The sequence below is a fragment of the Echiichthys vipera genome (genome assembly GCF_963691815.1).
Source record: "Echiichthys vipera genome assembly, chromosome: 7".
Classification (NCBI taxonomy): Eukaryota; Metazoa; Chordata; class Actinopteri; order Perciformes; family Trachinidae; genus Echiichthys; species Echiichthys vipera.
In genome coordinates, this window is record NC_139832.1 from 11,863,105 (window position 1) to 12,007,283 (window position 144,179).

Consider the following 144,179-nt stretch of genomic DNA (forward strand, 5'->3'; position numbering starts at 1 on the left):
TTACGCTGGTCCGTCAACAAAACCCGTCCGGCTTTTTGGTCCGTTTTGCAAAACTGTCCGTGGTGAAACAAGTACGTTTGGCTAAATTGTCATGTATCAACCGACCCGGTAAAACTAGATTTGCGTGAACGTGGACGAAGTTTTAAAAAAAAAAATCAGACTACCTGCTTTGAGTTTTGTTCGGGAACGGTAGCTGAATCACCGTTAGTAAAGTTGTTTGACCTGACAACAAGTAACCGACATTCTGCCAACATATTATCGAGAATCTCCGGGTGTGTTTTTGACCCAGGGTACAACTCTACCACTGCAAACTAGAACACGCTGTTCTTGTTCGACATAAACATGGACGCGGTTGTCAAATTCACCAGCCAAAGTCAAGGAAGGGACCGAATATTCAGGTGAGTCGGCTGGAGAGGTTTGTGAACTGGTCGTAAACTGCCCACGTTGTATTTTGTTGATGGAAAAGAGACAAAAACAAAGCTTTTAACTGAACGCCAACTTCCAACTTTCTCTGCCTTCTTTCTTTCTTTCTTTCTTTCTTTCTTCCTTTCAGGGCAACCCAATATTCATGTGCATTGTCGATATATTTACTTCGAAACAACTCAGAAAGAAAGGACCTCGTGGCGAAACTTAAAAGTCTGGAAACCAACATGAGCGCTGGACGGAAACGTGAGTATACTGCCGTTGTAGGTGTGGGAGTGGTCCCCCATTGGCCGACGTTGCAGTAGCTTTAGGCCTCATATATATATATATATATATATAATTTTCTTAAAGTGTATTTAATAAGGTTAAGTCCCACTTTTCTTTCTAGGGAGCCCTGGCCAAGATAGGCAGGTGCAACAGTTGAAACTTCCAGTCATCACAGACAGAAATAATCAAATACATTACAGCAACCAAAACAAACGCAAACAAAATACACTGACCGGCCACTTTATTTAGGTGCACCTGGTGCTTAATAAAGTGTCAGTGTGGTCGCCTGCTGCTGTTACCCATCTACTAGAAAGTAGGTGGTGGTGTGTGTTCACAGATGCTCTCCTGCATTCCTCGGTTGTAACCAGTGGTTATTTGAGTTACTGTTGCTTTTCATTCAGCTCCAACCAGTCTGGCCATTCTCCTCTGGGCATCAACAAGGCATTTGCACCCACAGAACTGCCGCTCACTGGATATTTTCTCTTTTTTTGGACCATTCTCTGTAAACCCTAGAGGTGGTTGCGCGTAGAAATCCCAGTAGATCAGCAGTTTCTGAAATACTCAGACCAGCCCGTCAGGCACCAACAACCATGGCACGTTCAAAGTCACTTAAATCTTTTTTCTTCCCCAATCTGATGCTCGGTTTGAACTGCAGCAGATCGTCTTGACCATGTCTAGATGCCTAAATGTATGTGGTTGCTGCCATGTGGCTGATTGGAAATTTGCGTTAACGAGCAGTTGGACAGGTGCACCTGATAAAGTGGCCGGTGAGTGTTTATAGTCTGAATGAAGTCATAAATCAGATAATGACTCAGGGAAGTGAAGTTTAGTTATTGGTCTGCATATTCACCATCAATTTTATAGACTTGCGTGTGCAAGTGCAGACAAATAAGACATTTTTATCAATTATTCCCTTGATCCGTCAATGAACATCTATTAGCACTGTGGTCTGCTGCATAATTATCCCAAATCTAAAGTTCTTTTCACTTTATTTTCTCCCTTTTTCTTTGTCCTCAAAACACTTGTCTGATTTCCACTATAATGATATTTCAACAGCAAGGTGAGAATGAGCTGTTGGCTGCCCTCAAGACAGGAGCAGAGTCACAGAAAATAACAGCTGAAATTGTTTTCCTTTCTGCAGCTTCCGTCAAGCCCAGTCTCTTGTCAATAATTCAATAATCTAATCTGTATTACAAAAACCTTTGGAATCGCCACCTTTGTTCTATGAATATAAAATGGTAGAATTAAATAGAGCTTGTTCCAGACAGTTGTCCCCAAGTGCCATTGAACATTTAATAATTAAATACAGAAACCTTTTTCTGCTATTTAAAAAAAAAATGTATTTCAATCACACTGGGTTTCCCATGGTCATGGAAATGATGATGAATGATTGTGTGTCCAGGCAAATTTCTTTTGAAGATTGTATAATATCATAAGAAGTTAGCACATTAGGCACTTTCAAGTATTTATTTGGCAATTTTGCATTTTTCTTTACCTACTGTATATGCCCCGAGCCCACAGGCTTAGACCAGGCGAATAATGGTTTGTGGCTGTGTTGAAGTCTGTAGCATTTTCTCCCTGTGAGCCGAGTTAGACATTATGTGGGTGACTGCACTGAGTGCTGACACATGGTCCTGCACCATCCGTGGCTGTAACACTGATGACCTAGCCTTGACAGCTCATAGATAGCTTTACTTCACAACCCAGACTGAAACTTTCTGAACTTACCTGTGGAAGATATCTGTGGTTTAATTGGGATGCTTTTCATTTACAGAGGTTCTAGTCGTCTAGTCGAAAGACAACTTTTTCCATAAATCATATAGCTCTTCGACAATACGCTTTCGTTTTAAAAATAAATCAAAACCTTTTAGAGACTGACTTGATATGAGCGCCGCATGAAAATGAAGGATAGATAGGGCAATGCCTTAGAGCAGGGTCAGTAAAGAGCTTGCACCATCGCCTCTCAGGGCCAAAGAAAACCAGGCCAGTCTCTGTTAGTGCAACACTTCATTATCCCCTCTGTGCATCAGAGCTGCAGCCACAGGGCTCTCCTGCCTCTGCGCCTTGTCTGTCTGGATTCAGTGTGTGAAGGGGAAATGCAGGAGGTGTGATCATTTAATAACAAGAGTTTGTGATAGTGGCTTGTGATTGCTGCCAATCCCATGTTTTCTGAAGGGCTCAGAGCAAGAAATGCAAGAAAGAGCCTGAGCTACAATAGGTACCCACACATTTATCATCACAGCATTTAAATGTAGCTTAACTAAGCTCTTAATAGCGGATTGCTACTATGAAATGTTGACCTGACGTTTCATATGAAATTGCTTGCTGCTCTAATATCCTTTTTTTCCCTCTTCCTTTGTCAGTGTTCAGGCTGGGAAACACAATAAATTCCATTGAGGCTGCTAAGCGAACCATGCAACTTTCTGACCGAGTGCTGTGCCTGTGCCTTACTGCGGCCAACGTCAACCGCGCCCTCTACTTTATCTGTGACAATGTACTTTGGGCCAGAAGTGTCGGTCTTATCCGCAATATTGACAAGGAACGCTGGAGCCTAAATTCCTCTCGCTGCTACTTTCTTTCACTAGTTATGAGTCTGACCAGAGATGTTTATGTAGTCCTCCAGTTAATGTCACAGCGAGCCAGAGATAAACACTTTAGACAGAAAATGGAGCTGCATCTCAATGAGAGTCCTGAAGTAGCTGAAGCTGTCATTCCTCAGCTGGATGCATTTCTCTTTCTGCTTCTGGAGAGCCTAAAATCACATCCTGCCGTTGCCTTGGACATGCTGAAAAATGTATGTGATGTCTTCATTCCCTTAGACAGGTTGGGTATATACCAGTCAAATGCAGGAGTGGTGGGATTTTGTGGTTTGATCTCCTCTGTGATTGGGATTGTAACCCTTGTACAGCCCAAGTTAAAACTCAAACCATGAGGGTGGAGTTAACCCTTACTGACTAACTGCAGATAAAAGGGTTTATCATGGAAATGATTTAGTGTCATCTACCTGGAGTTGTAATAGTGAACCACGGTCAACCTGGTACGCAGTGAAATTGGGTAACAAGTCAAAGGCACATTTGGTAAGATTTACGTTAGAATAGTAGTTATGTTTTGCACCAAACTCAGGCCAGCAATAAGTGAAGGGATTAAAACTTAACTTAACTTTAACTTTAACTAATTTTTACTAATTTATTTGATAATTATTGAATTGATCTATTAGATCATATTTTTGAGACAGAAAATAAACAATTAACATTGAATGGGGACCAGTCAAATCTCAAAACCCTGACTTTAAAGAGAGAAAATCAAGTTTACATGGTAGCCTTGTTTATTTTTCATAATTTAAAAGCTAATCCTGTGTGCATTCCTGTCTTCTCCGACGCACATATAACACCAGCAGTTTTGTAACTACTATACCTAACAATAAGCGCTCTTTAATTGCATTTGCACAAGCTTTTGCACATATTTCTTTTAATCTGAGTGGTGTTGCCACTCTTAAGTTCACTGTCTTTCTCTGATCTCTGTTTTGGGATAAAATGCTGCTAAACACTTTACCTCTATGATTCAAGTGATGAATAAGCTGCTTCTCAGACACAAAAGTGCTGTCAGAGAGAAAAATAGCTGGCATTTTTCAGGGGATAGGCCCTCTCTTCTATTTAAGTGTCACAGTGAGTGTGACAGCGAGCCAGCATGCATGAGAACATAGTTAAATGGAATTCAGCCATCATTTATTTCATTATTTACAAATGTGCTTTTCCTAAATTGTTTGTTTATTTTTCAGTCTACCATTCAAGGCATGGCCAGGACATTGTCTCAGCAGATTATATTGTATGTGCATTTAAAGAAAGTGTTAAAAAAACAACAACTATGCATTTGGGGTCTCTATTTTAATGAGCAAACTTCGATACGGTTATAATAATTAAATTCTTAATATATTGTTTGGCAACTGTGTGCTTGTGTATGTATGTTTATTTGTGATCGACAAAACAAGTGTGCGAGGATCAATTAGAAATGTTGAACTTCTTTAAGATAATAAATGGTGTATGGGACATTTACTGTCATTTAGTTCACATGATTTAATGTGTTCACTGTCACAGTTGATTGAATTAGACACTATAAAATAAATAGAACACATGTTTCAAGTTGTGCTTTTTAAAAAAAATACATGTTCATAATCATTAACCTGGTGGTGGTCAATGGAAAACAGTTATGGTACAGTTTAGAAGTAGAGTAACACTGCCCTCTTGAGGAACGTTGGTGAATTCAAAAGAGCTTTATTTTTCATTTATACTGAGACAACAATACACTTTTTTTCTGAAAGCTTTTCTCAAGAGGATGACATGGTGATAAATCATCCACCATCAAAAAAATGCAAAAATATATTCCATTTCCCTTTCACCATACTTTGAGTTTTGCTGTGAAAAGAATGAACAAACTACGCAAAGATGAATTCCATGAAAGGACAGACAGACAAAGCAATAAATAAAGACATTTGTTCTCCTAGGTAGATCAATTGCAGTGATTCATAATAGGCAACCTGTTTAATTTCACATTTCCATTGACACATTGTTTTTCCAGGAACAACAAACCAATTAAACGCACCAGTATTACATTTGTGGAAATAGTTTGCTGGGCTAGAACAAGAAACAAAAAACTAAATCCAGGCCATTCTTTCAAATATATATGTTTGCAGATAGCTAACATTAGCTGCAGTTTAATTGGTGTCCTGGAAAACCTTTACAAGGCATCTGAGATCAACGTAATCTAAAAATGATGTACACAGCACTTTGTCAGTGGCAACAGTGTGAAACTACAGATGTGTAAAAACTGCTGGCCCAAGTTTTTTTTTTAATACCAATGATAGTTACATGCAGAGTGGCTCTGCTTTTTTAATGAAAAAGGCACCATCAGTAGTTAGCTCCTGCAACAGTTTAAAAAAAAAAACCCAACAGTTAGCACTTAAGAGGCCCCTTTCACCAAGGGTCTGGTTAACACAAATAGTACGGTTATTTTCTTCATACTGATTAGACCGATATTTTGCCCATGATGCAATTTGTTTGATGACATATGCATTGTACAATTCACCAGTACTACTTTAGTGGTAAATGGGAAGCCCTTAACTTGAATTACTCCTGTAAATTGTTATTGCTTTTAAGGTCTAATGATTTAAATGGGGTTATTTGGACGTTTTCATCCCGCCATCATTTAAACACTGTTTCAGTACCTTTTGGTTTTGAATGTGAAATTCTGTGAAACACAAATAAATTATTTTGTATATCTGAGCAGAAATTGCGCTCTTCTCTTTTAATACAATTGGACCATGCCCTATCGATTTCCAGATCCAGTACCAGAACAAAATACACAGATGTTTTCAGTCATTGTAACTGATCAGATATTTTCTCAAGTTGGCCAGAGCTTTGTGGCTCATCAAAATGCATATTGACAGCAGACTCAGAAAAGTGTCAGGTCTGGTCCTGAGAAGAGATCCAAACAGCCAGAATAAAGAAAACATTTCTGTAGGTGTACCAGAGCTTTAAGAATTAAAGCTTTTGTTTTTTTTAGCTTTGATGAAATAAATTGCTCAAAATCTGAGTTTACAATTCTCATTTTCCCAATAATCAGTGATCAGTAATAAATATTCCTTTATGTGCCAAGGCAGAGCAACTGTTGCTCATCTCAAATCCTTCAAACATACCTGAAATAAGCTACGAAATGTAAAAAAGAAAAAAGTCTGTGTAACTTACGCAAAAGAGCTGCTAAATATGTGACAATATGCCCACTGAGTATTTTCATCAAGGAATCAAGAGAAAATAAAGCACATTATTTTGTATAGATTTCTACAAAGATCTTTTTGATAGTGGTGCTTGATTGGATTGGACAGTGAGTTAAATTCCTTAATAGTTCATGATTATCTGACAGATTATGAGACAAAAATTTAAGCTAAAGCAGAAAATGATTAAGACATATATGAAAAAAAGAACAAGAACACAGGACAACAACTATCCAGTAACAACTAACCAGTAACTTAAGTTCCTTCAAACTGAAAGAAATGTACAGGAAGAAAAAGTAATGCTTTGAACTGTGCAGGTTAAACCCAGTACATTTCAGAACAGGGATGGTATAATCTTGGAAATGTCTGACATACATGTTAAGGCAAACATTAGTTTCATTCTCCCATTTTAAGCCATCATTAAGACAACTGTTGTGAATACAGCTACATTGATGCAAATGTCCAGAGAACGCTGATATCCGATTACTATTTCCTACTTCAGGCTATAGCTAATTATAAGGTGAAATAAAATTACAGTTTGTGGTTATTCAATGTACCTGCCTTGGGACCAATGATTCCAGAAAGTCTACAATAAATCTAAAAGTCCAGCTAGCAGCCTTCTAGAGGCCCGCATGCTCCTTAAACCCAACTGATTCAAAGTGGTATGAACTGAGTGACCGACCCTCAGGGTCATCCTTCACTCGTGGGAATAAAAATGACACGGTCCAATTTGTTAAAGGCATCTCTATCGCAATATCTATTTCAAGACTTCAACCAAAGCGAATCAATAGCAACTCAATAATGTGTGGCCAAGCTTGATCCCCAAGATAAAATACCCTGTAAGCTTTTACAACTGCATGTAGAGTGAACATTTATTTTATAGAGCTTATAGTCATCCATCCATCCATCCATCCCTCCCTCTATTATCTGAACAGGTCTGACAGACAACCACATAGCAACAGACAGCCCTTCACGCTCCCATTTACACCTACAGGCAATTTAGAGTAAACAATTAATAACCTGACACCTGCATGTCTTTGGAATGTGGGGGGAAGTTGGAGAACCTGGAGAAAACCCATACTAACATCTGGAGAACATGCAAACTCCAGAAGGGCCTAAGTTGGCCATTGGGTTCAACCTGGAACCCCCTTGCTGTGAGTTGACAGTGCCATAGTCGTTCATCTACAGCATAAATAAAGCATGATTACTGTGTGTACTGTAAACAAACCTGTAACCAAATGACTTGAAAGACTTGATGAAAAGGCAGATTGTGGAAGCCTACATGTGGATAAAGTTGACACCAAACTTGCACCAGCACTATCTTGAAACCAGCTTTCAGTTACTGGGTGGAGTGGTTTTATGGCATCACAACATTTCTTAGAAATGACAGGGGATGCTGGTGGTAAACTACATGGTACAATTCTTCAAAGCATTGCATATAATGCTTTAAAACTCCATTTTGTGATAAATGTTAGTGATACTTTGAGTTTCGCCTTTTGAAGGGTCCTAGCCCTGCAGAAATATAGGTCTTATAGATAAGTCGTATGGATGATAACTTCTTGTTTGCTTGTGTGGTCTGATGAGAGATACATTGTGAAATGAGTAACCTTATTATTTTCATTGTGATCTTAATACTTATGAATAACTGATGTGATTGAATGTGTGGACTTTCTATCAGCAAACCACACCAAAACAGATTCCTCTGTATGATAAATATAAAGACTTTAGTAATATGGTTTTCCCCTACGATTGATTGTACCATCAATTTAATACTTTCATTTTTATAAATCAACACTTTTTTTTTTTAGTTCTGACAAGAAAAAAGGATAGAATAAAAATGCTATAAAGCAGGACGGACCACATCTGCTTTGCATTTCCAGAATAATGGATTTGGCTTTCACTGCATCATTGGACCATTTTACAGCAGAACAGAATCCAGCTATTACAGCGATATTCATAGTTGAAAACCATAAGGTTAAAGGTAACATTTGATCACGAGTTGGTGGTCTCAGCCCACTTTTGAAAAAGGACCTTGCTTCCCGATTCCATTAACACTCGGGGGGGAGTAAAGTGAATAGTGTCTCAGTGACTCCAGGACCCAGCTGGGCAGTCTTTGGGTCTGTTAGGAGTCTTTTGGTCCAGTCATATCACACCCTGCAGAGGGTAGAAGCCGGTTACTAGGAGAGTCCCTGTGCTCGGTCATAATCTGTGATCAGGCCTTTGATATGCGACAGTTTTTGATGGAGATACTCGCATCGCTTCTTCTCTTCCCGATACCCAGGAAACTTCTGAAAAGAAAAAAGTGAGCCTTCAGTAATGCATATTAAACATGCAACATGATGGGTTTCATGCAAGAACATCTTTGGATTTTTATCATAAACCTCTCTAAGGAGATTTGAGGAGCTTGAGTGTTTGAATACTATAATTGAAGCCCCCACGTTGCTATATAAGGCACATTTCTGATTAATCTGTGAGCAGATTTTACTCACAAAAATGTGACAAAAACATAACAAATGTAGCTGTGTCAGTAAGCTAGTTGTTTAAGATTATACAATATTACTACGGCTTTAAAAGCCATTAAACACTGACTGAGGCAGAATTTTTCAAGTAACTGCTGAACTGTATAAATTGTTCTACAATACTCATGCCAGTAAAATATTAAAAAAAGGTTATCTAACTTCTATGTGAAGTGATAATCCATGATGCACATCACACTGAGGTGAACAGAATATTGATATGACATAACGTTTTTGTTTTTTTATTGGTATATGTGACAAATTCTCTTAAATGCCCCTTCAGAGTGAATGTGTTCATACATGTATGAGTGGTTCATGCATGAAGCCTAGTGTATAGTGCTGCAAGTGTCGCATAAAATTAAATCAAAATGTAAACGGTTCTTACTTTCTTATACTTTCGGTACTTTTGTAGTATTTGGTCCTCCATAAGCTGAAAAGATTTCCAAAGAAAAAAGGTGTTAGTGAGTCTTGGACCTGATTAGTTCTTTGTCTGGTGTCAGAGCAGTTAAAGTACCTTGTATTCTTGTGTTCCCGGGGAGAGAGTGTTGATCTTTGAGCCCAACTGAACAAACATCTCTGTAATAGCCCCAATCCGGTCATGAAGAGCTCTGTATTCATCATACTCGGCACAGAAGTCGTCCTTATACTCTTGGCGCTGCTCCAGTGCTGTTATGGTGCTGTATTTTCTGAAAATAATTAACATAAACAACATGTTACTTTTAAGCCGAAAAGATCTTTTAAAACCAAGTTGTTCCAATTCCTCTCAATAGATGGCACTGCAGAACAGTAGAGTGAGAGGCCTGACACGTCACTGACTTTACAGCATGATGCATTGACCAGATGTATAAATGTAAGACATAAGATCATGTGTTTTCTTCAGTGAAGCTTTGTGACAACTTGTTCAGACATGAGTTTCAATTCGCTCTATTTATGTGAATGCTTTCAAGCTAATCCTATCCCTTTAAGTTGTTTTCTAGATTCTCAACAATAACAGTGAGTGAGAGGCCTAAACCTCTCAGTGACAGATGATATCCATGACGAGGACCCATGGATGTTGAGACAATTATTTGGATTTTATTTTTAAATTATAAATCCATTCTGAATCTGGGTTTATAACATATAGCACAGCTGGGGGCAGAGAGTGTGTTTGTAGCTTACATTAAATAGTCAGGCAGTTCCTCTGCTGAGGTTCGATTGACAGCTGTTTTCTCTCCCTCGTGGTCTGTAGATAGGAAAAACACACACACACGTTGTAAAAAAGGTTAAAGCAATCTGCCAATGCAAATGTGATAATGTGCCCAACATATCAAGGCTGATGGAATAATTTATCATTCTCTCCGATAACAGATCTGATCCAAGGCAAGCAGTGACGTCTGCAGCTCCAGAGTAGGAGGCAATGCTGCCTGCTGACTCGCTCGACCGTAGGTCACCCAGCTGTTTCACAGTCAATCATCAACAGACTAAAACGGGGAGTGAGGACTGCAGGGCGGACAAAGTGCTAGAGTCCTTACACCACTCACTGCTCTTTCAAATGAAAATTTGTGAATTGCTCCTTGTGTGCCCCCCCCCCCTTTAGCTAAATAAAATAATAATGTCATGGACCAAACAAATAATATAAAACAGACAGTATAGGATGCATGAAGTGTGACAAAACCTGATGGACAAGACATTTTATGTATTTTTATGGCCATTTACCTTTGAGATTTTCTCGGTTCTGCTTCAGGTCGGGACTCGTCTCAATCCAGTCTGGTTTTAAGCGCTCTCGTTCTTTGTCTTTGTGCTTTTTGGACTTCTTCTTTTTATGTTGGCCACTGGTGAACGGTTGGTCAGTGCAAATGGATGTGTCAGTGTGTGGGGCCTTAGGGCTGGGTGCAGTAGGAGCTGGCGCTGTCCTCTCCAGTTTGGGAACAGTAGATGACCCGCTTAGTTTGTGTGGCGAGTACAGACCATTTGGACTCCCCTGGAGATGATTGTTGGTTTTGTCAAACTCCAGTTTGATCTGTACTCTAGAGTTCCCCTGATTAGAGGAGCTACGAGCACCATTGGTACCGTAGTCTCCATGAGATGGCGACTGCAGAGGCAAACACTGGTCTAATAGTCTTTGTTTTTTGGGGGTCTGACAGTTGGATGGATCCGATGGCAATGGGCGTTTCTAGAGGAGAAAAAAGAGATCATAATGACTGATTCACGTTAACTTTTGGATATTAGAGCAAAGATTCTCTATACTAAAGATTTCAAGTGTAATGGAAGCTGCGCCAATGGAATCAACTGATATACACTTTAGGTCTTCTAAGTGGGCACGGCCTTGTTTGAAAGTATAGTGAACATCATGTGAATGGATGAAAAGTTATGTGTATAGTGTATATACATTTTCATATGCTAACATCAAGTATTTACAAAGCTGACAGCCATATTTGAGGCGTTTGCAAATGTTGAAAGACCTCTCAAAAAAAAAAAAGATAAACTGTCTGTCTGAAAATGAATGTTCAGGAGATATTTGGCTTGTGAAAAATGAGTCCAATATTTACTTCAGTGACTATGGAGCAAAGGGATGGATCATTATCTGTCTTCACCTTAACTTCTCCCATTGGAATTAATACACTGAGCACTTGCCATTAGTCTCCTAAAGAGAAGGGCAGTGGCGTAACATGTGGCACAGAAATATTAAATTACTATGAGTTCCACTGTCTTGCTTCTAAAGCATCTATGATTAGAGTGAAAGTTACATGAGATGTGCCAAAAGTGCCTTGAGAAGATTGACACCACTCTCATATCTGAACGGTAAATATGAAACCACAGCTAACAGCTGGTTAGCTTATCTTGGCATAAAGACTGGAAACGGCTAGCCATGCTCTGTTCGGAAGTAACAACAGCTCAAATATTAACACGTTATATCTCATTTGTGTAATCCAAACAAAACAGAGGTGTAAAAACAACAACTAGCCGTTTTACAGGAGGACATTTGCAAGAAGATTTCTTGGTCAGGACCAGTAACTTATGGAGTCTCTGTTGGTTGTTGACAACTGATCCCTGCCGAGATATAGTGCAGCATGTTAAGCTAACTGGCTCCAGCTACCTATTTACTGCACAAGACATAAGAGTGGTATCGATCTTCTAATCTCGCTCTTGAAAAGAATGCAAGTATTCATACTATTCCTTTAGTTCTAGTTAGGGGTTTATTTAGCCTGAAGCTACTCAGTATCATAACATAAAGATATAGCAGTCTATCATACTGTATTCCCAATAATGTGTATCGGCAAGAGAGGAAATACCCTGTCTATTCTCAGTCTTATAAGAAGGAAGAAGTAGAAGGATATAATTCATTCAAGGTGAATAATTACCACAGAGAGATTCTTGGCAGGACTGAGGTGTAAAGGAGAGTCCCCGGGAGTTTTGTGGAATGAATGGTTGGACTGGGGACTCTTCAACTGGCTACTGTGGAGTGGCTGAAGTTTCCTGAAGAAAGATTAAGAACACAGCACCTTCAGTTGGACAGTAACAGTGCGGGGTAAATGGCCTGCAAAGCAAAACAGGATGGGGCAGTATGTAGGTCATAAAGCTCGCTTTGGCAGATTCATGAGCAAGTGAATGAACAATTATAATTTATTATGACAAGGCTTCCAGGCAGCGGTGACAGCTTTTCCACAGAAGGAATAATCATTGACATTACAAAATCAATCACTCAGTTCATCTTTTTAAATTTTATCAAAGGTTTTGGCAAGTTTATGTGGTGTATGTGTGTTTGTTTTGTGTCTCTGGTGATGCAGTCTACAGGAGGCAAAGACTAAACACAGTCCAGTGAGCAGAACAATAGCAGCAGATTTAACCTCAGTAGGACCAAACCCTCTTCTCTGTTAATCTGCTTCCTACAGCTCCTTCCTCAAACAGACGCTACAATAAGTCACACCCCCAAGTTGATTCCTGCAGCCTTTTGAATCATATGGTCCATGTGAGTGGATATAAGAACAATTAAACAGTATTGTCCATGAAATGACAGAGGTAAGAAAGCCTGGATAAGAAGAATCTACTCAAAGAAAAAGCAGAGCAATTGAATCTGGAGTTTACAGTATTCACAGGGTATCACAGTTTTATCACACTTGGCAAACAATTTGATGACTGCCATTGTGAGCCTGTTTCACTTAGCAGGGGTGGTGAACATAGGGGGTTGTGCAATCAGCCAACAGGACTTGAGCTTTTTCCAAAACGCTCATGAAGCACATGGCCTGCATGTTTACTGGCAGACAGAGGAAACGTATGAGGGGAGGAAGGCAGCTCTCCCTGAAAAGCTCAGCCTTGCTGCTCTGAACCTCCCATGCTAATGCCATTTGGCAACATGGTGCAGGGAATATTTTCCTCCACTTTGATGTGTCCATTAAGAGATTCATCAGTGCAGAAAAGTAGTCATTTAGAAGCTCCCCTTTCAGCATGATCACAGCAGACTTCTACATTAATTCAGTGGCCTTTTTGTATTAAAGCCAACACTGTCAAAGCGCATCCATCCCTTAGTCTTTTGCCCAAACTGGTCTCTAAAAGTCTTAAAGAACTTTATAGCAATAGTTTGACAATTTGGGAAATACACTAATTTGCTTTCTGGACGAGTTAGATGAAAAGGATCATGCCACTCTCACAGGTGTAGGGTAAATATAGAGCTACCGCCAGCAGGTAATAAGCTGCACGTAGCACAAAGACTGGAAACCGCCAGCCGGGCTCTGTCCAAAGGTAACACAATCTCTGGCCAGCACATCTAAAGGGTTAGTATGGGTTAAACAAATTAGATATGATGTGTTAATTCATTTTGTTACCTCATATACAGAGCCTGGCTAGCTGTTTCCCCCTGTTTCCAGTCTTTATGCTAAGCTAACTTGGTGCGGGTAGTAGCTTTATATTAAGCATGGACACGAACAATACTTTCATCCAACTGGAGCGTATTTCCCAAAATGCTGAACAATTGCTTTAAAAAAAAAAAGTAAACCGAACATCCTTTTTATACATTGTCAATTCTCTCAATGAAACGAAACCCAAAATATTTTTGTGTATTGTGGCTAACTCAGTCCCCACCTGATCAGGAGCCTATGGATAAGTTGCTTCTCCTCCTCTACATATCCTGGCCAGTCTTTCTGAATGTGTCTGTAGAGCTCATCCTTCAGAGAGTAGCTGTGGTCTTTAGGGTTCAGTTTACCAACCTGAAAAACAGACAGTTCCCAATTTAAATAAATCAACACAAAGAGGATGGAATACAACAGGAAAAAAAGGCCAGCTGAGGTCCAAACTATGTTAACCTGCTCAACCTTTTACTTAAATAAAATACCTGTTTGCGACTCAGTGGGTCTGTATTGTTTCTGCGGTAAACGGTTCAACCCTGATAAAAATCTAGACAAACCAACCACTTTCATTTCTGAAAGTAGTTAGATCCCAGCTGGAGACACCCCACCCCTCTCCTGTCAAAACACAATCTTCTCCTCCAAAGATAATTAAAGCACAGCCCTAATTACAGCTACCAGCGGCGGCACAGTCTCCACTTGATGATTGCAGTGGGACACTCAAACATTGGAAACACAGGAAATATGCCTGAAATAAACTTACTGCCATCACATTTTTTAAAGCTTTACAGAGGCAGTCTGTTCATTAGTATCATTAGCAAAATAGAAAGCTAGGGGCTATAAAAACACTTTGTTTCTTGTTGACCTGATATCAACTGAAGCTAAAAGCAGCTAAATTGGTATTTATCACACTCAACATCTTAGTATATTTAATCATCAGCTTTGTTACATAGCAGTGTGCCAGATGTCTCACCTCATCCAGTACTGAGGTCAGGTCAGCCTTGTCCTTTGGACTGGCCCGCTCCCTCTCTAACCACAGTAGCAGCTCAGGTTTCCTGTAAGGTTTTAAGGCCAGGAGATGAATGATGCGATCCCTCAAGGGCCGGTGTGCCACAGGGCTGGGAACCAAGCTCCTCTTGTTGCTGGGGGAGTGCCTGTTGCTGCTATCTGAGCCTGATACCAGACCCTGCTTCCTCTGAACCTTTACGTACTTACCTAAGATCAAAACAAAGGGACACAGCAGAGTTTCAACACACGATTTGTGAAAGATAGGGGGATGCTTTTGAATCATAAAGTTATCACTGCAGTAATCTAAAGCTGTTTTTTAAATAGCCGCACTGTTGCTACATTACACAAAACTAGACGTAACCAAAAAGATTGTAACTGATCAGATAACAGATTCACATAATTGACAGTATCATGTAGCACAGCCAACATATAATTCCAAATCCAGTCCTCAGGCCAGTTATACAAATCACACCCAGATTTTGAAAGAGCACAAGGCACATTTTATCTTTATTATATCTGTCTTTTGTCGTCTAACCTGCTCTATGCACACTCAACAAATATAGTATGTGCAGCACTTTTATCCCAATCTAAAAAAGCTATTTTCATACATAAATACCTTGAATGAGGTACTGTGCTCATGCATTTTTCTGTGTGGTGTAGTGTTGTTGCAAGTGGAAAACAGTGAAAGGGATTGACAGTAGGGTTAGCCTGCCGCTGAGTAAACAGAAGAGCAAGGAAACTACAGCACAGAGAGGCCCTTTCTTCCTGTTGCAGTACTAATTCAGTTGGAACCAGGCAGCCAGTGCTTATAGATATCTGCAGACCGTAATCTCATTACAACCATAAGCCAAATCTTGGAGGTTGCTATAGGTCGAAGACTTCAGCACTTTCACATGGACACCATGGTAGAAGTGTCTATGTATACAGGGAATTTTATAGTAGCCTACTGTAATACTGTTAAGAAATATACACTACTCCTTGTAAGACAGCCTCTTTAAATCTACTTTGCATTATACAACAGTTTTGTAGGAGCTTGTTTCAACATCTACCTTGAACCAGGGCATGTATATTTCAGGGAAATATCCTTCCTGCACTCAAACAACCTGTACTGCCACATTTCCAACAAGCAGCAACAAGAACCATTGTTTCACTGTGATAAATTAAAGCAGCTTGAGAAGATTTAAGACTCTCAAAGCAGCTTTTGTGAAATGATACTTCCCACGACAGCGATTTCTCACATATAACTTTAAAGAGTTGTTTGCTCATTTATGAGCAATGACCAAATTCTAAAAATAGCAACTATTCAATGCATATCAATAGTGTATCTGTATTATAAAGTTAAATTATTAAAAATGCTTGAGAAGAAAGAAGAAGACTTTGAAAACTATTTAATTTATTTTGAAACCTTTGTTTGACACCTGGTGTGCATATATTTTTGCTGCCTATTTGTCAGTGACCTCATTTCCCCTGAATGCAACCCAACTTTGAATCATACATTATTATCTAAATTTTGGACATTTTCTACTCTGCAACCTATAATTGGGAGTTGGTGGATGGACATTTCTTATGATGAGTATGGCATTACTGTACCATAAAAAGACAGTCAGTCACCACAAGAAATTGTGTGCTTATTGTGCTATATAACCCATATATCTCTCTCTCTGGTGTCTACGAGAAGGGAAGAACAGTTATACGCTTGGAAATACATGTTAAAGTAAAATGGGATATCTGTTACTGCATGTTTCTAACCAGGATCTCTCTTGTCTTTTCCAACAGTTATATGCGAGATTAAATGCATTTTGTAAAAGCCTCTGAGAGACTATTTCGGCAGCAAAGCATGGCATGTTATGTGTAGGAACCAGTTCCAACAGCTGGCTTCGACAGCAATTACCCTTAACATCATGTTGCAGCGCGGGTCTACACAGCATGTTTCCATTCATACAATACATGCTACAAAAGCATTAAAAATCACACGGGACCTCTAAATGTCCTGATGCCTCATGGCTAGATCATTTATAAAGTTTCAGCATGCTCAGTTTAATTGACAATGACTCTAAAACGACGACTCAGGCGAGGACAAGGCAGTGATAAAGAAAATTAATTGATTGTAGAAGATCCCGCATGTTAGACTTGCATGCAGGCTTGCATGCAGGCCTGGCATGCATGGTCTCTTCTATAGATGACATTTAGAGATTTCATCATATGAAAAAGCATTAAATTCCAGTCAGTGTAATTACATTTTAGGCAAAACTTCATCAGCATGAGACTTGTTAGTGCATACTTCTGGCAAACTCAATCACATTAATGGTGCTGGCAGGCAAGCTGGCACAGTGCCTGAGCAATCTGGTCAAAATGAAAGGAAAATTACAAGACAGAGAGGCATCCCTCTCGCATGAATAATTGCAATGCAGCACTTTGATCAATTATGTGATAACTTCCACACCATATGGCAATTATCAGCAGTATGAAATGGTGAGAAGCAATGGTTTAGAAGCTGTCTGTGAGCATGAAAACTCTCTTGTTATCTGTCCTTGATCTCTATTTGCTTGAAGGCTCCTACATAAAACCCAGCCAGGATGATACCACCAGAATATACAGTAGGTGTTTATTAAAATTCATTTAATTTTCAAAATGTAAAATCATTTATAAACGTAATTTTATTGTTTTGTCACTGTCTGTTCTCAAACTGACATCTGTTATATATATATATATATATATATATATATATATATATATATATATATATATATATATATATATATATATATATATTGTCTGTCTCTGTTCGCCTCTATGTGTCCTGTGATAGACTGGCGTCCTGTCCAGGATGTACCCCGCCTCACGCCCAATGTCAGCTGGGATTGGCTCCAGCCCCCCGCGACCCCGACAGGGACAAGCGGTTGAAGATGAATGAATATATATATATATATATATATAAATACTCAGTTTATCTATATATATAGAGATAAACTGAGTTATCAGCTTCTAAAGTACATACATTTTTGGGACACCCTGTATAGATACAACTATTAGGCAAAAGCTTACTTGGCCCTGGCTTGATCTCAATTGCTGAGCGGCTCCAGATGTCCTTCTCCACCTGAGACATGCGCTCCCGGGTCGTCTGGTAGGAGTCATCTGTGGCACAAACTGTGATCTTGTCCTGAATGCTGCCCTGGCCCTCCAGGTGATCCCTGCCCTCCCTGTGTGGAGGAGAGAAGAGGAGAGAGAAGACTTCAGAGAGATAATAAATTCTCTGGCTTGGCTCTATTAACTGGCTATTTATCAAACACAAGCATTAGAGATTCTTTCTGTCATACAATAATGTGCAACATACACACATAACTGGTTCTGTGACTTCTGCCTGCGTGCAAATTATAGGCCTGTGCTACAAATCAGTTATAATGGCAAAAAACCCTAAAATCAGCTGCACAGCCACAAACATGATTTATTACTGGTCACACCTTTGAGGTCAGTTGTAGCATGACAGGCCTTTGGGTGTTATTGTAGTTTTGTTTTTAATAAAGCCTGACATTGGTACTGAAGAGAGAAGCCACTGTTTGGTAAGGCCCTGTGGTCTCAGTCTAACACCAAATTTACTACAAATTCCATTTGTGGTCGACTGTGGAAAGAGTTAGGTGTGCTACTTACCCTGAGACATACTGGTGAATGCAGTCGAAGCTGGACTGAGGCTTGTCTTTGCTGTCACTGGAAAGGTAGAACGAGAAGACTCTGAATCCATCAGGAGATTCAGGGGTTGGTGCTGGGATCTTTACGTACTGTCGACATAAAAAACGTTTTTTTAAAAATTGAACTCAACAAACCGTATGAAATCAACAAACATTGATTGGAAGCGTAAATTGTCTTTATAATAAGTATAGAGCTAGTATTGCTCATTTGAGTGATGTGTTATGTAATAAGCATGTTTTATCGCTTCCAGGTGTAACTTGATTTAATTCAATATAATCTCAAAATGGAAAAACAAACAAAAGCACACGCACACAAAGTAAATCGACAAAGCAGCTTCTTTTATTGAAACTGATTAGAGCCATTTTGACTCGTTTTTTTTCATGCAATAAATATGACCTAAATAATTTCCAACTTGGGCCAATCACAGAGGCTGGTCAGGGATGATGACCTGTAGCCAGCCATGGGAGGAGCCTGTCTGAAAGGCAAACCATAACAATAGTGTAACAGACAGCTTTTTCACTTGGACGATAACCTCCTCTGTCAAAGACTGTCCACGGCTCCATAGCAACAAACAAGCCAGCAGGGTGAAGTTGATCTCTGTCAGAAACCTGTTACATAAAATGACCTAAAAACCTACTTTCACTAAAAGGACAGTTCAACATAGAAAGTCATTAACCAACAGGTAATATGTCCTTTAAAACACATTTGGCAGCGGCTCTCTTCTACACCGCCTGCAGCTGTTTTTCAGCCTGAAAATGGACAGTTTAGTACTTTTGTTGATAGAATGTCCTAGATGCAACAGAAGCCCGATGATTATAACCCATCCTTTAAAAGCATGAATACGTGCTTACTGATGAGTAGTGCTTTGAGATGACTGTAAGAGCTCCAGTTTCTCCTCTCTTTCACTTCTTTTTGTAGAGCTCATAATACAATCTCACACAGACGCTTTTTTAACTTCAGGTCTCAAGAAAAACAAATGTCAGTCAGATGGACTTGAAGCTGCCTCTTTAGTTATCAGTCAAAAGTGATTGATTATAAGCTGATTGGCTGAGTGCACAGTGTCCCTGGTTGATGTGGCAGGCAGAACTATGACTGTCACAAATGCCCAGTCATGCAGCAAAGCCATAAGCAGTTTTTTTTGCAGCACAGAGCCAATGAACAGCTCCTCTACTCGACACCCCTCCTCCTCTTCTGAAACCCAACGCATGCCATTCACCCCACCCCCATCAGCCTCCAGCTTTCCTTCATGTGCAAAGGCCCACCCATGTCAACACAAAAAGCAATGCAGCCCACAAGGCCATGAACACTTGAGACACACAGCTGACCATTAATTCTGACCTATTTATGTCCGACCGTTCACATGAAGTGGTAAAGCGGAGTCCTGCATATGTCGGCTTTGGGTTTTACGCTAATTAAGGACGATCAACCAAAAAAACATCAAAGTAAGCAGGGACAAGAGGCAGGCCATGTCCTCAGAATCTATTACTTTAAGAGAGTAAAGTAGTAGGAGCCTTGACCAAAATTAGAAGCAACAAGTCACTAAGATAGGGTTATTGACGTAGAGAAAGGCACGCAGAAGAACTGCATTTGAATTTGTTTTAAAATAAGAGTGCTGCTAAACAAAAGCTAGCTTGTGATGACATGAGAGCATGCATTTACACATTTAGCATTGCAATAGTGCCACCACGTCCCCTCTTTCAATCCATGGAAGCAGTATGAGCCCCCTCCAGCCATGCATTAGATTTGCCTGTCAACTCCGTCCATGCCACCGTGCACACTTCACATTCTAATTCTAATCAATGTCACTCAGGTCAGACTGTTCAGAGGTCGCCCCCCGTTTTATTCACAGTTTCCTTCTCAAGCTACACAACCATATGTCATTTAACCCATTAGCTCTGCGTTTCTGACTCCTAAAGGAGTGCACGTCTCTCCAATATCAGGTTCACATATTTGTAGCAAAAAACCACAAGAACAACTCAACATCAGCCATAAAAACACTGACACTGGGTCAGTAATGTCAGTTACATAGCAATATCTACCTAAAGTTTGCTAGCATGAGCTAACAGTAGCCACAAGAGCTAAACCAATATATTTGCCAATGTAAACTAATTCCAGATATTTTGGTTTGGGTGTATATGTTGGCCAATAACAAAGAAGACATGTCAACTGAAGCACCAAAAAGCATATCCATATTGGCAACAAAAATCCATTACCAGTCAAGCTATTGTAGGCTCCCTACTTCTACTTGTCATACCAGATCAAGTAAGACTGTGGCTGCAAACCCCAGGTGTATTGCATTGAGCAACAGTCAGTGCGTTTACATGCCGTTTAAAAACCTGATTATAATCGGGTTAAGGGCATACTCCGGTTTCTTAAACACCATACCCCGGGTAAAATTAGAGTTCTCATACCCCAGTTAACATACCTAGATAACCCCTTATGTAAACGGAGTTCTCTCGCATGTAAACGCTTTACCCGGATTATTATCGGGTTTCTCGTCTGCGCGTGTGACAGGGTTAGAACTGCCCCCTCCCCACTCCGTGGCAATGGCTTTTATAGAATAAACCAGGAAGCAACGGGGCTGAAAACAATGTGAAAATAACCCCTGTCCAAAAGTTGGTCGCTTGTAATTTTGACAAAGGTAAACCAGAAAATAAAGCCATATTCCGACCAGCTGTATGTTGGCAAAGCACCACCTACTGTACCAGATTGAGTTACTCCCGTCATTTTCCCATTCAACCCCCTCTCATGTATACGTGGGGAACTTCAATAATCCAACTATCCCCTTAACCAGGGTGAGGCCATTTTCGGGTAAACGCACAAGTGTGTTTTATTGTTCAAGTTCTCGTTTGTTAGAGTGATAATATATTATTTCTTCTTTCAGTTTGCTTAAACTTCTTAACTCTTAAACTTAAAATTAAAATCCATAATGTTATTTGAATTAATATTTCATTATTATGCTGTCTCCATCTATATAGTGGTGGTGAAATACAAAAAATGGTGTTTATCATGGATAGAAAGGCTTTCCTTACTCTACTGTTGAGTCTGCTGTTGATCACCTTTATCACTTCAGGAAATAACATATTCAACATCATGTTATCTGGTCATTCGCTGACATTTTCCCTGCATGCCAACACCAAGAGGAACCAACTCAACAACTTTACTGTAGTCTGGACAACAAGAGGTTTACAGATAACAGCTTTAAACATTGGCTGCAGAATACAGTAAACATCACAACCAATTCATGCAAAGTGGCCAATGTTTTCATCATACCAACCAGCCTGATGAAATCAACTCTGACTTGGCATGTGTTTAGTCAGTGACACCACTTGTGCCGTCAAGTTTGTGATCCTGAAGCTGATGTCAGTCAAGTCGTGGGTGTAGATTTACATAGTGACGCTGAGTCATAGGCATCTCCATATGGAGCTTCGGTCTGATCCCTGGAGGCTTTGTGAGTATTTTCTGTTTTTAGGCTGAGGACGTCTTACACTCCCACAGGGCACATGCAGGAAGTGAGGTCAACAATCTAGCTGATGGTTTAGGGTCCATGTCAACAGAGAGACTCATCAGTCGAACTTTGAGGAATCACCATGTACACTCATCAGTGAACAAACAAAACAATTACAATTCATATGTGGGTAAAATGGCAAATATGTACACACACGAGGGATTTTATAAGGCTAATAACAACGCACAGAAAAATACTGTTCCGGTACTCTCAGGACACGGACTGGTGAGTCATGTACTCTATACACATCCATGTAACAGACACATGACTCACACTGCATTTCCATAAGCATTGTGACAGAGAATTGGATCCACTGTAGATGCTTGCATTCAATATTATTTACATCCACATCAATACTATAACAATAATACCATAAAATTTGCTTGTATGGCACCATGCTGTAGATGGGGATACTGTTCTAGTGAACCAGTTTTACTCAAGTTCTTTTCATTTTGAAATATAATGTGCAAAATATCGTAATGATTTAACATGCACTCTTAAAATGTTTAATTTTTCAGTTATAATAAGATCTTCTCTGATGTATGATTGAAATCTGCTATTCCTGCAGTAAGAGTTCTTGATATTATGGAAATAACTATTAAATCAGCATTATTTGCCCAGATCGATACCAGGAGAGAATTCATTAAATGGTTTATGTTAAGTCAGATTAAAGGGCTTATTGGGGTATTATTATCATCAGAGTGAACTATTAAATGTGTCAGTTAAATAAAATTAGCCAGCATCATAAAGGAAACAGAGCAGTGATAGCTGTGTGCAGAAACGCCGCCCAGTAAAGTTTAGCCGTTGGTCAGTTACAGTCAGAGCAACCAAATGGCATCAGAACGACAATCCTTAACACCTTGTCAGTGCAGCCCCCCGTGGAGTGTACGGGCTGATACAATAACTGCCTCTGTGGCCTCAGCCCAGCCACATCTGCTACTCCAGGGCCTGTGTGTTTGGAGATGTCAAATACTTTCAAGCTGTTGTAAGGTGTGAACTGGACTGGAACAGAAAATCTTGGCAGGGGGCTCAGCAGTTGAACAAGGACAAAGGACACTGCTGGTGATGTCCTTGTAAAACTTCATCTTTAACTCCCCGAGCATGTATAAACTGTGCATCTTTGATGAGGTTAAACAGAGTTCTTAACCCTGCTATTTGGCGAGAAAGAAAAAAATAGCTTCACTAAAGAGATTCGCCCCAGTCCTGTGCTTTTGTAAGCCAAACATCTGCAGGGGAAGATGAGAGGATAGTTTCTCTCTCTGTCTGTCCTTGCTTTGCTCGGAAGACGAAAGCGAGAAGGCATGGTTCCCAGCTCTGGTATTTGGCATGGCAACATTGAGATGGGAGCAGGCGCTTGGATATGTGATTTACTCTGAAGTCTTTGCCTCCTGCCCCTGTCTGTACTGACACTAGTTACCATTGTCTTCTCATCTGAGCCTACTCAGCCATAGCTGCTCTGTGAGCTGCCCGTCTTTTGTTCTAGCTTCTTCCCCCACAAAGCTGAGTGCAATGGCCTGTCGGCCCGCCTGGATTATTCATGAACAGCGGGGACGTGTGGCTGTGTGTTGCACGAGGGTAAAGGGAGGGATTGGGGGTTTGGGTGTGTATGGAGGTAAGGGAGGGGAGGAGGTGATGGGTGATGGTGGCTCCCAGTAGAGGATGTGCAGGAGGGATGGCCCTAAATTGTCTTCCTTTAGGAATGTGACGAGTAACTCGACAGAGAAGAGGGGGATGGATCCTGTCTGGAGCAAGTGTATTTGTTTCTCTTTATTTAGGTGTATATGTTGCAAAATTAAGATTATACATCATATAATGGACAAAACGGACTCAACTGTCAGCCGTGTTTAAGTGTCACATGCAGATAAGCATGTGCAGCGTGAAAAAACACAGGGGTCACATTAATTATTTTTATTAACTGTCTCCAGTGCGATCAACAATTCTACCATGACTCCTTTGTTAAAAACAAAAGGTGTGACACTCAACTCTTACTGTCTAAATCATGCTTTCAGTAAGCCTGGATGGATGTGGTGGTTCCTGTGCTCGAGGATCTATTCATCGAGGGGGGTTGGTAGAGAGAGGAAGGCAAAAGAAGGGGGGTGGGGACTGATGGGAGTTAGTGTGGGGATATGGGGATGAGCAACTGTCGAGCATCCCCCAAGGTACTGCCTGTTATGCCAAGCAGAATCAGTCTTTTTCCAAGAGGCTGGGGCTAATCTGTCAACCTCAACAAACACTCTCCATCTCCCCTCCCCCGATACCCCACCCCTCCTTACTGTAGGTGCCTTCCCTTTTTATACACAGAGAAAAGGAGGTTTTCAAAGCCTATGCTAAGTGTTGGGCCACTGTTTCCTCCATTTGTAATATGTAAAAAAAAAACAACTACGTAGATTTAAAGAGATCTCGCAGACTGTGTTTTTCTGTTAAAGGATTCCCAATCTAAACCATGCCTAATTTGCAATAGATGGTGCCAGTGTTAGAAATTAAGAAATTCCCTTTACACGCTGGTTTTTGTACCACAGATGCACTCACTACATCCCATTTCACTGGCGCAATCCTACAAACCACTTGGGGCGTTGCACTTTACTCCCATTACTGGACTTTTCTCTCCACGCAAGCAGTCTCTAATCCTTTAACAATTCACAGATTGTGCGTTGGAAAGTTTCTCCAAACCTGATTAACATGCAGGGAAACTTGGAGGAAGAGGGGGAAATTCAAAACATGCACCGAGATGTGTAAAAATCAGATTGTATGGATTGAAGAGGTGAGCCAAATAATTCACTCGAAGGGCTGGTGTACAGGTGTAACAGGTGTAAGAGAAGACAGGGACTTTTTCATGTGTCAGGCGATTAGCTTTGTGAGTTTAATAGTTTAATAGTGTATATATATATATAATAAGTAGAACAAATTAGCAAACTTTCCATGATGGTATACAGACACAGTTGCTATGCTTTATGTAGTGGACTTGGGAACTATAACTCTTGAGAGCACAATAAGACAGTCCTTTTTATGCAGCGTGTATCTTTCAAAACAAAACTTATGAGGATTATATGAACCTGTTAAAACTCCCTGTCTTTAGGTTCAACAATAGCTCTCTGGTTTCAGGCTCTTGTGGTTAAGCTTCCTCACTACTGTACACAAAAACACTGCCTGCGCGTACTTGCAATGTTAGTGTTGCTCATATCCTGTTGTGCTGCATTTTTAAATCCAAGAAAAAAATGTTTGTGATAAGACTCCTCAGAAGCCTGTCCCAACACAGTACGATGTATGTCCTTGTTGTCAACTTTGTTTTCTTTTTACAATACTAAATGACCTATTGGAGGGTTAACAATTGACAGATTTTCAAGGTCATATCGTAACATTCATCTGAAGTCATTTAAATTGTACCTTCCTTACAGTCATCTAAATATTTAATGATTCCTGGTTTGAGGCTTAGTTAACTTAAAGGATGTTTAAGCTTCTGCTGAAATTAATTGAGTTTTTTGATAAAAAAAAAAACTACATTTGGGGAAAACCACACCACCATCAGTTATACACGACATAATTAGCATTATAATTAGTCAGACTTTTCCATTTTAATTTTTGTGATTCTGATGCCAATACCCAAATAGCCTGTGGGGTAAACGAGCACACAGAAGCTCCACTGCACATACATTTATCATCGGCCTAAAACATCACATAGTTTGTTGCATTTCATGAAACAGCATTTCCTTTTCCCATTCATTGCGTTTCATGTCAATGCTAATATTTTTCTGGTTGTCTAAATAGAATCTTTCAAGGCTTTGCTTGCTAAGTGTTTGGATATTGAGCCTTTAACTTAACCAAACAAACATTCTGCTCTTTAAATTAGCATATTCCCTCAGTCACGTTTTTGAAAGCAGCCTGTGTTGGTATTGTGAGTCCTCTGCACTGCCAGTTCCAGTTTCCGAGGATGACGGTTACATCTTTGATCCTAATGATTCCAGATTAGCTTGGAATGTAAACAAACAACAAAAAGCCACAACAAGAACACACAACTGTGTGTGTGTGTGTGTGTGTGTGTGTGTGTGTGTGTGTGTGTGTGTGTGTGTGTGTGTGTGTGTGTGTGTGTGTGTGTGTGTTACTGTTTCTAATTTTGGCAAATGCAAGTTTTACTTACATAATACCACCTTTAGTCACACTGCCTGCCCAGTTTGTGTCATTGATTTCAGATCTTTTACAGCACTTTTGTAACAACACTGCCACAGTCACCATGGCATCCTTTGAAATACTTGTTTGAAGCAAAATAACATAATAATGACAGAGGAGCTAAGTAAAGAAAAGTCCTCTTTAACTGCAGGATCTCATGAGGCTTGTTCCTAAAATATACTGTATGATCCAAAGATCCTCAGGCCAACTAGCTCTGCATAAACACAGTGGGCCTCAGACGAGCGGAGAACACAGAGACTTTTGCCTCGCTTAACACATCTGGATGAATAGAGCGGCGTGTGCCCTTTCAGGAACACGTGGGACAACTCTCCCTCTCACTGCTATGCCACTGGGAGAGGACTGCTCTCAAACCACATTCCTTTTATTGTTATTCTAATTAGCTTCCAGAAAAAAAAAAGTGTGCATGCACACATACACACTTGCACACTGCAAAAGCTTATTTGCAGTGCGAGGGGGAAGCGAAGCAAAGCGGCACGATGGCGGGGGGTAGAATCAGAGCAGCCGTGTGTGAGATAGAGGCCCTGATGTCTCCCAAGGACTCAGCCGTGGCATGGGGTGAAATGGCAAAATAATCAAGAGGGCCAGCGGGAGTGAGCACTGGGGAAACTCAGCCTTCACACACAGTCGTCATGAGAATATCTTTAAAAGCACCTCTACATTCCCCTCATCCCAACACCACTGCCTTTATGTGACAGCTGTGCACATAGAGACGTGGCCATAAACAAAAAGCATTTACTGAGGATGATATGAAACTGATGTCACACCTGACAGGGCATAACATAGAGTATTTGAATATAATGTTCATGTTTACTACGGCAATATTACACTTTTAAAAATACAATCAGTGGTACAAAATAGGACTGAACGACTCAACGGTATGCAACAACTTTGCAATGTAGTAGATGAGATACAGTACTTACTAATCCACACAGGTGTGAGTGGAAAGAAGTATGTGAAGTATGGGCTTTTAAATAACAAGCACTGTAGCAACGGTTTAAACACATTTCCTAATCAATATGTACCCTGTAGGCTGGATGAACTAACACAAGCTTCATTTCTGGGTAAAGATCCTGCCAACAAGCAGGAGGCGTCTCCAGCCCTAAAGGAACATGAGCACCAGGATGTGAAATTCCTGGCCATGGGAACTCAGACCAGCTCTGCATATATTCCTTAATCCCTGGTGATTATTTCAAAGTAATCCACAAATTTCTTTTCAACTTTCATCTCTGCTCTCTACTTCTTTTATTCCTTTATAGTTGCATCACAGTCTCCACTTTTAATTTAATTTCACTGGTCCAGACGCCAGTTATTGATCAAACCCATTCAATTCACTTTCCTCCAATCTGATCTAGTTTGAAGTCTGTTTATACGTAATTTCAGTGAGTAAAAATAGCAGATTTTTTTTTTTATTGTAATTTGTCAGTTTCACAGTTGCCTTGAACACTATAGTTTCAGAGGCATCTGAGAGTCTGTGTCTTTCATCCATGATTATAAGCTTGGCAGACAATTTACAATAGTAGGGCTAAATGCCGCAGGGTCAGGGAAAAAGGCAGCTGAAAAACCGCAGCATGCTATTTCCCGATAGGAGCCTTGGCCCCTGATGCCGCTGAGCCCTGGAGTGACGCCAGGACAGTGATTTTAAGAATTCCTATGGTTTTTGTGGCCCTGGAAGTGCCCCTTTTACAGAAAATGTGACATGAGACAGTGAGGACAAAGATCAGAGAGAAGCATTTGTGGCTTCTGTTATTGAGCTCTACAGCTGGCAACTGTCAACTGTCAGTGGACACAAACCTCCTTGCTCGCTACACATGACCCTTTGAAGCTCATGCTGCTTTTGGAAGGGATGACTTCCAGCCATCACTTATCCAGTAAATAAAAAAGTAGCCACATCTGTGATGCGGTAAACCTCCAACCTGGAGTCACAGATACTGGTTGTCCTCTCGGTCTGTTGTATGCCAGACTGCCATGTTCACCAACATCCTCCCCCCACTAACGGCTTAATCTGGCCTCCCCCACCACCAATGGTTGCAACTACCTCATTAATGCCCAATCGTCCAGCTCTGGGACTGTTGTCAGAGGGGGAGGGAGCCCATGCTTGAATTCCGCGAAGCAATTTGAATATGTAATGTGCCAACCGAGATATAATCACCAAATCCTTTTCAGTGATTAAAGAACACTTACGTTGCTCTCACTTAACATTTCTTCACAGAGAGACTCTCATAACCAGGTTAATCTGCTGCTCGTTTTACAGATGTGCCATCACATGTTTACATATATTATTTTGGACCTATTTTGTTTGCTGCTTAGATAAAAATTCCACCGCTCATGTATCATTCCCGTATTTCAAATCTTTCATGTCTGCGCGGAGACAACAGGCGTGGAAACATGGGGGCTCCCTGTGGTTGGCCAACCCCCCTATTTCCTCCCCCTCCCTGAACAAAGCCTCCCCAGTTGCAGGCCTGACCCAGTAACCTGGCTAGCAGCCTGAGGTTATAGTGTACCATGTCTCAGGGCTTCCAGGGTCCTTGTGAGCTCACAGGGCCGGCATTTGTGTACAGAGCAAAGTCACTTTCGTCAATGCAATCGGCTCTTGCAGGGATTAAACAGCTCCTTTTAGACAGGGCCGATTGTGTGGTAAATGTGTAGTAGCCTAGCAGGCAGAGCCAGGGAGGGTGTAATAGTGGCTCAGCTAATCTGGACGGACACAGGCATCTTTCTTTACAGACGCTTCACAGGAATGCCCTCTCACTTTCAGTGCCATGTATTTTATGTACTTGTACTATGTATATATACATAGGCAGTCAAGGATATTGGACACAACATTGTATAACTAAGCAAATGACAGACACTTTTCCCTCAGGCTTTATGCTCTGGTGCATTCAAAGCAGCCATGTTCTCCACCTTGATTATGGGATATTTCCATTTTAAGAAAAATTGAAACAAGGCAACAAAATCCACCATTTCTCCACCTTTTTGTGGATGCATGCACTCACTGAAGGCTTAAGAATGAAATAAGACGTGCAGAGAAACTGTCACAAGTGTGCTACACAGCAAATCTGAACTAATTAGAGCATTCAATTTCTGAGGCATAAGGGAGAGTATGTGAAACATCTTACCCCCTGGCTCCCCTTGAAGCAGATCGCTGGCTGATTTGATAGTGATGCCTGAGGAGAAAGAGAGAGAAAAAGAAGAAACTGGTCATTGATTCAGGAATCATGTTTAATCTAATGGACAGCTCATACATTATGAGTGAAAATATATTTCCATTGTTCCAGCTCTGCTCAGTGGATTTCTCTAGATAACAGCAGTCTGGCTTGATGAGACAAGGCTTGGTAAACTTTCCTCATTAAATGCCAAAACGTTGCCATAATTGCCATTTCCCATCAGGCTTTGCCCTGATGAATTGGTGCCATATTTCTGTATCATTAAGTCTTCAGTTCAGGGGTGTCTGGCCCTAATCCTCAGAACAATGTGTGCGATTAATCAATCTACACCCTACAGAAAACTTTGCTTGCTTGTGCCGATTGCTGAGCATGTTTGTGTGTTTCAGCTGATCCCCCTTTAAATGATTAAATAAATAAGAGCTACAGCAGATTCAAGAGGAAAGACAAAGATCCTTCTGATACAAATTATATATAGTTTTTAAAAAATGTGTGGTTTATGACTGAACTGATCTCCAAGACCACAGTGTACCTGGCTTAAGCTCCAGAACATGTCGTTACTTTCCCCTGACCGATAAAGAAATATTAGAATCATAAAAAAGATCTGCCTTTGAGGCAACATGATACATAGTTAATAGATGGAGACAATTATCTCTGACGTACAGCTGTGCCTGTGATTGACAGTGCTCTTAATTTATTATTAATGGATTTGGGAAATGTCTCCCCTCTTGAAGAGTATTGTTGTGATTTTCTTCATCATCCGTTAGCTTTTAATATTGAATGGGATAATAAATATTACAGCACATAATGTTTGTGACAACAGAGCCTAAGGGGCTAAATCAGATGATTTATCACAAGTGGAAAATAAAGCAGATGATTTAAAATATGATAATAATTTATTAATATTTTGGAGCATTCACTGGAGCTGAAACAATTAGCCAATTAATTGAGTACCACGTTCTAATGACCTTTTATGAAGGCTGTATAGCATTATAAATGTTACAGATTAGTTCTTAGACCTTAATAAGACTTTCAATTTTGGGGTTGTCAAAAACCACTTTGCCTGATTTTTTTTTATCCTTCTCCAGCTGTAGCATTTGGGCTTATCTCGATTTATAACTGCAGACATAATATCTTAGAGAGTGAGAGACCCGCACGTTCTTATTAATGGATTACCAACATTTATAACTGCATTATCACAAAATAAAAACGATAAACACCAGTCAAAGGGATTGTTTTTTTTACAACCTGGCAACCCAAAGGTTGTTGATAGAAGTGGAGCCATTACTTTACCTTATTAGAAAGTGGAACAGATTAATGAATTACAGGATCAACAGAAAATTAATCAGCAACATATTTGATAACTGATCAGCTGTTAAAGTTATTTATTAAAGCAGATATAAGGAGTTTTTGACTGGATATGGAACAGTCTCAATTTAATACTGATGCCTTATACGACCTACATTAGCGAACAAGACTAACAGTGATAAGGTTTCTACATAGTTATTCTTTAAGCCTGTTTCTGGGTCGGGTTCACCACAGAATCAGACATGCAGTCTGGAATAGTCGCTTTACATTTTCCCAGGCAAAGTTTTGCAATGAGTATGTTACGCCAAAAATACAACAAGTACCGGCGAAGTGCAGCCGACGGAGAGCAGCCATGCATTGTCTGTGAAAACCTGCACACGAGTCAACCTCGGTCAAGTCTGGCTTATGCACAGTGTTCCCCTTCTGCTATATCCGCTCCTGAGTTTAGCATTGCCCAATACAATTATGAATGGTTTCAAGAGATACAAACAAGCCAGACCATTTATTTCCCCACAATAATAAGCCGATGTAGTCCAACCACAGTGCCAGTTTATCATCATATTACAGTTATTAATCTTACAAAGCCACAAATAAATACAATACTGCATTGCTATGCAAAGCTAGCTGTTTTAAGAAGAAATATCATATTCAAAACAAATTGCATCTTTGTTTCACTCAGGGGAGTGGTGACTATGGTAACGCTACCGCTTTTGTCCACAGGAGTCACTAAAATCAACACAAAATGAAAATTTCATGTAGTTCTTTTAGGCAAAAGCGCCCAAAACCCACTGGTTTTGACTAATCAAATGTAAATATTTGTTGGGTTTTTAAATCAGCAACAAAGGTTAATTGAATATCTTTGGATTTTGCAGTGTTGGAAGGACAAAATATGAAGTTGGAAAGAAATAACTTCAGCTTTAAAATTGTGAAATAATTAGTTGATCAACAGAAAGTTACACTGCAACTATTTTGATAATCAACTGATTATTTCAATCTTTTTCTTTTGGCAAAAGTTTCATTTTGGAGTTGACAAAAAAAAGAACATTTGCTATTGTCCACGAGTGTAATTGTGATTGTGGCATTTGTCTGTATTGTACATTTCATAGACCAAACCATTAGTCAATTACCTGAGAAAATAAATGGGAAGATAGTGGCAGGCCTGGGTGCCATGTATAAGAGCTGTTTATTTTCTCCTCACCCACAACAAAGACGTGAAATTCAGAAATATTTCCACATCTAATAACAGAAACTCTTTCAGGTTGAGGTTCCTGAGGACAAAACCTTCTCCACCACAGTGGGAGTCCTGCGGTTTAAAGCAGTGTGTTTCCTAGGGTGGTCTTTGACTTGGAAAAGTTTTTGCAGTTACCTCTCCTGCCTGCCTCGCCTGGAGGAATCTGTCAGGCTGTGTGAGCTCTGGAGTTTACTCTGCTTCACAGGCCAATGAGCTCCGGAGCTGGGCCGGCTTCCAGGCATGTAAAGGGCAAAAAACAATAATACACAAGAACCCAGCGACAACTTGTCGAGCCCAGTGCGGACTATACATGCGAGTCCCACATACAGGTCTAATTTTACTGTGATCCGGGTGCACGCACGTTTTCACATTTCAACTAAAAAAACAAACAAGAAAAAAACACAAATGAGCCTCCAACTGCAGTCCTATGTGTGAGACTCACTGTCTTCTCAAGCACTGCTCTGGGAAAGACCATTTGGATAGACCAAATTATCTCGGTCTAATCTAATGGACCATAAAAGCAATAAAACAGTCTCCCGATTCAGAGGAGTCGGAATCATTTGCTTGATAGCTTGTTCATTAATTTATTCCCGAGAGCGAAAGGAGAAGGGAAAAAAAAATACCTTTAAAAAAAATACAATAACCAGTGACAATCATCTGTGTTCGCCCATGATCTCGACAAGGATTTTCAGATGGCATGTGTAGAAAAGCAGAGACAACAGCAGCTCACAGCACAATCCCAAGCCTCTGTCATATGGGAACTTTAATGCCCCTTTTTTTCGGGAGATTACGCGTTGGTAAACAAGCAGACATGCACAATTGAAAATAGCCCGAGCCTCTCCTTTTTCTGCACAAAACAATTTTTACTCAGGGCTTAAAGGGGAATTGAATGAAATCCCTTCATTCATCAAAGCCTATTGAATTGCCTGTTATGATCACAATAAATCAAGCTTAGCCTTCTACTGTATTACAGCCCAAATAAACCCGACATTCATCAGCCTCCGCAACGCTTCTGTCGATGCGATCTCAGCGGCTGAACTGTATAAACTTTACTTTTCTACCAGAAAAATAAATAACAATAAACAAGCTGCGTTTTCTCCAATGGTTTTTTTACAGATCCCGGAGTTGGGAGGCGATTCAAGAAAAATGAAAATACAGCTGGAAAAAAAACACAACAACAACAAAGTTAAACCCGATTGTTTTTTCTTACCTTCAGGTTCTGGTAGGCTTCGAGGGTCCGGATGGCAGTGTCAGTGAGTTTGACGTGATAAAGAGTTTGATTCGGGTTGTTTTTGTTGATTTTGCCACAGGAGAGCCCATACCGATGCTCCTGTCTCAGCGCTGCCATTTCTACAACTGAAGACTATTGGCGACATACTGCCGGCTACGTCACGGAGGGCATAGGCTGTGGGCGGGGCTAACACACACACACACACACACACACACACACACACACACACACGCACACACACACACACACACACACAAACACACACAGAGAAAGATAGTAAGGATGAGGTAAAGAAACTATTTTACTTTCGCTTTCCAGGTCACTTGATTCAGAATATGTGTCTCCCCCCTTTACACACCAGTATACATTGCTGGGTACAAAAAGTTGTTGTTGACTAGTAGTTGTTGTTTTTCAAAGTCCTACAGTGGGACCAAGATAGGCTATGGGTTAGTTCTCCTCCCTTCTAACCTGTGAGAAACATACTGTGCTAGAGCATTTGCTGTCAGTGTGTCAACTTGAGCTTTAAACCTGTGCCCTCAGAGTTTCCAGCCTGTATTTATCTTTCTGTCTTTGATCTATTTTTATTGCAACTTGCCCTCCGAATTGATCTTGGTTAAATGCACTCTGCGTTTCTGATGGACACACATGAGGAAGTAGCCTATACTGTAAACACACCGGCAGAATAAATAAATAAAGATGGCATTTTGGAAACAACATTCTTATTTGTGTGTTCAGTGCAGAGTGGCTTTATATAGAAATTGTAATAAATTCAAAACCTATTAAGAACTTTATTCTTGAATAAACAGTCGTTGGCGGACTTATTGAAATACAGCATTACACTTTAAAAAAAGAAAACAAGGTATTTACAGGAAACATTAGCTTAATTAAGGTTGAATATTTAGATTCTTTATTAAAAGCTTTATTTTATCAAATAATAATACAGCCATGGGGGGTTTTGAGGGATACAGAATGAAAGTATTGCTTTTCCATAAAAAAATATATTTAGTCTGAATTCATATTTTAAATTTGACAATGACTCTCTGTCACGTTCTGTTTACATTGTACCAGCCAATAGCGTTGGGCGTTGTGGGGTTGCCAGGGTTGTCTGTTGTTTGGTGCAGCTACTGTATGCTGTAAAATGGAGTTTGCAATTCCTGCAGCTGCGTTATTTGTCCCAGCAGCTGAGTGACCTGAGACGGGGAAACATGTGAGTCAATATAGGCCAAGCATTCACTCCATGGACTGAGATAAAGGAGTTCAAAGGCATTAAAGCGCATGCCAAAATGGCTACGTTTCTCATTGATCAGTAAGCTAACTTTCTTGTTTACTTAGCTGTAACGGCTAATGGTAACTGTCAGTCAAACTCCTCTGCAATACTTTTTTTTATGGTACGCTTTGCCGGAGGGGATGGGTTCAAACAGGCTCAAACAGACTCCGGTCTCCTGTAGGCTACTGGGCCGGGTCTGACGAGATTGGCAACGCGACTGCTTTTAACTATATTTTGTTGTTGCGACTATGATCTTGAGACACTGGATGGCGGTGTTCTGCTCATTCTCCATATTCAACCTTTAAGTATCAAAAGTAAAATTCCTTATTTTGTAGATTGGCCTCAACTTGGTTATTTTTTCTGTTCTGTCTAGATAATACATGTTAACTCAATCCTGTTGTCACCCTTCAGTGATGTTGCTAGGTATGCATCCTGTGTCTCACTTATCCACGATAATGCTATGTTGTAAACAACAAATCGGTGGTCAAATCATAATAATAATTATAATACATGGACTGGACACAGACTGGTCACTATTTTCTTGCTGTCAGCGCTTACACAAGATTCCTTGTTCATCAACAATCAACAATCAACTACAAACTTGGTATTAGTAAATTAACTCTTTTGGCCACTGATCGATGCTGTATTCATTCATTTTGATCAAGCACACATGTTATTGGGGATCCACTCAAATGACAACCTGTGGGTCCAAGGAATTGAAAAGTTGTCCACATCACTGACCCTATGTAAACAAGTGGGTGTTATTACCTAACATATCTGGCTTGGGGCTTTAAGACCAGTTTTTCAAAGTCCCAACATACCACAGATGTTTGCACATTTGGGTCTGCTGAACTTAAATATGCCCCAATGAAAATATCAAACTCTTCTTAAAAATACTTAATAATTGATCATTAATCTCTATTTTAAGGCTCAGAAAAATGTATAATTTATTGTCTCGGTGAACCTGAATAGCAAATATACTGTTATGTTAATGACCTTCATGGGTTAAAAATAACAATGTTTTTAGTAATAATTTTGAATATACTCAAATGCATTATACATATGATGTGAAATGTTTATCATCTAGCAGATTTACACCATAAAAATAGTGTATTTAATCTGTAATGTAGTGTCAATTTTACAGCGCGCTGGTTACGAGTGTTGCGGCACTTCTTAAAAAGTGAAAATAAAAACCTCCCAACGTAACTCAAAGCAAAAGAAATCAGCTCGAGCTTGTATCTCCTGAGATCCTATTGGTCGATTGCATTCATGGAAACTGCGTTGTGGGGCACAACAGTGAAGTCATTAAGAAGCTTACAGACGTTCTGGCAGATTAGGTTTTTCTCTTCTAATCCTGCAGATTACCACTGCACAAGCCTGCTGGCTGGGAGTGTTTCGTCGTGCGGCACAGTTTCTTTACATTGATCATTTTTTGTTGCTGCCACATCACTGGACTATTCGACTAAAACGGACACAAGCAGGAGTGAGAAGCAGTCAAAGTGCCACCGAACTGCAGAAGCAAAGCAGCTGCGGGCGGGACAAAGCTTTGACTTAAGTATAGATGTAGCCGGGATTTTCGGCCGAAATGTGAGTTGGATTTAATGAAACACACCATGGATTTTTGTAAATATTGTATCATGAAGATATTTTCTTTGTTTGACAGAGTTTAGGTGGCAGAAATTGGACTAACAGAACTACTAACCTGGACCTGAACTAAGTGGAACATTGGCTTTGACGAGGATCATCTCTTTCGGAGGCTAATGCAGGTGCCGTTCATCGCTCTATGCAGTGAAATGGAGACAGAGCGATGCTGTGAAGAGCATGTAGACCCTGCTGTGGAGCATACAGAGCCTGAGGTAAGCGAGGACAAAAACAAGCTTTCCGATGGGAACAGGTGTACTGAGCTGTCCTGTGGGCCTGCAGAAGATGGCGAGGAGCTGAGTTGGAAAGATCAGGCTGAAACAGAGAGCTTTGCAGGCGAGAGCAAAGGCACTGAGATAAAAGCCCCCTCTGACCACAAGCAAAGTGGAGACACAGAATGCAAGGAGCGGAGGAAACTGAAAAAAACAAACAGTTGGAAGATGGTGCGATTTCAAGACCCATCAATGGAAGATGATGTGTCGGAGAGAGACAGCTCAGCAGAGAGTCTCTTTCCAGAATATGCAATGGTGGAGTGGACTTCCTCCACCTTTGAGGAGCTGTTTATGGCAGACGATTGGCAGGACATCACAGGTGAGGATAGAGACAGACTGAAGACTTTGTATTTGTTGGTAATCTTAAAAGTATCACTACATTATCAGCAACTAGTGATTCCTGGATTAACTTAACGCTAAATTTTACATTCAATTTTGGATTTGGACCACAAGAGAAAAGAAGTAACCAAAAGGTGACTAAGGTCAAGCTTTGCGTGTTTCAGAGCTTGTGTTTATCAATAACCATCAGATTAACCCTGCTTCCTTCTCCATGACCTTCTCTTCTTTCTTCATGCAGAGGACCGACTGTTGAGGAAGAAGGTGGTGGAGTCCAGGGGGCTGCCCACCCCGGGCCCCACCTGGGGCCAGGAGGTGACTGTAAAGATGCAATGTGTCCTGGAGGACCGCACTGTGGTGGAGAAGGACTGCAAGCTTGTCTTTGTTATTGGGGAGGGAGATGTAAACCAGGTAAAAGCCTTTAAGCCATATATTTCTCCAGTAGAGAACACATATTACATCACACTTAAATAGTGACCAATGGAGACAATTAAAATATGTAAACAAGACTAAGAGTCTACGGACATGCTAACACCACAATGACAATGCTAACATGCTGATATAAAGCAGATTTATTTGTTTACCATGTTTGCCATCTTGTTTAGCATTTTAGCATGCCGACATTTGCTAATTAATGCAAAACAGAAGGCTGTCTTCAGTTTTCTCGACCTCATGTTGGTGAGAGAGAAAAAATCAGAGGATCACTAAAATCATTATCAATAATCCTGGAAGAACCACACATATATGTACCACATTTTATGACAATCTTACCAACAGTTTTTGATGTATTTCAGTCTTAACAAACGTATCAATATTGCTGTCCTAGCTAGCGCAGCTAACAAGTTGGTCCACATGCTTGAACCGGAGGCCTATTCTCCCCAGGTCCTATGTTGCATAAGCCTATGCCTCTGCTGATTTCATTCCGCACTTTATAAAGGTGAGAGGTTACGATAGGATCTACATAGGCCTATTTGCCGTGGAATTTGCCACTACTGGGTGGGAAAAAAAACACAGACCAGGGCGACATCGCCTTTTTTTTTTCAAAAAAGGGTACGATGTTCCCCGGTCACTTACAAAGCAGAAAACATAGGACCTTTTTTTTTAAAAAAAGTATCCTTTGGTCCCCAGTCACATACAAAGTGGGGAACATAGGACCCGGAGAACATAGGTCCGCTCCCCTTGAAACTTTTTTTCAATTAGGGACATCGAAATGCACAAGTCAAAGTTAAACTTAATGCATTTAGTTAAATTCTGTAAATAGCTCAGTTAGTCCTCTAACATGTTGTGTTCTGACACCTGTAGGCACTGGAGGAGTGTGTCATGTCCATGCAGAAGGGCGAAATCACATTACTGCTGGCAGATTCCCTGTATGCTTACGGACTTCTGGGACGGTAAGGATTTCCCAGTTACTGTTGCTTAATACTGTAGTTAACTATTTAATTAAGGAACATGTTGAAACAGAAACAAGACATGGCCCAGTTATATTATTTTCTATGTAGTATTCTTTTCTATTTATCATCTCAAGGCCCAGGCCTCTTGCACTACCTGTTGCTGTGGGGGCAGCCTGGTTATCCAGGGGTAGCGGGGTTAATGAACCATAAACAGGAGCAGATGGCTTCCTCCTAACGCCATTCAGAGGCAGCCTATCAATGGTGTGCTTGTAACTTCACAGCCTATGGGAGGACACCACTTCTATTACAGCCAGTGGCTCAGGTTTATGACCTTTACACCGTTAAAGAGCCAGTATAAACACAAAAGAGATTGGTGTGTCTGACGTAAACCCATTGTTTATATGTTTTAATCTTTACTTTAGATAACCCGAACACATGAGAACGAGACATTAATGCACCACAGTGATTTGATGTGAATGTGTAACATCAATGCAAATATGTCTTTTGAGGTGTGATTGGAAGAAGAATATGAAAGCAAATGTGTTTAGTGTAATTTAATTTGTTTTCTGGTTAATTGTGTCTCCAATTCTTGCTGTTGTAAGGCTTTTTTAAGCAGACAGTAGCATACTGTATGTTAAGGTTTTTCATAAACAGAAAGATTGTGGCCATTAATTTAATTCTGAAAGTAATTACAGTTATATCAGCTCTATACCAGCGTTTATGTAAGCCTACACCCATTAGAGCAAATTAAAATTATTAAATAGTTTTAACCTAGAACCTTCTGTTCTTTGTGAGAGGACAGCAGTTCTCCAGTCAACACAAACCACACAAAATGTTGTCAAGCCAGAAAAAAATAAATAAATAAAGAATTTACCTTGCATTTGTTCGGTGAAGTCAAAACAGCCACTGAGCCACAGGACATGATGTACCATTTAGAGAGTAGCTGTACGGAGGAGTAATACATAAAAGCAAACATGCACTCAGTATTATCATGTGGACTAAATTCATAATTCAAATCAATTTTTACAGGCTGAAAGTAAAACACAGTCCCTCTGAACATTGTTGACAACATGATGTTCAAATACGCTGAACACTGTGTTGTGACAGCATGTTTTTGTACTGTACTGTATTGCCTCCTCTATGTGCTATGTTTGTATTATGGAGCACTGTGAAGGGGATGATGGGACATGGGGTGTGCAAGGTGAGAGCAAGGAGTGTCTGAGGTGTTGTCTAGAGTCTAGAGTCTCGCCTCTGGCGTGTGTGGAGAAGGAGGCAGAGGAAAAGAAGTAGGCAACGGGAGGTTAGTTAATGATTGTTTTGATGCAGCTGATTAGGGTTGTGTGCTGGGGAGACAAATTTAGCCGTACCATAAGGTAGACAACCAGAGCTTCATGTTGGCTACTTAAATGTGATTCAGTTACTGGAGTTGCTGGCTGCTCTGAATGCAATTTTCTCCAGTCACTGAAGTTAATTTAATTTGTTAATGATTCGGTATGATGAGTAGGGAAATCAAGAACATATGTAATCAAACATCATGTTACAAACTCAACTCAAAGGTAAAAACAGGTCATCACATAATGGATAACTCATTTTGCTGCGAATCTACCCCCAGCAGCCAGCTAGCTTAGCTTGGCATAAAGACAGGAAACAGGAAGAAACACCGCCAAGCATATCTACTAATTAATGTTTATCTCGCGTATCTTGTTTAATCTGTAAAATAACCCGGAAGTTTATAAACGAAAATTCGCTGGTTTACAATACATTATGTGCCAGACTATTCACTGGCTCTTGAGCAGTTGCCAGATAATCAGCGGAGACTATGGAAGTCACTAGTCATCCTTTAACAGAGATGCCAAAAGGCAAAATTTGTTACTCACAGCCATGCTAGCAGTTTCCTCCTGTTTCCAGACCTTTGTGCTAAGCTAAGCTTATTGGCTGCTGGCTATAGCTTCATATACCATACAGAAATGAAAGCTGTATTGATCTTTTCAACCAAGTCTTGGAAAGAACACGAATAAGCATTTTTCACAAAATGTCTAACATTTCCTTTAAGCAAGTTAAAGGGCTCCTCGTGCATGGCATACTGCCAGACCTGCTTTTTGATTCTATTACTAGAGTATTTCAATTAAAAAAGAAACAAAATGAGCAAATAAGCTGACACAAATAAGAATCACGAGCAGCGACAAACATCATGTTTCAGAGTAGATTTGACAGCCACAGTGTGTCTGTGCTGTAAAATGACAGAGACAATGAGGAAATATCTAATTATCCTCGCTCTGTTTTCTGGCAGTTGCATTGATTGAACTCTGTCAGTCGTCTGTTGCAAACAGCGCTGCTAAGAGCACTTCACAGTTACTTATCAGAACAGTGTGCAAAGCTTTTCAGACAGTATGATTCAACACTGCACAGTGGAGTGGTCTGTCACTCGGTGGGTGGGTGATGGGCTAGCTGCAGTCTCTGATGTGATCAGAGCTATAACTCCTCAAAAAGGTGAATATGAGGATAATGAAACCCCCTGAAAAGTCTGAAACATTTACCTGATTGATTACACCAGACATGCTCGTCAGGACTAAATCAACTGTACGAAACACTGATGTCTTCTTCTGTGACATTAAAGCCTTTGAAAGTGGAGTTGTGAGGAAAGACATCACGCTCGCCTATTCAAGGAACCGCGGAATACGTCAAAACTATTCTCCACTGAGACCTACTACTTAGTCCGTGACACAGACTGCCTCCCCTCAGTCAGCAAGTCATTATTGGAGAGCAGTGGCAGCTACATCTGTTGATCTCTGGACAGACCCAACTTTAACACTCATAAACTCTCCAGAGGTCTTTGCAAGAATTCACTGGCAGCTTCTTTATTTTCTAAATATATTTCTGTAGCTAAACGAAACTTGACAAACAAGAAACATAGTTAAATGAGTCCCATTATATACAGTGCATGCATTTTGTCTAGCCATATGTGAAATACCACATAACACATTTAAAGACTTCTTCAGTGTGAAATGGTGTGAAGTGAGGTTACGTTGGCCATCTGTCAACAAACATAAACAGAAGCTTAAATTCTGGTGCTGGCAGTGAAGGTGTTGGTGTACTTTTACTCTTGGCACAAATGAGAACAACCTCAGTGGCACGTAGAGTTAATTAGACCATTGGGATGTGTCATAGTTAAATTAATAGTTTAATCAAAGTCCAGATGGACAAAGTCAGCCAGATAATCTTTCTACTGTTGCTTTTACGTTTCACAAGGCCATAGTGTGATATCATCATTAGGACTGAAACTAAATAATACAAAACAGTCTGTACAAAAGTGTTTTCTTCTACAAAAAGAAAATGTATTTTATACACTCGGGACACAAAGATAGTCATCAACAACATGTTATATGTTTTGGTTTATTTGTTCAAAAAGGAAAGCCAAACCGGTGAAAGGTTCACTGGCACAAACGTAGTGAAAGACTAAAGCAGAGTTTAAAAAAAAATAATTCTACACTAGGAAGTAAAATATATGAATTAGGCAAATTGACCGTTTCCAAAATGAAAAGGCACAACACTTTTTAAACTGGACTATCAGATAATTGACATACCTTGTTTGTTTTGGCATTATCTAACAGAGAAGAGATAGGACAGGAAACATGGGGAGAAAGAGGGGCATGACATGCAACATGGGTTCCCAAGTTGAAATCCAACACTACATTTAAGCAGTATGCACCTTAACAATTAGGCTATGCTCAAAGAATGCAGAACTTTATACAACAAGTATTTTAAATCTGATTTAATGACGTTTTTTTCCCCTCACTGTAGTACTTACAGAAAGAACTACGTGGGACCCAGAATTGAACCCTGGTGTATCCCACATTGAGCAACTAATAAGAAATTGTTACAGTGACTGTGAACAACTGTATTTTTTTATACAGTCTATGGAACCAACAGGTTACCTGATTTAAGTACAGTAGATAATCACATACTAAAGAAATACCCTTTAACAGAACAGTAGAGACACTGTGGAGACACACAAGATGGCTATCATTGACAATTTCTGAGGGGAGGAAAACAAACAAGTCCTACTGTGGGAGCAGAGAGAGGAATCTCCCTCTCTTTGACCCTGGATGAGCTGGGCCTGGTGGCTGTTGGAGCCATGATTACGCCAAGCTTACTGATCTGACAGTACAGTGGCAAGTTGGCACAAGTTAATTGATGCTTTTATTCATGGGAAAGTACTGTAACGCTTGGCTCATTGATTGATAGTTATTGTGTAATATTTGTCATCTGTTAGTAGGTGGTGCAGTTTAATGTGATCTTGTGGTTTTGTCAGACAGCCAGACTGTCAAAGTGTGAAAGCAAATAATGGACTGTGTTTGATGTTTAGAATAGTGTAGGTGTGTTCATCAAGGGGTGTGCCTGGTTTTGTGTTTTGGTTTAGTTTATTGACAAAAAAATATATATATTTATAAAATACAATATATCAGACTAATACATAATAGATTAATTTCATTAATTTCTATTGTTTTTCAGCAGTCCACCACCAATGTATTAACATGCTCACAGTGTCAATGATACCATGCTGACATGTAGCACGTATAATGGTCACCATGTTCACCATCTTTGTTTAGCGTGTTAGCATGCTAACATTTCCTACTTACCACTAAACTGTGCAGCTGAGGCTGATGGGAATGCCATTGGTTTTGCAGGTATGATAAAGGAAATCTCAGATGATAAGCACAATTATTATGATTAATCCTGAAGGGTGCAGGAATGTGTGGACCAAATGTAATGGCAATGCATCGAGTAGTTAAAGCTATTGTAGTCTGACTCATCAGATGTAGACTGTTGGGAAGGAGCTCACCACTGTTGGTCATGTTTAGCGTGAACATCTGACATTATAACAATATATATATATGACAGAAAATAAGGAAAGGCAGAATAGGTCCACTTTGATGAAGGTAAACACCATTTACAGGTTTGGTAACAAATATCCAAATATTCACTGTAGATTAGTACCCAATATCCTAAGCTCAAAAAATGGTATTCGGGATGGCCCTAGATAGTAATCATATCACATCCATATAATGTTAATTTTATTCAGCTAATACGCAATTTCAGATATCTGGAATATCAGGAATCTGTATCAGGAAGAAAAAAATGGTATTGGATGTTAGTCCAAAGAGATGGACCAACTGAGCGACAGAGTTACGCCACTAGCATAGCTATTAAACCCTCATACTGTATGATCAAACAATCAATAATTTTGTTTCTGGAAGCAGACAAAAAGTATCATAAAAATGTAACTTAAAGTCAGCATGTCGACACACTACATTATATCAGACAATGTTTTCATCCAGACTGGAATGTCAGGTCACAATTCATTTAACCTGCAGAATATCCAGCCTGTATCAAAACTAAGTCGGAGTGCAAGTCTTGTGTTTGACACACAACTTCGAATATTTACCCAGAACTAATAGAAAACATGCATTGAACAGTGAAATACTTCTTAGGATTGTACTCAAGGAAAATCTTGTTGACACTCTTGAAGATGTTGGCAAGTGTGGAAGCCTCTCCCTGTGGCCGCTGAGGCACACCCATATCCAGGTCGAGATATTCACAGAACAAAGCGGCAACATGAAAAAAATGTCAAGACAGTAATGTGATCAGTGGGATCAAGTCGGATGATGAGTAAGGATACTTGTAGGCGTAGTGAAAGACGATATGAGAAATGTCAGTAATTTATTTGACAAAAGAGCGTTAGGTCCATTTGTGATTACTGTGTGTGTTCTTCCACTTCTTACAAATCACTCTCTCCTTATCACAGAATGAAACACGATACAGCCAAGAACTGGCAGTTCTGCTTTTCATTACATCAAGCACTCGCCAGTAGACAGGTACAGTGACTCACTGGCCCCAGACTTACAATATACTGGTGTCTGTCACTTTTATGCGCACAAGCCCTCCTCCCCTTTCTCCAGAGACGTAAGCATGTTGTACACACAGAAAATCTGTGAGGTGGAGTTCTTCTCTGTGCTGAATGTACGTGACTCACTCTGCAAAACCACCTGGGTCAGATGAATAATGCGACCTTTGAGAACTGTGGAAAACACAATGATGAATTCCATTCTCTGCCACATTGGTGTCTCCTCTGAGTGCAAATGACTATTACTAGTATAAGGAAGTTTCTTTGTTAATATTTGTTTATGAAGGATTCCAGCAACAACTATGTCACGGCACCTAAACAAGTTTGACTGTAGCTTTTGGGCTCTGTGTGTCTCTTTCCCAGCACAGACACAGCAGGCTGACATGACACCACACCCAGACCTCACGCTCCCGGAGCAGACCAGCAAGCACCGACAGCTGTAGCACACTCCAGATAAGATCAGGCTTAGCTCTCAATCAGCATGTGCTCTTCTGTTTGCCACCTTAGTTTAAAGCTTCAGATGTTGACCTCAAGCTAAAAAGAAAAGTATGGATTCTGGATCTGAACAGAATAGACTTTGTTTTACTTCTGAAAGCTTGATGGTGGGTTGTTTTGGCACCGCAGCACTATTTTACCACTCAGACCGATGTTTGAACTGTGCATGTCCCTCATGTTATCTCCCTGGATGTTTACCTTTTTCCCCTACTGCTAGCAGGCTTATCTCTTTCATCGACACAGCCTGGGTTGTGATATAGCACTGCCCTCAGTTACATCAACTTCTGCTTTTTGAGGGCCGGGTGTTTTTAGTGGGACTGTAAATCTCCTCAACTGAAATGTGCTTTTATTGAATTTTAGGTGGATGGTGTATTTGAAAGCAGATAACACTCCACACTGGTTAGAGATTTGTTAGCGTTGTCTAGTATTAGATTTGCATTCACTTTGTTTAAACTTATCATTCATTTATTTGTCTCCATTTGCTCCCACTTTGGAATTACGAATTGCACTGCAGTCTTTGTCCTTGATGGATCTGTGATTACAATAGAATGAAAATCAACTAAATATAATTAATAAAATAAATAAAAATCATTAACAATAGCTGAATGCAATACATATAGTGATACCCAGGCAATACATAAGGCAACAAATGACTAACAGGGCATTTATCAACATAATACAAACCACCTCCCATTGGGATTGACAAGCCAACAAACAAAAAAATGTTGCAAAACCACCACAGCAAATTTTATCTTATAACAGGTTCAAAGCAGGATATGCACAGTCTGTGGTACAAAACCAGACCAGATTTTAATTTGCATCATCATGTATATAATATTATGTTTATAAGATATATTTATGATGCCAGGCAAAATTGTTTCCCTTCCTCATAAAACCATTGAAGAGCTGTTTTTTAAACATCATGGCCCTCATTTATCAATCTTGCGTGAAAACGGGTGCAGATCTGAGCGCAGATTTTGTTGTGCTGCACCGCAAATCCACAGGCTCAAATTTGCGTACATGATCTCAGACCAGACGTGAGATGTGATCGTAGCTCCCGCTCACGTCCAAATTGATAAATGCCGAAGTTTGCCTGGAAATGGTCGTACGCACGTTTTTCTGCCGTACGTTCGTTTGATAAATGAGGGCCATCGCGATTTTTACATCTGTGGTAAGTAGCTAGTCATCTTCCACTTCACTGCCTTTATTGGTGCTTTGTTTGTGCATAACCGACAACAGCATCATGGCAAGAAAGTGTCATAAGAAAAGTGCTTATCAGACTTATTATTATATTCTTATATTATCAGTTTGATATTCCACCACTGGTTGAAAGGCACCAAGAATCAATCTTGTGTCTTGGCTGTAGTAAATGAGGAACCTCCAGAACCACGTGTGTGTCCTTTTGCTGCTTTTTGTTTCTGCAGCATATTTGCTCACATTCTTTTTCTTATTCGGCTTACTTAATCTGCATTTCAGCTGCTGTTAAAATATTACCCTCTTGTAGACATGATTTGGTCTCAAGACGTTTCATTGCTAGAATCCATATGTTTGATATCTGTACCTGCTGTCCTACCCTCACCTCTGATATGTAACTCTCATGAGTTTGTGTCAAAACATGTTGTCTCTACTGGAACACTGACAGTGCACGCTTCACTGACATCACCTCTCGTCCACTGTGCCACCAGCTGGGCTGTGTTGTATAACCGAAATGTTGCAACAGAGTCTGTTTTCCAGAGCGTGCATGCAAAGAGAGACACACGTGAGATGGCACTTCAGCCCCACCAGCACCCTTGCTGCTCACAGGCACTCTTTTTAAACCACCCATGCGTCCTGTGCACAAAACACACGGCCAAAGGGGGGGAGAGAGAGATTAGTTGAGAATGATAGAAAATAGATGGCTGCACAGAAACAGAAGCAAGCAGGTATGCACTGCCCTGTGTTATCAGCTGGTTGAGTCTGACCCAAATATATAATGTCTCAATTAGAATATAAAAGTGAAACAAAAGTTGAAAACAATTAATTTGTACTGACATCCATGATTCTCCGAGAATTACTCTTACAGACTTACAGGTACATTTTCCTCTAGCGACAACACAAATGAGACAGTTTTGGCTTTTAGTCAAATGTCTTGACAGCTTGCTATATAAAATTGTGTATGCAGAATTCATTGCACTTTGATCTAGTGCTATCGTCAGGTCCACTATTTGGTTTGGTCCTACTTAGCAAATGTTAGCATGTTAACACATTAACTAAAATGGCCATCCTGGTAAATAGAGTATCATATTTGCTTAGCACCAGCATGTTTGCACTGTTTTGTGATTGCGTCATGTCAGCATGCTAACTTTAGCATGTACTTTTATCACTTTTCATGTATAACAAGTGAAAAGATTGTCCATTACACCAATTTGAATAATTATTGTGCCTCCCCTCACTGCGCCACCCACAGCTACCTATAACACTTTTGCCTATCACATGTCGTACAAACAAGTTTGTTTCAACTGCAGACTAGCTTTTGACTCTCCTGTATCATGTACCCTTGGCTTTGTATTCATAGCTGCTTCTAGTCTCCATTGTTGATGTCATTGCTCAAAAACAGAAGCTGTTTCTGGGATTCCTTTGACTTCCAGGACCACCCAGTCCCGCTCGTCATTTGTGGCTCAGAGAAGTCACTTCTTATTATGATTTTAGAATTTTAAATAGACGAATGAAATAGAAGAATGAAACTTCCTGTAATGTGAGCTCAGACAGACTGTCTGTGTTAATTCAACTCATGAACCTACATAATGGTCATTATTGCTCATTTTTAACTCCAGTAGAATTGAAGCAGATGGGATATTAAGGGGCAAGAACATGACAAACTGCACATATATACACACTGATACAGTTTGTTACGGGTCTGAATCAACAGGTCAATGTGCTAAATTTATCCTGAACTGTGTCAGAAGTAGCGACGACAGTGTATTTCAGGAAAAGTGTTACCGATGCTGTGGAGGGATGTGAGGTGGAGGGTGCTGCCTGCGAGCCCGGAGGAAAGAGATCTGTAGCAGTGTGACAAGGGTCACTGGTGTGTGTGTGTGTGTGTGTGTGTGTGTGTGTGTGTGTGTGTGCGTGCATGCTTGTGTGTGCGCGTGTGTGTTGCTATGGTGTGTGTATGTGTTAGGGGGATGAAGAGTTAATGTCGTTGTTGTGCTGTACTGTTGGGACGTGGAGTGTGAGTCATCAAGCGAGACGTCAGTGCTCCGTCATCAGTCGTCTGCACCAGTTGTGCGCGGGGGCACACACACACACACACACACACACACACGCACACACACACACACACACACACACACACACACACACACACACACACACACACACACACACACACACACACACACACACACACACACACACACACACAATAGACTTTCAAAATATTCAGTCAATTTAATGACTGGCAGACTCCTGCTGACGTTCTCATGCAAAATCAAAATCAGATGTGCAGTGATTAAGCTGAAGGGATTAACAAGTAGATCTCATTATAAATGAAACAATCTCAGTTGTTTGATAGCACTGACAGGATTAGTAGCAATGCGGTAATATTTCATATTGTCATTCCAGATGGTAAAGGACAATACCAGTGAGCTCATGTATAGAAAATGTCATTATGTGTGCAAAAAAAACAAAAAACGAATCAGTTTTGTCAATAAAATAAGTGAAAAAAACAGCCTAAATTTTCCTTTTGTAAATGTGCTGCTTGTGTTTGCTTTCTAAATTCTGTGTGGTGAGGATGTCCTATGACATTGATACTGGCTCTGGTCACTTAAAGTCAAACCCTTGGGTGGTTGGTTGTACCAGTCTGGTTTTCATTTTATTGGAGGTTGAAGTTTATGAATAATTAAGAGCGTGGCCTCTTGAGTGTTGGCTGTCAGCCCTCACCTCGCCTCAGAGGCTAGTTGTCAGGATTAGCATCATTAGCATGATAACTCTGTCATCTCCGACAAGATGGTTTGTTCATCGATCAACTGAACATTGAATATTGAATAGTCGCACTTGCACAATGACTTGCAATATAGCGTACTATCAATGCCACATACACAAGATGCTAATCTGGAGCACCAGGAGGATTCGGGCTGTGAGGGTCTGTGTTTTACAGTCTATGGGCATGGTACAGTGTTGAATATCAGTTTAAATCATAGATCTTTAATGCTAGCTGCCTGCTCTTGACTCCCGGAGCTGGTGTAATCTCCGCTAGAGACACAGGAGTGCTTGTACTTGACCCACCGAGCCGGTGTTATCTCCGCTAGAGACAGGGGGAAAAAAAAAAAGACTCCCGATCCCTCCCGGTTCCATAAAAAAATCTCCCACTCCCGTTTATCTAGTAAAATGTTCTGTTAGCCTAACTCCTGGGCGGTGGTGCTAATGTTGCTAATCCAGTATACGTCAGCCAGATGGCTGTATCTCCCTCCCCCCAATGTCGCATCAATGCCCTTTTTTGATAAAAGGAAATGAGGCAGAGTCAAAGTCTGATAAGATGGCGACTCCCAGATGTGAATATGATTGGATCAAGTTGAGAGAACGGGCCTCGACAGACAGGCTACATCCATTTTTTTATATAGTCTTTGGTATTAATTAGTAGGCAGGTTTTGTTACTTACTGGTCTGGCTTTATAGAAAGAAAGTTTTTAATCCCTTTTTTTCCGTCCGCAGGGCTGTTTTTCTTTAGCCGATATTGTTAGAGTTCGGTTGTTCCACTGTCTGTCATTCACGCTACCTGATGATAGCCACTGTAAGATATTTTGTTGATTTGCCTTTTAGCGAAATGCTTTCTAGTAATCAGCGATTCTGTTAACATCACGTCTAAGGCTTTTATTATGAAAGATAAGAACGAAGTAGTGAAGCTGAACTCGCTGTTGTTGACAGTCTGTAAGGCACTAATGAGTTTGCCGTCTTTATTCGGACTACGAAGCCTAAAATGTGTTATTATTTTATTACCTTCATAAGTACAGGCACAACTCAAGCGCTTTCTTCTTCCTTTGTAACGTAAAGCAATGCATCATCTGTCGGGAGTTCTGCCCAGTGGCAAACAGGGATTAAACGTTGATGGTGTCATTATTCTATTACATTGTGCAATCAACATTTACTTCACAATGATAAGCTAAAACAGAAGTTATCTGTTTGCACTTTAAGGATTGTAGCCCTGCTACATTTACTTTTGCTCCTCCGTGACAACCTGACTATTAAGTCAGGAGTTCAGTGTGGTGCTGTTGATTCACAGGCTGCCCAAGGATGTAGAATCGGCTGCCTCTGAAAGTGAGCTGGGTCTTTATTAGTTAGATAACAAACACACACTCACCGAGGCAGTCATATTTCTGGTGGATGGCGATATGACAGGAGGGCGACAGTGAATGATAATGGTGATGTTGTTGTACACACAAACTGTAAAACTTCAGAGAAGTCAACATGTACTTAAAGTATGTTCTTGTAAATTACTCTTGAGATATGTCCAACATTGAAGGCCTGAAGGCCAGGTGTAGCGGGTGCACATGCTGCATTAAAGTTACATCTCATTAAATCATCTGCCAGGGAGCGTGATAACTGCTGTCCATTTGTTGCACGCTCAATTTGCAAAACAATATTCGAGACACAGTGACATTTTCTCAGTGGGTGTTATCTGGTTTCAGCACATGCATGTGTGACAGCTTGGACTTGGAAGGGAAATTAGTTTCTGATCGATATCTCTTTATGACATTTATTCCGTTACCTGAATGTCATACATAAAGCAATGCGCAGCTTGTGATCACAAACATTAATGTTCAGAACTCTGTAACCACAGAGGGAAGCAAACAACAACCCTGTTGAATGATAATGAAGGCCTCACCTTCATGCTATGCCCAAATCACACTTTTGTGGAAAAAAGAAATCATTGATCTGACTGCAAATTAAATTGCCTGTCAAAACAGAAGGCATGAAATACTCTTGCAACATTCAGGGATTCTATGTCCACTGAAGTAGACAGACATTTATGTGAAGTTTAACCGTAATGGAAGAGGAGGACTTTCATCTTTCAAAGAGCAGGATTTTTGGCTCCTTGCTCAGAATTTGTTGTAACTTAGAAAGCTTTGAAGTTCACAAGTGAAATCCAAAACTGTTAGGGATTCTATTTATATAATCAGGAGACATAACGTCTGTGAAAAGAAAGAACCAAGGTGTCATTGCCATTAACTACAGCTTCACATTTACCTCGCTGAGAATCCACTGAAACTAAATCTTACTCCCTGGGGCTGCATGAGAAATTGCCATTTGACCGCACCGTTCACACCTCAGAGACGCATGCTTGTTCGTATTGATTGATTATGGATTTAGAGTCGATCTTGGGATAAGATATCTTCCACAGATAATGCCAAGACTGATATTTGAGATCATGACCTCTGGTGATGTATTTCTGTGTAAGACAGATTGCTCTCATCCACCCTTAATACAGATCTAAAGCTTTGAACCTTTTTTTTGAGGAATTATTCATCTAGATGCTGCCACACATCAGAGCCCAAACCTGTGAGAGATTTCAGATCATTGCGTAAGGGAGAATCTGAAACTTCTTGTCCTGCTCACCTGTGAGTCAGAGTAAAGCTATTGTTTTATTTAAAAGCTTTGAACTTCTCTCACTTACTCACTCACTCACTCACTCACTCACTCACTCACTGCAGAGAGGTGGAGCTCACTGCTGTATAATTCTCATCATCATCATCATCATCATCATCATCATCATCATCATCATCATCATCATCCTCACACCAGTCTAATTAAAGTGACAACGGATAGCTGATGACTTGTCGATGACACCGCTTCGTTCTTATCTTTCACAATAAAAGCCTTAGACATATAACACTGCATCACTGTGACAAAATAGCTTACAGTAGCTATAATCAGGTAGCATGAATGGCGGACAGTGGAACAACTGGGGTAACAGTGGTAACTCTAATGTTACCCCGTCAAAAGAAAAACAGTCCTGCGGACGGAGGTAGAGGGAGAGCGATAAAAAGCTTTTCTTTCTACTAAGCTAGACCAATAAGTAACAAAACCTTCCTACTTATTCATACAACCAGGTATTTTACCCTGCCTTTGTCATGGCTGGTGTTTCATTCTGTTGTTCTTGGTTCAAATATTTGATACTTACAGTTGTGTCTTGCTTTGGACAATTACCAGCCTGCTAGTGGTGGCCATGTCGCCAACTATATGAACAAGGCACTGATCGATCCAGTGATTGAAGAGCCAGCCTGAATAGCTCCATCTACTTGTTCATATGAAAATCAACAACAGAGAATATGTAAGCTGATGTTAGCAGGATAATGTTTAGCGAGCAGGGTTTAATTCACAATAATGACCCACTCACTCTACATTATCCCTTACACGACTCCTGACAGCATCATTTTGGGGGCAGTAATGCTAAGAAACTTAGTAATGAAGCAGCAAAAGAAGACGACTTCTACCTAGCAAACTGTGTCGAACTTTTATAGTATTTTCACAATCAGTGTTACCAATGTTTTATGGGGAAGAAAATGCACTTGAGAAACACTGAATGTAAACATGTTTGAGTTTAGAGTGTATGCACACCTTCATGTTTCAAATAGTCCCATGTACACAAGGCACTTCCAGCTTCAACCTGCCTGCCTGCTGTAGATAACTGCTCTACTTTTTCCACTTAAATCTGGTTTAATACAGTTGTGTAACCAAAGAGTGTCTCTGAAATGGCCTGACTACTGCACATCCTTGCTATTAAACAGCCACCCTGCAGGTAGTCCTGGGCTAAGATTGGATTCATTTTAACATGGTAAGGAAATCTGCTGTAGATTATATGGGGACTTTTGAGGGGCTCAGCAGCCAGGATGTAGGCAGTAGCTGCCCTTGATCCCTGGGAGCACAGTTTCATTGGCTCATTGCTGGAGGAGGAAATAAAAACAAAAAGGAGAGGAAAGCACATGCCGAGGCAGCAGCTGAAAGGCTTTACACTGTTAGTTTCTAGATCTCTGTCTGTACGAAGAGGCTGTTTTGCAGCAAATTAACTAGAATGGCAGCAAGCGAGGAAAAACAGCTGTGACGTCTCACCATGCCCAGGATTAAAGCTAAGCTTCTTTGCACGACTGTATTGGTGCCGTGTGTCCATCCAAGAGTCAAAACAGACACAACACTGAACATCAACAGCAGCTGGGCTGTTTTCTCTGCTGTAAAAAAAAATAAACAACCTCATAAATCCTCTTGGTTTTGGGGTATTATCATACAAGCTGCACACCACATTTATCATGGTATATTAGAGCACTATCTGCAGTTGTAACCATAGAAACCCATATGAGGTACATCGCTGGCCTTTCCATCATTTAAAGTGGAGAGCATGACGTCAAAGTGACCACTGTTTTCCCTCTGTGGGAGTTTTTCCTTTCATTCAGAGCGGCGAGGGGCATGCTTGACAGATAACAGGGTGAGTCAGCAGTGCTATCATACACCTTAATGAGGAAGTTTTCTGAGCCACAACACATGTATCAAATCCATCTATAATGAATGCACATCTTCCCATGAGTCATGAGGGAAAAGCTTGTAGTCCTTATCACGTAATTTATACAAATACAAGAAGGAGAAGAAACATTCCTCTTTTAAGAGGTCTGTTAGCATTCACAATATGATAAATAAAACCACGTCAGACAAACGTCAGACCATAAAAACACTGGTGGGTGATAAGCAGAGTGTCCTCATGAATGTAGATTAGACAGTTGGTTGTTGAAAGTTATGGCAGAAGGTCACAGTGAAATTTGTAAGATGATACAGTACCTCTGACGATATCAGTATTGGGGGTGTTGTATTTTTATATTACATTTATGTCTAGCCTGGTTTGAGACCTCTTCCACATCTCACATTTAATGTAGTTTAAATAGGTCTAATGTTGTGCTCATTGATGACTGTTTCTCATCGTTGAAAAAACAACAAAGCCAATCACAGTTGTGTTTAAAAAATTGCGACGTAATTTTCCTGTGCTGTAGCCAGATAAATAGAGACCGAAAAGTTGCGGCAATAAGGGTGACACACGTGGATAAGTTGTATTAGAAGATTATTGCCACTCTCAAAAACAAAAGTCTAGGATGTAAAACCTTGGTCGTTTTTAGACTTTTGTTTTCGTAGAAATTAATGAAAGGGTATATTAAGTGTCGTAGAGTAAATGAGCCGTAGAGTCGATGGTACACACATTATTTTTAACCTTTAAACAGAGTCAAGCTAGCTGTTTCCTAGTCTGATACACTGGATGTAGATTGTGGATATAAACCTGCCATTAGCTGCTTTTCTCACGTGGCATCTCCTACCTTTTCACTATCTAACTATCTATTTTGTAGAGGCACTGTCACGGCCTGCGCAGTGTGTGTATGTGTGTGTGTGTCGCTGAACCTGTTGCTTTTTATTCCGCCGCCCATGTTAACAGGTTGGGGCAGCCACACTGCCTGCAGGCCCTTTCACTACAGTGTCAATGTCACAGAAATGTATGCTTCACTTAGCACTTTCTGTTTTGTTTCTGTGGAAAGAATAACAACCTCAACTTCTCTGTATGATACAAATATAAATAATATTTCTGATTCAATAATAATGGAACATTCTAGTATTTATGGACATTATCATAGGCAAAGCTCAATGTAGAAAGTCAGGCAACTGCTGCATGTGTGGACATGCCCGTGCGAGCCGCAGCAGTTTCAACAACGCCATGCATTGCTCATGCATCGAGTCTGGCCCGGCTATCACTGTATCCTGGGCTTAGAACCACTCAACATGATTGTGACTGGTTTAAAGAAATACAAACAAGTTGGCTATGTGAGACTAGCTGTTTCCATTCTTTATGCTGAGCTAGCTGTAGCTTCTTATGTAACAGACAACTGTGTAACACAGATGTATTTTTATTCTAATTAATTTTTTCCGTCGCAATATTTAACACCTAGTTTAACTAGACACTTATGTATGTTGTTAGCCATGGTTTTCTGGGTGACCTGCAGCAAACATTACCATGAATGTGGGCAGAGAAAGTCTGTATGCAGTACATGAGTCCAGCCACCTGAACCTGTCTCTGTGTCTTAGTGCTGTCTGAGCTGCTGTCTCAGCAAATGTCTCATAACTTTAAGTCAGCTCAGCCCTGATCTCTTCAGTCCTCAGGCTCTGTCCTCTTGCTGAAGGCTCTGAGCCTAAAAAAACCCTCTGTGTCTCTTCTCACTGACCTTTTCTCTGGTTTGGGTCAGGAGGTTTAAAGGAAAAAGAAAGAATACTCCAGTGCAATGCATTATAATTGCAGGGGCATCTGGGGTTTCTAAACATTTTCTGAATCTATTTTTAGATCTCAGGATGACAATGCAGGTCTACCATATTGACTTGGGTGATCTCCTGAATTTCAGCGGGTTGACATTTTTGGTAAAAACTGAAATATCACAACTATTGGATGGTAGACACACATGACACCCTCAGAATGAATTGTTAACAATTACTGTGAAGTGAGCATCCAATGCAACTGATCAATCCATCGTGACAGATCTCGTCTCAAAGTAGTTACAAGAGGATGCCTGAAATGATTGCCTCAAGGCAAGGCAAGGCAAGTTGAAGCAAGGTGAGTTTATTTATATAGCACCTTTCAGGTAATTTAAAGTGATTTATAGAACATTAAAAGCATTGGAAAGAAACATATAAAATGACATTTAGATATATAAAATAACTACAAAAATAAGAACAAGCAGATAAAATAAATACAAAATAAATAAATCCAAGAATATCAAAGGATTAGAAGTTACAGTGCAGTATAAGCAATTAACAGATTGTTTTGTTTACTGAAAGGCGTTGGCAAACAGAAAAGTGTTCAGTCCTTATTCAAAAGAGCTAAGAGTTGCAGCAGACCTGCAGTTTTCTGGGACTTTTTTTCCAGATATTTGGTGCATAAAAAGTGATTGCTGCCTCTCCATGATTAGTCCTGACTCTGGGGACACAGAGCAGACCTGATCCAGTCGATCTGAGAGATCTTGATGGTTCATAGCAAAGCCGAAGATCATGACTGTATTTTGGCCATAAACCATTCAGTGCTTTTTAAATCAACAGTAGTATTTTGAAATCACTTATTTCACAGACAGGAAGCCAGCGTAAAGATCTGAGGACTGGAGTAATATGATCTACTTTTTTGGTCTTAGTGAGGACCAGCATTCTGGATCAACTGCAGCTGTCTGATGGAATTTTTAGGGAGACCTGTAAAGTTGCTGTTGCAGTAGTCGAGCCTGCTGAATATAAATGCACGGACAAGTTTTTCCAAATTCTGCTGAAATTCTTCCAAATTTTATTAGTTGTCATGAACAGAGCAGTGAGAAATTCTGCTCCTCGCTCACGGAGGCATTCTGCTCCCCCCCTAGAAGCCGCTCCGCTCAATATCACTCAGTACAGATTCCACCTCACTCCACTCAGATCGATGGACATTTTAAAATGGGAGTCTATGGGGATTGACTCACGTTTGGAGCCAGCCTCAAGTGGCCATTCCAGGAACTGCAGTTTTTGGAACTTGGTATAAATGCAACAAAACTAGGTGACTACCAAGCCATCTGTAATAATCTTGATATAATGCTTGAAACAACAGATATTTTTGCATGCTGTAGAAGGAAAAAGTGTAATTGATAACATTAGAAATGGCTGCATTTCATTTAGGTGGTTTAGTTCCATGGTGCTCCTGATATTGTGCATGTTGGTTCACTGGTTTTGCTTAAGGGATGCATGGATCACCTGCTCTTTTATCGTTGTCTGCCGTGAAAAAGGTTTTTAAGGGTTAAGGGTTTTTTTCCTGTCCGTCGCCTGCCAATGTTGCATGAGTTTAGCAAAAAATGGCATCACAGAACCATTGGCACCACTGCTGACTAAATCTCCTGAGACAGTGGTGAAGCTTTATGTGATGAGTGAACGAGTCTCTTAAAGAGTTGCAGAGATGCTGAGAGGAGCAGGAGGGCGGCCGGTTCCGCAGCTCAGTGTTAAGACGCTGTGGCTAAAGTTGCAGGTTCAGGTTTCACTGATATCTTGTGGAGAGATCTCACCGTGCTGACCAGCCTCTGCTTCCTGTTTGCACTAATAAGGCCCCGGGGGCTCATTGGCTGAGCTCAGTCCAGCAGCACACTGGTATGGTGCTAATCACCACTGACCCACATGACACCGTAAACCTTATAGATCTGTCAGCGCTCTGCGTTCTCAGATTACACACGAAAGCTCACAAGTCATGCACATTTTGTTTAATGCTCATGATGGATGCTCAACTCTCAGTGATTCACATTGTTCCTCAGTGTTTTAGACGTAAATCTTCACTCGGTGTTCTGTATACTGTTGTGTTTTTCTGCTTACTGCTTGTTCCTTAGCTGCTGAGCTCAATGACATAATAATACAAAGATCTCCTGTTGTATCCTGCATGTGAAGAATTGCTTTTTTTCAGGAGAAAACATAATTTGGGATTCATGACGTTTTGATGAGGCACATTGAGTTGTCACAGTTAGCACCGAAGCATCTGCGTCTGCATCGATTAATAAGAAATGACTCATCACTTCTCATCTAATGTGTCCTGATCTGTGTGAGTCACAAGCAGCAAAGTGGATGTGTTCCCACTGTATGAAAAAAATCAATATCTGATGGTAATAATGAGTATGGGGTTTACAGTTATTTACAAACCAAACACACAGACACGGATGAGGAAGCAATATTCGGGACATATTGCGATATGTGTGAATTGAAATACATATCGCACCATGTCCCGAATGCAATTGCAATGCACTGCATGTATTCAAATAAAGTAATCGAGCTCGGTATAAACTTATTTCAAAGCACAGACTACTAGTGTGCATTATCCAGTAACGAGAAAGCAAAAGTGAGTTCAGAGGTAAATTCACAGAAGTTTATTTAATCTGGAGCCAGGCACTACTAGTAGGCAGGACACTGTGTCTGTTATTGTTGAACGTCGCACACCGTTACATAATGCGCAGCCTTCGGAATATTGTGTAATACTTTTTTAGATAAGACTCAAGCAGAGAAAGGTTTGTGAGAGCAACATACAGCTACAGTATGTGCTGTACTATCTGTGCAGTGGATTATATGGTGATTGTGTCACAGTCTTAGTACACATGACTTTAACAGGGAAGAAGAAACCGTCTCTAATCATCAGATGTAACGTTACTGTATGAGGCCCATGTTAGAAACATAACCTGGTGTGCCCCAAGACACGTGCTGTATGTTCTTCATCAATGAATAAACTGTCTTCTCTTGAATGCCTGTTACACAACTCGTCTCTGATCCACAGTAAACATGCAACGGTATGCAAAAACACCTCGGCAGGACTAAACGCTGCTGTAAAAATTGTTCAGACGAGCTTCTAAAAGTCCTGTATCTACTTATTCGCGGGCCCTAAATGACAACGCCTCTGAACGCTACTTCCTCCAGTCCTGAGCGCAGTGATCCGGCTCAGGTTTCTGAGGCTTCAGCTCAGCTGCTGGTTTCACACTTCTGTGACAGTGAACGAGGTCTCCAGAGAGGAGAGGTGAAAGGGTAATCTGATCCCACCTGCTGACACAGCCTCACAGTAACTGGGGATACGACTAATTCTGTCAGACAGACATAAATTGTTTCATTGACACAACCAGTTTGAATAATTCATGACCTGCCACAACTACCAGTACTATCACTTTGCAGCAAACAGTCAGCGGGTATAGTCTGAGGGAAGCTGAACTCCCTTGAGTTCATTAAACTGACAGGATCCATTTAAAGGGGAAGAGATTTAGCTTTTTTGGTATAAGGTTTGCTGATTTTATTAAAGCAAAAAATTAAAAAATCAAATAATCATGATTGTATGTTTAAACATGCAGTATTTAGCATTTTTTTTGTCTTTGCTACAATCAGTAATGCAGGCCACTTCTAAATCAGCTCAAAAATGTACTCAAGCTGTCATTGCATTCATTCTCTTTCTCTCTCTCTCTCTCTCTCTCTCTCTCTCTCTCTCTCTCTCTCTCTCTCTCTCTCTCTCACTCTCTCTCTCTCTCTCTCCCCCCACACACACAAACACACACCAACACACACCCACCCCTTTGGAACCAGAGCCTCCACAGAGTAACTGATAATGGACCATTGTGTGCCATGTGGACACAGGAGCCAGATGATTGAAAACCAAATTAACTTTCCTTCTGAGTGACTCTTGAGTAAGCTGAAGCCGTCAGCGGCTCGCAGGTTCATTCCAGTTTCAAACTCATGTCTGCTTTAAATGAGCCAGAGTCACTCAAGACGCCTTTTAAAGGTGTCGATTTTTAACGTGTGGGAGCTGTTGGCTACAGTGAAATGTATTTGATACAGAGAGAAGCTGAAAGAACACAAATACTTTATCAAAAACATGATTCATCTTCAGTTTGCACTTAGTACTCTGATCAAGGTTATAATTCATTTTCAATATATTGTCATTCAATCTATTTTAGTGCGTTTACTTGTTTTAGTTTGGTTTCAGTTATTTCCCCAGAAAGGTTTAGTTTTTATATTTTTAGTTTTGCAGTTACAGTTTTTCATTAAGGCCAGGTTTGTGTCAGAAGTATGCAGCTACATATATACGCCTAATACATGCTTGTATGGCCGTGATTTTCGATCTTTGTGCTACTTTGGCGTCTGATCTGAAGCTATTGCATCATGTCGCCATGTCCTGGAATTTCAAGTCAGTTCAGTTTCTCATTCAATATATCGAGTTAACGGAAAAAATCATGCCGTCTCTGTTTTTCGGTTGTTAAATATTATAGCTAGATAGCTATAGCTAAAAAACTGAAATGAATTTACATTCATTTTTATTCTTTTATTTTAGTCAGGGAATATAATTTCAGTTTAATTTGAGTTTTTATTCAGTTCCAGTTAACTTGAACACTAAATCGTTTTTCACTGATTATAATAACCCCAGGTGTCTCCAAGTGTTTACATGTGTTTGTTAAAACACCTTCGAAATACTCACAAAGAGGCTGTGACTCAAAACCTCAAATATTCAACGTGGCTCCAGATGGGAGACTTTAACTTCAGATTCATTTGGAAAATCCTCTACTAAACTGAATCATCACTTCAAGGAATTTACCTCCTCAAGGTTCTGTTAGCTTCTGATAAAACCACAGCGGATGCTTCTACGTGGCCCCCATTAAACCCTAACCTGTATTTTCAACACGAGCATCATATTTCGTTTGTGAGTTCAAAAGCTTTCAGTTTGTTGTGCAGGACGCTGATCAGCTTGTTTCTGCTTCTCTTGAAGCTGGCAGTTATCTCTTGAAAACATATTGATTTCTTGATTGATTTAAATAATCCTGTCAGTGTGTTTTCTGGAGGATCTTTGCTCTTTTACTCTTTGCGCTGTGATGATATTGATTGTGTGTTTGTGTTTGTTTTTGTTTACATGCAGGGAGCCTGATATTCCAGCCTGGGCTCCTTTACTCTACCAGCTCCAGCTGCTGGACGTCAGGGAGAAATCGGACCCTTTAACTCTGTCCATCGCAGACCGCATCCGCATTGGCAACCAGAAACGAGAGCGAGGAAACTTTCATTTCCAGAGGGAGGAATACAGCATGGCTGCCAGAGCCTATTGTATGGCTCTGGATGTACTAACCACATGCAGCAGAGGTAATCCGGCATCAAAACCTGAATGTTTTCATGGAAAAAAATATTTCCCTGCAGTCGCCTGTACCAGAAATCTGTTGCAGTATAGTTGATGTGATCTTTACGGGAAAGTGGAATCAGATAAAAATGAACGGATGCATTAGAAACATAAAACACAGCATCCGCTGTTTGAGCAGGCCTCAAACACAACATTTCCACATCAGTTTAGTGCTCTTCTCTAGTCTGCCATCACACTAATCACACCATCACCATTCAGCGCCACATCTGTCTGAGCCGAGTGCCACCATAAATGCTGTTGCTTAATTCTTTTGCATAATCAAAGCTAATCAACTTTCATATTATTTCCACCTCCTTAATCGCTCTAATCATTGACGAGGCAGGGTGGGCCTGGAGAGGGGAATGTGACTGAACAATGAAGAGAAAAACATGGGCTGCTTTATAATGCATCAATGATGGTGGAGCAGTGAGTGAACTCTGCTGCACTGAAGAGGGGAGTTTATCAGGGCATTAAGATCATGTAATTAGTGGATGAGAAGATGACCAGGAAAAAAATAGCAATGAAACAGAGACACCCACATCTCAAGTCTTTTTAAGGCATCAAACTTATTTTACAAATATGATTCATGACACGTGGAGATTTTGAAACCCTTTAATTGATTAGAATCATGTGCAACTAAACACATAAACATCGCGAGGACACTCACTTTTCTGCAGATTTTAACAAGGATTTTACAAAGAACTGTCTTAATGGAAGTAAATGAATCGATTTGAGTAGGGATTAAGTTTAAAAGCATTTCAATCACACCTGAATACACGTATCTAATCTACTGGGAAACAAGAAAGAAAGAAAGAAAGAAGGAAGGAAAGTAATTTTAACTCAATGTTCACTTTTTCACCAACAGATGTGGTTGAAAGTAAGAGGAGTTTAAGTTTGTGTTGTTGCAAACCTGTTTTGCAAGGTCAAGTATGACATTTACATGCTCAATATTTAGATTTATTTTACCAAATTTAAGTAAAAAGAGGAGAAGTTTTAAATAACTTAAACTCAGATGGATGCTATCTTAGATATTTTGCAAATAACTACCTAAATGTTTTGGACTTTTGCTATAAATAAAGAGAAGATAACAGATTCAGTTGGCGATTCATAGACCTTAAGCTTAAAGCTGCACCAATCCATATCATATAATCAATATTTTGATTGAGATGTTGCTCCTTGTGACAAAACCACAGAGAATGATCAACAAACTCTGCATTCCCCCTGAGCTCAATTAAGCTTTTAAAGCTGGATTTAGTTTTGGATTTCTGGCCTGCATCTTCACTGTTTTGGTTCACTCTCACTGCTCTCATCAACCTCGCTGACAGCTCTTTTCAGCAAAAAAGCCATTGGCGTTACGTGCTCAGCACCAAACAGCAGAGAGAAGCCGTTAGCTGGTAAACATAGTGGAGCATTTAGCAGCTAAAGAGACAGATATTTCCCTCAGGAGTTGATAGAGAGAGTATTGAACTTAAATTCATCAGGTTGGCGGAAATATGACTCCAAATTAACAATAATGTTGCTCTGTATTTGCTGGATGTGTAAATAGGCACAAAGGGTATAATGTCGGATTGTGCCTCAGTGGCCAAAAGAATCAGTTAATGCTGCTTTGAATAATCCAACTTAGAACTGTATCTTAAATGGATTTTACTCAATTATACCATAAATTTGAGATATGAAGTGTTAAAAAAAGACTTGCATCCACACAGATGTCACCCATCATACTCAGGGCCAAGTCTAAAAATCCCTGTGTTCATTACTCGGGTCACCACCATATTCAGCTGGACACGTTTGGGTCTAATGATGAAACCATGCAGTTGTTACAGCAGGGACCGTGAAACAATATCCAGCTGAATAAAAAGACAGAACAAGAAATCTCCTTATAATGACACCCGGTGGGAGTTTCTCTTTGAAAGTCCAAATATTTTTTATATTCTGCAAGATTATAGGAAAAATCCTCTCCAAGATTAGATAACCTACATCTGTCAAAGTGTTTTTCTATCCCTAATAAAGAGACTTGCATGAAATGTCCACAGCAGAGCAGATGTCAGAGTTTGTGTCTGTCTGTCTCTGTAAAGATGGCGGTGACAGCGTGAGGGTAGAGGAGGAGGAGGTGAAGGACTACCGGGTGAAGTGTTTGAACAATCTTGCCACCGCTCAGCTCAAACTGGAGCAGTACAGCGAGGCGCTGCACACCAGCCGAGACGTTCTGACCCTCGAGCCAAAGAACGTCAAGTCTCTTTTCAGGACGGGAAAGGTGAGGGCCCATCCTATCGTGTTATTACAGAGCAACAACACTGCATCTCATTTGATCCCTCTCAGTCCATAAATGATTATTGTGGGGAGAGTTCCTGGAAGGGATTTTTTAAATATGGGATTAGATTATTTTAGAGGAAGAAATAGCTGCCACAATATTGCTTTCTTTTCTCTGCCTTTTTTGATTTATGTGTGCACCAGCACTTCTCACACCGTACGGTTCTATATTCTCTTTCAGCTCCTGTCAGACATGGGTGAATACAAAGAGGCGATGGAGATGCTAAAACGGGCCTTGAAACTGGAGCCGGCCACCAAGGTGAGATAATGTTGGTGAGCTGGCCCATTCGCCTCACCTTTCTTCCAAATCTGCCGGTGAATCCCATCCATCTCTTTCACACACAGAGGAAAGGTCATTCTAAAATTAGATCACAGATTCTACGAAACAATACAAATGAATGTCGACTGCTGACATTTGTGCTTTTATTCCAAAAAAACCCTATAACTGTTGGCACATTAGCTTGAAGAAAAGAGAGGATCCCAGTGAACTGCTTCTGTTGAAGGCCTGTTCCGTCTTGTTTGCGTGGTTTGTGTAATCTGGCAGACTGAAACATCTGGCAGTCTACAGATGTGACCACACTGCTCAGGGTTGTCCAGCAAACTTGGTAAAAATAACACATGCATGAGCTAAATATCGTCACTCTGACGCCCTGCGCTCCGAGAGTAGTAAAGGTACAGTAAGAACCAGCCAGAGTCTCTGCACTATAATTAAGAGAACTACTCTGGTGTACCGTAAATCACAAAAAATAAAACAATAATCTCAGTTTATAAACATTATATTAGTTCACTGCAGCCTGGGTTGGATTTGGAAGAGTTTATGAAGTGTAAGAAGAACATTTTCATCAGCTGTTTACAACACAATGTTTACCAGTGTTACAGTGACCTGACCTATAAGGCACAATGCCACTGTCACAAAAATGTCTGGTCCTGTCTAGACGAAACGAAAATATCTGCTGCTTTGGTAATTACACCCTTGTCTCAATTCTGGATTAAATACTTTGGAGAAAAGTGATTTAACTGCTCAGCTGTAGTGTAGTGTGCAGAAGATCACAAAAAACAGTAGTTTGAACGGCAAACAAATATGCATGTATTGCATTTGTATTTCTTTTCTTTTAATATTTTATCATCTGTCATGTATGAAGAATCTACTAAAAGTGTTTCCCAAATATGACATTAAGTCATTATCATGGACACTTGGAATAAAGCTTAAACTGCAGTTTAAAAGCAAAATTAGGATTTGTCCACTTTGTGAGGCATTGTGTCAGACCTCTGCTCTCACCTGCTGGACATATTCAAAACTGCAACTTCACATTTTTCTCAAGATAAATATTTCATGTCTTCTTTCCAACATTAGATCTACAGAAAGCAGCTTTTTCACATCATGTTGCAACACAAGATGTTTTTTTTTTCTTTAGGCAATCCACGCCGAGTTATCTAAACTTGTTAAAAGACAATCAGGTGGCAAAGATACTCAGGAATGGAAAGCTAAACCAGCGGAGATGCTTGGAGACAATATCACACCTTTCCTGATTCCTTCTAAAAAGAAAGCATCAGTAAGTCATAACAGAAATCCCTCCAATATGTTTTCACTCTGATAACTAACAGACTGGATTTTGACTACTTTGTTGTTGTCTTTTAGGGAATTTCCTGGAAGTTTATACTCGGAGCTCTGGTTGTGGCCTTGGGCAGCTTAGTGACGTCAATGATCCTGACTGCGAGAAACTGAGAAGGAAGTCTCTAGTCCTCTTTAGTTCATTTGAAAAGAGTTTTCTACTGTGTAAAATGTATGCAACGCAGAAGCACTGCAGCCTGAAGTTGTTGTATTTATGGTAGAAAAGTTTCACTTAAAAGTGTACAGTATTTATTAAAATGTGGATAGTACAGCATCGAGTGAATACCAGCAGAGATGACTGCTGATCGATAGGACAGAAGTTTCTAACAGTTTCCAGTTATGTGATTTATTTGGAAAGAAAAAAAAAGGTTCTGGAAAATATTCTGGTATCACAGATATTCAAAATAATGGACCTAGAACTTACATAAAGACTATAACCCAACCTCAAATAGTAGTTTTAGTACACAAATAACACTTTCAACATCACAATATTTGATCATTGTTCCAATAAGTGAAGTTGTTGAAACTGTGATGTAATATAATTTACACTGATGCTCAATAAAAAGGTTAAAAAAAAACGTACTCTGTCTTTTTATCTTGATTTCTCAAAAAACAACTTTGGCCTTAACGGGAAAAAACTGCTTTAATTAAAAAAATACTTTTTTCTGTTTGACAAAACTATATAAAAAAATGATTAAAGCTATATCTCGTATCAAAGTTCCTTATTTATTTATTTCCTTCATGAAACTGCTTTAATGTCGAACAAAAAATAAAATCTAAGCATAATTACATTACAGGCTTTTTTCCCAATTTGTACATGTGCAATTTTACAATGATGGAAATCTTCATGTTGCTCAGAGATTTACATTTATGAAAAATATATTGAAGTGTTAAATAATCCAAAGGTTAAAAAAAGATGTTCTTCATCACAAAATAGAAATCACTTCGTCATTGCTCCTCGAATCTACTGATATCAGCCATCTATAGTCCGCAGCAGGCGTTGAGAGTCTTCTTTGGGTTGGATTGACTCAGTTTGACCTGAGAACTTGACTGCCGCCTCAGTTTGACATTTTTCTTTACTTGTCTGTGGGAATGGAAAACAAGTCTTAAGTGTTGCCATGAATTGGGAAGGAAAAAACTCTTTCTCTGACCTCCTACCTCGCTAGATGAAGCACAGTCTCCACGACGTTGGTTCCCTCTTTGGCACTCGTCTCGCAGAACAAGGCGCCGTATGCCTGCAAGCAAAGCATCGACGTACCTGACTGAAGGCAGTTTATTTAGACACCTGGGAGGCCGGGCGTCTGTATAAACACTTTTTCAGGTGGAATGAAAAGTTACACACCTTAGCCAACTTTTCTCCATGCAAACTGCTCACACAGCTCCCTTCTGGAAGCTGCTCTCGGAGGTCCACCTTGTTTCCAATAACACACATGGGAATTTTTTCATCCGTTGAATCCTGTATGAAAACAAAGGAGGAAATAAATTCTGGTTTAAGGCAGGGCCATTTGCTGTCATTCATACACAATTGTCAATCAGCATTTCCAAAGTTACCTGAATCTGATCCACCCACGCTCTGACGTTGAGGAAGCTGCTTTCTGAAGTGACATCGTAGAGGAGCAGGACTCCGTGAGCTTTACGGAAATAGGATCTAGCAATGCTACGAAACCTACAGACAAAAGAAATAGACGGTCTTGTGTTATTCCCATTCCTGAGCCATTATTTCTAAGGTTATTTTTGGCAGTTTTTCAATCCTTTATTATATATAGGACAGACAGGAAATGGGGTGAGAGAGAGGGGGAGACATGCAACAAAAGGCCGCAAGTCGGAGTCGAACCCGTGGCAACTGTCTCGAGGACCTTCAGCCTCTTTACATGGGATGACTGCTCTAACCCCTCAGCCACCGGTCGCTCTAAAAGGACACATTTTTAATTGATAGAGCCATGTTTTCAGTGCAGTACCTCTCCTGCCCGGCTGTGTCCCATATCTGCAGGCTCGTCTTCTCCCCATCCACAAGCATCCTCTTCATTTGGAAATCAACTCCTGAGAACCAAAAAAGCAGATTTAAGTGCCTGAAATCAAGAATGTGTCAGTATTTGCTGAAATGTGACATGTTTTCTGTGGCACCTACCCAGCGTTGTCTGAATGTCTCCCCTGAAATCGTTGAGCGTCAGTCTCAGCAGGAAGCTGGACTTTCCAGCTCCTGCGTCTCCAGCTAAAACCAGACGATACATCGGAGCAGGTTCCTCAGGGTTTTCTATGTCTGCTTCTAAAGGCTTCGGGAATGCAACAAAACATAAACATTCTTTTAAGTTTGTGGCGTTTATTCTAAAGAATACATGTAAGTGTTTACTCTTAACCCAAGTAGTTCACAGAGCTTTAAATCCCATCTGTCAGTCTTATACATTGTTTAGCCACCTGTTACCTTTAGGGGAAAATGATTTTCCAGACTGTATTTAACTCTTTATTTTAACAGCATTTTACAGCAACGACTTTCAACATGTAGTGGGTGTGCAATGAGCAGTGTAGTGACGCTTTGACAACTTAACAGGAGTGAGAGTCTACAGACAGGCTAGCAGCTCTGTGCGGCTGTAACACGACTTAGGCACAGCAGTACTTTGAGTTAAATACTAATGTTAGCATGCTCACACTGACACTGCTGACATTTAACAAGTTTATTGTTTACTATCATAGTTTAGCAAAGTAGCATGGTAAAATTTGCTGAATAGCACTAAACACAAAGGCTAATGGACAAATGGAAAACTTTGTACTGATGATGCTGCTACATCAGTGGTTCCCAACCTGAGAGTTGCATTATAACTCTGAGGGGCTGTGAGATGATTAACGGGAGGAAAGCAGGAAAAGAAAACACAAACTTGTGCTTGTTTTTTTTTTTAGATCTCTAATCTTTGTTTTCAAGAACTGACAATTCTTGCTTATTTGGGACTGTTGAACTAAAACAAGGAATAGATTACTCTTGTAGCTGTGACGATGTTCCAAGTGGAAAAATTGTTTTGTTTTAATGTCACAACAATGCCAACCCTACAGCCAAACCGTCACAGTTGAATGACAATATGATGAAAGATTGTCATGGATTTTTTGCCCAGCATTGTCAAAAAGAACAGCCTGCACACCACAGTGTTAATACTTAATGGGTCTCATGCCATTAAATACATTGTACCTTTGTGGAAAATGCTGACAAGCGTCGTCGTAGTGATGATGCAATAGAGCTCGCCTTGCTCGGAGGCATGGTTACTATAGCTTCAGATTTTCCTTCTGATATCTGTAACAAATAAATACTAATTTAAAGTCATCACAGCTCAACAGTTGATTGGCATTAACAGACCCACTATTTGAACCCAATGTGTGTTCTGACCTCCATATCAGACGGGACATACGAGTAACTGTGGTGCACAGTTTCCACCGAATCCCTACTGTCTTCGCTGTCGTAATCACTGCCCGAGCTCTCAGCTGTGTCCATGGGCACCGAGACTCCACTGTCCAGGTACTTATCAGCCCAGGTGGCCACATGAGAGAAGGTTGTTTTGCTGGAATCTGGCTCTGAGCTGCACCAAAGCACCAAAGCACCGACACACGTTTGCTTTAGCTGTGAGGATTTAATTCACCAAGATCGCTCCGCAGATATACAGAGGTGTGTTAAAACTTTATATACCTGCCCTGGTTGAGTGTGCTCTGTCGGAGGGGCTTCATCCTTCGGGCTGGGATTTCATTTTGGGGAGACAGCTGTTGAGAAGATTAAGGAATGTCAGGGTGGAAACTTTTTTACACTTAAACTAGGGAAAACTATTTACTGCCAGCTTCTATCTGCCGTAGAGCCAGTGGCTATGAGGAAATATGTCATTAGCAAAGAAGGGACTTACCCTTCTTTTAGCTGCAAGCGCTTCACTGGCCAACTCAGAGCGCAACCCATCGTTACTGTCATACAGCTTTTTGTTCATTTCCCTAATGAAATATAAAAGGAAATACGAGATAGAGTCACATACATGTACAAACATTTGCTTTCAGTTGGTGGTGTGGTAAACAAGTTGTATGGACAATTCAAGGAGTGCTTTGTATGTGGTTTAACTTAACCTGGATGATATTTTTCAGGCTGGACAACGCAGAGTAACAAAAGATTTACACAAAATTATTATTTCAAATTAGTATACCTTCATTGTTTTATTATGCGCCTCATATAGTCTGCATTGTCCAGAAGTTTTTTTTTTTTTAAGGTAATCCAAGTATGTTCCTGGGGTGGTTCACACAAAAGACATAAAACAGAAATATTCCCAACATATTGTACGGGCTATTTAGATTTTATAGGCATATTATTTAAATATTACAAAAATGGTTTGAAACAGGCTATAATGTAGCTATACAGACATATGATGACATTTTTCAAAAGGTATAGGGACGAGGAAGGGCTTTAAAAACAAAAAAACAACAAACAAAAATAATAATAATTGTAATATATGTATATTAACGGTTATATAGCTATATATGTGTATGTAGATGTGCTTCTATGAATGTTAATATGTAGGCCTATAAATTATACAATATTACTTTATATATATTATGTTATTTATAAAACTGTATAAGATTTATTATTGTCTGGTTAGATTTACAAATTGTACATATAGTAGATAAAGATACAGATTACAGCCATCACTGAATGGTTAAAAAGTGGTGGGATTAAATAATTGAAAACTGGCAGAGTTAATTGTATACATATGTTGTTACAGTTTTTTTTCTGTCTCTTATTTGTTAAACTAATTTCATTTTGTATACTTTTGTATTTTTGACATGTCTGAAATAAATTCATAAATTCAATTCAAATTCAATTTTAGTCTTCATTCATGCACAGTATTTGTAAAGAATTTATCCTAAAAAGACATTTTATTTCATGTCATTATTAGTTTATTCAAAAGCATATTGTTATAATTGTTGAAAAATACATTGATAAACATTTATATCCGTTTCCAGCTATATTATAGTGTGTTGTAAACTACGGTATATGTTATATACCACCATAAATTACACGCGTGAGGGGCCGTTAAAGACTTTTACTCTAACTTTTAGAGTTTACAGTGAGATCAGCAGGTTGTCTTAAGTAATCAGGACATTGTTGCTGATGTATCGAGCAGGTAAGATACATTTGTTTTTAATTGCTCAGGATTTGAGATGTAAGTCTCTCATTTCAAATGTAAAAGGTACAACGAAAAATGAGGATTTTTAAAGAAAGATGGTAGTTTTTCATGGAACTTTTCAGGAACAGTTGACACTTAAATTACCAACTCCCTGCATTCTTGAATAAGACCCCAAAATGAATAAATAAAAAAGTGAAAGACAGACTTACTGGAGTATCTGAATCTGAGTGGAATATGACTGGTATTCCAGGACCATCCCCTTCAATTCCTCTGTTTCTCTGTAAAGAAATAAAAGCCATGTCAACTGGATGATGCATTGGATGCTGGGTCATATTTTGTGACAACAGAAATGGGCGTTGTCATCACACATCACCTTTCATGTTGAGCTCTCTGGTCTGAGTACATGTTCTTCTGCTTGTCCAGCTTTGAGTGCAGAATGGCGATGTTCGTCTGGGCTTGCAGCAAAGAGCCTCGCAGGTCCTCGTTTTCCTGGGAGGAGCTTTGTGAATAACAATTCTACACAGTACACACATGTGACATCTTTGACTAAAACAATCTCTTTTAAAATGAGGTACCTGTGAGAGATCCCTAATCTGTTTGTTCAGTCTGACCACCTCCTCCTTTAAGTGGTTGAATTCAGAGTCCCCTTGGCTCTGGAATATAGATATTTACAAAAGCATTTTGTTAAACATTTTTAGATGTTGATAAACAAAGCATAAACCAATTAAAAAGACAGGTTTTTCCTCACTTGAAGTTCTCATGTTCTTATTATATGCCCCGTTTGCATTTACATCGTTTTACTAAAAGGGTCGACGTGGTGCGGCCAATGGCACAGTGGTAAGAGCAGTCGTCCCATGTGAAGACTCTGAAGGTCCTCGAGGCAGCTTGCCCCCCCTCCCCTCTTTCTCACCCCATTTCCTGTCTGTCCTATCTAATAAAAGGCTTAAAAACTGCCAAAAAATTATCTTTAAAAGGGTCAATGGCAAGGTTTGCCTTAACTCAGTAATAAATAGAAGGGCATTGCCATGCAATCAAAAGCTTAAATAATTCACTTTGTGATACAAAGCATACAGGTTTACTGTGGAAACTGATTTCCAAGATGTGTGTTACTGAAAAGGAAAAGGGTGCTGCGCCTTTCAGCTGATGATGACCAATAACAGTTTTTGCAGTTTCGACATGTTGTCTACGTGGACACTGTAACCGTGATGCACATTATCTCCAGTTTAGCTTACAGACTAGCTACATTACATTTCATTTAGCTGACACGTTTATCCAAAGCAACTTCCAATAAGTGATATAGCTACTGCAAAAAATGCAGAGGCTCTGCTGCAATGCTGTGACCTATAAGTATTAAGCTTTAATCTAAACAGGCAGCTACTTCAAGCAGACATTTAAAACTAGGATAAAGCTCATTTGACTGATGTTCAGATGCTGTAGGAATATAATCAGTAACTTAGAGCTATTTAGAAAGGAAAGGATTTCAAGCATAAACTAGGGGAGCTAGCATGGTTAGTGAAGTAACATACAGCATCCTTTACAGTGTATGGTCTTATCGAACATGACCCTCTATGCTTCCTCAATCTGACTCCCTCTCTCATACTGGCTGGACATTGGATATAAGGTCTTAACAGGTCTTTAAAGGCTCTGAAAGGTCACCTAAAGAAATGTGAGGAATTTGGAAAGCACTTCCCCTGTCTTTCTGGTTCATTAAACCAGAGCTACATATGCAAGAATGTTTGTGTTGTCTTTCAGGTACCGTGGCTTTTTCCTCTTTTTCATGATGTAAAAAAAACCAACATAATAATCATCTACTTACCATCTTATTACCATGGGAAAACAAAGTAAATGCATGCTGTGTGAGAAAACCTACCTTCAAGAGTCTGTCCACAGTTGCATGCAGGTCTGTGATCTCGTGCTTGTGCTTCCTCTGCATGGTCGCCATAGCTCCTTCCATTTTCTTACGCTCCTACAAACATGAAACCAAAGTAGTTAGAGGTGCAGAGTGGCTCAGGCCTTGAAGAGGGGCTTTCATCTGCCTAACAGAAGCTCTTTGTGAGGAGATGTGTAACCTGCCACTGTGTGCTGCAACGCAAATATGCAGGTAGCTCAAAAGAACCAGTGAAGTGAAATTTCCACTTTGCTATGAAAAAACCTAAACACCCCTTTTAGCCCGTTTCTCTGTGTACTGTTTATTGATTAACTGCGGCTGCTTTTACAACAGCCAATTCGTTTGGTTTGATACATTTCACTTGCAATAAAATCACGGGAGCAATCGTCCAGTGCAAATACTGTAGGAATCACACGTACCTCGTCTCTCACTCTCTCCTCTGTTCTGGCAAGCTGCTGCTGTATATCATCCTCCAGTTCTGCCAGCTGACTGTTGTTCATCTCTTCAGCTCTGTTTAAACAGAAAAGTACGTTCAAGTTTGTTTTAGCAGCCTCCCTGCTGCTGAATCAAAGCAGATTCTTCAACACTGTTCCAAGAGACGACCACAGCAGGAAAAATAAGAATCCATTCACCCGCTATGCATTTGTTCATTCTGATTTGACTTGCTGAACGTGCCGAAGTTGTGACTGCTCTGCTCTCGTCAGACAACACATGAACCAACCAGAGTCGAGGGAGGGGCAGCCCCTACAGGTGCACTGAATGTGTCAGTGAGATTTCTCAATCAAACCTCACATGTGATTTATTTTTAATTTGTTATAGGTATAATGTCAAGATGTCAAAGGTGTTTTTATTTCGACATAGTGGCAACATAAGTTAAATAGATGGGTATAACCGATTTATAAAAATACTAAGAGAACAAGGCAGGGCAGCAAAGTCTTCCTACTTCCTTGAATAAGGAATGTCACCTTTCTCATGCCGTGCACTTACTGAACCACAGAAAGAGCTTAAACAAAAACACCTTAGACACGGAGCTCATTCCCATATGGAGGAGTGAAACTCGATAGTCGATTCAAGGTACTATGTGAGGGGTCACTTCACAGAATCAAAGGAACATTATTAAAAAAGACTTAATTCACGGCTTCCTTAAGCCTTTAAAATACAACCTACAGTATTGACAACCAGCTTGAATATCAGTAACCACTACATGTTGAACTAGAGCACCAGCATCCCAGACCAAAACAAACGGGGGAATCCGCCACCTGCCCCCCTCCCTTCCCTTGCAAGACGAAAAGCAAGCTCTGAATCCAGTCTGAGCCCTTTAGCAGCTCGTAGTGGTCTCCACCTTGGAAACGTCAGACCTATAGTATGTTGACTCTGGTCTTATCTCTCTTTTTATCTGAGGCCTCTAGCTGAAGAACTTGTTTTTATTCAGTGGAGGAAAATGTGAAAGGTCCTCATTCAGCTGAACGCTTCAAACTGCATTTCGCCATCTCGCTTTTATTGTATTGGAAGTCACTGTCCTATTCTGCTAATAAATGCGGAGAGGGTCAACCTCTCAAAGAGAGGGACTCGCATTCACTACCATGCACCCGTGGCCAGGCTGGCGACCAAAACAAAGAACAGAGAGGCTTGGATTACAATGCTCACAGACGGAGAGTGACTTTATTCTATGTTCAGGACGCCATTACTCCACTATGTATTAATGTATCGAACCTTTAATGTGACATTTTACTCTTTTTTTCTGGTGCCAACTACACAGCGGTGACCAATGATAAAGTTCATAAAATTTGTTAATCTTTCAAATACTCTACAGCTGGTGTTTTAAACGTCTTAGATTGTAGGCCTCCCCCCACACAAAGCTTGGAAAAAGCAGCCCCTCACCCCCTTAGTTAACCTGCTTAGTTTTGGTTGAATCATGGATGCCTGTGGGATCATGATAAATTAAAAATACATTTATTAGTTTCTGACTGGTAAAGTGGGAAACAGTATTATTTACCAAAACTACAGTTCTGTGTCTCTGAACTGTCTCTTTAACCAAACCACACACACACACACACATATAGGCTATTCTATGAAATCTTCTTTTGATAACTAATGTAATATATTTTGACTTTCATTGACTAAACCTCCCCTAAAACAGTTTGGAGCCCCCCTGGCGAGGCCTGTCTACTCGCACTTTGAAAACCTCTGCTCTACAGAATCTTTGATCTTTAAAATAAATAAGTTAAAAACAAACATTACAAATTTATTAATCCAAAGGTGATAAATAATCCAGGTGTTTTGTTATGTTATAAACTGGTAAAATTTCCTTTCAAAAGGACAATGTGCTACCCAAGAAAAAAAGGGGTGGACCACTTCCTGTGAATACTGACCTACCAACAACCTACCAGAGGGGCTTCTTTTTCATAACCATGTCAGTGACAGTGACTAGTGAGCTAGCTGGCAGGTGGCACATTAAACTAATAATTTCAGGGGTTGGTGGTGAAAAAAGGAGATGAAAGGAGAGTGAATATAGGATTCACATTTGTTTGGTGTCCTGAAATGAATGCTACTGTTGCTCGGTGTCTTTTAGACAACTGTTTGCTAACATGTCAATGTCAAGCCAATAATGTCAGCTGTGTAGAAGTCTGCTTGTTTTGACATTTTTCTGATATTTTTTTAGTCTAGTGGGCTAAAATCAATTGATGTAGCTTTAAACAGTTAATCCTAGTTGATGCAGAGTACTCTGGGGAATCCCGGTCCACGGTTTATGCACCACCTGTGTGGTTCACAGCCACAAGAGGGCGGCAGTTCACCACTGCTCTGTAGTCAATACAAATCTACAGGCAGTTTAGTTGCAGTAAGGACAGTTATTATTTACAGCCACTGGTATCGTTTTCACCTTGTGAGTCTGTGTCATCATGGCAAAATGTGGTCATGGAGACACCTACTGTAGCAGGAACTAACACCGAGGAAGTTATGAGTATTTTTCTAGGTGTTTATTTGTCTGTCTTTCTGTCTGTGTCAATAGTGTGTGTGTACAAGATACAGTCACGAAACTATGCAGGTCTGTATACCCCCCAGGGTCTCTAGTTATTGAATACATTCTACAAAACTCAGAATGCAACAAGTTACATTTTAAACATTAACTTTCAAATGTTAGTACTGAATGTCACTGCTCACACACACATTATAGCCACATCAGTGTTTATCATCATTAACGCCTGTGTAATGTGGCTTATTGTTTAAATAATGGCCCATTACTTCAGAATCATTCTGTTTCACAGGTCAGATGTACTGAATTGTACTGATACTACATGGTAAAAATGTTGTCCTCACCGCTTTATACTGGTCTCCAGCTGTTCACACTCTAGCCGGTTGTCCAGGTTTTGACTGATCAGAGAGTGGATGATTTCCTCATACTGCTGCAGCAGAGTTGTGTTTGCAGAGGAGTGAATGGCCTGGTAAAGATCAGCCAGCTGCTCCCTGAGACTGTGGGAGGAGAACAAATACTTACTTACTGCCAGCAATGAACAGGTCAGTGCCATTTTGTCAGTGTCATACTCCCAAAATCTATCTCTCTACTATCAACTCTGCTCACCCGCCAGTGGGCCTGAAAGGTGGCTGTCAAAGGTGGTAGTTTCATAGTTGGTAATATTGATCAAAAACAACAATGTTAACTTCTCATACCACTGTCAATCTCTGGGCTCACGATGGCTGAAAGACTCAGATTTCACCATAATATCTAGTGTGAGTAAAGTAAGTACATACATGCAGAACACTTTTGCATATTTTAGCAAAATGTAAATGTAAAACATTGTCTAAAAATCTTATACTTTGCCAGCATATTTATAGAACAAATAATATGACTGTGTTAAAATCCTACACTGAATCCTCTTCAGCGTCACAAAATTTGACTCAGTAACAGGTAGATGAGATAATGCTCATATATTACCTGAACAGTCAGGTAGCAGAAGAAAATATAAGATAATATAAAAGCGCAGTCTCGTATTTTCATGTATTAAGATCTGCCGAAACAACCGGAGACAAAAACTTGTGTCTCCCTCTCAAATCGGATCTTTAACAGCTTGAATTTGTGTTGTGTTATCAAAAACTCATTTTTTTGAATAAATAAATAATACATGCAGGACATGTTATGTTAATCTGAGCTCTGTCAAAGAGATTTTATTTTATTAACGTTATTTAACCAAGATATTACCATTGAGATTTAAAATCTCTTTCCCAAGGGAGTCCTGGCCAAGACAGCAGCAAAAAACGTACACGTTTCACATTTAAAAACAAAAACAACAAACAACTAAACATGATAAAATAACATTGAAAATAAATAAATAAACAGATCAGTGCTCCGAAACAGTACATGTGCAAATTGTATTCAAAAAGTCCTTAATCCTACTTTTGATGTGGTCCATGCTGATGAGGGATTCCAGTTGGAAATGATCCTGTAGTTTATTCCAAGATAAGGGTGCTAAATATTTAAAAGCACTTTCACCAAACACAGTGAAAAAGATGTTAATTCTGGCTTATTTTTGTGATTTTTTTGACATTGTGATTTGGACTTGAATCAACTAAAGTCACTGTTTTGATTACCCTACAGAAAATAAATGACTTGAGAGACTCAACTTGCAAGTGACTTGACTAGCGACTTGAATTACCCTAACTAAAAAAAATGACTTGGGACTTAAGAGTTGCTTCAGACTTGGTTGGGCCAAATGACTTGAGTCACATGACTGGGGACACCTGTGTTAAACTAATACAGTATAATGCAACTGCCTTGCAATAAATCCTCCTCATAAAGAGAGGCAATCATTTAACAATTAAGTCATAATAGCCTATACATAATTACACTCCACTCTATTCATATCAATGAAAGGTACTTCTCTAAGACAGTTTTCACAGTTTTAACTTAATAAACTTAGATAACTTAAATGTAACCTTGATGTGTGTATTTTAGAGTGGGCAATGTGACATGGTTAAAAATAATAAAGACATTTTCAAAGATGTAAACATAAACATTCTAAATGAGAATGATATCAGCTGACAGGAAGTTAACAAGGACCAGGGCTGTTGCCTAGCAATGGAATTCCATTGAAATGATCTTTAATGTTTTATATTTTATAACTAATGTTACTTATTATCTATTTTTTTAATTCTGAATTTATTTATATTTTGGATACTAACATATGTCAATATGTATAATTTTTGGTTTAATTAACATAAATATATAAAAATTATAATAAATATTTGATAGGAATAAAAGAGAAATACATTGTAAGATACTTAAGTACCGTTATAAAATGTGGTTGAGTTTGGAAAAAATAAAAAAATAAAATAAAGGAATGACAAAGGAAGCTGTTACTAGCTTGCAATGCATTATGGAGAAGGCGTGGGATTAAATAAGTGTATACTTCTTCCTTCCCACTCCTTTCAAAATGTCAAAAAAAGTATTTGTTATCCATGTATCTCTCTGCTTTCTAGTTGTGTAATATTATTATTTTCTGTATGACCTTATCTGATTTCTTTTTTGTTTGAAATGAATTAAAATCAAATCAAAATCAAATGTTAGTAAAAACAAACACAAAAAAACACCTGTTTATTGGGGCACATCATAATGAGCTATATCCATGACAACAACGCTGATTCCACCAACTGAGCAAGGCTGTTGGATGCGACTAAAACTCGGAACAAAGTTAAGATAGTCCAATTTAATGTAATCTCGATGTGTATCTTTTATAGTGGGCAATCTGACATTGTTGAAAATAATTGAATAAATTCATGTTGAACTTAAAAAACAAACAAACAAACAAAAAAAACCGACCTGGAACCAGTTTCCAGTGCAACCGTTGACGCTAACTGACGTTAAAGTGACAGTTACGCTAATAACGTTCCAGGCGTAGCCGTTGGCTAAACCCTGGTTACGGGCATGGTTACTGGACACGAAGCGGGCAGCCGGATGTGAGTTTTACCTTTCAGATAGGAGAGCCACCGCATCTATCCTGCCCACAAACTCTTCCCACGGAGTGCCCAGGTTTTGGGACGACCCGGCACCAAAAGACGCCAAGTCCAGAGTCTCTGAAACCTCCTGAAACCTGGAGGAAAACATGCTGTAGTCGATGTATCCGTCCGCGTCCGCGTCGAACTTGTCGAACAGAGTTTTGGTCTCGGTGTCGGAGACGTTGAGCTCCCGGCAGACCACGGTGAAGTCATCGTACTCTATTTTACCGGACTTGTTCACGTCACAAGCGGAAAATAATCTCCGAAGACTGGGTCGGTCCATAGTTTACTTAATAAAAACACATAAAACTAACTTAAAACGTGAAATTCGGATTCCCACCTGAGCTGACGTCGGCTGCGTGCCAGCCAAAATACAAAAAAAGCCTCAATAAAGGTCTCACACAGAGGTACTTTCAGAGCCACTCATTGGTCCAAATGTCAGTGTAGGCGGGTATCATCCGAATCAATGGACCCAAATGTGCCACTTCCTACCTGGGTTCTATCAGGTGACAGCATAAAGTAACTCAAGTTTGTATTTATGTGGCTTCACCCTGAGTCAGATGTCATCCTTGTGTGCAGTGAGCGTTAATACAATAAATGCACAAGAGATACGCAAGTGCGTTCCTGTATTTACCTTTAAGGTGTGTGTGTGCATGGGAGTTTTATCAGACACTCCTCTTTGTTCCCCTGGGTTTGTGCGTTTCTGACTCCACCTTAAGAGATTCAATCAGAAAACTTTAATCTTTACATTCTGGCTGTTTAGGCATATTATTGTAACTGAATCATCGGCATAAATAATGAGAGAAAAGGTTGGTTTTTTTCTTAATTATGAGACATTCTAATAAAAAAAGTATCCATTTGATCTTTATTTGAAAAATTAAAATAAAGTGCTTTTTATATACAATAGAAAAAAGAAAAAAAAAACAGTAGTGATGTATGATACAAAAAATACAATTCACAATATTTTTTTTACATTGGCAGCTGAATTTACAAAACAATTTTACATAAAAACTCTTTTTTTACTGACATGTTGACTCTTGAGCGACTCACAAATAGAAGGCCAGACTATAGTGGTTCATTAAGAGAGAGCAGACGGCGATACTTTCACTCTGGCAATAATAGTTTAGGCTTGTATTCAAATAAAAGCATGTTCAGTACCTGCACATATTTTACTAAATCACTGCCACTGTATATTTGTTCTGCAATTTAATATTGTTCTGATGACAACCACTTCACCAAAAGCTGCCATTTGTTTGTTTTTAATAACAGTCAAAGCATGAACATTTCATACGCCATGATTGATTATAGTCGACCAGTCTTTGAAATTCACACACAGTCATTTTTGCAGTGCCATTTACAAGAAATGTAATATAATACTAATGCTTATCTATAATTCAGTATTTTAAAATCTGCCAGTGGTTATTCATGTGCTACAGTTGTAGAATACAATTTAGTCCCCGACTAAAGTTGAAGCCACTGTTGCAAAAAATAAAATAAACACCTCATGAACACATACTGTACAACGCTGACAGTATTAAATCCCGTTTTCAATGTTTTCACTCGTTTCTGAGCATGGCCAGCCCTGTCACACCTACAGTGTAGCATTCGACTCTACAGCACTACTACCTGGTTAGTTTATTACCCCAAGAGGCACATCTCTTGATTATTGGTTCAGAAGGCATTATTATCCCTTTCAGATTTGTTATCAAATCCATAACCTGCATTATACTAAGGCTTTTCAACATCATGTGCAAATCCTATGCATTCTGAGTCAAGCAGCACGCCTTCCTGCATGTTTTGAGAAATTTTAATTTTGCTCGCCGCATTTCGATACCAGAGCCGAGCTCAAGTAAGACTTAAATATTGTAAGAAAATGCTTTCAAGTTACTCCAAGTTGCTCACAAATTTGGTGGATCATATGGTTTATCATTCATTATTTCTGAATAAAGATGAAAAAGCTAATCAAGAAAATTAGAAATGAAAAAAGTTCCTAATGTTTATTACTCTGTGAAAATTAAAATTATTGCTTTTATGGTCGCCTTTAAAACCATTTAAGCAAGCAGAGGGCATTTTCTTCCATTCATCAACACTCACCAGTTAATATGTATATCAAAGTTGAGGCTATACAGATGTGTGTTATTTAAATCACGATTATGAATAGGTGTAGTACTTAAATATTATTATTATTATTTCCCTTTGAGAATAGTGATAGATATTTGTAACATTAAAGGATGACTATGAAAAAAATGTCTCTCTGTAAAAGAAACACTTGGCCAATCTTCTGCACTAAAATGGCTCAAATCTCTTGCATACTTAGTTAGTGTGATGAGAGCGAGTGTGTGTGGGTGTGTGTGTTTGCAGTGCCACTGATCCTAAAGTAATTAACAGCGCCAACACCTGTGCGCCTTATCAGTCTCGAGGTGAGGTTTTCTTGGTGTTTACCCCACTTCACATTATTTGCTTTGCATAGACTGCCTATCTCATGAATAACACCATGATAATACCTGGAATGAGAGTTTTATCACATTTGGTGAATGCGGAAGGTCAGGCCCCCACAGAGGAATACACTGTGTATCCCCTAATAATACCAATACTTTCAAAATAAAATAAAAGCAAAATGTGTCTTCATTTATGACTATATCATATTCATGTTTTTGGTGTGTGGTGACTGAGGTGGTAAGAGCTTCTATAACATTTGCACTGAAGTGATTTTTTTGTTTGTGTTTTCTTTAACTTTATAAATAATGTTTTTTATTCAACATTTTCAATCTCTTAGGACAAGTCTCCTTCTCTTAATATTGGTATAGTGTTATATTAAATCCTAAACAATAAGTATACTTCTGTGACTGCACACTGGCTATCTAAGAAATGTATGATAGGACTTTTTTTCTTTCCTGCCTGCCACTGGAAAGTGTATATTCTGGTGTGAGTGTTTACCTTGCTACAGTACAGTACATAGTGCATAGCCTCAGCGAAGGGCAGGCTCTTACTAGATGACAGAATGAAAATCAAACACTGTTTCAAAGCATTACCAGTAGGTTATATGGACGGACTGAGTAGCAATGCAATGAAATTACAGTATGAATCACTGATTCATAGCTGTGACACCACCTCTGCGCTTGATACATACATTCCTGTGAACCGTACGTGAAAGCAACAAAAGTCTGAAGGCAAACTGGAACTTCTTCAGTGTGCTTCAAATGCACTTGAATAAGGGGGGAGTGAGAGGAAAATAAAAAATGAAATAAACATGGACCACAGGGACAGAACAAAAAAAAGACAAAGTGCAAAATCTGTGTCATGAAATGTCTCTTCATGAAGAGTCTAATGATCCTCAGTTGTCCCTCTTACAGGGATTTGTCTCTCTCAGCAAGTGCACGCTTTCCTTTCAGTTTAAAATGAGTCATTCCACACAACATGACGCCGGACTCACACTATAGAGTCTTTAATCTCAGAGCCTAGTCTGACTCGTGGCCGTGGGCATGTGGGAGAAATCTCTACGTGGCTCTCTCTTAAGTTCAGAGGCCTCTTCTCCGACTCTGAGAAGCTCTTGCTGTTGTCGGGCGATGAGCACTCGTGTGGTGGAGTGCTGCAGATGTAGTTGTCGTTGAGGGTTTGGTAGCCCTTGTGATCTGACGCCGAAGCTGTGACAGTGTTGCCGTTTAGCGGCAAGTTCTCCGCCGGTTTCCCCACTATTCTGGGCTTCTTCTGTTGCATGTTGGGGCACTCTCCCTCCTTGAGCATGGACTTCATGTGGTCGCGGTTCCTGTATACCACAAATAGAGAGAAGACCACCAGGGAAAACGCCAGTAGGGCACACACCACTATGAGCTCGTTCCAGTAGGTCTTAGTGTTGATCTGCGGTGAACGGGCCTCTCCTGGCAGGATGATAAATTCCTCCTGGGAGACCTGTGGCGTACGTGAACGGCCTGTCAGGGTGGTGCTCTCGTGCTTGGCCTCGCCCCTCACACAGTAGTTTGCCAGCAGTTGTCTGAAGCCTTCTTCCACTGACCAGCACTCATAGGTTTCCTGCCGGTCAGCTTGAGCTACCACTACTAACCCACCCTCTGGGCTAGGGTAATGGAAGTGACCTGCGCTCTCACTGAACTCCCATCTCCTTTCAGCCAAATTAGAGCGCAGCTTGCAAGGGAGTACTTTGAACGTGTTGGCTGGGATAATGATCACCTGGCAAGAAGACATTCCTGCGGAAGAGCAAAGCAGGGAAATAGACCAAATCAGATATGGCATGAAATAAGCTTCATATTCAGAATAATGATGGTTTGACACAACGAACACTATTGTTATCAAGACTCTAATTGAATTTCGAATTAAATTGAAAGGCAAAGCATTAAAAAATCCTTTGCAGAGGGCTGTTGTGTAAATCTCTGACAAAGAAGAGTTCACTTACGTGTAGGTGGAGGTTTAGCTAACCGTGGGCTTGGCACTGTCTTGATGCAAATAGCTGATGTGTCTGCTTCATCTACATCCTGCTGCCAGACACTGAAACACATAGATTTAATCAGAAACCATCGTATAGCTACATATTTATTATAGCAATGTTTGTCTAAAAGATGCAGCTGTAAAACAGTTGGTAGACTATTGTTCAGAGGGATGCATACTTGCTTGGTGGAGCCTGTCTGACATCCACACAGTGCTTCCCGTTCCAGGCACAGTACGGATCCCTGGAGAGGATGCACTCCCCACAACTTTGATAATTAGTGCAGTTAGCAACTGGGACCTCTACCAGTTCAGAGAAAGAGGAAACATAAAGCTGACCCTGTGGAGGAGAGATGACAAAGCAGGGGATAGGAAGGAAGTGCCCCAAATACTAGATTACTCATCTCATCCAGAATCTTCCTCATCTGCCACTGATCTAAATACAGCACACTGAGCTTTTTCTTAACGCCAGGAATATCTTTGCCCGAATGTACAACTCTAAGCAGAGTATCAAAGACAAGACAGGATTCAAGAAGTGTCACAATTCCAGCTGTTAAAAACCCAGATGTTTGCAGATCCCCAGAGAGAAAGTTGCATGTAATTAGCTCATTGAACATGAGGTCTGCTCTAGGCTGTGACTTTTCATGCCTCATGAAATCTCTGAACTGCCAAAAAAAATGCATTTACTGAGGTTGTTATTAGTTCAAACCAGGAGAAAGTCCTGTAAAACAAGTTGAGCTTGTCTTCTCTTCAGTAATCCACTTTACCTTTTCAGTGTCCAGCTCAATGTGTTGCACTGGTTGGGAATCACGAAAGAGCGCCATCTCCTCAATTATGTGCATCTTATTGTTAACATTAATGGCTTTATGAAGTCTTCCATCATCTAGAAGACAAAGTAAAACTTCAGATTAGTGAATCTTTGTAAATATTGAGCAATGCTTGTGATTGATTACACAGGAGTATGTTTGTGAGTGATTGTGGGTCCCCTTTACCTGTGCCGATGAAGAGCACATTATACGCCTTTTTCACTGCCTGGACTCGATGGACAGCGATCTGCGTGTAACGAACATTACGCTTTAACAGGAGAGGCTGGCTGCGGATCACGCTGTCCATCAGAAAGTGGTCTTTGACAAAATTCAGAACCTTGTCCGGCATGTGCAACGAGGAGGAGATGCCCTGTTCCCTAGCAGCATTTGTGATACACTGTGGAGACAAGATATCGAGTCATTTACATTCAACAACATTCACTCACACTGGATAATGAAACACACAAAAGGAAACATGTATAGCCTCAGTGTTTCTTTGGCTTAGACTTTTCAGTGATGTAACTGTGATAAGTCTGCCAGGAAATGAAACCGACAGTCATTTAATGAGAATCATGTTTAGGACGAGACGTAGGGAGTGACGCAAGCTTGAAGGATATCTGTTTGAGCTTTGACTGTCAGTCAAAATCAAAAAATGTGACTGATGAGCAGACAGGGATGTATGAAACTCGTGTACACAGCTGACATGTCATGCTGATGACTACTGACATGTATGTGTCTGCATGTTCTCCAGCAGAGGGCAGCAGGCATTAACTCACCACTCCAGGACGAGGCTCTGGGACCGGATGATTGTATGTGTACCACTGTTGAGTCTCTCGGTTGACCTCACGGTATCGCCCATTGAACGCCTTGTCCACTTGGTCCATAGTGAAGGAACACACTGCAGAGCTTCCTGAAGCACCTTTATACCTTATAAGACATAAACAAGCATCTCAACGATACTGAGTCTTCATTTATTACATTCTGATATTTAAGAAAGCTGTTTATGACAGCTGTTTATGACATTAAGAAAGCTGTTTATGACATTATAGTGGGGATATTTTCCACTGAAAGCCTCAACAACTCTGTATAGAGATGTTTAACTGTCCCGGTAGGTAGGAAGGTATCACTACATTAGTTTGGTGATGAGTTGAACGTAAATTGGTACTCACCACTGAGATGTAAAGACTCCATAAAACACGGTGTTCTTCCAGTCCTCAGGGCTGGGTGTCAGAACAAACATGTCTTGGATTATGTTGAAGGGGAAGCCATCATCCGGCAAAGAGCACAAGAGTTGAGCCTTCAGGAAGGTCGTCCATTTCTTCTGCAGAACCCTCTCACCTCCCATGTCGCCCTGCAACACACATATCGCACATTTGGAGCTGTTCAACATGTGGCCAGTAGAGGGTGCAAGAATATAAGATTGACACCTGTCTGAGGCTTTCACAATGTCACTGAAAAAAAAAGTGTGATTTGATGGGATGTGACAGGCTTGGAAAATACATGAAATAATAATGTGCACCATACTGTATGTTGCCATGGCATACCTCACATACCATAACAGAGTGTTAGTGTATGCTGTATTATAGAAGGATAATAATTCTGTCTTTTTTATCTACCTTCATCATGATTCAAAACAGAAACAGAAAGAAAGCGGTGTCCAAAGGTGAAGCCGTTTGAGTTGACGTAAAACAGCATTAACCTCGTATAGTAAAACCATTCTGAGCTGAATCAATTGTGGATGTATCACAGATATACCCTGCGGCAGCAGAGTTCTAGGTCATGAAAACAATATACATCATCACAACTGGCTTAGATTAAAAAAAAAAACAGACAAAAAAAACACTTGGGGCTTTGAGGAGAGCAAATGCTTTTAAATGAAAAGGAAAAAGAGGCTTTGCCCCGACAATCCTTCTTCACTGACACTACCGCTGTGATCCAGCGCCTTTGGCTCCAGCCTTCAAAGTGATGTGTGGCACGGGACCGCTTTGACATGCAGACTAATTTGGCTACACAGACTGTACAACTGGATATCTGTGCAAAGAGCATCTTTAAACCCTAATGTGAAAGTGATTACAGTACGTGGACTATGTTCCACAGGGAGTATCTGGCCTCAGGAAGGTGGTTACAGATGTTTTACCTACACAAACCAAGAGCCTATTTCAGGCTCCTGCACCAACCATACGTCTGTTTACATTCAGTTTATTCCAGTTTTCTCACAGGCAAAGATCTAACGATATGAACGTTGGCTGGTGGAAGAAATAAGTAGTCGTAAAAGTATGCAGAGGACCAAAGAGGAATAGGAGATTATCTAAACTACATAAAACCCCTTAACGTGAAGCTTCCATCAAGTCCATTTCAGAATTACATTTATCAGAGGAAATGGCAGCGGAGGGAAAATGACACATGACCATACTGAGCTTCTGAAGCAATTACTTATTGCAGTAACCCAGTCAGATAATGAGCAATATACAGTATATTCACTAGTCCTCCTGGCTGAACCTAGCTTGATAATTTAATGCCACTCTGTGCTTAAACTGACTTCTGAATAATTGAAGCAAATGCATCCCATTCATTAATCCCTTGTGAAAGCATCACTTGTTCAAAGAGCTGTACGAAAAAAATGAACATGGCAGTCAGTGATGGCTTCTTTCTGAGAAACTGAACAATCCGGGAAAACGAGAGAACATGCTTTTATTTTGTTTGTTTGTGTCAAGCAAAACATTGTTTATTATTCCATAGTTATCTTTTATGACGTGGAACCTGTACACGAAACAACTAAATAAACAACAAAGAGGGGGAGTTCTGCCAACAAGTCAAACAAGGGACAAGGGAGATAGGAATAGGATTTAAAGTAACAATTTATTTGAACAGGAATTACTATGTGATAGTGCTTACAGGAACTGACAGCACTTATCTTCAGAGCTTTTTAAAGTTTTGCTATATTCTCCAATTGTTTGGGAAGCACAGAAGTGACACGTTACTCATTTCCTCACCTGTACCAAGATGTTCAGCACATAATTTAACCATATGTGAGAAAACCTCAGTTGACATATTAATAACTCTGTTCACTGTTTTTATTTTTGAATATATATAAATAAATATATATATATATATATATATATATATATATATATATATATATATATATATATATATATATATATATATATAAATATATATATATATATATATATATATATATATATATATATATATATATATGAGGAGCTCTTTTTCAAAACGCTATAAATCCATTTTAATTACATTTTTTACCTAGACCCACACATTTGGTTAATATTCAGTTTATCTTGTCAAAATGGTTTATGGCTCAGTCTGAACATGTTGAACGGACGGACCAAACAAAAAACTCTCCCGCTTCAGAGCGCCGCCATGTTGGATCGCATAGAACGCTCACTGGATTCTGATTGGTCGAGAGGACGTATCGCATAAAGGCTAAAAATAGGTTTGGCGCTGGTCGCGGTTTGGAAAGGAACTGCATCTTGAGGAAAACAAGGAAATATAGCGATTTGGCATGAAACATTGATGAAGCGGTGAAAAGGTGCTGTATACAGCAAAGTGACGTGACAAACTCATTTTTTTTTTAAATTTGGCTTTTATCTCGTTTTGGAAAAGAGCTCTTCATATGTATATATGCGTATATATACTGTATATAGTGACTTTCCATATTGATTCCTAAGTTGTGGTCAGCAATAATGAAAGACATTTTAGATGCTATCACACACAAGTTTGAAAACTCAAAAAAAAGACCCAATGTTTTTCTGATGTGAACGTCAAACTGTCAGCTAGTATTTTTCATCCTCCTTGGACTGTGATTAACAGGATTGTTTTCACAGAGACAAGCCGGAGTCTGATCTGGAGAACTGGTTTGTGATATTAATGATGCGTACTGAACTGAGAAGACCCTAAAAGATATGAAATACTGTGTGAGGTCTGCGTTTTTGTTTAAAAGAGCTGGGTTTAAGTATTTGAGCAGGTGAGTCCATTTCTGTGCATGGATCTTGTGCTACACTAACATTTTGACTTGGCTACCGAGTCACGTCTGAACATAAATATTTGGTGAAACATGATAAGAATTGAGGGAGGGGAGGATCAGGAAAAAAAATCAAACAGAAGAAAACATGCAAGAAGAATGTTTTTCTGTAACAAGAGATCCTGCCCGGAAAGACTGCAAGCTATTATACTCCTCATACTTAGACTGTACGAATCTTTCAGAAGACACATATACATCTGCACAAGAGCATTTAGTGACACACATGAAACGCACAAACACACAAACAAACCCCCTCTCTGGTGTGATAGATTCTTATAGTGATATGAGGGGGTGTCAGGGGGAAAGGGGAAAAAAGGCCTGTTTAGATCTGCCTTCAAGCATCACTCACCTTACACACGCGAGCAATGCGTGACACAATGGTGTTGTCAAAGAAATCAAACTCCTTTCCTGCTTCACTGAAGAAGAAGTAAATCTTATCGTCATCGCCCACCAGGTTGCCCTTGGGCAGGCTCTCCTGTATGTAGGCAGAGCCAACAAAGGCCGGGTCTGAAAGAAAAAACGACATGAACAAAAGTGTCAACCTACAGTATATGAAATTCAGGCATCCAGGCACAGACGTCCCTATTCCCCCTGACATCAACACACTAAATGGAAAATTCAATTGTGACAGGGACAGATGCAGGAAAACACTTTTCATCGATATAATATCTTATGGTGTCAAATTCCACTCTCATACATATCTGGCATAAACAGTTTTAGAATGTCATCTATCTTATAAAAGGGGTGATGTAAAATAATATATCTAATTTTTTATAACATGACGATATAATGTAATTATAAGTCTTGGCTTCCAGCCAAAGCCCTCTACCTTGAAGCCAGTTGAGTGAGTTTTCTGTTTTCAGAGCAGTTCCTTGGCTTAGACTCTTGTAAATGATGGGTTCGTTTCCTTGGAAATTACTGACTGTACCGGCATACAGTTCTCCGTCTGCAACGCAATGAAGAAGACCAGCATAATCACAGTGTTTACCGCCAGGGAATGGGCTTCTGCGTCATACACAGTAATGAAATCCAGAAGTGTGGCCCCAATTTGTCTCCATATCGACCACCTGTATCCAGTTACTTTACTGATTCTCACAGTGGTCTCTATAAATCAAAACATTAGCTTTATTTTATTGACAGCCAGGTTCTGGAAACCTACCAGCCATGATGGCAGTGGACTTATAGTCGGGGTTAAACGGGCAGCGGCTTCGTCCATCTTCTGTAACAATCTCACCGGTATCACTCTTGACGAGGGAGAAGTCTGCAGTGTTCTGGAGAACACACACACACACACACACACACACACACACACACACACACACACACACACACACACACACACACACACACACACACACACACACACACACACACACACACACACACACACACACACACACACACACACACACACACACACACACACACACACACACACACACACACACACACACACACTTAGTTTAAAAGTAGAGCTGTAACCTGCTCTGACAGTGACCTCTGTCTGTCTGCCTGCCCCACAGTGAAAAAGGCGGTCAGTCATTCTTCAGGTAAAGTTGAAGCACAGGTCATCCCTGTATGTTTGCTATGGATAGCTCTAGATGACTTTCAAAGATTTGTAGAAAAGGATTGCTAACTGGGTCAATACTATAATCCGATTACATGCATTAAATATTTTGATCCATTTCCCTTCAGCACAGGAGGTAATAAAATAATGTACAGACAGTATATTGTGTCTAGGTGGGCATGGGCCTCAGCCAGACTGCTAAGTGAGCTGAGAGGCAGGAAGCAACATGCATCAGATTTTAGATGCTTTTCCTCTAGAATCTAATAAATAAACACCACATATAAAGTCCTGCACCTGGGTAATCAACTTTTCTAAAAAACAATCAAAATGAATTGCACAGCTTTTTAGATCCTCAACACATGCACAGTATGGCACTGCAGCAGATGTGACTGGTTCATATAAACACTTACAATGTAAGCACAGGTGGGGCTGAAGGCGTATGTTCCACACACGTACAGATGTGTGCTGTTCATGGGGAGTAAAATCTTGATGTAGTTGAAGCAATCAGTCTGTATTAGAAATATAGAAAAGAATTTCATGAAAATGCAGCAACAAATGATATAGGGGATTAGGCTGTATTTATAAATATAAATAAAGCTGATTGTTAGGATTTTCAACCCCAAAGTTATTGCTTCCTGTCAGGACACTTACTTAGAAAGTGAAGATAAAAATGTACAGAAAACACACAATGATCTGCAGATTTCAACAGTCCAACAAAGTAGTTTAGAAAAACAAATAATTGTTTCTACTGCAAATTGTGTTAATGCTGAGATTGTTTTTCATATTCAAAGAAACACTGATTCCTTCTACAAATGTGTTTTTATTTATATATTCTTATTTAACCTTTAACCTTAGAGCCTAAAAAGATTTTGTTTCCTCCAGAGAAATACGTAATCAGAAATGTTCTTGTTCTGTATGTTTGCATGTGAGAGTGGTTGTGAAGTAAGCTCACAAAAGAAAGAGTGTAATAGAGGAAAGGTTAGTTTGAAAGGAAAAAATCAATTGTTGTAGAATGGAAAGTTACAACTTGACAGGAAATTTCCAGAGTTCTGCCCTGGGTCTGTTTCCAGAGTGCCCTGCAACAATGGTCAACTTGACCAAGGAGGTAAACCTGCAGTCATATAAACACATCTGAGTTTAGCTGCTTGAGCTTTCACAGCAACAGTTCACTTGCCTGCAGGTCTTTGCCTTTGAAACCGCACTCATCTCTCTTCGTCTCTTGAGTTTCCCACGTTAGCTGCAGGAGAGAAACACTGTCAGACTCAAACTGGAAGAATAAAACAGTGAAGGCGGGGTTATATTCATGTTGGACCTATTAGACCTAATCAGATTCATATTGTACCTCTGGGATCCTATTATAACTACATCAATAGTGACACAAAATGCTTACATTTCTTTGTAGCTTGACTGCGCTGATATCAGTGAGGTTGAGAGCAAAGAGAATCTCCCGAGCGCCAACGTACAGCGTGTTGTCGTCTTTACTGAGGAGGATGGAGGTGTAGTTGAAGACTCCACCGACTGTGAAACTTCTGATTGTCCTCTCCTTTGCATCTGGACAGAAGAGAGAGGCATAAGGTGTCATTTTTAAGTGAGCCATAATAAGTCATTCTGAGCTACGGAAAAATGCAAAAAGGCACTTGTTTATGCAAATTGGAAGCATTTTGAGGTTTTGAGTGTGGTCATAAAATGCAATGCACACCACATACTTTGGTCGTAATTACACACACTAGCACAATGTGTCACTCCTGACAAGTCTCACTGAGTTGTCTTGCTTCTCATGCCAACCACACAGCCCAGAAAAATTAAGTGTTTTAATGTTGATTAGATTCAAGATTCAAGATTCAAGAAGCTTTATTCATCCCGGGGGAATTATTGAATAGTTTTACTAGAGTTTAGATTGCATAAAAACATCTAAAACACACTTCTAAATTGTCTTCACATCATCTACTTCTCCAGGAACTTTTTTTTTTTGCATTTCTACCAGTATCAGACAGTACACAGCAAAGGGATTTCGTTGGATACGAACACTGAGGTAATTTCATGCTGTTTCTGGACTAAAAATGCAGAAGAAGATTTACAGCACAGCTAGGCCTCATGCAGTATTCAATACACCTGAAAAATCAACCTGTGTGTTTTTGATTGTGCAGCTGCAGCTTCTAAATCCTGTCAGCGCCTCATCAGAGGGAGACAAAGAAGTAAAGAACAGGGAGAGAAAATTCCTAATTTTTCTCCTACAGTAAGTGAATGATTTTCTCCAACCATGTTAATACCTCACGACTGAAGCCAAGGGTTAAATCATCAACCCTCCTAATCACTGCTTTAAAGACCCATGTGTATCTCAGATTTGCAGCAGCCTGGAGGCTTTCACTGCTGGCCCAGCTTGAACAACTTGCCTTAATTGCATGCCAGCATAAACAGAAGCAGGGAGCTGATGGAAACTTGAAGTGACTGAAGCTCTGATACAGAACCTTTGCCCCGGTAATGTAACAAATGGGGGAAAAAATTATAATAACAGGGTAACAAGTCCATTTTTATTTTTATTTTATTATTCCATTTTATTGAGGAAGGTCCTGTCATTTAAATTATGTGATTTCATGTTTGCAGAGGAATGTTGTTGTCTGTCAATACTATTATGAACCTCATCGCACCTGAAATTTTTCCTGCTTGTATATATCATAACACATCAGGTATGGAACTAATGTGCAGATGCTCCGATTCAAAAGGAGACCAATAGTTTCTTCTTTCCCGGGTTCTTGAGCCAAAGACGAGGTAAGGCCGCTGAAGCATTTGTTGATCACTTGCGGCCCCTACAGGCCGGTTAAGAGGAGTCGACAATCAATGACGGAATAAAAGTGTGTTTTTTTTAGAGTTTCGAAGCACTGCAACCACAAGAGGTCCTCGAGTATACAGTCATATATGTGCACAACAAATATTAGGTTTGTGGGTCCAGTAGTATGCGAGATTAGCTGCGGACGGAATCTTCCCTCCCTAGCTCTCCCAAACCACCTTCACTTCAGCAGAAAGAAAAAAATACATAACCCTCTCCCATTTTAACGTAACACATTATCATATTAAGCCCAAAGTCAGTCTAAGTGATTAGTCAATCATCTGTTATCGATATGCTCCAGGTCAACATGCAGTGCTATATTAATGCAATCAAGGCCTCAAATCACAGCTAATTTACTGCTAAAAGTAAATATTGTTCCATTAGATGAAGCCAGTTTGTATGTTTGAAACTCTCCATAATGAACCACAGTGTCTCAAACAGGAGTAAGTTGAGACAACTGAAGGCCTATTCATTCATGACGTTAAGAAAAAGGCTATACAATATTGATTAGAGCAACTTTAAACTCTGGTTGCCATTTAAACCTGTCATTTCAAGACTGACCAGTCAGTTCTTTCAACATACTTTTTTATTAATAGAGCACACGGTCAAAACATGATGCTAAAATATACCATTTAACAATTACCTACCTACCCCTCAAAGGAATAAAGCATTGTAAACACAGAAGTCTACACCGAGAGACGATTAATGTTTTCCTGAAATTGTCAATGGAAAGCTTTGTGTGGTTGCAAACCCTCCTGGACCTCTTTAATGATGCTCAATTAAGGGCCCCATTGTTTTTCTTTGTCAGCTGTGGTCGCTAAGTATGACAGTAGTGATCTGACTCCAGAGAATAATAGTGTAGATATCCACCTCTGTGAAAATCCCTCAAAGCTTTTGTTTTGCTTGAGGCTTTGGTTTTTGCTTCTCTCTTCTCTCCGTGAATCACTGTAAAACTTCTCAAGAAGGGAGGAAGAAAGGGGGACGGTCCTGGCACAGAGCAGCACTCCGTTTATCCTGTGATGATAGTGAAGAGAGAGAACGCTCCCAATGGGTTCATGTACAGTACGTAGAGCAGAGCCTCTTGTGGTTTTACCGACAGATTTAACTACAATATGGCTCTCTGTTGCCATAGCGATGGACTGCTATTAACATGATGTTTTCTCGAGGGAGATGAAGTCTCAACCTCCTGTACCTACAGTCTAAGTTGAGGTTATACCAGGTCACATAGACAGACTGCATAGGGTGCTTATTATCAGCACAACTTAATGACACCTTTCTCTTTCTGGACTGGATTCGTTTCATTCCAGGAAGTGCCATAATTGTAATTATTACCACCAACATCGGTGGTTTTTAATCCAGTATCCAGAGCTGTACATGTGATTCTTATAAGTCTGGAAAGTGAAAATACTAGTGACTATAGTTGAATCAGTTATCAAGCTCATAGTAGAATCCCCTGGTTCCAGCTTCTGAAATGTGAGGATTTGCTTTTTCCCAGTTTACATAAATGTGAATTGAATAATTTGGGATTTGGGAATCTTGGTCAAACCAAAAAAGCAAGTGGAAGACATCGCTGGATGCACAATGTCGAGTTTTCTCACTCGATTAAAAAATAATAGGATAATATATAATAATATAAATGTATAAATTAAAATGACCTGCCAATATTTTCTGACATAATATAAGCAGCTTTCACAAATGCACTGCAAACCTGAAATGATCTAGCCATTTACCGGTGGAACTTTATGAGTAAATGCAAATATCTAATTAATGGAGTTTATCCTGTCAGTTCCCTGGTACAAAGACCAGGTAATCGGCGAGTGAGCCCATGTGTAAATTCTGCCGCTTCTTCTGAGTTGAATGGGGCGTCTTGATGACGTTCATATCATACGTCGGTCAACAGTGGAGCAAAAAAAAACAAAAAGACGGTGAAAGGAGGGGGGATTTCCACAAAGACGGCAATGAAAATGTCTAACTGGAGAGACGACGATATTCAGGAACTTCGGTCAGTAGGGACGGATGCCAAAATCATCAGACAAACTTAAAGAACGACAAGAGTCTTGATTGTTTGTGACCAAATTATGAACCGGCTCCATCAGCGTAACCATGTCATCAGAATCAGAATCGGAAATACTTTAACAATCCCAGGGGGAACTTATTTCATGTACACCCCCCTGCAGTTATAAGCGGCAACTCAGTCCTGAGACCACAAAACTCAGACAGAATAACTCTGAGGTCGAACACCATGCAGACTGTTGCGCTACATCACAAGCTAATGATTGCACCCTTCTTGAACTTGTCCTACACTCCCCTCCTCATACGCCACAGTCTCTGAAAGAATCCCCTCTATTGTTGTTAGTCTGTCTGAGGTTTACTCCTGAGGGACTATTTCATGACAACGCAGCCCCAGAAACGTTGTGGTGTATCAGAAAGAGAAGAAACAGACAGGACGGTTCAGAGGAAACACTTAAGAGTGGAAGAGCAGCTTGCGTCTGCTGCAGCCACAGGGACAGGGTTTCAGAAAGGGCAGCCGTCATGCCAACTACTGAGGAGGTACAACGTACAGTAACACTACACCGTTGTGTACCATCCACTACCTGATGTCCATCTTGCTTCACTGTATTTGAGATTTTTTAGGGTGTATTTAAATTGAAAAGGTCATGATCATTATGTGACCACACTGGATGTTGGTTCTGTGTATGTAACTTTATAAATTGTGAACTTCTACTTAAGTTATTTACAACACAAGACCCTTAAAAATATTTAAAGCATTAGTTCAGCCAAATTACAAAAAGACACAGACAGGTGACAAAATAAAGGAAAAAATGAAATGCCTTCAAGACACTCTTGACACAAGTGTTTTGAGAGAGATAGACGGATCAACAGATAGAGGGAACGAGAACGAGCATATTAGTACTGTAAGTACTATCAGAAGTAAAAGGTCTTCAAGTGATTATTGAAGTGATTATACTCTGCTGACTGAATCAAGTTAAGTATGGTGGTTCGATACAGGACTAAAGGGGTCACTGAATGCCTTCACAGTCACCTGATCTCAACCCAACTGAATACCTACAGTATGGGAGATTTTGGATCGAAGCTTTTAAAACGGCGCTCTCCACCACCAACATCAAATCACAACATGAGGGAACATCTTTTCTAAAACAAGGTATTCATCTCTCCAGTAGAGCTCCTAAGACTTGGATAATTTGTGCAGGGGCACATTGATGCTGTTGTTGGGCCAACATCTTACTGAGATACTAATTTTCATTTAACCCTATTGGTATCTAGTCATACAGATTAGTTGTTTTTTTTCTGCTGAGGTTTTAAGATATCCTCCTGCATCCCAATGCAATGGAGGTGAGTGAATTGGATTATATGGTGCTCGCAGCATTTACACATTACAATTGAAACACTCAACAGGAGCCTACTTGCCAGGAACAATGGTCCTTCACATCGGACGAACCACAGACCTCACATTTTTCACTGGAACTACTTTCCACAGAAGAAAAAGTCCAGATGGTCTGTGCATTGTCCTGAGTATCTGGGATATCCTTTCTGGAAAGACATTTATTATTGTTGAGTTTTTTCAAGTCTAATGTAATTAATTATTTGAACACCACAAGCAACATGTACACCTCTGTGTTTGAGAGGTGATACAACTTTTAGAGGGGGATATCTAAAAACCTCATTGAAAAAAATTGCAATAATCTACATGTTTTTTTAATCTATTGTCTATATAGATCAATGTATATTTGTCTTTTAAAGGCAAGTAACATTTTCACACGTTTTACACAAGGTAAGACACAAGTAAACTCTACACTTGCTGTCTCTGCTTGATGGATGATGGAAACAAACAGGTCACAGGTTAAGCAGGTATAAGTCCCCCTGTTAACACTTCACAGAAGGAACCAGCAGGCAGAACTGGAGGACTTTATGCCTCACTGTATCACAGTTACTAGACCTCTGATCCAGAGAGAGCAGCTTTGTCTGATTAAGAGCACTTCTGTTACCCTTTATAGTGCATAAACAGCACACTCTGTGCTTCAACCTCTGGCAGCTGTGAGCAATATGAGAACACTGCCATTATTATGTAATTAAAAGTAATTTCTGCAAATGACACTACTAAATGGATTGAAAAACTTGCCTAGACGGCCTTGCTAATCTATTTAGGGGGGAGTTAATTATATTGGGCTTAAATGAATCCTTCTACATTTTTACAGCTGATTTTCTGATGCGTCTGTGTCCAAAAAAAGTAGAAGGATAATTAAAAGTGTGGAACATCCCCTCTAGACGGGAGCTGTGGAGTAATTTGTCCTTTGGTGACAGGGATCTAAGTGCCTTCTTTTGTAGGGCAACTAGAACAGGCTGATTCAATCAGTGCCCTCCCTTATGAGGGAGCTGCCTTTATCAGCTCTTACAGCTGTATGTTCAGGACATCAGCCGACTGCATACCTCATTTAAAGCACCCGTTCTTGTTTACTTTCTGAAAAACTACAAGAAAACACTGCCACATTCGCAGTCTTTCGACCACAAACATGACCTAAATTCTCATCTCTAAATGAAGATAAGAAGATAGCTGGCAGCCAAGTTCATGAACTGATGCATAAACTGTACCTTAACAAGATTTATTTTTATTTTTTAACTTAACCAATTAACCTCAGAAGATAGAGATGATATGATACTTTCGAGAAGTGAGGAAGAACCTGCTCAGGCAGAGCAAAGAGACACCAGGGGCCAATCTATTTTCTTTGTCTTCATCTGCCTACTGTACCTGTTCAAGGACTTTGCCTCGGATAGAACCAGATGTACCCTCGTAAATCCAGTTGCTTTGAGAAGAAGTGATTACGACCCTGTGCCGAAAGGGAAGCAATGACGGCTGTGACAGGAAGTCGCGGTGCGAACAGGAGTCCCACTGGGTTGACCGTATCAGAGCAACGGCAGAACTCCCGCTACTATTGCATTGTCTGGTGGCATCAAAACAGAGAACAGGCCACACTGGAGCGCTAACTAAATGATCCCAAGTCATTTTAAACCAGCTATTAGGAGCTGCTGCTGAATGGGTAATTGCGTGGGAGAGTAGACATGGGAAGCTGAAGGACAGAGACTGAAGCATCTGGAAGGCATTAAGACAACAGGCCGAGAGGGTCAAATCACCAGGAGATTCATTAGGCAAGCTGTGAGCCTGCTGTTTGTGTTGGTAACTTGTGGGGCTTCGTCTTGTTAGCAGTACATTGTCTCCACTGCCCCACACTGATGCTGAGATTGGTGGCAATTTTGAGCACAACTTCACAAAAAAGAGGCTGGCAAGTCATATTGTAAATGCTTCACATACTGTAAATGCTGAGGAAATTGTGTAGTGTGGAGATAAACGATGTACATTACATATCAACACAGCAGGGATGGGAAATAATAGGATTTGGAAGTGCAATTTATTGGGGGGCAAATGAATGTGTTAACATTTAAATTAAACACCTTCCTCCAAATCTCTTAAACCTGTAGTTTAGAAAAGCTCCTTTGTAGAACAACTAAGCTATAAAGGATTCCTTTCCCATGAAAAAGGTTGACAGGGCAATCTGTTGGGTAGGGAGCAACATAAACTGACCCCGGATTAGCCACAATAATGTAAACCAGCTGCTGGTTATCAGGAACTCAACATGACCCCTTCCTCTGAACAAGGCTGGAGCTTCAAGAACAAAAGAGACTGTACACGATGTCATGACATGTTTCTAAGTGTACAGCAGCCCTCTCTGACCTGACCCCATGCTGTGTATTTACAGTAGGAGCAGAGACACAGTCGGGTCATCCTCACAACACCTTGAAAATGAATGTGCACTGAGAGTGTTTTCACAGGGTCTGCTGGGTTTGATTTATGTCCCGGTGGATTGGACAAGGTGGGTGTCGTAAACACCTGCAAGATCAGGATCAATGATCTGTCTTTTCATGATGGATTGACAACGATCACTGAGATAGAGACTGGCCAGTCACAAATTCAGTGCATTACAGAGTATTACATATTACAGCATCATAAAATCACCACCTGCTTTTCTACTCCTGTATGGGGGTGTTGCTTCCTTGTTTATTTCAGTGCAATTGACATGAAATGTATGTTTGATCTTCTTCGTCTTTTTTCTTTGTTTTATTATTTTAATATTTTAGTTATATTAGCTGTTTGCCAGTAAGCAATTTATCAGGGCTGCAACTCACATTTTCAATCAGCCAATTATTATTTTTTGAATTGATTAATTGTTTGGTCTACGAAAATGCAGAAAATACTGTATTAAAGAATGCTTCTCATAAATTCAGAGAGCCAAAGGTAACGCCTTCAATTTTCTTGTTTTTATCTGGTCATCAATGGATGAGCCCTGGTCACTTTTGCCATTTGCTACAGTATTACACTACAATATTAGTCAATATTCAGTTAAAGAAAACAATAATAATAACATAACAACAATAATCCTTGTAACCGTTACGATGACTTTCTACTTAAACAGGTTTTTAACAAGAGATCTGGAGTGTGTTTAAACATTCAGAGCTGCTGTTCAGCTATGTGGCACTGACACAGTATTGAAAAGCTGTTATCTCACTTGACACTGCTGTCAATTTGAATTACTTGAGAGTGGTTGAATCCACTAGTCTAGACATGACAGTTTTTGAATAATTAAAAAATGCTTCGCTCCCTGTGTGGCTGTGGCCATGGCCCCTAAACAAAATTAAAGTACAACTGTCTGTGCGCTTGATGAGCAGAGGGCTGAAAAGATCAACAGGCAAGACAGGCAACATAAACGGCTTATACCATAGGTGTGCCTTTAAATAATGTTCCAGCACACTAAGCCATTCAGCATGGTCCGCATTAAAGCCTGGAACAAAAGCAGAGAGAAAAACAGATGCAGGCTCTACTCCCTGAACCCATGATCCGTCCTGATAGGCGCATAATGAGAACCAGACAAGTGTTCACACTATAACACATACAAATCCCCATTCATTATTCATGGCAGATTACCCTCTTCATTAAGGCAGAGGCGGGGACCAGGGGACAGAGAGAGCATAAGAGAAGAGGAGGGGAAGTCGGTCTACTAAAGTGTTGCGGGATGAGAAGCAGCCAAGCAGCCCCGGCCCACTTACACGGAGGATAAGGCATGCAAACCGTTAGGCTAACTGGCATCCAGATAGGACAGAGAGGACCAGAAACCATGACGAAACCAGGCAGTTTCTGCTGCATAAAGTTCAGATCCCCAAGGCCCGCAGCTCTGCATTCTACTTTGATACTGTAAACACAATGTGACAAAGCCCTTCGGCGGGGAGGCTGGAAAATGTCAGTGTAGCAGAACCGACATTAAAACAGCAAGACAACATCTCAAAAACTGGTATTTTTTAACATCATGCTAAAGTCTGACGGGGAGTTTAGTCCTTTGTCAGACTTACCGCATAAACCAAAGAGTAAATTTGAAGTCACTATGAGCCCGTAACCATGTGAAGATAGGTCAGAAGCACCTGATAAATGTACTCAGTGTTAAGTTTTATGGTGGATTGTAACTATCTCTGTTGCTTAAAGCTGTGTTATTTCCTTATTGACCCCTCCCGACAGAGCTCATCAATGCAAAATAAATGCTGGTACGAAACAAGCTGATGACTGAGGGATAAGTCTGGTTAGCCTCAGCTACTCTGGGTCCACAGCACATCTATACAGATTACTCTTCTAGGCTTCTGACATGTGGGTTTTGCATGTTTTATGGTGGTGTTTTACGTTGGCTGCACACCCTAAAAGCAAATCTTGCCATCAAAGCAGGGAGAAGTGTGAACGTGAAGCTTCTTTTCAGAGAGTGATTGATGGTGCGTTGTTGTGAAATGCTCCACCAGGGCTCGAGCTGTGGGCTTTGTTGGAGCTGGCAGGTGAGAGAGATTACCTGTTGGTATAGAGGTCCTGCATAAGGGCAGGCACAGGCTCAGACAGGCAAGATGGATGACCTATTTGAAAGTTTCATAGACTCAAAATTAGCCCCATACTGGAAATGTTATCCATGTCTATAATAGATTAGTGAGAGAGATCTATCAACACAATCTTCCCTGACATTAAGACTCTAATGAAGCCTGAATGTGAGTTACTAACCACAGTTCAATCATTGAAAGCCTGCATTGATATCCTAATCCATCATTTTGTTTCCTTTTCAGTGGAGATACTAAAGAACAATACAAGTTGAAATCAAACTTGTCATCTCAAGTGCTCTGGTACGTCGTTTGAATAATTACATCAGTGATGAAAAAAATCCCTACTAGAGACTGGTGGCCATGGCAACATCTACCAAGAGAGCACATAAACCGAGCACAATAGACTAATTCGACAATATCCCCAACATATTTTAAGGGTGAAATATGACAATAATATTTGTTATGTTTCTAAGCTGGCTGCATGGCGTGGCATTGTGCAAGCAAACATAAAAATACAGATCATATAAGAGCAATACTCTCAGTGCAGTCTTGTGAGACTATGTCAGACTGCCCTCAGTAAGTCGCAGCACAATGGGCCTGTTCATTTTGTAATTATGTCTGACCTGTAGGCACTCGACACAGCCCCCCTGAGGCAACTGCCATTCACAGTGAGGATTTACATGGATTTTAAATCATGTTGTGGAAAAAAAAACACAATACCAACCATATAAATCATTTTAGCTCTTACAATGGATACATGTGAAGTGTCTTGATTGAGATAATGAACAGAAAGATGCAAGAATTTTTGTTGACTGTTGATGATATAAAAGTTCCCAGATTATGCTGTTGTGTTAAGTTTTACCTTCGGCCAGCTGTGATTCATAGAAGCTTTACTACACAGAGAAAGCAAATGTGCCAAATGCTGCTGTTCATGCAAAAGGATCTCAAAGAAGCCACAAGTAGAGCCCCCGGCACCCCCAAAGCTCACATCATCCATCGTTCACTGATAAGTATAAGACCAATGAGTCTGCTACTTTGTGCGATGTACCTGTATTGGCAGAAAAAAACTTGGGACTAAATACTGACAGAAACATCCCATGCAGTGGTAGTACATCACCGCAATGTCTTGGTAATTCTATAGTCAAGAAGTTAACAAAACTTACTGTAGGAGAAGGTGAGGCGTGGAGTGACATCGCTTTCTGTGACAGCTGTAGGAAAGCAACCAACAAGAAGCGCACTATAGGCGAGGAGACACAGCCAAGCCATACTCATTGTCCCCATGCCTCCTCAGGACCGCCTGCCAACTTCGCAGTATTTGCCTTTCAGGTTTTTGGGGAATTCATGAAGAGCGACTTTTTTATGCCCTGTTTATTTTCTCCCCCTCTCTTCCTGCAGCTCCAGGCTCCTTGAATGGAAGGTCTATGCACTGTGGTGAAGTCGGGGCACTCCTTTGGGCCTGCAGAAGATGACGCTGGTTTGGAATGACTCTGTGTGACCTCAGAACAAGACAGAAAGTCTCCACCGGTCAGCCTCCATGCGTACGCAGCACCGTCGGGTCTCAGCTGAAATCTGTGAAGATGAAGGAACAACATATAAGTTAGTGCTTTGAATAAGCAAGCTCGTGGTGTTCTTTATTGATCTAGAAGGATAAGTGGATTGGGACGTTTCTTCCGCTCTCCATGAATTTTTGTTAGAAGTTTCAAGCAGCGTGTGTTTGATATCGACTTATGTTTGTACCGGTTCTCAATTCCAATCCCTAAATCCTGTACAATAATAGCTGCAGTGGGCTAACAGGGGCACTATAAAAAAGGGCTCTCCAGTCACTGACAAAGTGTTGTTGTTTACTATTACCATATACAGTCTATGATCCTAATGAAACAAAGCATCTGGTTACACAACAATCATGCCACATGTTTGAGTGTAGGAGTCCACTTTCTCCATCTGTGGAGCTCCAGCTGACCTTTGACCACTTCACAGATCTGAGGTTGTATGATATTGCTTTTAATTTCTGTTTAGAAGAATAAGGAACAGATCTCATTGTAGTGATCATTAACAGAATACTAACTATATGGATATGAATGAGCTTTGTTTGAGTGCACGTGTTTGAGCACAGTGCTCAGGTCAGGTTAATTTGATAGTGGCAGCTACTGACAAACAACAATACACTCCCAAATCTCCACATCTGAACTGCACGTACCTGGTCTATTGTGCACTGAACAGGAAAGAAAAGAAGGCAGAGATTTCTCAGAAAGCTTTGTTAAAGCTAAAAGACAATGAAAAGGCGTCACACCCTGATAACACCTCATATTACAGGTTTCTGTGCCACAGTTTTCTTTGGTTGAACTTTATTTAAACACTGAGTGGTGTTTATATGTTATAACCACTGATACTGGAAAATGTTTTGATTTGCACAGGTCATGGAGGGCTTTAGCTCGGCATGCTCGCAGTTGAAAAGAGGAATTTATGGAGATAAGTGTCCAAAGCCAATGGAAATTTTTTTAAGTATTTGCATAGGCCTGCTGTTCAGTTTTCCTCAATGAATATAGATCACTGCAATTGAACTTTTAGGTTTTTTTTTGCCATGTAAGTTGATACTGGCCAATTCCTTTATCCACAACGTCTACAACAATTCTTAAGAAAACATCAGAACAAAGCCACAAGACAATATTATACCAATATTGCTGATTAACTGAACGTAGTGAGACGTTAAGGGGAATTGAATACAGACATCCCAGTTACAAATGCTCCATTACAGTTGCCACAGGGAGCTCCTTATTAAACGCAACCAGTGGCAGATTCAGTTTCATGTGAGGTATAGCAATCAATAGCAAAAGGTAGCGAGTGAAGCTATTCCTGGTTTCTATCAAGGAGCTCCTGACTCTTAGTCAATAAGCAGTCTGACGCTTGTCGCAAACACAGACATCTCCAAATCTGAGCTGCGAACATGACATTTGAAGGAGCAGGAAGGACAGAGAATGAGACACAAAGAGGGTTATTTCTACAACAGTAGAGACACACATAATACTTGAATATGAAAAAATTCAGACACACTCTATTCTGTCAATTTAGGCTGAGTGACCACTGAGTGAAACAAATAAAGTATTTTTTCCCTGAGTTAAGTTTAATGAAAAAAATCACAGCTTACCAATATGGCGGGACGATATAGTGAACTTTTGAGCTGGGATGAAAATAGACCTGTGCACCGAAATGACTTTGCAAAAGCATTCAGAAGTCTGCTTTCCACAACAAATAACTTTTTTTAAGAACATCATACACGCAATGTTTTACATTGTCAACCAATTCTAAATAAAAAAAGAATAAATGAAATAAACAGCTAAATAAACAGCTAAATAACATTCAAATAAAGAATAAATAAAATAAGAATGAAATAAATGGCTATATGAGACCATTTTCAAAGTATCGTTCTGCATGCAGTTTTCGTATTGGTGCATATCGCAAAACATATACCCCGATATCGATAGGTACCAATACAGTATGTCTTTGAATGGCAAATATCAGCCGATGAATCAGGTCTGGCTCTAAACAGGAGGGCTAATAGATCACAATCCATCATTCCTCCAACCACAGGCGCACAGTCCAAATACATGCTATAAAAGGAAATATGATCATGATGTCTGGTTACTGAAGAATTTCAACCTACAGCAGCGGGTCTGTGATTCTTCTTAATGATCCTGATGACAAAAGCAGACAAAGTTATGAGCTTCTGCTTTTAAAACTACGGGCTAGGTCAGCATCTGAGGTTCTGCGGACAATGCCCCCTGCCAACAGCCAACGTGATGTCAGTGGACTGTGACATGTAATGGACAAGAAGGGGCGACCATAATCAGCATCATTAGCACCCTTTGTGTGAAGCAATTCAAAGTGAGACACCACTTGTGAAGCTAACATTAATTGTGGGGTTTGTGTGACAGTCAGAAAAAGAGGCCCGCATGCATGAAGCTGAATCTGACTGAGGTACGTAGAGAGAGCCCGACTCAGTGTGAGTGAGAGAACAAGGGCCCCTCTGACAGCACAGAAATCTATATGCAACCCTGCACTCCACTGCTCTCTCCTGCATGATGCATAAACTGAATCATCCCTTTCACTCCATACACAGACGTGATAGTGTGCTCTGGCTATGGATGATACTCTCCCATCTCTCTGTCTATGATCTCCTCTTAAATCTTCCCTGGGTTTCTTTCTATATCCCCTCTAGCAATACATCTGCCTCATCAGATCAGCTTGACATAATCATTGCATATGCCAAACTTTTACCACATGTTATAAAACATTGGATAGTCTAATCAAAAGCATCAAAAGTTCAGTTTTATTAGTGGGAGGACACAATTAAGTCTTGGGTTCTTCAAGCAGACTGAGTGAATGCTATTTTTTTCTAGATACATTTATATCCATCCATCCAACTTCAACCACTTGTCCCTATCGGGTCGCGGGCCGACTGGAGCCGATGCCAACTGACATCGGGCGTTAGGTAGGTTACACCCTAGACAGGATGCCAGTCTATCACAGGGCACATAGAGACAAACAGACACAGACAACCATTTACACTCACACCCACGGGCAATTTAGCCTCATCAATTAACCTAACACGTGCATGTCTTTGGACTGTGCGAGGAAGCTGGGGAGAACATGCAAACTCCACACATTCAACTCGAAACACTTATGTCTTGTGGAAACATAGTGAGTAGTTTAATTTAGTCCTGATATATGTCCACAGATTTGGTGGGGCAAAGAAGTTCAACAGGTATTAACCCATGGGTGCAGATCCTGGGGACTTCACATTCTTCATATTTTAGATCCACATCTTAAAAGAAATTATTGAAATGGTGGAACCAATAATGTTTGACAAATATATTTCTGACTCCACAATCCATCTCTGCTCTGGTCCACTACAATGCAAATGAACAGGTAGTTTCTTACACAGACGCTGATGATCAGCAGGCCTTAAAAAAGGGCTTCCTATTCTGATATTCATCCATCACTTAATTATGAATAAAGTGGTCCCATACACTGGGACAAAAGGAAGATGGTGAGGAGAATTGGGGGTGAGTAGACATTACATGCCCAAGACCCTTAAGATTATAATTTACTAATATAACAGTTAGGTAAGCAGTGATACACTCTGTTGGCAAGAACAAGAAAGGTAAGCACAGTAAATGATTACATGTGCATGTACTTTTTGAATGATATGGCGAGCCCGGACAAAGTTGTGATTTAAGGTGGCATGGTATGAGTTGCATACAGGCAAACCCCCAACCCCAACCCACAATCCTGACATCGGATCTGCACCCCTGCACTAACCACTGCTCACAAAGCTTATTATTGAAGAGTGTATCAACATTGTTATCACATCAGACCTTCCCACGACTAGATTATCCCACCTGGAGTGGACAAAGAGTACATGGGGGTCAGAAATTCTGATTTTGAAAAGTGAGTGGGGCATCCCCGATGGAAAGTGAAGTTTCAAACTGAATCCTGTGCTTTTGGGCGGGAAATAAGTGCCCCAAAAGTTGTCACTTTTTGACTGATGAGATATGCTGTAGGCATTTTCTCACTCGCTCATTATCTATATCAGCAATAGCAATAGTTTTGGCAGTCCATGAAGTGAAAATATTCAGCTGAGGAGGGAAAGAGAACATTGAATGCAGCAGTAAGAGGCTCTGATGGGAACAGGGAGAGAGTACCACACAACAAAAGGACTGAATCATTAACACATGTGGTTGTAATGAGAATAAAACTCCCATAAATAGCTGCATCAAAATGAAACTGAAAGCTTACAGAATAAGTTCACTCTATTTCTCGAAAAGTTATGAGCATTTCATATACTAGAATAAACCACTGGGCATTTTATTTTCGACACTGTAAAAATTCTTTACAGTTCAGTGCATCAACAAAGAGGATATAAGTTTTATATTTAACCAAACAGGGAAATTCACTGTACTCTTTACCAGTCATTTCCTGTAATACAGCCCCTGGTGTACAATAAAACTACCACTATGCATCAATGAATTACAGACTGTCCAATGACAGCACTACTTATAAGAGCCTGTGATTATTAAAAATAGCAGCACTGCGTATACTGCTCAAACAGGTGGCACCAACATTAGCATTTGCCATCCGAGCAGAGTAGGAGGGGTCAAGGCTCACTGGATTCCACAACACAGCCTGTTGACTGGAAAAGTGTTGACTGATAAATACGACCTCTTGGCATGCCTGTCATTTCAGGAAGCCACCTGTACACACACGCTGGCCACCTACGTCACACCCCTCAGGCAACCCAGGTCACATGCTCCCAGATGTGGCCTTCAACCTGTGATTAGCTCTTTCTCCCCTTTGGCAACTCCACGCTGCTGAAGGGCTGAAGGGCTCTAATGGTGGAGTACGCCTGCACATATGGACTGAGTGGCTTATTCACCGGGCGAGCAGCGTGGGAGTACAGTGTTGACACAGTTCTGCACCGGCCTCAGTTCTGAGAGGCCGGTCCTACTGCCTCTCAGGTTATTTCGCAACTACTCACCCAGATCTAAAGATATCCATCCATCTATGAGTAAGACACCTACGTCATAATATCGGGTCAAAGTGACAACGTGACAAGCCAAAATCACAGACATTTCAAGGTGTTCTCTCATCACTCCCAGATTTGTTGTTACTAAATACCAGGGTGGTCTCTGTCTTGAGTCCGGTCTCTTTTTTTCTTTCCTCTTGCACTTGTCTTGGACTCAGCTATTGAGAAGGGGTTAAGTTGTTGCTGGCTGCTGCTTCGAGAGATTGTTGCCTAAATTCTATGCATTGATTGATGTGAGAAGATAGGTCAACCTTGTATCTTAACTAAGTTGGTAACTTTCTATGAAAAATACATCTGTTTTTCTTCATATTTGCTGAAACTGTCACTATATCCTGAAACTATCACTATATCCTGACAGTACGATGAGGCGGACAAAAAGTCATGTATCTTTACCTCCACCTTCTATTCCTGTCTGCTCCAAGAGCCCTCTCTCCTAATGGCATCTGCTAGTTTCCACCGCGCCCCAAAAAAACAACACTCTGGGCTGAGCTAGTCTATTGTTAGCTTGCTCATAAATTATCTGTTTAGACTGAAGGGTAAAAGAGGTCATCTAAAATATTGTCGACACATTTGACCAGACACTACATAAAAATCTGTTTAGTAATGTTTTGGTATCTGGGAAAGTTTACAGAAATAACAGAATACTTCAATGTCATGCTGATAAAATTAGTGACCAAATCAACTAATTAAGCGTAATCAGGTATTTCCTACTCATCATAAACCTGCATGAATATTATTAATTCTGAAACACTGGCAGTTATGTTTTATATATTATGTGTACCTTTACATGTGCTTTTTGATTTACACATTAGTCTTTACGAGCTATCACATTTATTACGTTTTAATTGTGGAACCTAATTTATAAATGTTCTAGTTTAAAACTAGCTAGTTATGAATAAATAAGGAAGGACTTTACACGCAAACTTAAAAATGGATTCACGAATAGCTGGTGCAACCCAACCCAGCTCTCCAGTTCATGGAAATTCAGAAGTCTGTATTTATGATTAGGTGTGAAGTCTACAGAAATCCTCTTTTTCCTCCTCGACCCACTTTAATTCCAATCCCCAGACCCAGCTAAGAGTAATTAATGGCTCATTCATCCCTGAGTGAACCATACAGCAGTAATTATGACCATATGCTATTCCAAAAGACTTTTAATTGCCTAATTAAAATCTTATTAAACTATTGAACAGAAATAGGGGACATTTTGAACTTAAGGTTCAGGGGAGTTAAATTCATCAAGCTCGTTTGTCCTCTGGGGTTTGTGACACGTGGTCAGAGGTTGTGGGTTTTATCAGAAGCGCCTCACTTCTTAAAACATCCCGAATTTGAAGCTATCAGACGCTACGAATGTATTGATAGATTAAGGTAATATATGGCTGTGAAAGTGGATGAGCATATTTCATCACCTCTGTCTTTGAAACCTTTACAAGTGCCTAATTCAACCCCGGTTTGAGAAGTGAAAATATTTGAAATGATATTCCATTTCATTCCATTTCCCCTCTGTGCAAATTTCCATAACAGATGTGGAGGCAGCAGAAGCAGCTTGCTGATGAAATGTAAAGTAGAAGAGCTGGGTCTGTCGCGGGGCCTGCTATCACTATCAAGGCCGAAGTGGGTGAAAGAAGAGCAGCAGGGGCTCCACGACAGACAGAAAAGTGCTTTTATACTCGGAGGGGGAAACGACGACAGAGAAGCAAATAAAAGGGCAGACGCACATTTTTCCTTTCTGAAAGTGCTAATAGGTATTTTTAGACACCTCATCAAGCTCAAAATGTATTTATTGGAACTCGTATAAAGATGAGGATCACCTAAGAGTAACTAATCTCACCAGACAATTACTAGATTCAATGAGATCTCTACTACTTTGTGAAAGTCATTTGCCTCTCTTGGCTTTGTGCCCCTTTTATTCCTGGCACTCGGAGCCAAAATCTCCCTGTCAAAACACATCACGCACGGCATAAACCTGGATTAAAACTATTCATGTGCTGTCATAAATTAACCCTTTAAACATGAGGGATCAAGGAGAAACTTTTCTCTCTTTCTGCACTTAGTTTTAAACAATCCAGTGTAAGCTGATCCACTTTTAGTTAGCAGCCTGCCCTTTTGATCTTGCTAAAATGCCCTATTTCTTTTCTACTGTACAGTCTGTTTTACTGTTACCACACCCGTTGCTGAGAAAAAAAACACCTAGGTCTTTGTGAGTGTCATTTAGTATAGCTTTATCATTTGTTACACCTCCCATATAGGCCTGTCACGATAACTACCTATTGGACAATATATTGTCCCAGAAATAATTACGATTAATGATATTATTGTCATTTTAAGACCATTTTATGTTGGTTAAAAGGTTGGTAACATTCTTGTGTCATGTAAACAAACATGTATGTAAACACAACAGGGCAGCGAAAAAAGATCAACGTGACAAGCCGACTTCTAGGAACCATTACTGAGTTGGCAACACATTTTAAAAGCCATTTTAAAGTGTACTGGAATGATCAAATATCCTTCTGCAATCCTATTCTTCATCTATATCACATTTACATTATGTTACATTTTGAATGCTCAGTCCATTGACCTATTATAATTCCTGAGGGTATGATGAACATATGAGAAAATGATTTTGATGATGAGAGTCAACTATTCCATCTGCAACTGATCTGCACCTCTCATAGAAAGACTTTTTTATTATATATAGTTGGAGAGGCAGAGCCATACTACGGGTCACTGCTGCTGCTCACACCGCAATTGTTTATACTATAATAAATATTTGTACTGTAATATATTTTGCTTAGAAAAGGGTGAACACAAGTGCTCTGTAAGCAATGCCAGTGCTTGAATCTTGAAATACATTTAGATTTACAGTGAAATAAATCAATATTTAATTAATAACGAAGTTAAAGTTCATCTTCCAGTTGGCAGTTTTCCCTTAAAGACTGGTCTACCATCATAGTTTTGGCAGTAGTATATGTATTTAGTGCGTGAGATTAATTAAATACCTCACACGCTCACACAAATTAAAATCAGAGTCTCTCTGCTCTCAACACAGTAACTGCTCCTGAGCAAATGTTTCTATCATCTCACATGTGTTCATGTTGCAGTATTAGGATTAAATTTGACATTTTTGTGGGATTCCCTGTCAAAGTCTTCTGCTGAAAACTAATACTACTGTACATTTACAGTGGGTAGTGATGGGATATACATATGAATCTCTTGCAGTGAAATCGCAGTATGTTGCAGTTTTTCCATTTCTCTTTTCCATTACACACATGGAACAAATGCTTTCAGAGTGGCTAATAGGTTGCAGACTTCACACTGTCCTTTAAGAAGAAATACAATTTAAATAAAAGATACAGCCTACAAGGTAACATTTGGATCGACTAATGGTACTTAATCATCAGGTGTCAGTTGATATTTAACAAAGAGAGTGCAGTGAATGTCCTAACCACTCTATAACTGGCTTCAAGTCTAGGATTATTTCTATCTTGCATATTATATCCATACTGTTCATGGACTTGAGTGTGTTAGTTGAAATTAAACAAAGATTTTAGTGTCACATACATACGTACAGTAGTCAAGAACATGTGACCAGATGCCATCCATCTAGTAAAAGCAACACATTTGCAAGGATGGTTTTATGAGATTTATAATTCATATACAGAACCGCATTGTATAATATTGTTCACTGCCCTGTTTAAAATATCGAGGGCCTGTGTTTTTATGAGAGGCTTCTGCCAGACACAGGTGAGGAGCCGTTTCAGTGCTGGCTGCCATAAGTAGGTCAGGCCTGTTGAAACACTCACTCCCATTGTAAATGTCCCCACTTGTTTGCCATATTCTGTCTGCATTCACTGGAGGGGAATATTGACCCTGACTGAACAAGTGCTGATAACACGACATCGACCTGAGGAGCTTTATCTCACGTTTTCTTGTTTACCTTCACTAACTTGATTTGTTGTACTAGATTAGTCTACGATAAGCAATTGCAATATGCAGAGGTTACTGTTTGAATACATATTTTAATAGGTTAATGTGTAATTACAATAATATCAACACTGAAATTAGTCTAATTAGAATGTGCCTAAATGGGCATTACCTTACATTTTAATTTAGCATCCATACAGCTCAACGTTGTGGTTCCAGAAGCGATTATTCCATTCATATTCTGCATCAGGATTTTAATAATAATAAATTATGCGGTAAACATCAAAGGCAGACTCACCACAACCTTATATGACTGTGAAACGAGGATTTATACTACTGTAGAATCCACAAGTGTAACAGCTACATCTTTCATTGGTGGCGCTCACTGTTACCATGGAAATGTTGAACACACCTGTGCAAGGCTAGTGAGCTGCTGCCACTGAACTCTACGTATTTTCTGAAAATCCTAATACAAATTGCTGAAAAAGTCTCAAATATGAATGAAAAGCTCTGAAAAATGCAAAGTGAGCCTTAAGCTCGGAATTCTTATCACAAATACTATGTGGGCTGAAAAAATACTGTGCTACATTAATATTTTTTTGCCCATGAAAATTTATGGACCATTCAATCACCAACAATGCATTGGAGTATTTATCCTCTAAAATTGATTAGGCTGGTGTGGCATCCATGAAAGGCTGTAAACAAAGTGGCGTGGCTGTTCTCCCTTGATGTCCACAGCAAGAAGCTGCACGCATTCCAGTAGCTTAGAGGCTTAAACAGAAGCTCAGGCTATAGGCCATTGGCCAGAGGGCTGCACACATCCATCACTGTGTGAGAACGATAAAAGGCTCAGAATGGCCACTTCTCCACATGTCCATCAATGATGCAAACCACGGACCCGCCTTTAACGCAACTGCAAGTTTTTGTTTTTTTGAGTCTAGTAAAGACGTCATACCCCCCAAAATCGAAACAGTAGTTCACTCGCCACTCGAGGTTTCTCACTGTGGAGATGTACTGTAGAGTTATGTAAACATATAAAAGTTGTTTACATCCTTCAGGTCTAACAAATGCGATGAGCTTGTGCATTTCCTTCCACGTAAAACAACAAGTTTAAGCATATGCAGAGAGGTAGATCAGTGGAACAGTGTGACACAGCATTACCAGGAATATGTATCGTGTCATCCCCATGCAGGTGTGTGCATGCATGTGTGTTCTCATGTACGAACAAAACAGGTACCCAAAATGGCTTCATTGAGGTACTAGAGGTCAAAATATTCACAGTAAACTTGATATAAAGAGCAATGCAATTCTAAACTAATAATTGATGTTCTAGCAAAATGTAATCAACAAACTTTCTATCAAACGAGAGATAGAACAGAAATAAATCAGTAGATCAGCACAAATAATGATCTTGTAAAGCCCCATTAAGCTGGGCAGCTCAGAAATATGGGGAGCTGTTCAGATGATGTTGATGATGAACTTTACTGCCTCTTGAAGCCACTTCAACCTTGTGAACAGCTATTCAAACAAGGTGTTACATGTACAAATTAAACAAAATAAAGACACAATAGTGTTTGTTCAAAGAGGGGCAACAAACAGAAAAACGGGCACCCCAAAATAATTTAAATATTTTGCCCAATTAGTTATATTTAAATATTGCCGTCACAGTCAGAACAGGAACCAGACGAGGCTGCCTGTGACTTTACTCGTAATGCACATCATTATTAAGCTGACATATAACTGCATAGTATTTTAGTTATTCAGAATATGGTAACCACATTTAGAAGTTAGTGTTGAGCCCTGCAATGGCAAAGCATATTACGTTGTTTGACTTTGGGGTGAAGATTTTGACTGAGCCCTGAGCTGTTCTTTTTTCCCCCTTTTGAAAATGACAAGTAAAGATCAATGATAGCCCAAGGAGCAGTGTGTTCGTCTAAGCAGCTATAATCAGGTTCATGTTCACTCTACAATCATCTATTGTACAGCCCATTAAAAATGACACCTGTGAGAACTGTTTAAAGGCTAATCCAGTTGTGTGCAAGCTAAGTAATTTTGATCTATTATGCCCCTGAGCTCTTTGCACTAGAGCAAAGGGAAATCTGCTTGTCTGTGTTGATTGAATTTTTGGCATATTTCAAAAAAAATATTTCAAGTAACCACAACTCTTAAGGCTGCAGTCAGCAAGTCTGGCATATTGACGTGACTTTGCCGAATTTCAAATGTTTACAAGTCTCACGCCCATCCCCCACTACCATCGTTCCTGACAGTGCGTGTACACCAGATTTCTGTATAGTCTGTTCTATTCTATTCTGTGGCGTGTGCACGAACTGTGACTGACAGCTCTCACACAGCCCTGCGCTGAGTGAAGAAGGTGAACCGAGTGCAGTGGAATTTTAGTCACTTTACACTCAGTACCATAAAAGGCATTAACGGATACAGAAGGCATGTATTGCGAGTGGTGAGACAAGTGTGCTCATGTGTGTGCCAAACTATTGATTCACTGAGTTACATGTGAAAATATCCTCCCCACCCCCAGCAGCTCGCACTTGTTCTTCAGAGGCCGATCGCCGATATATTCATCCAACCATGATACTCTCTAAATGTAGTTAATGAGATAGAATAGACAAATGATGAACAACTGATCCTGAGACAACAAATGTAGCACACAGAATTAGCTTTCTTATGCCTTGTGGGGTTTACTGGTGCCTCTGCTTCTCATACAATTCCCAACCTGTCTTAAAAGTTGAAACCAAGTCAAATCCTCTTTAGTTTACCTTTTTATTTAGCAGATATCCCACATTAAAATATCTTTGTGGGGGTAGTCTGTCCCCTTTATGTGGGGTCTGAGAGTGGGGCAGCCACAGTGACCTCACTTAGTAAAGATCAATAGCAGGCTGCACATTCCTCGCTCTAAGTCCTCAGGAGTCACTTAGGCCTTGGTATCTCAGTCATCCAAGCCATATTGTGAATCCTTTAGCACACTGATATTTGGGGTAAATTCCAATCATTGACATCCAACATCCAAGACGACCAGATTTGACCTATGAGGGCAGCATATATGTGGTAAGCCATACGGGGAGGCAAGCTCTTGTCACTCAAGAGTATCACCCTTTTAGACCATGCTAATGCAATCACGCAAGGGCAAATTTCTCAAGCTAGCATTGCTCAGTTTAGAGCAAATTTTACATGTTTGTAGTTCACATTTTTGCCTGCGCCATTTTCCCTTTCAATCACACTGTACACGGCCTAGCGCACAGCAAAATTATGGGGCCCACATTGATCCCTAGGCTGGATGATTTAATGGCTGACTGACTGTTCTATTTAACCAGACAAGCATAATAAGGGGATTAGCAACCTATCAGATGACAGAGTTCAGTGTGCTTGGCTGCAGGTATACAGGCAGATATCCTATATCACATGATTTGTTAATCGCTGTGCAGATGATAGAAGTAAAATGTTTGGAAAAAGTAATAACTGAGACTTCATTACAACCGGGGTTCATGACGTCGTTAGCGCCATGTTTTAGTTAAGTTTGTTAAGATATAAAGTATTTAGGGCTTCTAAAGAACCCTTGAAGTCCATGTACGTCCACACTATTGTGCTTTTGAGATGCAATCAGAGTCCTGACATGTCCATACAGTACCCAGGTCTCCACAGCTGGAAGTGTGTAGGTGGGAGCTGATGTCATGGAGAGATGGAGGTGAAATGATCTGTTACGAGAAAGCTGAGCCTCTTCACTGTGATATCAGAGTATGTGCCACCTCCTCAGACATCTTAACCTACTTTCACAACTTGGAGGTAAATACTGGTCAATCATGTTGAAAACACGCAAACCAAAAGGATTACACATATTTTTTTTACTTTCAAAGATGATAAGGTTATTATTTCATATAAAGCACATATTCCCTGTCAAAGTAGAGGCAGACAGAATAACATACAGTATAATGTGTGTAATTGGAAGTATCTTCTCTCAGTAATCTAAACCAGTAAGATCCATTGACCACAGCAGAAGTCATATTGGGGCATGGGGGTGTGGAAGCATCAACAGTACAGGGCTGAAACAATTCCTAGAGAAATCCTTTGTACTGAAGCTTTGTTTAATCAACAATTAGTCTTTATGTTTCTCTATACTCAAGATAGTGCATTTCAAGCTCTGCCAGAGGAATGAAATGGTATACACGTCAGGTCAAGTGGGCGTGTCGTCGTTTGAAAGTGTAGTGAACATCATGTAAATGGATGAAAAGTATCTGCATATTAGATATTTACACAGCCATACTTGATAATACAAAAATAAGTTTTCTGAGGCTTGTTTTCTGCTCTTGTGCACATTAGTTGGCATAAGAGTTTGTTGCTGAGACAGAAAGAGGTCTCAAACAAAGTTAATTTTCCTGATTAGTTGGTCTGACTTTTACATGACATTTACAGTATATCCTTGAATATGACATAGAAAATGCACTAAATGGGTTTAGTTTTTTTGACAGATAATATTATCATTAGTCAGCAATTTATACAATACAAATGTTTTTAAAACCTATTAGTAGTTAATTTTAAGAGACCTGTCTTAATTCCTCTTTAATATATTTAGTATTTCTCTTTAATTAAGCAAAAGTACCTCTCATCCGATTACTTAGTTAATCGAGGGAATGATCAGTAGAATACTCAATTTCTAAAATAATCGATGGCTGCATCCCAAATCAACAATTCCTGCGAGCTTAAACTGCACCTGCATGCTAAACAGCTTCACACCCTCCAGATGTCTGGAGGCCTCGCTAGACCCAGAGCCAGCACATCTATAACTGTCTCCTCCACTGCCCAGACTCTGGTGGATAACTGCCAGAAAGAAAGCAGAGATGCAGGGGATCGGAGCCCTGCAGCCACTCACGCTGCACAAAAAGTGCTGAAAGAGGCCATAAGATGGCCTGTGTGCAGTGTCTTAATATATCACATCTTCAATCCCATCTGATGAATTATTCAAACGGTGCTATCTACTGTGCCTCTCACCTAAAACATCTGCCCTGCCAGCCTGTCTGCCAGGTCTGGCTTACACTCTGTTCTGCCACAGGAAGCTTTTAGTCCACTGCTGTCCTGTGGTTTCTGTTACATTTAACCCCCTTCCTCTATCTATATTTCCATCTCTTGGACTAGACGCATAAAGCATTGAGGGAAAGAGATTATGTTATCGTGTCAGGGATCCATCTGTACAAAAGAAAACAGTATAGTTTTGCTACTACCGTGCTAATCTGTGGGTTGTCACGGCAGAGCTACGCTGGTAACTTGTGTCGTCTGACCATATCTGAAGGCTGTTTAAAGTTGTATTAAAAGGCCAAACTCAGAAACTACATGAAAAGCCTGCCTACATACAAAAGACACGACAACTTCAAACCCTGCTTAGTTTCTCCCCACAGCACAACTGGCCAATTGCTGCCTTTTGATTATTGATTTAATAAAGTCACAAAAATTGTTGGATGCTGCCTTCTCTATTCAGATACTGTTCGACAACCTGACAGGCACTTCAGATAAAGTACACTGAACCTTTACTTGGCTTACTAAAGTCAGATTGTCCCTGCTTTACCATAAAAAAGTCAGATCTGGCAAAGCCTTTGACTTTGAGGCAGTGAAGTGCATAGCTTTCCAACTCTGCGCTACATCGACGAGCAGTGGCACCAGCAGAAAACACAGACCAGCGCAGGTTGCGTTACATACATAGTCCATTAAAATGAGGAGTGTTTGAGGGATAAAAGGTGCACGCTCTCCTCCCCCAGCCCCGTTTATGGATCTTAGCAGAGCATGAAATGACTAAATACCAGCATCACTCCTCCTCTCTGTCATCTTCCTTTGCACATTTCTCATTCATAACTTTCAGCGAGGATGTCTGACTGAAAAGCATGTGACGCACCCAGCACTATTTATGTCCAAGGTTGCAGAACAACAGCTTTGTCTGTCGGTCAGAAGAGTGAAAAGTGTGTTATTCAACCAGTAATATTCATCAAATATCTCACTGCAACCTGCTTCTTCATTAAGAGCGGTACTGTACGTGAATATATATACCATGTATATTTATGTATATACAGTATATATAAAGTACAGGGTGTTTACAGTGAGGCAATTAGATGTCTGTGATCAGAGTTACGGCAGGAATGTCTGAAAGGGTCAGTAGCACCATTAGCAGAGTAAAGGGCACAACCTGGAATGCTCAGAGATATCAAATCACCGCGGTGGGGGAGGGACAGGCCGCTAAACAAGGCCCGGTTGGAGGCTCATCCCATTAATCAGTCCTACTCTCGTAGTCATGTCAGGCAGCACACAAACATATCCGACCGCTATCAACAACCTGATGCACGTTTGCTGTGTGTGGCACCTTATAGCCATCCGTTAAGTCCAATGTCAGGCGTGCAGATGTACACATAGCTATGAAGACTAAAATAGCACTTTATTATGAAACATATAAAATGCAAGAGGAACAGGTGTGAAGTGAAGAGTGATGGAAACACACCCTGAAAAGGCAATATTGCGTTTCTCACACCAACACACGAGAAACTCTGACAAGTGTAAACATCCACATGGTTTTTCCCAGCTGTTTCACAGGCTTGTGTACAGTTAAAATAAGACACTGCGAGAACAAGGCAAGGCCCCAGAGCACATCAAACGTATGTGACATGTTTTGATGCATGTGTCATACGGGTTAAAAGGCAGATCTGAGGGTCTGTGAGACACTAGAGCAAATACAGAAATCTGGCCACGTTCCATGTCCACAGTCATTTCCCACATCGTGGCACAGTGCTGCACTGGGAATAAACAGAGGAGCCCGCTGTGCTCCCAGAATGCATGTTTGCAGAGTTCCCATCAGTGAGTACACAGTAATAGGACTCCCTGAAGGCCTGTATTTAACCTTTAGGTTACAAGTGGCTGGCCTCTCCACAGCCTACCCCTCCTCTGCCTCAGCTATTAACCCTTTTCTCACTAGTTTTAGTTAGCACAAACAGAAACAGAGTCAGATAAAATCCCAAGATCTAAAGATGTGATATGTTAAAAAAAAAAAAGAAGAAGAACAGAACAGCTATTAAATTGACTTTTTGGATTATTTTTTTACCTGTTCTTTCCAAGGTCAAAAATGAACTTTAAGTTTCAACTTTTGGCCAACATGGAAGATGTTAAAGTGTGACATTTTAAGACCTACCCATGACAACTGGAAAAACTGCTGATGAAGGCTGTGTAATATGATCAAAAGCTCCAGGATAATACCTCGTGGTCAGTGTCATTCCCAAATTTAAAATTACTCCAACTAACAAACAGGATTTGAAACATTATCAGTGGAGCTTGATAAATGTAGCTGGCATGGCTTTCAGGTACATGGTTGTCCTTTTATGTATATTCTACAAATGATTCATTCATTTGATGGCAACTGAATAGGTGCAGGTTTTTACAACACCGTATACAGTATCTGTATCATTGTTCTGTTTCACAGAGTAATTAGGCAAGACAACACTACATTTGGCCCATGTTGTGTCACTGCAGTAAGCATAGCTCTCGTCTTGGGAGGCTGCATGCAATATTTTTGGCTGAGAGAAATAACAGTACCAGATCCAATTCAGAGCTACACACTTGTCACATAAATTCTAGCCTGTAATTGCACACATACTTTGTTTCAACCGTTGTGTTATTGGCGTAAACCAACATTTGTTACAACGAACCATATGGAGGGCAAAAACTGCACAAAAATCAAAATAAAAAGGAGAATTTCTCTCTCACACACACAATGACAAGGAGAGAGCCAACCGACTATATAAACAGATGAAGGAGAAGAGTAGCAGAGTCCCCTAATGCTGAGAAAATGCCCTTGGGATATGCTGACAAAATGGAAACATGTGCATATGGGGCCAGCATAGGGGAATAAGCTGTGATAAAACAGTGAGATGCGGCATGATTTATTTCTTCTTTGTCTTTTCTCCTCTGAACAGATTTAGTAATCTGCAACAGGTTGCTCACTGCTTTGAGCAGCTTTACAACACAGAAGCATAACTCTACCCTTTTGCTTGTATTCCTTTCAGCAGACTTGATGTAGAACAGCACTGCATCAGATAAATGTTTGCTCAGCAAAGGAATGTTTCAATGTGCCAGTTCAACTCGGCAATACTGATACACTCGGGCTTTCTCTGCAAGTGACTGTCATCATGTTATGAAATATAGTTTTGTGAAGAAGTCTGTATTTGAGGTATTGATATAAGAGGCACCATGCTTTACCAACAAGCCAAAGCTTTTCTGACAGCATCATACAGGCAGTTCATTGTCAAGTCGCCGGCATCCAAAATGCAACTGCCAGCTGTTTTCTTTGTGGATCAAACCAAAAGAAAACAGCAGGCCAAGGTCAGCACAGACAGGCTTTTCTCCTACAGCAGACAGATGAATCTCCAAATACAAGGCCGTAAAACAAAAACTCTCCCTGTCACAAATGAGATAGCATGGCTAATTACTGTATAATCCACCCTCTTGTGGAAAAATCAAACTATTCTGAAAAATGAATGAAAGCCTCCTATTCATTCCAGTTCTGCTGGATGATTGTTGACCATTTGAGGATCTGTGTCCGTGAGTGGGTTTCCATCCACCTGCTTTAGTGGAAACACCAGAAAAAAATAAAGAAAAATCCAGCAATATAAGTTAAGGCTGAGGTAGAAAAGTTGGCCTATTGACAACATCAAAATATAACAATCTGCAAAAATAATAATAATGATAATAATACATCTTATTTGTAAAGCTCCAAATTTGAATAAGTCATCATGTACACAGCATGTGATGATTTTCCCAAAATTCGATTAAATGAACAGTGATTGCAAATTCATAGATTGTCAATGCGGGAGTAGATGTAATGCAATATATATAGACACAAATTATTATTCCAAGCAAACAATAAAAAACAAAGCCCACTCTAATGGTGTAAAATAACTTTGTCAAACTAATGACACCGGGGAAGGAGCTTGAGAGCTTTTCAAATAAAAGATACTTGGCATTGCACACTCAAAAGTAAGCAACAATAGTAAATAAAAATCATAAGTTGACCTCATTGACTTCTGATAAACTTTTCCATTAACTACCACCCACACATTTAACAATTCGGCATAGTGGATTGTGGTGCCAGCAGCGCGTGGGTGATAGATTTGAATTTCACACAATAACACCTGATGCTTCTGTCGTGTAGCTGCCAACATCACATCGTGGACCCCTTAAACAACTATTTGACTGTGCTGGCCCTCAGCTATCACAACCAGACGCGCTGCGAGACAATTAAGACTTTGTGTGTTGATATTTATGATCTTGTTCTCGCCCATGAGCTTTTCCACACTCCTCTGGGTTCACACAAAGTTTCCAGGCTGGGAGAGGATGTGTGTGCACTGGCTGCCACATTCACAAACTCCTATCTGTGGAAAGAGGCCCCCGCTCCCAGTCGCAGGCTTACTCCTGACGACTTGTGCCTCAGCTTAAAGAGTCAGAGCCATCCCCTGTTTTTTCCCTGCATTATCATAGGCACTCAGTCCTTATAATACAAACACACCCGGGTAAATAGCTGTGTTTCCAAAGAAAATAAGTCCAAGACCAACATTTCTTAATGCAAGGGTAGCTCCTACACATACAGGCAGCCACAAATACAAGCACAAGAGACACACACACAGAAGCTTGCACCCAGACTGGGTCTTTAATGACCCCCTTCCCTGCTATCACCTTGCGATAAAGACCTACTGGGGCGGGCGGAGGGCTGTTTCGTGTCTGCTCACACCCACTTTTCCATTTAAAGAGAGAAACTAACAACAAACACCCACAGGCTTAGTCATAAAAGGTTGTTTTAAATATAATTCTCCAAGAGGGAAATAAGATGTTACCCTGGAACCTTTTAATAGGTAACCAGAACTGCAGCATGCTCACATCAATGATTCATGAAGCCACGGCAACACACAGTTAATGAACACAGGGGCAGTCTCTATAACAGCAGTACTTACGCTCTGTCCCACTCAGCCGAGAAGAGAAAACTTCCTTCAGATCTAAAAAAAGGTTTCCTTTAGGTGACACAGAGAGATTGATTCCTCCTCCAGGAAGTGTCAAAAGAGAATCCACAGAAACAACAGAGTTAAAGCTCTACCAGATGACAGCTCTGAGTCCGCAGGTCCACACTCTCCCTGACACTACGTCGTACTACAGCCTGCCTCTGGCCACTCGACACACCGGGGCTCCTCCCAACACATGCTGTCAGAGAGAGAGAGGGAGGGAGGGAGAGATGAGGGAGGAGAGGGAAGCTACACTGATCTTGACTCATGTTTTACTTTACTCATATGTTTTAGGAGAAGTGGAACTATTATTACATTTTAGAGAATATGTTACACAATGTCATTAGGTAGCTATTGCAGAGGGCTCAGGGCAGGGGAGCAGTAAAGACAGGAAGACTAAGACTAATTTCTATGATTAATGTCTATTTGAGAATCATGTTTTTTTAGTGTAAATATGTTTTAGATTATTTAAGTAATAAAAACCCTTTAGGATTTTTTTCTCTCACTAATTTCCAGTGTTACCTCTATGTGATTTGCTTTATTTTAAATTGTGCAAATAAATAAAACAAAACTTTTGGGAAATCATTGCCTCCTGATGCAAAAGTAACATTTTTAGGTTACACAGGAAAAATATTTCTGCAGCATACCATGATGCGGCTGGATTTATAATGTGAGCAGGAGGTAAAGTTCTAATCACATTGAGCGTAGCCTTGGAGCTCCTCTTTTTTCTTTTTCTTTTTTTTTTAGCTCTCCTGGGAGATGGTTCCCTTGTTATGGACTGCAGATGTTTGCCTCTCAGCCAGCTGCTTGCATCCATATAAAGACTGACTTTAATGATTGTAATTACCAGTAACTTCAAGCTACCGGAAAATAAACCAAATCTGTCCCAAATCGCAGTCCTTAATTGACCGCTTTCTTTGAATTTAATATCAGGGAGAAGTTAAACATCTTGAAAGTTAAGGCTACGTTTTTCAGACTTAATTTGTATAAAGTAATGATACCTTTTCAATACCGTATACAGACGCTCTTCTTTCTATTAAACTGAGATGCTATATTGAGGCAGGGTTTCGGCCAGTGTATTGCAAGCACAAAAATATTTTTTTTTATTTTAAGTTTTTTAAACCACAATGCGTGATACAAGTAGCTAACTTAAAGAGATACCTAGATTTTGGCAAATCTCTGATGAACATAAGACCCACATTGTCATCATCATATATGATTAATAAGAGTATTAATCATAAGAGTAGCATGCTGTAAGGTCGCTACATCACTGTATATTTCAGGCATAAATCAACAGTCATTTTTTGCTGGATCAAATGATACATCCATTATGTGCCTGTCATGGCACATCTGTGAAAAAGATTATTTTAGATTAAAACATCCTGTGCTCCTCCTGTGCCTTCAGTTTTGAGTATGAAGGTTTCATGCTTCGTATCCCCAGTGCTGCAACACTGCCACCCTCCTGCCATAAAATGTTTACATTAATTATTCATTATTTCATCAATGACACATCCAGCAGAGAGCTACTGTACTACAGGCCACATGAAAGGCACATGAAGAAGACAATAAGAGCCAGTATGTAAAGTCAGGCCACAAAGCAGTTCTAAAATAAAACTCACAACATTGGCAAGGGCAACGTTTTCAGGCCGTGACACTGAAAGTACAACAGAAGTGATGCAACAGTCTCAGAAGGGGGACATTTCATGAATTGTAAAGGGCACACTCCCCTCCAAAGAGTGTTTTAAAAACAGCCCATATGTACCTTGATGTATGTACTTGATGATTTTCCAATGAGTGGACATAAAAAAAAAAAATCATTTTACAGTAAAGTGTTACCAAAAAACTTCACATGCCTTCTCCAAAAATATTTCCAGGGTAAACAGAGAGAAGTGTAAGATAGCAGGGTGTTGAGACGGGGACGCCAACTTCGAAAATAGCAGATGCTAATTATACACTTTAGGCAACTGCTAAGGAGGGAGATGCGATGCCAAGTTTGAGGTGTTGGGATTCTGAATGTCGGCTCAGTGTATCTGTGCAGAGTCAAGATTCCCCACAGTCACCTGAGACGTAGTACTGCCACAGAAGGGATACTCAGTGGATGTCTTATTTACAGCCTATGTCAGGCAGAGATCCCCTTCCCTATTGGACTGGTAATACACCTCTTGTTGAGTTGGACCACCTGCCGCTGCCATGCAGGCGACCTTTTGTAAACAAATCACAGAACAGAGAGGACCCCTCAGGCAGACGTCTAAACACGTGTCTCGGACCAGTCAAACAGATTGGCCTTTTTCATTGCTTGTGACCCTGTTAATGTGACTCAAAATGTGTCGCTTTTCATTGGCTCTGTTCCCTCAGATTTTTACACTGTACATGCACATTGGTTGTGAATGGCTTACAATAATGTTTTTGGGACAATGAAACATTTTGGATGAAATTAGTTAGTGTTGTCTACACATATTAAGAGATGGAAGACAATTGATATACAGCAGGGTGTCACGATTCTCCAAATTAACAATTCGATTAAATTTTTGATTTAAACTTGTTTTTTCAGCACTGACGGCAATGCCATCGTTAGACTATCAAGTCTTGATAGATCGATTTATTTAGAAAATTAATAAAAGATAGCTATTATCAATCCTGTTTACCGTAGCAACAAGCAACGTACAAAACGCCACATTTACTCAAAACAGACAAAACTTTAAAGACTGATCAGGTAGGTAGGTGACGCTATGTTTAACATTGTCATGAAAAACTAAACAGAGTAATTCACAAGGACAGCAACATATTCTCTTCCCGTTTTTACCATGTGCGCACGTTGAAGTGGTGTTAATAACGTGCTGCTTTGGGCTCAGATGCTGAATCATCAATGTGACATGTTGTTGTGGTACACCAAGTCTAGTTAACAGTGGACACATTGCACCTTTTTGGCTTCTTTTTAAGTGTGAAATGATCCCAAACTTATTCTCTGCCTTTTTCGTATGCTGTGCTGAGCAGGCCGCATAACGCGCAAGACAGGAATTAAACGAATCATCGAGGAGGAGATTTTGCAAGTTACTCGAGTAATCGTTTCAGCCCTAATGAAAAGTTGTATTTGCGTGAGTATTTCCTGAAAGATTGTTCCACTATGTATACAAATAGATATTATATGGTTTTGTACTGGTATTTTTTAAATTGATAATAATATTTTTGTATGCTTATACGTATGAATCTATAAGTCACAGAATGATCAATGAACTGCATTTCAACTAACTGGAAACAGCAGCAGAAACGTTTGGACCACATGAAAATGCAGGTTTGATCTGTTCAGGATGTTTCACACACAGCTGGTGTAAGAGCTGACGGGTCATTCTATATAAATGAATAACAGTCTAGGAATTACAGCTCTGCGATAAGCCCTTGTGTTTCACATATTAGCTTAATGGAAACACACCAGATAGCAGCACTAGGCTACTTAGAGTCACTGAGGCTGACAGAAGCACACCAAAGACAACCGAGCAACCCTGACACTTAACTCTCAGCTTCATGTTATCACTCCTGTTTTCAGCCGTTAAAATGTCAAACTGTATCATTGAGATGAATCTCTGTTTTACAGCAGTAACGAGCACTTTAACAAAGCACTTTCCAATGTGTTGAAACACTGTAATTTTGTGATTCATCATGTGGCAGATAAAAAAACAACACAGCTCACATCCTCCTTCTACCATACTCTGCCTTTCCATGCCGAGGCTACCTGCGGCCCCAAATGCTTTCTTCTGGAGTGCCAAACCTTCTCATACATTTCTTTCAGTATGAAGGAAGCACAATAACACTGAGAGTTTAGCATGTTTTTCAGCTCTAAAATCACTGTGAACAAGTGAAAGTGATTTAACCTTTGAGCAAAAACACCGCTGTGCATCTTACAGGTTGTCAGTAGTTGCATAGTAACAGCAGGTCCATGGTCGACACTTACTTCAAGCATCTGTTCAGCGCTGTCACTTAAAGGAAAAAAATCCCAGAATAAAAAACAAGAGCAAAATGGCTACTAAAGTCACAACTCCTCAGGCCACACCTTGTCCTCACTGCTCACATCAATAGCATTTACCCTTGAACCTGATTTGTCAGCCTCAGTCTAAATGTAAAACAGGGACACTGTAAAACACTGACGCTAATGTGGCTTTACTTGTACATGTTTTGGATGTTTAAGCCCTTCATATACAGTTTTATCATTATAAGCCTAAAGGTTGTTAAATTCATCTTATTCCACTCTGTGACAGTATCAGTGTGCTCGAATATCCAGCCCAACATGTTTGGTATCTTCTAAAACTTTGGGATCTTGCGGAGCCTGGTGGCTCAGTGGTTAGAGCAGGTGCCCCATATACAGAGGCAAACAAAATCCTCACCGGCGCTACCCTTTGTTGCATGTCGCTCCCTATCTCTCTCTCATCCGTTTCCTGTCAAAATTACAGCTGTCCTATATAAATAAAGGCATGAAAGGCCAAAAAGAAAATCTTTTGTGTCGTGTGCAAAAAATATTTAACATTAACAAGTGAATTTTACCCTGAGGGTGACCTTAACCTTGGATTATCTTTAAATTAAAGATAAAACTAGCTGATTAATCAATAGACTGAAACCATATGTATTATAATTGTTTCATCTCTTTTGGAGTGTTGGTTGGGCAAAACAAGATATTTGATGGCAGCACCTGAAGGGCTTGATAATTTGTAATTTTTCCCAGGTTACTGACATAAAAATGATTGATGAACTAATCAAGGAAATAACCAGGAGATTATTGAGTAATGAAAATAAAACAATATTGCAGCTGTCTCCTATAGGCAAATTAGACAAATCATGATTTAATAAAAATGTATAGTATACTTTACATCTTTATTAAATCATGATGCTAAAGAACAAAAACCTAGTTTTAAACTAAATAGGAAACATTTTCCAAGTGGGAGTACAGGTGAATGAGCTGCCCGGAAAAGTACCAGCTGAGGCGAGTGACTCATTTTGGCATTGAGTGTGACTGGTTCAGCATGTTGGATGGTGTGTAATACACCTAGCATATGATCAACCCCGCTCTTGTCAGATGGTCTGCTGCATGTATGTGGGAGGCTTTCTATTCTGTGCTTTGAATGTTTGAGAAAAAAAGGAAGCTGTGATGGCACGACAGGACACAAGCAAAGGCATAACGCCACTTCTGACATCGTAGCTCTCCAGCAGAGAGGGTTTGTGGGATGACTGCCCTCTGGCAGGGAGGTGATGCCAGTGAACAATCCCTGGAGTGTGTGTGTGTGTGTGTGTGTGTGTGTGTGTGTGTGTGTGTGTGTGTGTGTGTGTGTGTGTGTCTGTCGGTCTGTCTGTCTGTGTGTGTGTGTGTCAGAGAGAGCCTTTCAGCCATCTACGTGACTCAGCCCTGGTCCTTTCATTAGACTGTTGCATACATAGTCATTTTCTCTATGTCACCATGCGATCTATTACTCACTAGTCTGAAACCGTTGCTGGAGTTCCCAGTATTGCCAGTCACCAACTTCTACATCACCATACTGTATGTGTGACTTATCACACCATGCTCTTTTCAGGTGCTTGTTCAGCATGTGGGTGTTTTCCCCCTCAATCCCTTTCTAATCTGTGTTCATCTTTATAAATAGAAATATGTTAGTATTGGCTTTGACTGCCAAAGTATTTATTGGACTAACAATTTGTCAAACCAGAGCCAGTGGCATGGCTCCAAAGCAAGTAGCCCTGCTTGAAATTCAACAGACAAAGCGAGAGGAACAGCTCGGATACTCCTCAGGTGGCCCTCCATGTCCATGGCAGCAGCTCAACTTTTCTACCCCCCCCCCCCCCACACACACACACACACACACACACACACACTGTACACCCACTAGCACATACAGTAACAACCATGACCTCCTCTGTGCAACAGAGGGGAAATTTAATCAAGCAATTATTTGAAGAAATTGGATTCAACAATGTCTATATGATTTCTCAAAGCTCATGTCAGTAACAGGATAGGCACTAATATCACTTTATAATAATAACAATAATGATCATATTTCTATTTATATAGCACCTTTCAAGAGCAGACGTCACAAAGTGCTTCACAACACGAGGTAAAATAGTCGGTGGAATCAAGTAATTTTTAGTTGATACTAGGCAACATTGTAAACCAATGAGCAGGTTTTCAAATAATCCAATATATTTAAAATGTTTTTTACCACAAGAAGTAGACAAATTGACTAACCCAGTAACACATTTAGAATCACCAAAAGTGAAACGGCATGGTTTTCATTAAACTGTGACGTGTACAGTTTCTCAACTGAATTTCCTGAAAATCAAATATGCATTTGATTAATCACATCAGTCGAATAACCGGCATATTTCAGTTTTCTGATGTTTTGTAGACCAAATTATTAAACAAGAAGAGAAAATAATTGTTAGTTGCATCCCCACACGATATAGTATATTGATATATGATACAAAATTTTATTTCAATATACTATTTCATATCTATACAGAAGAAGTTCTAGAGTCACTAGGGCATGAAAAGATCCAAGCTGGTCAGAGAACAGAGTCAACACTTCACTTAGAAAAGAAGCCAGTTTGCAATTATTTCAGATCCCACAGCACATTAAACATCAATTATTACCTACCTAGGTGATAAGAGCTCAAAGTCTAACGCAATACCCAAAGGGCAGTTTCAGTACTTAATAACTCCACTGGTGTGGGGATGTTACCTTGTCTTTCAGGTGATAAAAACGAAGGTGAAAATGACAGCGGGATGTTTGCTTTCAGTTTCAGCTGTGAATTAATGACATACATGCTTTGACTAGATAGCGGGGGGTTTCAGCAAATTCAGAAGAATAATGGCCTCAAGGAGAATATGTTGTGTGTCTGCTGAGTCTCAAAGACCAATTACCTTCACTGTAAACATGACCCCTTCCCTATGGGGAAATTATAAAATGACCCTAAAGGTACCACATGGTTTCTCTTGAATTAATCAAAGCTGGGAACCTTCTCCAGAAGATACCCTGATCCCAAAGGGCTAATGAGATTGTGATTTAGAAATGGTAGTTCATCAAGCTGATTACAACTCTTAATGTACTGTGGGACATGACCTAATGAGATGAATGGATAGCATTAGACAAAAGGAAGTGGAAATGAGTGATGACTCAAACACAGGGAAAATCCTGAGGATGAATTAGTTATAAGGCCATCTACATGTGGGGCAGACAAGGCATGAAATATTAAGTTAGCATCTGATATAGTGCAAGAGTTAAGGTTAAACAACTCTTGAAAAATCAACTACTGTACATTTACAACCAACCCTCTGTGGTGCTGTGCTAGAAATACACATCCCATTAAAAGACAATGACGAAGAAGGAAAAGTGTTTGGCTTAGCAAGTACGTCATGCACCGTAAATCATTGTTTAATTTCTGTAGCAGTCAAAAATCTGCATGCAGATAACACCTACCTCATCATTCATCTCGGATACATCAATGTCATTGTACACGCCCAGTTTTTGTGGAGCAGACGAATCAAAGTGAGACATATGTTCCAAGGAAGTAACAAAAATGATAATCTGATACAAATCTATTCTTTCTTTTTTAAATCACAAAGTACAACAGTGCTGTAATCTTGTAAAAGATGATCATCTAAGTGAAAAAAAAAGCTAATGTCTAATAATACATGCACAGGAGATGAGGAATCACTTCACACCAAAAAGGTAATTGTAGCTTTCCTCAACACATGCTGAATTACCTCTAAGCCAGCAAGGGCTTCGTCTCATCTTTACCATGGAAACCAACACCATACTACAGTACATGCACACACACTGATGGAGCAATTGCCATGGCATCCAGCGCCGTGGCGACAAGAAGCTTTCAGCGAGCAGACCAATTTACTCAAGCAGCTAACTGGACACTCAGTCAACCTTCTGTCTATCACTCCCTATTTCACACTCTCTCTCCTCCTCTTTACTCCCATTACCCTCTCTTTTTCAGTGAATTTCTTTTGTCATAAGCCAGAATAATTACCTTTTTATCAGCAGAGGACAAGGTTTTGCAGTGCTCAGTAGGAGCGGCTCTCTGTCGAGTGGTGACAGAGGGAAAGAAGCTCTGCAGGGATCCCGAGAGATGCCCAGGGATGCAGCTGTACCGGCACCGCACGCACGCATCCACCGCCACTATCACCGGCAGCGAGAGCAGCAGCGGCAGTAGCAAATCGAAAGGGGAGGGGTATAAAATATAAAAAAAGGCAGGAGAGGGGGTTGCTCTATCAGCAGCAAGAACATTACATCATAGGCTGCCTCTGTGGAAGGGTGGGAGAGGAGTGGACGGAGGAAGGGTGGTGCCCCTTGTAGCTGCACTCTTTCTGTCACTGTTGAGCTCTTTTCAGTGCATGCACACAAGTCCAAATTTAATATTTATGATCTGGTAACTGCAAAATGCCCTCAGTGGTTAGAGCCAGACCTATGAAATAATTAGATCAACTGCTCTTGTGTACGATCACTGGGGCTTGTTGTCAGATTGGATATAATATGATGCACACTATAATGTGGCTTATCCCTTAGGGGCACAGGCTGTGTGTGTCCAGTGCATGGGAGCCCACACAATGTCTATTATTTGTGGTAATTCGATTGCGTGACAAGAACTTGCTATCAGTGCTCAAAAAGCATTTTGATATTCAACCTCTGACAATGGTCATCAGAGATTCCTTGCGGCAGTAGTCCTTGGGATAGACACAGTGATTATATTTAAACTTGGCCGTCACAACAAATTTGTCAAATCCTGCTGAGTGCATATGCCGATGTTTTGAGCATCTGGGAGGTAGAGTCTGACCATAATGGGATGGATATAATGGTCGCCTTTTCCCAGTGGTCAGCTGTTAACCAGCTACACGCTGGCGCACCACAGACCACCACCACGGACAACAATACTCTCAACAATGGTTAGTGGGACCCACATGATCCCAAGGTTTCCTAAAAAATATGAAAACAAACTCCCACAAGTATGTACATGGTGTCAAAAGGACATGTGTTACTGAACTAGGCTGAACTTAATACATTCCAACAGCCAAAGATAAAAATGATTTTTTCTTCCAGCTACAACCGTTTCATTTGGACTTTCCCCACTGCCCTTATTGTACGATATTTTCTTCAAATTCATCTACATGATCTTTTTGTAAACAAATAGCTCTTTGACAAATTGTAGAGCTGCAAAGATTAATCGATTCATTGTCAACTATTAAATGAATCACCAGATTTTTTTTTGATAATCGGTTTGAGTACATTTTCTCTAATTTCAGCTTCTTAAACGTAGATATTTACAGGGCTCTTATACCTTCTTTATGAGAGTGGACGGAATATCTTTGAGTTGTGGACAAAACAAGACATTTGAGGACTTCATATTGGGCTTTAGGAAACACTGATCAACAATTTCCACCCTTTTTGGCATTTGATAGACCAAACAACCAATTGATTAAACAAGGAAATAATCAACAGCTTAATGGATAATGAAAACATTTTTTTAGATCCAGCGAACTAACCAATGAATTGTTTGAATTTCTCAGTTTTGTCCAACCAACATTTCAAAATCCAAAATAGATAGTATCATACTATCATTAAAAAAACAAAAGAAGTTAAGATGACTCAACATTAAAAGTGTCCGTTTGTAACTTTCTGTCAATCAGCTAACAACTTTATCATTTCAGCTCTAAAAAACACTGAATCAAACAACTATGTGCCAAAATCATGGAAAATGATTACCCACCCCCATGATGGAAGGTTCAAACCCAAGCTTACAGCAAATGTAATAACTGTGAAAACCACGAGTTGTTACTTCAGCTTTATTACTACTAATAATGATAATTATTCCATCTGCAATGTATAATTGTATTCAGTGGCACAGCAGTCGGTAGATAAAGTAAACAGACTGTAATGTGTTGTGTAAATGGACTGCAGCTGTGTTCTCTCATACAGTGTGACATCTGTCACAACCCAAACAATTTACACTAGCTATTAGATAAATGGGTTGCAGAGAGATGTAGATCTTTTTGATCTGATGTTCATAGCAAGCAAGCAATGTGTTCAAGTAAACAGTACAACAAAAAATGAAAGAAATTAAACTCATATCTGTAAGTGTGTAGCTTTGTCCAAGGGTCCGGTTTGAGAGTAACCACAGACTGATGACAACAAGCTCTGTACACACTTTAGTCATGTTTTAATGATGAAGCCATGCGTATAGATTATTTCCACATTTCCTCAGTTAGTATGCTTTTAAAACTTAAATGGCAATAACCAGAAACTTTCTAAAAAGGATCCTTTGTTGTTCTATGGACAAGCGATCACTGACAAAGCCAATACTAAAGACCGTCTTGCGATGGGATTACTCCAACCGCAATACCAAATCAGGGGTAAAGTGGCAATGGCCCCCTCTCTGCCCCTCTATTCCTTCTCTTTCCCTTAATGACTTACTTCCAGCACCCTTGTTCAGACCAAACCGATCTCCAAATTCAGCTTTCATTCGATATCAACTCCACACCTTTAAAATTATTGTCCAGTCCAGACTCTAGACTGAAACTGACAGATTATGCAATTGTGGGAGCTAGTGCTAATCAACTCTTTAAAATCTCCTCCTTTATTTATTCATCATTGACGTGCTTTATAGGTATAACAAGAAACAAAGTGAAGTGTTAGCCCGAGTTTGAACAGTGGCAGTTGTCACAGCATGTCTTGGCAGTCAAACCCTGAACTGCAGCAATTACAAACAGAGGCCTTTAATTTAAGCCCTGATGGCCAGCTAAAGAATGACGCCTGACCCTTATGTTCATGGACAACTCGCATCCGCCCTCTGATCTCTCTCTCTCTTCATTTAAAGCCTGTTCCCATGTATGAGCAGTGTATGAGCATTGTTATGAATACTGAATAATAATTAGGCTTGAATTAAAAACTAATTTTGTTGTACTCTACACAGACCAGAAAACTCAGGCACACCATTAGAACTTGCAGATGTGACATTCACAAACACATTAAGAACATAATCTCAGTCACAATGCAGCCAAAACAGATGGAGCACTGTATGTGTGGCAAATACCTTAATAAGTGTGACAGTGAAAGCAAAAAAATCAGTCCAACTGCTCTTTTGTTCGTCTCTCGTTTTTAAATGGAGCATACAAAATTCCTCACATACCAAGTATTGTAGGTTGGCTGGAATGCAGACTGTACTCAGACGAGGCAGTGTGATTTCCAGTGTGTGAGACACTATTCAGTGGATGACGCCTGAGGAAGGAGGGTACCCCAGAATGTAAACAGCACACCAGATGGATCTGACCTTTGCTAACACAAATTGGCTGAACCTCTTATGACCGCAGGGGACAACAACAGCCTTGAAATATTATTGCTGCAGCATACAGACTTTCATTCTACTTTCCCAATGACAAGCTCATTTTCCAACAAGCTGTTCTGTTTCACTGTTGCAAATAGATTCAAGCACTTCACTGCAAAAGGCAAAAAAAAGTACAACGACAGTATTCAGAGACAAGGGAGTGACCTTGACATGAAACTGTCGTGCTCTTGAGGAACACAAAAAAGCCATTTCTGCAGATCCAATATATAAATTACAGAAGACATGCTGAATGAAAGCATTATAACACAACCGGGTTTGAAATTTAGACAAACCACTTATGAGTATCAGATAAAAAACACAGATGTGGTAGCACTCCCAATACAGCATGTTCATTGTGTTTGAAAAAAGTCAGCTTAGCAGCTCCATGGAATATATTTCGGATGTATTTATAATTTATGTATTCAATCTGCAATTTCTTTAGTAATTAGCAAGATAAAACATCACTGGCCAAACATGCCACTATTTCTAGCACTACAACTAATATACATAATTAAAAATAAAAAATGAGTTGCAAGTATTAGAAAAAACTAATTTTTCTGCCACTTATAAATATTAAAATGTGTATAATTGCCATGTTCTCAAGGCCAACAGAAGCAATCTATGGTATTTTTATAATCCAATTTAGACAATATCCCCTGAAGGGTTAGGTGTCAATTAATTATTCAAATTTCACACATGCAGGAAGAGTTGGTCAACCGTGATACTTGGTGTTGATTGATCACACTACAGCATCCTCATTCCCTTCCCACCCTGCCGGACCCTAGAGACTACTTCTGACATTAAAAGGTCAAAGGTGATTGGTTGTTTACCCCGTTGTAGCAACTGAGCGGCAGCAGGGATAATCAACCACCATGACAAACACTCTCTCATGGTGGAGAAGTGACATTAGCATTAGTGCAGCAATATCAAGCCTCAAGCAGCTATTTTTCAATCAGGACAAAACAATGACACTCAGGAGATGAACAACAGATTTTGTATGCACTCTGTTCATAAGATTAGTGAGCAAGAAGAGTTTTATTCTTAGTGAGAGGGGTCCAGGAAATCCTAAAATAAAGATACCAATAATTGCCGTCATATAACGTTAGAATTATTTTATAGCCAGAAGTCAGAAGTAACGCAAGTAAAGCGGCAAGGAGCAATGAACGGGCCCTCGCACCTGGCGCTCATCTGGGGAGCTGGTCGAAGTCCGAAAGAAATCTGTTTTCCTATATAACTTTTGCTAAGAAAGAAGAAACTTCTACATATTTACCAACGTTTCTAGTTACGATCCGAAAATTTCTGAAAATCCAGCATGAAAGAAAACAGTATGTGTCCCCCTATAACTTTAGCTAGGAAAAAAGAAACCTCTCGATATTTACCAACTTTAGTATTTATGATCTGGCTTATGTGCAAAATGAAACACTTGATGGTAAGACTTCCTCTGTGTGTTTTAGAGAGAGGGGATACATTTTGTACCAGACCAAATATTGTAGAAAATACAACAATGTGTGTGCCCCTGTAACTTTTGCAAGGAAAGAAGAAACTTCTCAATATTTACCAAAGTTACTAGTTATGATCTGAAATATGTGCAAAATCAAACACTTGATAGTAGGACATCGTTTTTTTAGAGTGGGGATACATTTAGTAACATTTGTACATTTTTGTAACAAACCAACTGTAGAAAATCCCGCCTGTAACAATGTGTGTGTCCCTGTAGCTTTTTGCAAGAAAAGAAGAAACTTCTCCATATTTACATATTCTCTTAATGCTCTTCCAAGGCGCCACCCCTTGCATAAACCAAACTGAGTATTTCCGGAAGTGAGAGCCTGACACAAACAATCTCCTGTTGTGTGCTATATGTGTAAAAGGGCGACTTCATGTCCAGACTTTATTCTCTGGACATTCTGTCCCTAGAAATCATAGTTGTTATCATCTGTAGAAAGCCTTTTACATTATAGGGGATCCTGCGATATGAAAAAATTACTTGATGGAAGTTTATTTCTGACCTCCAACTTATGTATAAAAGGGTAGTCTTTGCATATGCCGCAGTCAGTAAAAGATGAAGAACAGCAGTTGCATCTTATTACTTTGTCTTGGAATAGTGATCTTAATCCCCAGCATTTAGCGGGTACAGCTGAAAGATAAGAGAGCCCCACCCTTGACACCCTTCTCCAGAGTCTCAGGGGGCTCTGGTACGGCTGCTCTGACAAAAGCTCTGAAGCTCTGACTATGTGGAACAGTTATAAAACCCCATCATGCAGCTCTTTGGTTTCTGACCATGTGTTTGAGTAGGGCTAACTGAAGACAGCAATGATGGAGTTAATAATGGATGTTCTCATTTCCTAATATGGTTTGCTTTGGTCAGCAGTTGAAACAGGTGCATTACTTCTGAGGATGCAGGGCTAAGAGAAGGAATGAGACACGTCTATATGGCTCTTGATCTAGGGGTGATGATAATTTGCAGATGGAAAAGAGTATTAGAAAACATTCACGCCAACATGTGTGAAGTTGTTTTTTTTAAATGACAATGACTGTAGGATGGGGGGTATTTCCTTTATCCATAGATTAATTTCCCCCCAAGGGAAGTGAACTGAAAATAGCCACGACACTGTTCTGGAAACCCCTCATCTAGTGAAATGTTAGATTTTGAGATCCATCCCCTCTGCTGCTGATCTAAGAGGCTACAGGTAACCACTTTGGCCTCTTCTGTTACAGCACAGCCTAACCAGTCACCCTGTTGACTGACTCTCACTGCAGTATCATGTTCTGCGTTACCGCGGCAACACAGCGATTATGTTCGCCTCTCTATTCACGTCCCACTCTCGTCCCCCCAAGAAACACTCATCTTGTCACCACAGTGAGTTGACAAAGCAGACACATTACAATAGGCATTGTTAGATTGATCTAAAGAAAGCACAAGCCCCTTGGCAAGGTGAATCGGGCAACATCAAGATGATCACCGTGTCCATGGACTTGAAAAAAGATGCAGAAAGTCTTTTTTTTTTTTAAATCTACGTGACTGAGCGGAGTGTCAGTTCCTTTAAACATGTGAATATTTTACGAGAATGTTGCTTTTATAAAATATATCCTGATTTGGCCAGCTTGTGAAGAAATGTCACAAATTAATAAAATGAATACATACAGTGCATCACCCTACTTTGATATACTACTATAGAGTATACTATCCAATATAGATAGTAGCAGTACATGTAACTGTATAGTAGTAGTAATATAGTATAGTATAATATTCAATATAGTATACACTTCTACTGGATTAATACATCAGCCATTGCTCCCACTTAAAAGTCATCTAAATTTTCAATTCTGCCACATTTACAGAACATACAGAGGATCGGAGTGCTGTTTCTCTCAGACGACGGTGTTGGATCACATGTATAACAGTAAAAACTTTTAACTTATCATTATGAAGTAAATGATAATAAGCACAATGATTGGCCTATAGAATAATGACACCACAGATGCTGAGATTGGTTCTATATAAGCCTCGCTAACAGGTACCATCTCCTGGCAAAATGATGACTTGCTTTACACCACAAAGGACGAGGAAAGCTTTTGAGTTGTGCCTGTACTTATGAAGGTAATAAAATAATAACACGGAGGCTTCGTAGTCTGAACAAAGACAGCAAACTCTTCTCCCTCCCACATTGTCTACAACAGCGCAAAGGGCTCAACACTAAGTTTTAAAAGTGGTGATCAGGCTGGCATCCACGAATCAACTTTTGGCTGCCGATACTAAAAATATGGTTGCCATATATTTTGAGTAATTAAGATACTTTGCAGGTAATCGTCAGCCCAATAATGAAGTGGCATAATAAAAAGTAAAAGAATCTTTTTTTGTTTTTCAATCAGGTTCAACTGGTTCTTTGTCAGTTGAACTTTTTACCCCAAAGTCACACAACTTCATCTGCTACTCTAAAACCTTTCTGCACGCAAGTAAACGCACGTGAAGCGATGTCATGTACACTTGTTTGATTCTGACTTTAACAGCAAAATTGAAATATCACAAATGCAACAAATACTATAAAGTATTTATTTTGGGGATGCATGTTTTACTGTTTGCTGTCCCTATGTTTCCTTTAGATGTTAAAAAGTGGTTGCCACTGATATTTCTCAAGATTAAATAGTCCCACTAAATAGAGCCAACGCTGCACTCTTCAGTGATAGCTCCTTCACAAACTACACATTATTCTGTTTTTCTGTCTCTGTCTAAGGTGAGCAATGGTAATTTGAGGGCTCTACTTAAAAAGCAGGTATCTGAAGATGAGCACTGTGAACCGTAAGTACATTGCCAGCCTGTTCATTTGCTGCAAGCTGCTGTCTGCCACACTTCTAACAACAAGGTGAAAATCCAATAAAAGAGCAAATCAGCATCCCAATTTGAAGTCAAAGATCACAGAGGGCACACTTAGATCAACACCTAGGAATATTCCTATTCATTTACCGTCTGTTTGAAAAGTTACAGTATATTCAGCAAAATCTAAGTGTACTATGATGGTGAAATGTTAGCTTCAGAGTACCAAAGACTCAACATCTGTAGAAAATACTCTGCTAAGTGGAGTGACATTTCGAAGTGCACTTATAGAGCAGTTAGTTGATCAACTGAGGGCTTAATTACCACATAGTAAAGTTGCATATGAATAACTTTGCCAGTAGGTTTTTTACTGTCTCTTGTCACTTATCACCTAAGAACAGCTGAGTTTACAAAAAAATTAAAATAAGGGTCATGTTGCAATGGTCAATAACTGTCATGTCTAACTTCTATATATTAAATATTAAACCCCAGTGTCTTATCTTAATAAAATAAGTTGAGGTAAACACTTAGCTTCAGTAGAGACAGCCTGATATAACGATACAGTGTATATAAGCAGCAGAGAGCCGTAGGACTGTGCAGAGGGCCTGAAAAAGCTTTAGAGTGGCTTCATCATCAGCCCACCCCTTTCATGTAATATTTAGGATGTGATGCATGCTAACAGCGGTGCAAGCACAAGTACATACTTCAGTCACATTAGGTAGCTTAGGTGGGAGTTGCATTTGAGGAGAAATAATGGTTTCATATTACCAGATTCTGCTGTTATTGCTGTTAAGCCAACAATTTGAGAAGTGAAAATAAAATATTTTTAAACTTCAAGGTAAAAATCTCGTCTTATTTATAACAAAACGTAGTAAAACAGAAAGTAGCTATAGAAAAAAATGCATAAAAACTAAAAAGTGAAAAGGTGTAGAAACAATATGCCGAAGAATAACACAATGTAAGAGTCTTCTCATCCTTAGCACTGCTGATAATCATTTGCTGATGTGATGAGAGTTTTAAAGGTTACACCAACAACACACAACGCTGATTTAGAAAGTGTATTGTCACTATGCATCATTTCATTTGACATGTTTTTATTTGTACTATATTAACAGGACAGTATTTATTAATGAAAATATGGTGGAGGAATGGTCATATTTGCTTCATTTTGTTGAGTTGAGTAAAACCTGTTTTCTGAGTTGGATATTTAGGACAGGGGTAAAAATAGCTCCATGTAGTACAAGAAAGTGATTCCAAAGGAAAACAGATTTAGATAATATTCCCTATTCTGCTATATCCATTCATGATACAAAAACAAAGCTATAAAACTCAATATATAATAGCTAGTCAAGATAAAAGGTTTACATTAAATCCATATTATTTTGTGAACTTGTGAAACTACTTCACGGATTCCAGAAACTTTCATGAAAATAACAGTTTGACACTGTTTTTTTTTCCTTTTTGAAGGCCATACAGAACCAACAGTAGTCTTTAGTTTACTGAGGTTAAGCCAGACACTAACTTGAATTATGCAGTGTATGCAAACTCTAGTCCCATGCCAGGCCTAATAATACACTGACCAGAGCATACAGGGCAAAGTCGATACAGCAGCAGTTGAGGCCTCTGTTTCTCTGCCTCGCCCAGAAATCCTCTCAGGTCACTCCTCTCTGCAGGCCTCTAAACTTAGCTCAGCCCAGAAACAGACCAGATCAGAGGATGTCTGCCTGCTGCTGGGTCGCGTGGCAATCCCTCAAAGAGTGCAAAGATATGTGACAACTGCTCGCATCACACGAAGGACGGCATGGAACCACAACAACAGTTTAAATCCCCACGAGTATGAGCAGCAGCCAAGACCTCCGGAGGACAGGAAACAAGGAGAAAATTCTCTGTCAGTGAGTTAGAGAGGATAAGGATAATTAAAGTCAGTCACCAAGGCACAGGAATCTTTTAGACCAAAAATCAGATAAGTCAGTAAGGGTGAAACTCTTCATTTCTCATGGGAAAGCCACAATTCTTGTCAACTGGGTCATTTTTTAGAAAGACCACCAACAGAAGCTCCAATGACACCGTGGCAGACAAGTCAAACCATGTGTGGACAATCACCATCATCTTTCACTGCCTTAAACACGTCATTCTTGTCTTGTCCCATGAGAAACTACAGCATAATAAGTTCACAGCTTCCAGGCTGGCTTGAATACCTGGTCAATACTAGGGATGTGATTGTAACACATTTCCACATGCTCACTGACTGGTGCATGAAATTGACCCTATCATTCTAATTAATAAGGAGTCACGCAACCACCTACAGTGAATTTTATTGGCTGGTGTGTGTTGAACAGCTTCGATGACTCTGTAGTAGAGTGGACAGACTTTTAGGCAGACGTGTGCCCTGCATAAACTATGTGCAGAACATCAATGGTGTTAACCCAGTGATCAGCATCTGGTTGTACACAGCACCAGGATCAATGCAGCATGCAGCAACACAGCTGCCATGCAAATGTGATTTCTGGACTACTAAAGTTCAGCAACAGAGATATTTACATGCTGATCTTTTACTGATCTAAACAATTGTGTCTTTTTTTTTTTAAACATAATCACCACCAAAGACACCAGAGAGACCTCCTCTTGAGTTATTTATGATCAGGTACGTATGTGTACATGTTTTTTAAAGTCTTGGTTTTAGAATATATATCAGCTGAACCTTGAATAACTTGCCAAGGTCATCAACACTGCCATGACGACCAGCAGTGTGTATACTCAGACCTAAGATGGTAAAGGAGCCCTAGATTATGAGTTCAGACAGTGAACATGAATCAGGCAATTTATTATAGTGACTTAGTCTGTACAGTTAAGACACACCTGAGCGGTGGATGGATTAACCAAAACTGATCTGTGCAGCTATGCTAACACAGTTCTATTCAATGAAGTGTAACTACAGAAAACAGACTGTAGCCATTATGGCAAGATGGAGCTGCAAAAAGCACTGCATGGCTTGAGTCTGACCTCTTGGTTTTTAAAATAGATGCACTCACTCAGACAAAGAGGTTGTTCATATTCTTGGAACAGGTTGGAGGGGTTACAGAGAGTTACAGAGTTTTTTATCTGCAGGCTTAACGTTCTAAGTCAGTGTCTGAACTAAGGATATTAATGGTTAACCACCACAGAGAATATTTTTGATCCGTTATGCATGTCGTTCTGTAGGTTACTTTGCCTACAGTCACACTTCACTAAAGGCTTTGCAAGCAAGCTGTCTGAGGTAAAAGGTGCTGAATCCCAGGGTGACGTCATCAAAGTGCTTGTTTTGTCTTGCCAAAAGTACAAAAACAAATAAAATCCCAATTGAAGCAGAAAGGTTTGCTGAATTTTACTTTAGTCAATTTGTCATTTTGTATGACAGATGCTTTTTGCAAGAAATTTGTGAGCACATCTTTGGTAAAAACAAGATTTAGAGTGGTGCTTCTTTGTGGAGGGACTCAATTTCACAGATCTGTCGATTAAATCAACTAATCGATTATTAAACAAATGTGCATGTGTGTAAGTTGACTAAGAATTAATGTAATCCAGGACAGCCTTACAACTGAGAGCTGAAGCCACTGATGTTGCCAGTCATTATTCTGCTGATCAATTTATTATTACAGCACAAATACACACAACAAAAGAAGATACTCTTTTTTTTCAGTGTCTGCAGCGTAATGTCATCACAATTAAGTCCTGTTGATGCTGGAGCTCTCGGGTGCAAGCATGTAAAAATATAACAGTGACATACTAAGCTAGAAATAGCCCAGTACTTGGGCGTTTGAAAATGCCTCATCAGATGAATGCTCCAGTATTTGATACAGAGACAGTGGAAGCTTCGGGCTGGTGCATGCTGTGATCTAGTCTGGTCCGTCTTGTTTCCGACCATCTGTCGTTGAAGGACCTTGTAATATTATCACCTCCTGTGTATATTACCTCTCTGTTTACTTAAATGACTCTATGATGCATCCTTTGAAAAGATGTATTTTGATGACACAGGACTTCTGACGAGGAGCCAGCGGAGATGATTTCAGAGGACTCCCTTTTATAATTTTAGCACCGCACATTCACTCAGCCCTGCAGGTCCAATGATGCTGCTGGAGTACAGCACAATGACGGATCCATACGAGCACACTTATCCCCAGATCCATAAACCAGTTTTCAAGGTTCAAATATTCTCCTTCCTTTTTCAAGGTTCAAATATTTCTTAGGTTATAATGTAATCTAGTACACTAGCCGACGGAGCTGTTTTTAAGTCTTTTGTACCAAGTCTGTGTCAAATCTCAAGTCTTTGGAGCGTAAAATGTATAACACTGCTAAGATATGTGAATTCATTTCTCTAATTGAAACAGAAGAAGAGTGTTCTTTTTTGCTATGCTGGTCTGTTCAGCTCTGTGTGTAGGGCTGTTCTTTATTTCTCTAAAAAGAGTCACTGCAGAGACTGGAACCAATTACATAACATAGGGTATTTCTAGTGTCAAGTCATGAATGGGAAAGCCACATATCCATGTCTGACCAATTAGTTTTCTCGTCTTAGGTAAACCTTGACAAGTAGTTATGCGAAAGGAGGGTATAGTTTGAGTTACTGGCAAAGCTTTGACAATACCACATCAATCACTGAAGTGGCTGTCAAAGCTTAACTTTCCATTAACTGTACAACAAAGGCTATGCACGGATCCAGCTGTTTGATGCGATAGGGGTTAAAGTGACAACTCTGTTGCCTCTACAAGAAAAGCTGAGGCAGCCATAAAACCCCCCCTCTCTTTTAGTCCAGACATAAAGAACAGGTGTATAAACATCCTTGTTCCTGCGTGAAAGAGTGGAGCAATAATAACTCTCTGATAAAAATCAAAGTAACTACATAAGTAAGTTCTCCAACTTATTTCACACTCTTAGGATTATCCATGACATGGATGTAAAAATAAGCCACAACATTTACAGCACAGCATAGCAGAAACATACTCGAAAGCTTTAAGACGTCTAAGAACTCATCACCTTACAAAAGAGAACATGACGTATATGAAATTAGATTACCTATTATCACTGATTTATATGATCCTCAGGGCAATGACAGTGAAATTTAAAGAAAGGTCTAAAGAAATCCACAAAGCAGTGAGACATTATTCCTTTTCAGCCAACATGATGACGCAAGTTAAACCCTTGTTGGAAGCCAAAGTGAATGAGTCAATGTGCATCATCCAAACAGGCTTCACTTGAATTTTAGGTCATAGATTCTTCAAAATACATTCACTGCCAACCTGAGTTATCTAAAATTAACAGAATTTATGAGAGCAGGTGGTGTACCAAAAATTGAGACTGAAGCTTTGGAGATTAACAGCAGTGAGTAGCGAACTATAGTTGCGACGCAATACTTGACAAATAAAAATGGGATTAACTTGGGACAGCAGTCTTTTTGGGTCAATCATAAATGGAACACATGTTCAGTAGACCTGCGTCAAAACTAGAATATCAAATTGCTTAAAACTGCATGCTGCTGTGCAACGTGTGTTCAGTCTAACAGCCTTTTTGATTGCGTCCTAAGGCTACTGCAGAAAGTTAAAAGACTGATATGATATAGGTACAGCTAAAATAACCAAACTGTCACCCTTGAATCTTAATTTTATGACGTTTTTTCCCCATGACAAATGACCACAGTCGATGTAGATGAACAACAATGACCTTCAAGAGAAAAACAGCATTTCACTAAGGATCTACACATGACAAAAACTGAAATTGATATATTCTAAAGTAACTAAACACCTTATCAAAGCCGAGAATTAGGCCTGCAGCACAACATCACTCATGGCACATGGAGGCCTATCAGGAGCCTGAAGGGGCCTTGTGATGAAGTTTCAGTCAGAATCATAGTACAAAGTATAACTAAAGTACAAGACACTGGGAGATATTTGCCTTTAATCTTTGGTTGTGGATTTTGGATGTGGCACATATCCACTTACATGGCTGTATTCAGATCAAACAAAATTGTTTCTGTTTGACCAGACTCCAGGCACACTCAAACTGGCCAAGGTAAAGGGAGTGGGGAAAAAATATATCCTGACCTTCTTAGCATGTGCAAATTTTAAGGCCAACAACCTGTTTTCATTACTGGCCCTGCAAGTAGCATTATGTAAGGACTTGAATCCAAATTTAAAAGATAAAATGTAGTCTGAAATTAAAATATACAACATAGTCAACGTTGTTTCCCCTTTTTATTTTGTAATGTCAAACTAAACTGCTGGCCAGTTTTTACGATTTCCTTACTTTAATAGTAATTTATGTAGGTTTGAAACATTTAAAATATATCACATAAAAACAGTTAAAAGAGCACGAGTACCTGCGGACCACTTGAGAAAATGATCTCTCTTCAAACTTTCTGCTATTAATTGATTAATCTCTAAAGTCCATGCCATAGAACGTTTTTGTTTGGTCTATATTTGGACTATTAATTCATTCATCTGCATACATTGTGAAAAGATACAGGATGTATTTGATGCTTTCAGCCAAACTCTTGATTTTAAGCCTCAAGTAGCTCTATGATTTATTATTTATTCTTTTCAGGTCATGGCCTGACTAACAAACAGCTGGAACAGACTGGTGTGATCCATTTTAAGATGATCCATACAGCTTTTCTATACTATGTTAGTAAATAAATACGCAAAATAAAATACTCGTGGCCACCCTTGGAGCACAGATTAGTGAGTGCATCAAAGTGATACCATCCGATTTTGCATCAGAGTGTTAGACACACAAACATGTGCACACACATACACACACACCCCTATATCAAAGAGCCCTTCTTGAGGCTTTGCATAGCAAACAGGTGCTAGATTAAATCAGAAGGGTGGAGACAAAAGCTCAGTGTCTGTTACTTGGCTTGTCACCACAGAAGTCAAGTCAAAGCCTGAAACGATAAAACGTAGACTCGTGTTTTAAAGGAAAGGGAGAGAAAAGACAAACGTGAACACCAAATAAAGACAAATAAATCAGATCTAGTGTAGAAAGGTGATTTCCAGCACTGAATGCATTGTATGTGTTACTAATATCAACTTCAGCTCAGACACAAACCAGGATCACACAAAGCTGTTAGGCAATTAAACTAATTGGCACAAAAATGATGATTGCAACATCACAGCTGATTAATTAACTAAAGCATGGCATATGGCTGGTTTTATTCTATTTATCAGCAACAAATCTCATGAAAAGACCAAAACCAAAAATTAGTCAGTCTGTCTCTCAGTACTTTACAGCCTTCAGTCTGTGGCACTCATGGTGCGTGCCATTAACCTCAGAAGTGGGATCTTGGAACTGGGACTGATGTCCCAATGAGTTGACCTTGTTCCAGTTACAAAGTCGGAAAACCACTATATTTAGCTAGTTAGCTTGGGCAGCTATTGTTAGCAACATCGGCAACAATACATTATGTATTTCGCATGTACAAACACTGTAGCAACACGTCCACAGATGAACGATGGACAGTCCTCTATGAACGAATATTTAATGAGTCACAATAAGACAAAATTGAGAATAAACAGTGTATTCCTTCCGTAGTCAAATCCTTCAGATTTGAGTACTGTTGAAGCTGAGCATCGCCATGTTTGATTTTCAGGTAGGGACTTCCAGTTCAAATCTTTGACTGGTGCTGCATCCCAGTTGAACTCGGAAGTCAGGATTTCCCATCCCATTAATATCTCAAGAACAATATGATTTTATACTTCATAACTTTAAATAGTCCATACAAAAACAAAAGAGCATGGTACTGAGTATTTTGTCATTGTTGACTGTCATTGAACTGCAGTGGAATGAGTTGTGTTGTAGAACTAAAGTGTTATACATACATTACATGCTGTAACACAGTTTGGTCACTGGTTTTCTGACATCATGATTGAAAAAAAAAAATTTGTAAGTAGACATTCTTATATTGTTTTGATACTTTGAATTCGCCCAGAAGGAATTTATCTCAATATATCACAATGTCTCCTCACATGCGAGAAAATATTGGGTTTTGTAATCCAGTTGATGTTAAACGCATTGAACTGCGTGGTAATGTAAAGCTTGATTATAAAACCATAACTGCAGATATTAAATGACATTTCCTCAGGTATTTCAGATAACCTTGTTTTGAGAAGTTTAAGGTAGTGTGTGTACCAGTAGTTGGAAGCAAGTCCCCAACACTGTGATCATAAATTTTGCATTAAGGTTTAAGGCACTGGCTGTTCTGAGAACAAAAGGAGTAAATCAACAACAAAGTCAAGAGCAGGACAGGTCTGCACCTGTACAGCTGGGTGCTGTGGGCCATGACATCATGAGTAACACAATCCCTAGACGCCCTCGTTGTGAGCAATATCAGCCCAAAGGGGCATGGTCCAAACCAGCAACAGTGAATTCAATTCTATTTTCTTACAGAAACAGCTCTGTAGCTTTTAAGTTTATAATTCTATTTTCTTAACAGACCAAGACTTTTTCGAGCAGTAGCACACAATGCTGGCTGTTTCCTTGTGTCCAGTGCTTTTCTGTCAAGGTTATTATGACACTTTCATTCAGCGCTGAGTCTCAAGAGCAGCCAGACCAATGAATTGTCTACTTCTATCCTGCCTCATCTGTTCAATGTCAGTCTCAGCAGCGTCTCATGTATACCAAAGCCTCCCTAAACAAATCAATCATGAAAAGCACACAGAGGTTATCTATGACTCTCTGAACTTGCAGATGCAGCTAAAGAAAATCTGAATTTTTCATGCTTGGTTTCTGGTTAAAATGAAAAAGATGTTTCAAAGATAAAGACGAGCCAAGACTTTCCCATGCTTATATCCACAGAGTAATAGATTACCTGGGATATGATTATAGGACTGGGTGCCAAAATGGGGCGGCAGTAGCTCAGTCCATAGGTGACTTGGCTTAGAACCGTAGGGTTGCTGGTTCAGGTCCCTGTGTGGACCATGAATGGAGCGTGGACTGGTGGCTGGAGAGGTGCCAGTTCATCTCCTGGGCACTGCCGAGGTGCTGTTGCGCAAGGCACCGAACCTCCAACTGCTCGGGACGCCGGTCACTGGCAGCCCCCTCGCTCTAACATCTCTCCTTAATTGCATGTATAGGTCCTGTCTGTGCATGTGTGTGTATTTCGGGCCTGTGTGTGTAACATGATTAATAATAACAGTGAAAAATTCAATAAATAAAGTAATTCTTCTTCTTCTTCTAAAATGTGGTGACTGCAACCATGACACATCAAACTCATAACAAAACCAATGGGTACATTAGAGTGAGAAAATTAAATTAAAAAAAAACAACAACAGA

The 144,179-nt window shown here is 40.0% G+C and overlaps 5 protein-coding genes across 5 annotated transcripts; 2 read left to right on the top strand and 3 right to left on the bottom strand.

Annotated features, from left to right (window-relative positions):
• Positions 1 to 221: 221 nt before the first annotated feature.
• On the top strand, positions 222 to 3,622 carry pex11a (peroxisomal biogenesis factor 11 alpha; the record flags this gene model as incomplete). Its single annotated transcript, XM_083916165.1, has 3 exons — positions 222 to 398; positions 554 to 669; positions 3,054 to 3,622. The coding sequence occupies exons 1-3, from the start codon at positions 343 to 345 to the stop codon at positions 3,620 to 3,622; spliced, it is 741 nt and encodes a 246-aa protein (XP_083772291.1). The 5' UTR covers positions 222 to 342.
• A 1,329-nt stretch (positions 3,623 to 4,951) lies between these two features.
• On the bottom strand, positions 4,952 to 33,257 carry LOC310949793 (RNA polymerase II elongation factor ELL; the record flags this gene model as incomplete). Its single annotated transcript, XM_083917343.1, is given in 13 exon segments — positions 4,952 to 8,745; positions 9,359 to 9,403; positions 9,488 to 9,659; positions 10,132 to 10,195; positions 10,669 to 11,125; positions 12,315 to 12,429; positions 14,032 to 14,156; positions 14,767 to 15,008; positions 17,847 to 18,001; positions 18,450 to 18,577; positions 29,298 to 29,345; positions 33,092 to 33,245; positions 33,247 to 33,257. Coding segments are annotated over 13 exon segments (1,827 nt in total). The 3' UTR covers positions 4,952 to 8,634.
• A 2,915-nt stretch (positions 33,258 to 36,172) lies between these two features.
• On the top strand, positions 36,173 to 64,165 carry fkbp16 (FKBP prolyl isomerase 16; the record flags this gene model as incomplete). The annotated part of the gene is made up of 8 exons (XM_083917388.1): positions 36,173 to 36,611; positions 36,870 to 37,039; positions 37,931 to 38,019; positions 59,849 to 60,066; positions 62,176 to 62,354; positions 62,592 to 62,669; positions 63,826 to 63,963; positions 64,050 to 64,165. 8 exons carry the CDS (start codon positions 36,173 to 36,175, stop codon positions 64,134 to 64,136), a joined length of 1,398 nt encoding a protein of 465 aa, XP_083773514.1. The 3' UTR covers positions 64,137 to 64,165.
• An 803-nt stretch (positions 64,166 to 64,968) lies between these two features.
• rasef2 (RAS and EF-hand domain containing 2) lies at positions 64,969 to 77,328 on the bottom strand (the record flags this gene model as incomplete). The annotated part of the gene is made up of 17 exons (XM_083917209.1): positions 64,969 to 65,106; positions 65,181 to 65,257; positions 65,365 to 65,478; positions 65,574 to 65,688; positions 65,981 to 66,062; positions 66,151 to 66,295; positions 67,201 to 67,302; positions 67,396 to 67,585; positions 67,693 to 67,763; positions 67,901 to 67,982; positions 69,376 to 69,444; positions 69,540 to 69,655; positions 69,742 to 69,819; positions 71,037 to 71,132; positions 71,474 to 71,564; positions 74,373 to 74,525; positions 77,018 to 77,328. 17 exons carry the CDS (start codon positions 77,326 to 77,328, stop codon positions 65,004 to 65,006), a joined length of 1,995 nt encoding a protein of 664 aa, XP_083773335.1. The 3' UTR covers positions 64,969 to 65,003.
• Positions 77,329 to 77,939: 611 nt separating this feature from the next.
• Positions 77,940 to 119,324, bottom strand: sema4ba (sema domain, immunoglobulin domain (Ig), transmembrane domain (TM) and short cytoplasmic domain, (semaphorin) 4Ba). Its single transcript, XM_083917342.1, has 15 exons — positions 119,153 to 119,324; positions 99,820 to 100,225; positions 89,297 to 89,457; positions 89,081 to 89,143; positions 88,317 to 88,415; positions 87,499 to 87,610; positions 87,169 to 87,285; positions 86,689 to 86,846; positions 83,458 to 83,639; positions 83,065 to 83,215; positions 82,475 to 82,685; positions 82,250 to 82,365; positions 81,665 to 81,822; positions 81,454 to 81,545; positions 77,940 to 81,247 (listed from the first exon to the last, which is right to left on the bottom strand). The coding sequence occupies exons 2-15, from the start codon at positions 99,935 to 99,937 to the stop codon at positions 80,475 to 80,477; spliced, it is 2,511 nt and encodes an 836-aa protein (XP_083773468.1). The 5' UTR covers positions 99,938 to 100,225; positions 119,153 to 119,324; the 3' UTR covers positions 77,940 to 80,474.
• Between the last annotated feature and the right edge of the window lie 24,855 nt (positions 119,325 to 144,179).

Bases quoted from the DNA above. Each gene is read 5' to 3' on its own strand.
- sema4ba (XM_083917342.1), bottom strand. From the start codon at position 99,937: ATGGGGACAATGAGTATGGCTTGGCTGTGTCTCCTCGCCTATAGTGCG. The intron at 87,286-87,498 runs GTAGGTTTCCAG...ATTGCGTTGCAG, and splicing joins GTCCACTGCCATCATGGCTG to ACGGAGAACTGTATGCCGGT. The intron at 83,640-86,688 runs GTGAGTGATGCT...TGTGTGTTGCAG, and splicing joins GCATTGCTCGCGTGTGTAAG to GGCGACATGGGAGGTGAGAG.